The 144,179-nt window shown below is 37.8% G+C and overlaps 1 protein-coding gene and 1 pseudogene across 2 annotated transcripts; both read left to right on the forward strand.

The window, feature by feature from the left end:
* Positions 1 to 29,633: 29,633 nt before the first annotated feature.
* Positions 29,634 to 93,150, forward strand: MFSD14B (major facilitator superfamily domain containing 14B). Of its 2 annotated transcripts, XM_060101438.1 has the most exons (12): positions 29,634 to 30,077; positions 46,259 to 46,354; positions 59,134 to 59,196; positions 73,053 to 73,180; positions 74,943 to 75,057; positions 80,472 to 80,690; positions 82,331 to 82,444; positions 85,591 to 85,662; positions 87,083 to 87,195; positions 88,688 to 88,785; positions 90,534 to 90,676; positions 91,399 to 93,150. In XM_060101438.1, exons 1-12 carry the CDS (start codon positions 29,970 to 29,972, stop codon positions 91,648 to 91,650), a joined length of 1,521 nt encoding a protein of 506 aa, XP_059957421.1. In that variant the 5' UTR covers positions 29,634 to 29,969; the 3' UTR covers positions 91,651 to 93,150. The 2 variants fall into 2 exon arrangements, with proteins under 2 accessions (XP_059957421.1, XP_059957422.1); XM_060101439.1 differs by lacking the exon at positions 90,534 to 90,676 and having other exon boundaries at positions 91,399 to 91,570.
* A 21,546-nt stretch (positions 93,151 to 114,696) lies between these two features.
* Positions 114,697 to 115,120, forward strand: LOC132492657 (mitochondrial import receptor subunit TOM20 homolog; annotated as a pseudogene).
* The last annotated feature ends 29,059 nt before the right edge of the window (positions 115,121 to 144,179 follow it).

Consider the following 144,179-nt stretch of genomic DNA (forward strand, 5'->3'; position numbering starts at 1 on the left):
CCACTTTTCACTTGCTCCAAACTTCCAACCTAACCTAGGCCATAAACATCTCTTATTTGGAGCACTGTGACAGTCTCCTAACTGGTCTCCCTGTTTCTCTTCTTTATCCTCCCAAGTCCATTCTCTATACCAGATCACCTTCTTGAGATACTATTTGGATCATGCCTTTTTCCAGTTCAAACCCCTCTACTCATTTAGAATAATCCACATCTTTACTCTGGCCTTCAAGACTTTACAAGAGCAGACCCCTGGCTAGCTCCTTGACCTCATGTCATACCACACTCTTCTTCACTCGGTACTCTGGCCATGTTGGCCTTGCTTTTCCTTAAATACTCCACCCACCTACATGCCTGCATACTCATTGCCTCCTTGTCCTGGAATGTGCTTACTCCAGTTCTTCCATGGCTTGCTCCTCTCTTCATTCACGTCTCCGTTCAAATGCCACTTCTCCAGTGAAGCTGTCCCCTAACAAACATATCCAATGGAGTCCTACCTGCTCTCCCTCACTCTCCTTACTTTAAGATATTTTTGCACTTCCTACTCTCTAAAATTATATTACTTATCTGTTTACTCATTTCTATCTGAACTCCTTCACTAGAATGTAAGCTCCACGAGGGCAAGACTTTTGTCTGTCTGGTTCACTGCTTTATGCCTAGTGCATAAACCCGTATCTGGCACACAGAAGATATTTAAAAAATTGCTTGTGATTCTGACAAATGAATAAAGTGCTCCTGGCAAGAATTCAGAGGTTGCACAGGAAAGAAATAATGCTCTTGGTGGAAGTAGGCTTAGTATCTAGGTTCACCTCTATTCGGAGTAGAGATAAGAACAATTTATAAGTAAAATTCACTTTAATTAGTACATTATCTGCTAAAATCATAAGGGAAGTGCAACACTAGAAAAGTACAGTTGAAGCTTGAACAACATGGGTTTGAACCTCGTGGGTCCATTGACACATGCATATTTTTCAATAAATATATACTATTGTCCTACACGATCCAAGGTTGGTTGAATCCACAGATGCGGAACCACTGACTATAAACTTATACCCAGATTTTCAACTGCGTAGGGGTCGGCACCCTTAACCCCACATTGTTCAAGGGCCAACTGTGTGTGATGAGGAAAGTTAAACACATTAAGTTTTAAAAAACTGTCAATATGTGAACAAATTCTTTTTGTTTTGCTACGTGTTTATCAATTTCAAAAAAGTGACCACATACCAACAAGTGGATTTTTTCTTATATCCAGAACGAGCAGAGTTCTGTTGGTTTCAAGGGCCTTTAGTAAAGCCTTTGCTCCTTCACTGGTGAGGCCACACTGCTGCAGGTCAAGTGCTTTTGATGAAAGACAAAAGGTCACTTCCTAACTCTACAGATTTAACATATAGACAACTCTCATTTTCTCACGTGTGGAAGAGCCCTGCACAAGACAAGTCATGGCAGGTTTGTAATTTGGGGTATGGAAAAAAACAGAAACGTATATGCACACACATAATGCATAATCCAATTTAAAAACCTCTTCTTGGATGTGCAATGATAACCCTGGCTTTAGTACCAATAAATCATCCAACATATTTTACAATTACAGAACTGAAGAATAACTGTATATAACGTATGAGCAAAAAGCATCACAAAATGAATCTCAGTTCATAATTAGCAAGGGCGGCAGAGGCATGTAAACCTCACAAGCAAAACCTGGTGGAGCTCAGAAATGCACTGCATTCTTTGATCATGATCTTCAGCTCCAACTAGCTAAAAGGGGAAAACAAAATAGAAGAAATGTAATAACTGTTAGTTTTAGAGGAAAAAAGGATAAGTCTAAGAGGATACAAATAATAACAAATTCAAACAATGTGTGGATAGAGAATACATAGTAAAAACCTATCATGCATGCCTAGTAACTGTCCATCCTGCAGTTTTAATGAAAATCAAGTGATACTTACTGCTTAAAGCAGCTTTGGAAAACATGGATCTTATCAGAATGACTGACATACTAAGTTTAATGTACTCTCTTGGTTTATATTCTGCCTTCTCTAATTAATTTTTTTATTATTTCCCTACAAATGAAATAATACATATTTTCATGGTTTTGCCTTATAGGACTTACCAGAAACTATTCCTTATTTAAGAATTTGTACAATTGGGCATCAGGTGCCAGATGATAATGTCTTAAAGGCAAAAATACTACAGTAACCCACTTTGAGCATTTAAAGGGTCATGCTCCTTGTCATTGCCTTTGAGATTATGAAAGGAGAGTAGAAAACAGTTCATGTTTAATACAGTAGATGAGGACACTGTGTCCCATGGAGATGAAGTATTTCGGTCAAAGTGACACTGGTTTTAGTGGCTAAATTTGTGGGAATTGGAAAACAATGGGAGCATTGTTGGAGCTTTACAATGGTGTTGTAATCTGATTTCAAACTGCTCAGTCAATGTATGAGGGCAAGGACTTCAGAAACTTAACAGCAAAAACGTTCTAAGGGGAAATGAGAGACAACTTTATTCAGCACTTTATTATTTTTTGCAAAAGATTTAAAATAAGAGTAAATAAGATTGATGCACTAACTGTGGAATACTTCCATAATTTCTTTTATTAATTATTATTATCTTTGACTGTGTTGGGTCTCCGTTGCTGCACGCGGGCTTCTCTAGTTGCAACGAGTGTGGGCTGCTCTTCGCGGCGGTGCACAGGCTTCTCAATGCGGTGGCTTCTCTTGTTGCAGAACATTGCCTCTAGGCACGTAGGCTTCAGTAGTTGTGGCTCGCAGGCTCTAGAGCACAGGCTCAGCATTTGTGGCACATGGGCTTAGTTGCTCCACGGCATGTGGGATCTCCCAGACCAGGGCTCGAACCCGTGTCTCCTGAATTGGCAGATTCCCAACCCATGCGCCACCAGGGAAGCCCTATTTTCATAATTCCTTAAAGAATCATAGTGAAACAAGATTATCCCGAGCATTCTCAGCCTGTTACTAACAGTGCTACCACAAGAACACAAATGCTATAATCTCACAGCTCTGAGCTCCCTGTCACCACCATCATACACATCTACATATGCTGGCACTCAGTCCCTACCAAACCCCGCCTACTCTTGTGGATAAGTCCCCAAAGGCACATCAGCGGACTCAAATGCAAGCCTCTTCTACTCTTGGGCCTCTCTCCGGTGGTGGCGCTCTTTGGTGTGATGTTCTTATGCCCTTTGAGCCCAGTTGTACAGGCTCAGCCTCTCTGTTGCCCCATAGCCCCCAGATGGGAAGAATGTTCCTCTCTCACTCCAGGTCAAGGTGGGTCATCTGGTCCCTGATCCTCCCAAAGTCTATTGAAACCATGTCAGTAGCACAAGGCTATTTTGTTCATTACTCATCCAATTTTACAAATCCAATTTGTGAGATAATATCAACCTGTGGTCAAGAACTCTGAGGTCATTCTCCCTTAGGTTGAATCCTGGCACCACCACTCATTGGCTGCGTGGCTTTGGGTGTCATAAAACTAATCTCTTTATTTCTGTTTCCCTGCATTTAAAATGCAGACAATGCCTACAGGTTTATCCTGATGCACCAATAACTGTGTATGAAAGGGCTTGGTACAGGCCTGATTTTCAGTTAGCTCTCAATAAATGTGCTATTATGCTTTCTGTTAACACTGGCAATTGTGAATAAGACACAGATTTGTCCTCAAGATGCTTCTAGTCTATTTGGATTTAGTTGGGTCAGTTGAGTTTATTTTAATTAAATTATTTGTTAATAGATGAATAACACAAAGTATTTCTTTTTACATCTTTATTGGAGTATAATTGCTTTACAATGGCGTGTTAGTTTCTGCTTCATAACAAAGTGAATCAGTTACACATATACATATGTTCCCATATCTCTTCCCTCTTGCATCTCCCTCCCTATCCCACCCCTCTAGGTGGTCACAAAGCACCGAGCTGATCTCCCTGTGCTATGCGGCTGCTTCCCACTAGCTATCTATTTTATGTTTGGTAGTGTATATATGTCCATGCCACTCTCTCACTTTGAAACAGCTTACCCTTCCCCCTCCCCATATCCTCTAGTCCATTCTCTAGTAGGTCTGTGTCTTTATTCCTGTCTTACCCCTAGGTTCTTTTTTTCTTAAATTCCATATATATGTGTTAGCATACGGTATTTGTCTTTCTCATTCTGACTTACTTCACTCTGTATGACAGACTCTAGGTCCATCCACTTCATTACAAATAGCTCAATTTTGTTTCTTTTTATGGCTGAGTAATATTCCATTGTATATATGTGCCACATCTTCTTTATCCATTCATCCGATGATAGACATTTAGGTGGCTTCCATCTCCTGGCTATTGTAAATAGAGCTGCAATGAACATTTTGATGCTTGACTTTTTTTGAATTATGGTTTTCTCATGGTATGTGCCCAGTAGTGGGATTGCTGGGTCATATGGTAGTTCTATTTGTACATTTTTAAGGAACCTCCATACTGTTCTAAATAGTGGATGTACCAATTCACATTCCCACCAGCAGTGCAACAGTGTTCCCTTTTCTCCACACCCTCTCCAGCATTTATTGTTTCTAGATTTCTTGATGATGGCCATTATGACTGGTGTGAGATGATATCTCATTGTAGTTTGGATTTGCATTTCTCTAATGATTAATGATGTTCAGCATTCTTTCATGTGTTTGTTGGCAGTCTGTATATCTTCTTTGGAGAAATGTCTATTTAGGTCTTCTGCCCATTTCTGGATTGGGTTGTTTGTTTTTTTGTTATTGAGCTGCATGAGCTGGTTGTAAATTTTGGAGATTAATCCTTTGTCAGTTGCTTCATTTGGAAATATTTTCTCCCATTCTGAGGGTTGTCTTTTGGTCTTGTTTATGGTTTCCTTTGCTGTGCAAAAGCTTTGCAGTTTCATTAGGTCCCATTTGTTTATTTTTGTTTTTATTTCCATTTCTCTAGGAGGTGGGTCAAAAAGGATCTTGCTGTGATTTATGTCATAGAGTGTTCTGCCTATGTTTTCCTCTAAGAGTTTGAGAGTTTCTGGACTTACATTTAAGTCTTTAATCCATTTTGAGCTTATTTTTGTGTATAGTGTTAGGGAGTGATCTAAACTCATACTTTTGCATGTACCTCTCCAGTTTTCCCAGCACCACTTATTGAAGAGGCTGTCCTTTCTCCACGGTTCATTCCTGCCTCCTTTATCAAAGATAAGGTGACCATATGTGTGTGGATTTATATCTGGGCTTTCTATCCTGTTCCATTGATCTATATTTCTGTTTTTGTGCCAGTACCATACTGTCTTGATTACTGTAGCTTTGCAGTATAGTCTGAAGCCAGGGAGCCTGATTCCCCCAGCTCCGTTTTTCGTTCTTAAGATTGCTTTGGCTATTCGGGGTCTTTTGTGTTTCCAAACAAATTGTGAAATTTTTTGTTCTCGTTCTGTGAAAAATGCCAGTGGTAGTTTGATAGGGATTGCATTGAATCTGTAGATTGCTTTGGGTAGTAGAGACATTTTCACAATGTTGACTCTTCCAATCCAAGAACATGGTATATCTCTCCATCTATTTGTATCATGCTTAATTTCTTTCATCAGTGTCTTATAATTTTCTGCATACAGGTCTTTTGTCTCCTTAGGTAGGTTTATTTCTAGATATTTTATTCCTTTTGTTGCAGTGGTTAATGGGAGTGTTTTCTTGATTTCACTTTCAGATATTTCATCATTAGTGTATAGGAATGCCAGAGATTTCTGTGCATTAATTTTGTATCCTGTTACTTTACCAAATTCATTGATTAGCTCTAGTAGTTTTCTAGTAGCATCTTTAGGATTCTCTATGTATAGTACCATGTAATCTGCAAAGTGACAGCTTTACTTCTTCTTTTCCAATTTGGATTCCTTTTATTTCCTTTTCTTCTCTGATTGCTGTGGCTAAAACTTCCAAAACTATGTTGAATAAGATTGGTGAGAGTGGGCAACCTTGTCTTTTTCCTGATCTTAGTGGCAACGCTTTCAGTTTTTCACCATGGAGAATGATGTTGGCTGTGGGTTTGTCATATATGGCCTTTATTATGTTGAGGAAAGTTCCCTCTATGCCTACTTTCTGCAGGGTTTTTATCATAAATGGGTGTTGAATTTTGTTGAAAGCTTGCTCTGCATCTATTGAGATGACCATATGGTTTTTCTGTTTCAATTTGTTAATATGGTGTATCACATTGATTGATTTGCATATACTGAAGAATCCTTGCATTCCTGGAATAAACCCTATTGATCATGGTGTATGATCCTTTTAATGTGCTGTTGGATTCTGTTTTCTAGTATTTTGTTGAGGATTTTTGCATCTATGTTCATCAGTGATATTGGCCTATAGTTTTCTTTCTTTGTGACATCCTTGTCTGGTTTTGGTATCAGGGTAATGGTGGCCTCGTAGAATGAGTTTGGGAGTGTTCCTCCCTCTGCTATATTTTGGAAGAGTTTGAGAGGGATGGTTGTTAGCTCTTCTCTAAATGTTTGATAGAATTCGCCTGTGAAGCCATCTGGTCTGGTTTGTTGGAAGATTTTTCACCACAGTTTCAATTTCAGTGCTTGTGATTGGTCTGTTCATATTTTCTATTTCTTCCTGATTCAGTCTTGGCAGGTTGTGCATTTCTAAGAATTTGTCCATTTCTTCCAGGTTGGCCATTTTATTGGCATAGAGTTGCTTGTAGTAATCTCTCATGATCTTTTGTATTTCTGCAGTGTCAGATGTTACTTCCCCTTTTTCATTTCTAATTCTATTGATTTGAGTCTTCTCCCTTTTTTTCTTGATGAGACTGGCTAATGGTTTATAAATTTTGTTTATCTTCTCAAATAACCAGTTTTTAGTTTTATTGAGCTTTGCTACCGTTTCCTTCATTTCTTTTTCATTTATTTCTGATCTGATCTTTATGATTTCTTTCCTTCTGCTAACTTTGGTTTTTTTGTTCTTCTTTCTCTAATTGCTTTAGTTGCAAGGTTAGGTTGTTTATTCGAGATGTTTCCTGTTTCTTAAGGTAGGATTGTATTGCTATAAACTTCCCGCTTAGAACTGCTTTCGCTGCATCCCATAGGTTTTGGGTCATCGTGTCTCCACTGTCATTTGTTTATAGGTATTTTTTGATTTCCTCTTTGATTTCTTCAGTGATCTCTTGGTTAGTAAGTAGTGTATTCTTTAGCCTCCATGTTTTTGTATTTTTTACAGATTTTTTTTCCTGTAATTGATATCTAGTCTCATAGCATTGTGGTTTGAAAACATACTTGATACGATTTCAATTTTGTTAAATTTACCAAGGCTTGATTTGTGACCCAAGATATGATATATCCTAGAGAATGTTACGTAGCACTTGAGAAGAATGTGTACTCTGTTGTTTTTGGATGGAATGTGCTATAAATATCAATTAAGTCCATCTTGTTTAATGTATCATTTAATGTTTGTGTTTCCTTATTTATTTTCATTTTTAAATGAGGTGTCCATTGGTGAAAGTGGGGTGTTAAAGTCCCCTACTATGAATGTGTTACTGTCTATTTCCCCTTTTATGGGTGTTACTATTTGCCTTATGTATTGAGGTGCTCCTATGTTGGGTGCATAAATATTTACAATTGTTATATCTTCTTCTTGGATGGATCCCTTGATCATTATGTAGTGTCCTTCTTTGTCTCTTGTAATAGTCTCCATTTTAAAGTCTATTTTGTCTGATATGAGAATTGCTACTCCAGCTTTCTTTTGGTTTCCATTTGCTTGGAATATCTTTTTCCGTCCCCTCACTTTCAGTCTGTATGTGTCTCAAGGTCTGAAGTGGGTCTCTTGTAGACAGCATATATATGGTTCTTGTTTTTGTATCCATTCAGCCAGTCTGTGTCTTTTGGTGGGAGCATTTAATCCATTTACATTTAAGGTAATTATCGATATGTATGTTCCTATTGCCATTTTCTTAATTGTTTTGGGTTTGTTATTGTAGGTCTTTTCCTTCTCTTGTGTTCCCTGCCTAGAGGAATTCCTTTAGCATTTGTTGTAAAGCTGATTTGGTGGTGCTGAACTCTCTCAGCTTTTGCTTGTCTGTAAAGATTTTAATTTCTCCATCAAATCTGAATGAGATCCTTGCTGGGTAGAGTAATCTTGGTTGTAGGTTTTTCTCCTTCATCACTTTAAATATGTCCTGCCAGTCCCTTCTGGCTTGCAGAGTTTGTGCTGAAAGATCAGCTGTTAACCTTATGGGGATTCCCTTGTGTGTTATTTGTTGTTTTTCCCTTGTTGCTTTTAATATGTTTTCTTTGTATTGAATTTTTGACAGTTTGATTAATATGTGTCTTAGCGTGTTTCTCCTTTGATTTATCCTCTATGGGACTCTCTGTGATTCCTGGACTTGCTTAACTATCTCCTTTCCCACATTAGGGAAGTTTTCCACTATAATCTCTTCAAATATTTTCTCAGTCCTTTTCTCTTCTTCTTCTGGAACCCCTATAATTCGAATGTTGGTGCATTTAATGTTGTCGCAGAAGTCTCTGAGGCTGTCCTCAGTTCTTTTCATTCTTTTCTTTCTTTCTTTCTTTCTTTATCTTTCTTTATTTCTTTCTTCTGCTCTGCAGTAGTTATTTCCACTGTTTTATCTTCCAGGTCACTTATCCGTTCTTCCACCTCAGTTATTCTGCTATTGATCCCATCTAGAGTATTTTTAATTTCATTTATTGTGTTGTTCATCGTTGCTTGTTTCATCTTTAGTTCTTCTAGGTCCTTGCTAAATGTTTCTTGCATTTTCTCTATTCTATTTCCAAGATTTTGGATCATCTTTACTATCATTAGTATGAATTCTTTTTCAGGTAGACTGCCTATTTCCTCTTCATTTGTTAGGTCTGGTGGGTTTTTATCTTGCTCCTTTATCTGCTGTCTGTTTTTCTGTTCTCATTTTGCTTATCTTACTGTGTTTGGGGTCTCCTTTTTGCAGGCTGCAGGTTCGCAGTTCCATTGCTTTTGGTGTCTGTCCCCAGTGGCTAAAGTTGGTTCAGTGTGTTGTGTAGGCTTCCTGGTGGAGGGGACTAGTGCCTGTGTTCTGTTGGATGAGGCTGGATCTTGTCTTTCTGGTGGGCAGGTCCACGTCTGGTGGTGTGTTTTGGGGTGTCTGTGTCCTTATTATGATTTTAGGCAGCCTCTCTGCTAATGGGTGGGGTTGTATTCCTATCTTGCTAGTTGTTTGGCATAGGGTGTCCAGCACTTTAGCTTGCTGGTCGTTGAGTGAAGCTGGGTGTTGGTGTTGAGATGGAGATCTCTGGGAGATTTTCGCTGCTTGATATTATGTGGAGCTGGGAGGTCTCTTGTGGACCCGTGTCCTGAAGTTGGCTCTCCCACCTCAGAGGCACAGCACTGACTTCTGGCTGCAGCATCAAGAGCCTTTCATCCACACGGCTCAGAATAAAAGGGAGAAAAAGTAGAAAGATAGAAAGAGGATAAAAGAAAATAAATAATGTAAAATAAGATAAAGTTATTAAAATATAAAAATAATTGTTAAGAAAAAAAATTTGTTCAAAAAGTAAAAACAATCAAACAAACAAACAAAAAAAAACGGACAGATAGAACCCTAGGACATATTGTGACAGCAAAGCTATACAGACAAAATCTCACACAGAAGCATACACATACACACTGACAAAAAGAGGAAAAGGGGAAAAAAACATAAATCTTGCTCTCAAAGTCCACCTCCACAATTTGGGATGATTTGTTGTCTATTCAGGTATTCCACAGATGCATGGTATATTAAGTTGATTGTGGAGATTTAATCCGCAGCTCCTGAGGCTGCTGGGAAAGATTTTCCTTTATCTTCTTTGTTTGCACAGCTCTCAGAGTTCAGCTTTGGATTTGGTCCTGCCTCTGCGTGTAGGTCACTGGAGGGTGTCTGTTCTTCGCTCAGACAGGACGGGGTTAAAGGAGCCACTGTTTCGGGGGCTCTGGCTCACTCAGGCCTGGTGGAGGGAGGGGTACGGAGTGCGGGTTGAGCCTGCGGCGGCAGAGGCCAGCGTGACGTTGCACCAGCCTGAGGCACACCTTGCGTTCTCCCGGGGAAGTTGTCCCTGGATCCCGGGACACTGGCAGTGGCGGGCTGCACAGGCTTCTGGGAGGGGAGGTGTGGATAATGCCCTGTGCTCGCACACAGGCTTCTTGTTGGTGGCAGCAGCAGCCATAGCGTCTCATGCCCATCTCTGGGTTCCACGCTGTTAGCCGCAGCTCGCGCCCATCTCTGGAGCTCCTTTAAGCAGCACTCTTAATCCCCTCTCCTCGTGCACCAGGATACAAAGAGAGAAGATAAAGTCTCTTGCCTCTTCGGCAGGTCCAGACTTTGTCCCGGACTCCCTCCCAGCTAGCCGTGGTGCACTAACCCCTTCAGGCTGTGCTCACGCTGCCAGACTTCTCCCTGCACTCCAAGCCTCAGCTCCCAGCCCTGCCCTCCCCGGCAGTTGAGCAGACAAGCCTCTCGGGCTGGTGAGCGCTGGTTGGCACCGATCATCTGTGTAGGAATCTCTCCGCTTTGCCCTCCGCACCCATGTGGCTGCGCTCTCCTCCGCGGCTGCGAAGCTCCCCCACTCCGCCACCTGCAGTCTCCTCCCACGAAGGGGCTTCTAGTGTGTGGAAACCTTTCCTCCTTCACGGCTCCCTCCCAATGGTGCAGGTCCTATCCCTATTCTTTTGTCTCTGTTTATTCTTTTGCGCTACCCATGTACGTGGGGGAGTTTCTTGCCTTTTGGGAGGTCTGAGGTCTTCTTCTGCCAGCGTTCAGTAGGTGTTCTGTAGGAGTTGTTCCACGTGTAGATGTATTTCTGATGTATCTGTGGGGAGGAAGGTGATCTCCGCGTCTTACTCTTCCGCCATCTTCCCCCTCTCAACACAAAGTATTTTTTTTCAAAAATATAAAAGTCTACAAAGAAAGAGAGGCTGTTTGGTACAAAAATAATTGTAATAAGGACAATAAAAAAGAAGCGTGCACAAGGAAAAAGGTAGCAGACACAGGGAAAGTGGCCAGGAAATCTAAATTTTATATCAATAGTAATATAATCCAAGCTACCTTGGTTGACCTTCACTTCCCAAACACATACCATGGGAAGCCAGGATGAGATCAGGTTTTAGGACGTTTCCACCCATTCAACTAGAGGCGTTAAGTAATGGAGACAGATATGTGAGTTTTGAGCCAACTTTCAGAGTGCTAAAATCAAATTAGTGGAAAAAAGATCAGCTGACCAGGCTGAAGGGAGAGGCAGCACTAAACTAGTGAGGCACCACAATGCTCAGCGAGTCAACAACAAAAAGATGAGGGTCTTGACTATGGCTTCAACTGGAGTTCGGATGTCCAGAATTTTCTTCGTAGGCAGTGGTCTTCATTTTTTTGCTTGTTGCCTCTTAAAACAATATTAAACAAACAAACAAATAAAACCTACTCAACCTCACATACATTTTTAGGTTGACATCTAAATTGCTTTATCATTAGTTTACAGATACAAAGGATATATTTTCCCGGATATTTCAGACAGGATTTTAAAATTTTTTTGTAAAATTCTTGGGGTCAATTTGGCTTTTTCACTTTATGGAAAATAAACACCCTTTGACTTATTTTTCAAAACGAATCCTCATTGTCAAACAATTCAGCCAAATCCAACTCACATTCTGACAGAAAAATTCTTATTTTATTGTGTAATTCAAATAAACATGGTGTTAGGAGTCTCTGTGACTGGAGACTTGACAAGAGCCTGTTGCTTAAATGAAATGTCACTCTCTCAGCGTTGAAGCTTTCTCAAACTGTCCCCTTGTTTGGCCCTTGGAAGTATTTAAAACCAGGGTCTGTGATCAGATTTGGAATGAGTGGAGAGGCTTTAGTGAAGTGGGTGAAGGATGACTATGGAAGGGGATGTGGGAAAGAAGAATATGCAAAGCAGTGACAATTTTTGGAGCAAGCTATCTGTAGTAAAGAGTACCTGCCTAAGGTGAGAATCTGGAAACTAGGTATTTAAAACTATCAATGGCCATATAACCCCTGGAAAGTCTTCCCATATCCCAAGGGGTACACATATCCTAGTCTGAATAACAATAATCTAAGTTCCCTCAAGTTCAGTGTGTGCCAGGGTTGAATGAACTAAAAAGTACACTATCAAGGTAGTCAATAACAGTACTAAGAAAAATTACTCCAAACTTGGAAATAAAGCAAGGAGATGCCATATCAGTACATCATGCTAGAAGACAATTGTTGAAAAAGTCCATCTAAGGGTCATCTGACTCTTTAGGGAAAAGTTTGATTATTTACTTTTAACTATTTATTATTGACTGAGCCCAGATATTTTACAGCCCTGCAAAGTTAGAAGTTATCCCATAAGAAACTGATGAGATGATTTTCTTTTTAATGGTGGGAAAATAAGATAAGCCCAAATATTACATTTAATTACCCTATATGACATAAAGTAGGGCTGCATCTAATTTAGCAATCTTAGTTCATTATTCCTTTTTGTTCTCATTCATTGTAAAAATCAGTTTTTCAAATTCTCTTTGAACTCATTTTATGGGTTCCCTTAATAATAATGAGATAATGAAATATTGGCATGAGAATTATGTTTTAACATTTAGAGAATTACATGTTGACAGAAAAAGTATACACAAAGTACAAACAAGTTGCAAGGAAAGTGTATGTGATACAGAAGAAGACATATGAGGAAGACCTGGTAGAGATGATGCCTGAGTTGAGGGAGAAAAGGAGGCTCTTCTACACAGGAAGAGCCTCAGGTTTGGGAGCACAGGGGCATGGTTGTAGAATGTACTAGATGATCAGGCTGAGAGGTGGGAAGAAGCTATCCTGGGCCATGCATATCATGCTAATGGGTTGGAGCCTTGTCTTGCATAAAAACAGAAGACCTTGAAGAATTTTTAGCAACAAAGTGACATAAGATGGATTTGTATTATAAAGACCAATTTTGTTTGAGGAGAGCATGCTTAGGTGGAAATAAACCCAAAGATAAAGACACTAAACTACTGAGAGATGAGAAGGTTATGAACTACGGCAGTGTCAGTAGGAACGAGCAGGTACAGAATAAACAGGACACGATCGTTGCTTCAATGTGGGGATGGGGAAAGAGAGATAGGAGGTGAGAAAATGCATAAGTAACATTTGATAATTGATTATGAGGGGGTGGCAAGGAGCAGGAGGAGCTGACCCATATCAGCAATAATTACTGCTTGAGGCATAGAATTGTATCAGGTGGCAGGAGCACAAATATCTAGCATGTGAAACACATAGAAGTAGGGAAAGGGGAAAAGGCTTTACATTTCTAACTTTTTGCATAGTTCACATACATTGTAGAATAAACTCTTTGTCTGCTTGGATTACTCAAAATTCCATCCCTTCTTATGGAATGTTTGCTCAATCGATCTGATTCTGAATCATCCCAGCATGCATAACAGCATAACATTTTTTTTTTCAGAAGGTAAATCACATTTGCCTTTTAGCCAAATTTGCCAAATAGAATGCTTTGCTGGATGGAATGTAAGGAAGTGAAAAGATTAAGTAAGGATAGTCCTCCATGAGAAAAAAAAGCCAACTAAAGTGAATCCTTTCAAACAAATACAAAAATATAGATTTGTGTGTACATGAAATGACCTAAAAGCATTGACACCTCAGTGACAATGAGCACACCCACCACCCAAATTTTGGTTTCTAAGAATCATTCTGTAATAAAAGAAATCAGAAATGGCTGATCCTAAGGCTGGGCTGAGAAAATACTAAATGAACCTGGAGCATCCTGTAGTGTCAGAAAGTAACAAAGTTCTAAAGAAAAAAAAAATTTCTCAAAAGGACACAGGAGAAAAACTGAAAGAGCTCCCAATGGCCAAAGATGGAACAATTTAAACAACAAAATAAATAATGATAGAATTCTAGGGTGAGGTTGACTTTTTTTCTTCTTTCAGTACTCTAAAGATGTTGCTCCACTGTCTTCTACCTTGCATTGTTCCCAGTGAAAAATATGGTCTCTTTCTTAACTTTGTTCCTCTGTACATAATTGTACATAATGTGTTTTTTTACTTGGGCTGATTTTAAGATTTTCTGTTTACAATTAGTTTTAAGCAATTTGATTATGATGTACTTTGGTGTTGTTTTCTTCATGTTTCTTGTGCTTATGTATTATTGAGCTTCTTGGATCTATGGGTTTATAGGATTCATTAAATTTATACAATTTTGGTCATTATTTTTTCAAATACTTTCTATGCCCCTCCCTATTCTCTTTTGGGGACTCAAACTATAAATTATACCAGTGTGTGTGAAGTTGTCACACAGTGAGGCACTCTTTATTTTTTTCCAATCTTTTTTTCACTCCATATTTCATTTTGCATAGCTTCTACTGCTGTTTTCAAGTTCACTAATCTTTTTTGCCAGGTCTAAACTGTCATTAATCCCATACAGTGTACTTTTTATCTTAGATATTGTATTATATTACTAACTCCATTAAAAACCACACCAGCATCCCAATCAAATTACCAATGGTATATTTTACAGAACTAGAAAAAAAATCTTAAAATTTGTATGGAGACACAGAAGACACAAATAGCCAAAGCAATCATGAGGGAAAAAAAATGCAGCTGGAGGAATCAGACTCCCTGACTTCAAACTATACTACAAAGCTACAGTAATCAAAGCTCTGGTACTGGCACAAAAACAGAAATATAGATCAATGGAACAGGATAGAAACCCAGAGATAAACCCATGGATCTATGGTCAACTAATCTATGACAAAGGAGGCAAAGACATACAATGAAGAAAAGACAGTCTCTTCAATAAGTGGTGCTAGGAAAACTGAACAGCTACATGTAAAGAATGACATTAGAACACTCTCTAACACCATACACAAAAACAAACTCAAAATGGATCAAAGACCTAAATGTAAGACTGGACACTATATAACTCTTAGAGGAAAACATAGGAAGAACACTCTATGACATAAATCACAGCAAGATCTTTTTTGACCCGCCTCTTAGAGAAATGGAAATAAAAACAGAAATAAACAAATGGGACCCTAATGAAACTTCAAAGCTTTTGCACTGCCAAGGAAACCATAAACAAGACAAAAAGATAACCCTCAGAATGGGAGAAAATATTTGCAAATGAATCAACAGACAAAGGATTAATCTCCACAATATACAAGCAGCTCAATATCACAAAAACCAACAATCCAAAAAAATGGGCAGAACACTGCAATAGACATTTCTCCAAAGAAGACGTACAGATGGCCAAGAGGCACATGAAAAGCTGCTCAACAACACTAATTATTAGAGAAATGCAAATCAAAACTACAATGAGGTATCATCTCACACCAGTTAGAATGGGCATCATCAGAAATTCTACAAACAACAAATGCTGGAGAGGGTGTGGAGAAAAGGGAACCCTCTTGCACTGCTGGTGAGAATGTAAATTGATACAGCCACTATGGAGAACAGTATGGAAGTTCCTTAAAAAACTAAGAATTACCATATGACCCAGCAATCCCACTACTGGGCATATACCCAGAGAAAACCATAATTCAAAAAGACACATGCACCCCAATGTTCATTGCAGCACTATTTACAATAGCCAGGTCATGGACTCAACCTAAATGTCCACTGACAGACAAATGGATAAAGAAGATGTGGTACATATATACAGTGGAAAATTACTCAGCCATAAAAGGGAAGGAAATTGGATCATTTGTAGAGACATGGATGGACTTAGAGACTGTCATACAGAGTGAAGTAAGTCAGAAGGAGAAAAACAAATATCATATATTAACGAATATATGTGGAATCTAGAAAAATGGTACAGATGAACCGGTTTGCAAGGCAGAAAGAGAGACACAGATGTAGAGAACAAATGTATGGACACCAAGGAGGGGAAGCAGGTGGGGGGTTTGTTGGTGGGATGAATTAGGAGATTGGGATTGACATACATACACTAATATATATAAAATAGATAACGAAGAACCTGCAGTATAAAAAATAAATAAAATAAAATTCAAATAAAAAGAGAGCTATTAAGCCACAAAAAAATAAAATGTTACTGCTACTTGCAAACCAACCAATGTTTGAAGTTCGAGGAATGTAAATTCTGTATGAGAATAGATCTATATTTAATAATAATCCTTTGTACCTCTAAAAAAAAAAACCAAAGCAGGATTTCTTTGTGTAACTTGGATGGCTGATTCTATAATTCTTCTTAGAAGAGATGTGGTAGATATGACAAATTTCTTCAGCACTGGTGTTTTACCAGGATCCTTGTCTTTGAATAGCTCTTCTAGGAGCTGCCTAGAAGGAATACTGCAGGTCTGTGTATGCGGTTGAAGAAGTTCATTTGGACATATGTATATTTATGTGTGTGTTAAGGAGAACGTAATGGGGAGTGGGAAGGAATGCTGGGATATCAAAGTAAGTAAGGCTTACACTGGTGGTGGAATCCTAGTATGTTTCACTCCTTGCACTTCCAAGTACAGTTCCTTTTACTTTTTGTTTTCTTAATGTCTGCCATGGCACTTCACTCACAGAACTTCAACAGTTTCTCTATTTCTCTTTCAAGCCCCATGAATTTACCAGAAGCACCAGTGTTTTTAATAAACAGTTCACAGACTTTAGCCTCAGTGAAAATGTCACCATTCTAGGTGTTCCACTTCTACATAGAAAGCTGAGCAATCTGACTGTTTATGTGCACTTTATTAACTGCTCCCACATCCAGGCCATAAGCAAGGCCTTTGGGTCCTGTTTCCAATCCGTCCTTTTCTCTCCATCCCCATTGCCATCACCCTATTCAAGTCACCACCATATATTACCTGGACTATTGAGGTAGCCCTGTACCTGGTTCCCTTCCTTCTGTTCTTGCCTACAAAGCTACCAAAAGATTTTTTATCCATTTGTTTAATTATTGCCTTTGGGCAGATTCTACAAATTGTTAAACTTGTAGAATAGGTAGGTCAAAGGAATATTTATGTAAAAATTTGCTCATATTGTCTAATTCCTTACCTCCAAAAAGTTGAACTAATTTACACTTCACCAGTATTTACACCTTCACCAACTTTGAATATTATTATTCTGTTTAATCTTTGCTGTTCTTAAAATGGAAAGTGATGTTTCATTATTCTAATTTACATTTCTTTGGTTACTAATCAGAGTGAATATACCTTTTTATGTTTTTTAACAGTTTGTATTTCTTATTTTGAAATTTCCCTGTTCATGATTCTTTGCTCATTTGGGGGGAAGAGAAGATTATGTGTCTTTTTAAAATTTATATAGAGAACTCTTAGTAAAATACAGATACTAACCTTTTCACTGCCCTCTATGTTACATATTTTCTCCCCCAAATATATTTTATTGCTGCCTTTATTTATTATTTTTTTAAACTAAGGATCCAATAAAGGTTGTTTATATTTGGTTGTTAGGTACCTTTAGTTTCTTTTTAATATAGAAGAGTCTCAAAAATTTTTGTATGCATATAGTCCCCTACTTCTCTCTGTTGCATAGTGTTCTATAGTATGCATCCGTCACATTAAATTTATCCATCCATGGAGGCCTAGATTGTCTCCAACACCCTCATTCCACAAATAATGGTACAATACAAATTCCTGCCACTATCCTTTTATGTGTTGATGTGAGAATTTCTCTGAGATACACAAGTATGGTTTGTTTGGCTGCTGAGCAATGAATATTAACATCAATAAGAATTACCTGATTTCTTTCCAGAAAGGCCTTACCAGCCTAAATTCCCACCAGCAGTAGACTACCAAGACTTGTGTCTTGTTTAACCATTTACTGGCAGCAAAGCAAAGGTAAATTTCTAAATATATCTCGCTTGGTTTTCTCCATATGTAAATGAAGATTAAAATGCCTACCTTATAAAGTTAGGATGAAGATGAAAGGTAATATATAAATCACTTATCACCAATCACTCACTAAATGGTAGCCAGGGTTATTATCACGTCTCTCCTATTAGATTGTCCGCTCTTAGATAGCATGCATAAGTCTTCACCTACTTCTGCCTGTCTCTCTTCTCCCATTCCTAATTCTTTGAGTTACAAATTGTGATGGGGGTATCCTTATTAACCTGACAATTTACTTCTAGAAGTCACAAATTGAATAGCAAGAGTCTTAGTTCTAGCACACATTATAAAACATTTTGGCTTGGAGAAATCACATTTAAGTTGTTTATTTTATTAGATTGTGTTCAGCAAAGGACTAACTCAGCAGGCCTGGCTCACCCAAAGCCTACATATTCCAAACAAAGGTTTGGCCCGGAGAAGCTTCAAGATGGCAGAAGAGTAAGACGTGGAGATCACCTTCATCTCCACAAATACATCAGAAATACATATACATGTGGAACAACCCCTACAAAACACCTACTGAATGCTGGCAGAAGACCTCAGACCTCTCAAAAGGCAAGAAGCTCCCCACGTACCTGGGTAGGGCAAAAGAAAAAAGAAAAAACAGAGACAAAAGAATAGGGATGGGACCTGCACCAGTGGGAAGGAGCTGTGAAGGAGGAAAAGTTTCCACACACTAGGTAGCTGTGGGTGGCGGAGGGAGGAAACTTCAGAGCCATGGAGTAGGGCACAGCAACAGGGGTGCAGAGGGCAAAGCGGAGATATTCCGGCACAGAGGATCAGTGCCGACCAGCACTCACCAGCCCGAGAGATTTGTCTGCTCACCCACTGGGGTGGGCAGTGGCTGGGAGCTGAGGCTCGGGCTTCAGAGGTTGGATCCCAGGGAGAGGACTGGGGTTGGCTGAGTGAACACGGCCTGAAGGGGGCTAGTGTGCCACAGCTAGCCAGGAGGGAGTCTGGGAAAAGGTCTGGAGCTGCCGATGAGACAACAGACTTTTTCTTGCCTCTTTGTTTCCTGATGCGCGAGGAGGGAAGAGCACCACTTAAAGGAGCTCCAGAGATGGGCGTGAGCCACGGCTATCAGCGTGCACCCCAGAGACGGGCATGAGATGCTAAGGCTGCTGCTGCAGCCACCAAGAAGCCTGTGTGCAAGCACAGGTCATTATCCACACCTCCACTCCCGGGAGGCTGTGCAGCCCGCCACTGCCAGGGTGCCATGATCCAGGGACAACTTTCCTGGGAGAACGCACGGTGCGCCTCAGGCTGTGCAAGGTCATGCCAGCCTCTGCTGCTGCAGGCTCACCCCGAACTCCGTACCCCTCCCTCCCCCCAGCCAGAGTGAGCCAGAGCCCCTGAATCATCTGCTCCTTTAACCTGGTCCTGTCTGAGCGAAGAACAGATGCCCTCTGGCAACCTACATGCAGAGGCTGGGCCAAATCCAAAGCTGAACCCCAGCAGCTGTGCGAACAAAGAAGAGAAAGGGAAATTTCTCGCAGCAGCCTCAGGAGCAGCGGATTAAATCTCCACAGACAACTTGATGTACCCTGCATCTGTGGAATACCTGAATACACAATGAATCATCTCAAATTGAGGAGGTGGGCTTTGGGAGCAAGGATATATATATATTTTTTCTCTTTTTCTCTTTTTGTGAGTGTGTATGTGTATGCTTCTGTGTTATTTTCTCTGTATAGATTTGCTTTTACCATTTGTTATAGGGTTCTGTCTATCCATTTTATTTTTTATTTTCTTAGTATAATTTTTAGCACTTGTTATCATTGGTGGATTTGTTTTTTGGTTTGGTTGCTCTCTTCTTTCTTTCTTTCTCTTTTTTAATTACTTAAAATATTTTTTAAAAATTATTTTTTATTTTAATAACTTTGTTTCATTTTATTTTACTTTATCTTATTTTCCTTCCTTCCTTCCTCCCTCCCTCCCTCCCTCCCTTCCTCCTTCCCTGCCTTCCTTCCTTCCTTCCTTATTTCCTTCCTTCCATCCTTCCTTTTATTGTGAGCCGTGTGGAAGACAGGCTCTTAGTACTCCAGCCAGGTGTCAGGGCTGATTCTCTGAGGTGGGAGAGCCAAGTTCAAGACACTGGTCCACAAGAGACCTCCCAGCTCCACATAATATCAAACGGTGAAAATCTTCCAGATATCTCCATCTCAACGCCAAGACGCAGCTCCACTCAACGACCAGCAAGCTATGGTACTGGACACCCTATGACAAAAAACTAGCAAGACAGGAACACAACCCAATCCATTAGCAGAGAGGCTGCCTAAAATCATAATGAGGACACAGACACCCAAAACCCCACCACAAGCCGTGGACCTGTCCACTGGAAAGACAAGATCCAGCCTCATCCACCAGAACACAGGCACTAGTCCCCTCCACCAGGAAGCGTACACAACCCACTGAACCAACCTTAGCCACTGGGGACAGACACCAAAAACAACAGGAACTACAAACCTGCAGCCTGTGAAAAGCAGACCCCAAACGCAGTAACTTAAGCAAACTGAGATGACAGAGAAACACACAGCAGATGAAGGAGCAAGCCAAGAACCCACCAGACCTAACAAATGAAGAGGGAATAGGCAGTCTACCTGAAAAAGAATTCAGAATAATGATAGTAAAGATATCCAAAATCTTGGAAATAGAATGGACAAATTACAAGAAACATTTAACAAGGACCTAGAAGAACTAAAGAGCAAAGAAACAGTGATGAATAACACAATAAATGAAATTAAAAATTCTCTAGAAGGGATCAATAACAGAATAACTGAGGCAGAACGGGTAAGTGATCTGGAAGATAAAATAATGGAAATAACTACTGCAGAGCAGAAGAAAGAAAAAAGAATGAAAATAATTGAGGACAGTCTCAGAGACCTCTGGGACAACATTAAATGCACCAACATTCGCATTATAGGGGTCCCAGAAGAAGAAGAGAAAAAGAAAGGGACGGAGAAAATATTTGAAGAGATTATAGTTGAAAACTTGCCTAATATGGGAAAGGAAATAGTTAATAAAGCCCAGGAAGCACAGAGAGTCCCATACAGGATAAATCCAAGGAGAAACATGCCAAGACACATATTAAACAAAATATCAAAAATTAAATACAAAGAAAAAATATTAAAAGCAGCAAGGGAAAAAAAACCAAATAACACAAAAGGGAATCCCCATAAGGTTAACAGGTGATCTTTCAGCAGAAACTCTGCAAGCCAGAAGGGAATGGAAGGACATATTTAAAGTGATGAAGGAGAAAAACCTACAACCAAGATTACTCTACCCAGCAAGGATCTCATTCAGATTTGATGGAGAAATGAAAATCTTTACAGACAAGCAAAAGCTAAGACAATTCAGCACCACCAAACCAGCTTAACAACAAGTGCTAAAGGAACTGCTCTATGCAGGAAACACAAGAGAAGGAAAAGACCTACAATAACAAACACAAAACAATTAAGAAAATGGCAATAGGAACATACATATCGATAATTACCTTAAATGTAAATGGATTAAATGCTCCCACCAAAAGACACAGACTGGCTGAATGGATACAAAAACAGGACCCATATATATGCTGTCTACAAGAGACCCACTTAAGACCTAGGGACACATACAGACTAAAAGTGAGGGGATGGAGAAAGATATTCCATGCAAATGGAAATCAAAAGAAAGCTGGAGTAGCAATTCTCATATCAGACAAAGTATACTTTAAAACAAAGACTATTACAAGAAACAAAGAAGGACACTACACAATGATTAAGGGATCAATCCAAGAAAAAGATATAACAATTGTAAATATTTATGCACCCAACATAGGAGCACCTCAATACATAAGGCAAATAGTAACACCCATAAAAGGGGAAATTGACAGTAACACAATCATAGTAGGGGACTTTAACACCCCACTTTCACCATTGGACAGACCATCCAAAATGAAAATAAATAAGGAAACACAAGCTTTAAATGATACATTAAACAAGATGGACTTAATTGACATTTACAGGACATTGCATCCAAAAACAACAGAGTACACATTCTTCTCAAGTGCTACGTAACATTCTCTAGGATAGATCATATCTTGGGTCACAAATCAAGCCTTGGTAAATTTAACAAAATTGAAATCGTATCAAGTATGTTTTCAAACCACAATGCTATGAGACTAGATATCAATTACAGGAAAAAAATCTGTAAAAAATACAAAAACATGGAGGCTAAAGAATACACTACTTACTAACCAAGAGATCACTGAAGAAATCAAAGAGGAAATCAAAAAATACCTAGAAACAAATGACAATGAAAACATGACAACCCAAAACCTATGGGATGCAGCAAAAGCAGTTCTAAGCGGGAAGTTTATAGCAATACAATCCTACCTTAAGAAACAAGAAACATTTCAAATGAACAACCTAACCTTACACCTAAAGCAATTAGAGAAAGCAGAACAAAAAACCCCCAAAGTTAGCAGAAGGAAAGAAATCATAAAGATCAGATCAGAAATAAATGAAAAAGAAATGAAAGAAAAAATAGCAAAGATCAATAAAACTAAAAGCTTGTTCTTTGAGAAGATAAACAAAATTGATAAACCATTAGCCAGACTCATCAAGGAAAAAAAGGGAAAAGACTGAAATCAATAGAATTAGAAATGAAAAAGGAGAAGTAACAACTGACACTGCAGAAATACAAAGGATCATGAGAGATTACTACAAGCAACTATATGCCAATAAAATAGACAACCTAAAAGAAATGGACAAATTCTTAGAAGAGCACAACCTTCCGAGACTGAGCCAGGAATAAACTGAAAATATGAACAGACCAATCACAAGCACTGAAATTGAAACTGTGATTAAATATCTTCTAACAAAGAAAAGCCCAGGACCAAATGGCTTCACAGGTGAATTATATCAAACATTTAGAGAAGAGCTAACACCCATCCTTCTCAAACTCTTCCAAAATATAGCAGAGGGAGGAACACTACCAAACTTATTCTACGTGGCCACCATCACCCTGATACCAACGCCAGACAAAGATGTCACACAAAAAAGAAAACTATAGGTCTATATCACTGATGAACATAGATGCAAAAATCCTCAACAAAATACTAGCAAACAGAATCCAACAGCACATTAAAAGGATCATACACCATGACCAAGTGGGGTTTATCCCAGGAATGTAAGGATTCTTCAATATACGCAAATTAATCAACGTGATACACCGTATTAACAAATTGACGGAGAAAACCCATATGATCATCTCAATAGATGCAGAAAAATCTTTCAACAAAATTTAACATGTGGGCTTCCCTGGTGGCACAGTGGTTGAGAGTCCGCCTGCTGATGCAGGGGACGTGGGTTCGTGCCCCGGTCTGGGAAGATCCCACATGCTGCGGAGCGGCTAGGCATGTGAGCCATGGCCCCTGAGCTGAGCCTGCGGGTCTGGAGTCTGTGCTCCTCGATGGGAAAGGCCACAACTGTGAGAGGCCCGCGTACTGCAAAAAAAAAAAAACCAACCAGCATTTATGATAAAAAACCCTCCAGACCGTAGGCATAGAGGGAACCTACCTCAACATAATAAAGGCCACATATGAGAAACCAACAGTTAACATTGTCCTCAATGGTGAAAAACTGAAACCATTTCCACTAAGATCAGGAACAAGACAAGGCTGCCCACTCTCACCACTATTATTTACATTGTTTTGGAAATTTTAGCCACAGCAATCAGAGATGAAAAAGAAATAAAAGGAATCCAAATTGGAACAGAAGAAGTAAAACTGTCACTGTTTGCAGATGACATGATACTATACATAGAGAATCCTAAATATGCTACCAGAAAACTACTAGAGCTAATCAATGAATTTGGTAAAGTAGCAGGATAGAAAATTAATGCACAGAAATCTCTAGCATTCCTATACACTAATGATGAAAAATCTGACAGTGAAATTAAGGAAAGACTTCCATTTACCTTTGCAACAAAAAGAATAAAATACCTAGGAATAAACTTACCTAAGGAGACAAAAGACTTGTATGCAGAAAACTAAAAGACACTGATGAAAGAAAATAAAGATGATATGAACAGATGGAGAGATATACCATGTTCTTGGATTGGAAGAATCAACATTGTGAAAATGACTATACTACCCAAGGCAATCTGCAGATTAAATGCAATACCTATCAAACTACCACTGGCATTTTTCACAGAAGTAGAACAAAATAGTTCACAATTTGTATGGAAACACAAAAGACCCCGAATAGCCAAAGCAATCTTGAGAAGGAGCTGGAGGAATCAGGCTCCCTGACTTCCAACTATACTACAAAGCTATAGTAAGCAAGCCGGTATGGTAGTGGCACAAAAACAGAAATATAGATCAATGGAACAGGAATGAAAGCCCAGAGATAAACCCACGCACATATGGCCACCTTATCATTGATAAAGGAGCCAAGAATATATAGTGGAGAAAATAGAGCCTCTTCAATAAGTGGTGCTGGGAAAACTGATAGCTACATGTAAGAGAATGAAATTAGAACACTCCCTAACACCATACACAAAAATAAACTCAAAATGGATTAAAGACCTAAATGTAAGGCCAGACATTATAAAATTCTTAGAGGAAAACAGTGGCAGAACACTCTATGACATAAATCACAGCAAGATTCTCCTTGACCCACCTCCTAGAGTAATGGAAATAAAAACAAAAATAAACAAATGGGACCTAATGAAACTTAAAAGCTTTGAACAGCAAAGGAAACAATAAAGAAGACAAAAAGACAGCCCTCAGAATGGGAGAAAATATTTGCAAATGAAGCTACTGACCAAGGATTAATCTCCAAAACATACAAGCAGCTCATGCAGCTCAATATCAAAAAAACAAACAACCCACTCCAAAAATGGGCAGAAGACCTAAATAGACATTTCTCCAAAGAAGATATACAGATTGCCAACAAACACATGAAAGAATGCTCAACATCATTAATCATTGGAGAAATGGAAATCAAAACTACAATGAGATATCATCTCACACCAGTCAGAATAGCCATCATCAAAAATGCTGGAGAGGGTTTGGAGAAAATGAAACCCTCTTGCACTGTTGGTGGGAATGTACATTGATATAGCCACTGTGCAGAACAGTATGGAGGTTCCTTAAAAACCTAAAAATAGAACTACCATATGACCCAGCAACCCCACTACTGGGCATATACCCTGAGAAAACCAAAATTCAAGAAGAGTCATGTAGCACAATGTTCATTGTAGCTCTATTTACAATAGCCAGGACATGGAAGCAACCTAAGTGTCCACGGGCAGATGAATAGATAAAGAAGATGTGGCACATATATACAATGGATTATTACTCAGCTATAAAAAGAAACGAAACTGAGTTATTTGTAGGGATGTGGATGGACCTAGAGTTTGTCATACAGAGTGAAGTAAGTCAGAAAGAGAAAAATAAATACTGTACACTAACACATTCATATGGAATCTTAAAAAAAAAGGTCATGAAGAATCTAGGGGCAGGACTGGAAAAAAGACACAGACCTACTAGAGCATGGACTTGAGGACACCGGGAGGGGGAAGGTTAAGCTGAGACAAAGTGAGAGAGTGGCATGGACATAGATACACTACCAAATGTAAAACTGGTAGCTAGTGGGAAGCAGCCACATAGCACAGGGAGTTCAGCTGGGTGCTTTGCGACCACTTAGAGGGGTGGGATGGTGGGGCAAGGGAGACGCAAGAGGGGAGAGATATGGGGATATATGTATATGCATAGCTGACCCACTTTGTTATAAGGCAGAAACTAACACACCCTTGTAAAGCAATTATACTCCAATATAGATGAAAAAATACTTCCAAAAAACAAAGGTTTGTCCTGTGACTGTCTTCTGGGAGATAACCTCTAAGCCCTTGGAATATCCCTATAAGCCTGATAATAATAGCTTTGTTTATCTGGGGCCTTGGAGTATGCTAGGAAGCTTATGCTAACAATGTGATTTATGATGGGGTCTTTGGGCCACTTGGTATCAATATCGTCTCTGACCTGAGGACTGAGTATCTAAGGTCAGTCACTTGGTGCTCCGTGCTATAACTGACCCCCAATAAAAACCTTGGATACCAAGGCTTAGGTAAGCTTCCTGGGCTTCATGCGTATTGTCACACATCATTGCTGGGGTAATTAAACGATGTCCATAGCCTCCACTCAGAGAAGACAACTGGAAACTTGTTGCATGTTTTCTCCCGGACTCTGCCCTATGTGCCCTTTACCTTTTCTGATTTCAATCTGCATCCTTTCACTGTAATAAACCATACCATGAGTTTAACACCTTTTCCTTTTCTTAATTAAAATGTTTATTATATTATTTTTTATTAATTATTGCTCCAGCTTTATTGAGGTATAATGAATAAAAATTGAAAAAATTTATGGTGTTCAGTTGATGTTTTGATATTCATATAGATTATGAAATAGTCACTCCAACCAAGCTATTAACATATTTATCACTTCACAGTTGCCATTTTCTTTCATTTTCCTTTTTGTAATGAGAACACTTAGGATCAACCCTCTTAGCAAATTTCATGAATACAATACAGTACTGATAATGACAGTCACACTGCTGTACATTAGGTCTTCAGAACTTATTTTGCATAACTGAAATTATATACTCATTGACAAACATATCCCATTTCTCTCTTCCTTAAACCCCTGGAAACCATCATTCTACTCCACTGCTTCTAGGAGTTTGGCTATTTTAGATTCCACATATAAGTGACATCATGCAATACTTGTCTTTCTGTGTTTGGCTTATTTCACTTAGCATAATGTCCTCCAGGCTCATCCATGTTGTCACAAATGGCCATATTTACATCGTTTAAAATGATGAATTATATAATATTGCAATATACATATATATATCACATTTTCTTTAAACAATCATCTGAAGATAAATATTTATGTTGTTTCCATATCTTGCCAACTGTGAATAATGCTGCAACAAACATGGGAGTGCAGATATCTCTTTGTGATTCTGATTTTATTTCTTCTGGATATATACCCAGAAGTGGGATTGCTGAATCATATGGTAATTTTGTTTTTTTACTTTTGGGGGGAAACTCTATACTGTTTTCCACATTGTCTGTACCAATTTACATTCCCACCAGCAGTGTACACATGTTCACTTTTATCAAAATTCTTGCAACACTTGTTATTTTTTGTCTTTTTTATAACAGCCATTCTAACAGATCTGAGGTGGTATCTCATTGTGGTTTTGATTTGCATTTCCTTGATGATTAGTGGAGTTGAGCATCTTTTCATATACCTGTTGATCATTTAAATGTCTTTTTTTGAGAAATGTCTATTTAGGTCTTTTGCCTATGTTTCTTTTTTTTTTTCTTTTTTCTTTTTTTTTTGGTACGCGTGCTTCTCACTGTTGTGGCCTCTCCATTTGCGGAGCACAGGCTCCAGACGTGCAGGTTCAGAGGCCATGGCTCACGGGCCCAGCCGCTCAGCAGCACGTGGGATCTTCCCGGACCGGGGCACGAACCGGTGTCCCCTGCATCGGCAGGCGGACTCTCAACCACTGTGCCACCAGGGAAGCCCTTGCCCATGTTTTAATCAGGCTATTTATTTATCTATTGCTATTAAGTTGCATGAGTTCCATATATATTTTAGATATTAACCCCTTATTGGATATATAATTTGAAAATATTTTCTCCCATTCAGTAGGTTGCTTTTTCATTTTGTTGATTATTTCCTTTGCTGTACAAAAGCTTTATATGCAATCTCACTTGTCTAATTTTGCTTTGCGGTCTGTGCTTTTGGTGTCATATCAAAAAAATATTTGTCCAGTCAGATTTTTTCCCTGTTTTCTTTCAGTAGTTTTAGAGTTCCAGGTCTTATGTTTGAGAATTTCATCCACTTTGAGTGATGTATGGTGTAAGACAAGGGTCCAATTTCATAGTTTGCATATGGATATCCAATTTTCCAAATACCATAACACACGTATCCTTCAGTGAGTGCCATTATTTTCCTAGAGCCTAGGATGTTGAATTAAATTATGTGGAATCCCAGGTCTTTGACATTGATTAGTGCAGAATTAATTAGAAGGTAAGAATAAGGGTCTATTTAATTCCTATGGTATAACTATCAACACAATGCAATAAAGAATTCATCTCCTAAAATTTACTTTTATGACTCTGCAAATCAAGGGACCGGACCTCACAGTGCCATCATCAAATATTACTTCCAGTGCTACATTTTTGGCAATGCATTTTAATTGGGATTTTCAAAAACTGGTATGTATTTAGAAGATAATCAAGAAAGATGACAAGTTCATCTTGGCATTTCAAACAAATGGAATTAGACATTTTTGTACAGATACAGAAGGCAGAACCAGAATCAAAGTATGTCTGAAATAGGCAGTCAGTTTTTGGCTTAATAAAAAGGACATAATTCCAAAATATGACAGCTATCCATAAATGGATTGGGCCTATTTAACATACCCTCTTCTCTGGCTATATTTAAGAACAGGATAGGGGACAACGGGTCTGAGGTATTGTTGAGGGAATTTCCTACTCACAATTCAAGGCTGGTGACTAAAATCCTGTCAGTTTCCTAGTGCCGACTAAAAAGCCTTCAGTCAAGGATAAGTAGCAGTAAAATCCCTGATAGAAGGGGCAGTCTAGGTAGATGACCTGAGCTCAATAAAAGAATTTCTATGTTCTTTCAGGAAAAACTGATTTTGGACATCAATATGCTTTGGGAAGCAATGTCTGATCAGTGAGTGTAAATGAAGCTATAACTCAGTACACCAAGTGCTATGGACTCAAGCCCTGGAAGGGACCTAAGCCAATGGATATACTATAGCAAATCAAACAAAAATCTTTAGGATTGTACAAGACTCATTTAAAACAACAACAATAATACAAGATGCAAATCAATAGTGAAATGACTGGACTTACTCCATTCTTCAATTAAGTCCACCTGGGTCTCTTTAATTAGGAGGAAGACATAAGTTCTTCAGAGTTTCAGTGTTTGTCTTCTTTCAAAGAGGCATCGAATTCTCAAACACCTAATAAAAAATATTCTGACTATATTTGTTCCCCAAATTCGTGGAGCAGGTCCTATCTGTCACATTAACTCTTTAACTAGCCAAGCCACTTTACTTTTGGAGCTTGGGTTGGCATCTGCAAAGTAGGATGTAATATCTCACAAGGTCCTTTCCAGCCAGTAATCATAACATTTATAGAGCCACAATTAGTGTTAGCTGATTTCTGTACATCAGCACTTTACCGAAACATGATCTGAGACTTTGAGTAATCAGTTCATATACACCGTGTTGGTACCATCAAATAGCTCTGGATTGGAACAGGGACCTGTATGTTTCCTAAGACTGTCCTTCCCATGAATCCCACAGCCCAGGTAAGCTCTCTGTCAGCTTCTTTATAGATTTTGAAGAGGAACAGAATATCGTAGTTATAGCATACGGCACTTCCCCAGTTCGGGATTCCAGATCCCGGGGCTGTGTATCCGTGTCTGAACGTGCCCATCCATATACTTTTTGGGGGCATCAAACTAAGACCAGAAGTGCAGTCACTAACCAAACCCCCAGCACCTGACACACTCAGTTCGCCAGATCCGGTTCTGTCTCAGGAAAAAAAAACTACTCTTTGGGGCCCTGGGAGACGACGCATTTCCGGCGTGCTGCAGAGTCCCGACGCCACAAAGTCCTCGGAAACGTGGAGGCGGGGCCTGAGGTGGGCGGGCGCTGCTGTGGCTTTGGGCGCAGGCGCCGAACTTGTGGCGGCAGCTGAGATCCGGGGTGGGGCTTCCTGCCCCTTGCCGGCTTGTGGGGAAGCGGAGCGGGGCTACCCCGGCCGCCGGAGACGGTGTTAGCAGCTATCTGAGTTGGGTTCTGTTCCTGGCTGTGGCTTGTGCCCGCTTTTAGCTGCTCTCCTCGCCTCGTTTCTCTTGCGGCTCCGGCGTCGGCAGCGCTCACAGCCCTCGGCGTCGCCACTGGCGCCGCCGCCTGACCCGCAGGCCGATTTGGGCCGCGGAGCCCATGAGAGCGCGGGCCCCGCCGCCGCATTTGCGGCGTAGCTGTAGTCCCGGAACGCCCCCAGCCGGCGCGGGCATGGCAGCGGCATGAACGCGGAATCTCCACCGGAGAGGGAGGAGAAAGCGGCGTCGGAGCCCGAGGCGGGAGCCACGCTGGAGAAGCGCGCGGGCGCGCGGGCCGCGAGCGGCAGCTCGGTGAGTGCGGGCTCGGAGTTCGGACGCTTTACTCAGCCCGAAGCCCCAAGCCAGGGGAGGTTGGGCGGCGTCGCGGCCGGAGTCCGGGGGCGCCTGATGCGGGGCTGGGGCCTGGGTCGCCTGGGGATGAGGATACACTGATCCTCCGCGTCGGCTCGAGGGGCTCTGGCTGTCGGAAAGCCTGTCCTTTTCCGTGTCAGCCAGCCGAATTCATCATTGCTAGGCTTTCCTAGCGCTGCTCATCGCTAGACAAAAATGTAGGCGAATTGGTTATTTCAAAAGACGCCCGACGTGGGACCGTGAATATAAGTAATTTGGTTCTTTCAGAGTTCTCCATACACGCGACAGTGGATACTATTTTAATGGTGCACTTTCTGGCTTGAGCCTACATAGAAGATTTGTGGAGAACCTTTAGAACCGGCATTGGGCCCTGGACCGGGAAGTTGGCGGTGGAGGCTGGGCGGCGCCTTCCTGTTCCTTCATGGTTCTCTAGGCGGTCGCAGAAGCGGTTGGTGAGCAGGATTTCAGGGGAAGCTGCCTATCCCAGGGCCCAACTGAGGAGCGTATTCAGGCTAATCTCTTTTAACAGTTTCACGTGAGATTCAGATGGCTTCCGAAGCACTGGTTTAATTGGCCTGGATTCGGCAGAACAGGCTGTCAGTGGCGCTTAAATGTCTGACGTTGGAACTCTAAGCATAGAGTGTCATTTCTCAAAGATACATTTTTTTCTTTTTTCTTTTTTGCTCTATTTAGGACAGGAAATATAGAAACGGTACAATGAATAGAAACTAATGCCAAGGAGACTTTTCCCAAAGAAAATAGAAATTTTAGGGAAATTAAATTATATGCAATCGGCTTCAGATTTAATTTGCTTTTAAAGAATGCTAAATGATGTTGAAGGCCCCTTCCTGCCCAAGTGACTTCTTATTTTTGAGAAAAAAAAATTAGGAGTTCCTCATTTCGAAGATAAGATTTCTGGGAAGTGAGAAAGTGTTTTTGGTAGGAGGAGGGAAATTCTATACAATTGGTTTTTCTCGTTTTGTTTTTGATTACATAAAAGGTAGACTTATCTTCCTGCCGACTAAGGGAAACGAAACTGCCAGCTCCTCCTCCTGTCTTTGAATTGATAGACCATAATTCCTGACCAGTGGCCAAGCTAGTAACCTGAGAGGTAGACTCCATCCTTTCCCATCCCTTCATCCAATATGTTAGTAAGTCTAGCTAAGTTTACCAGGTAAAGATTTTAGGTTTTTTTTTTTTTTTTTTTTTTTTTTTTTTGCTGTACGCGGGCCTCTCACTGCTGTGGCCTCTCCCGTTGCGGAGCACAGGCTCCGGACACACAGGCTCCGCGGCCATGGCTCGCGGGCCCAGCCGCTCCGCGGCATGTGGGATCTTCCGGGATCGGGGCACGAACCCGTGTCCCCTGCATCGGCAGGCGGACTCTCAACCACTGCGCCACCAGGGAAGCCCCAAGATTTTAGGTTTTTTATCCTTTCTGCATTCCTGTGGTTCAGTTCCTTAGCATTTTTGACCTAGATTTTGACTATCTCTTGAGACCCTTGCTTACTTCATCATCAGGCTGCTCTCCACAGTATTGATTAGTGTAATTTAACGTGTAAATATGATCATTACTGCTGTCCTTAAATATTTTCATTGGCTCCCTTCGGCTTATAGGATAAAAAAAATAACCTGGCAGGTTGAAGCATTAAAGCATAGTGATTAGGTGAGCATGCTTGGAATCCCAGTTCCCACTTTTTATTACCTGTATAACTTTGGGCAAATTATATAACCTCTCCAAATTAATGATAGTGTTTACCTCAGATAATTGTGAGGGTTACTACAACCTGGCACCTGGTAAGTCCTCAATAAATATTAGCTTTTATTGTTATTATTTCTCAATATTTTAAGCATGAATGATTGGTCAGAATGTATAGGTGATCCTTGTCTGATAAAAAGCATTCAGTTCTCTCCCATTTACTAATCTATACAGGAACTAGACCCCAACCTAAAAATTAAAGTTGCTGATTTTATGTGCTTTGAACAGGATTTTTTGAGGAATGTGTACTCAAAGAAACTGAGACAGTTTATTCCCCGATTGCTTTCCCTGTGATGCATTTAGGCACAAATAGAAACCTGTCCAGTCTTTCCTTACCTCTTAGGGTGTGTCTAGTCAGTATTGATAAATTGCAGTGAATTCTGACTGAGTTTTGGTGCTTGCTCTACTTAGATGACTAGCATGGGTAGGTAGCAGGGTTCAGCCACTGGTGCTTTTTGTAACGTGTGTTGCCTGGGAAAGCAGTGAATGTCTTTAATCATATATGTTCGTGTCATATGCCAGTACCCCCAAATTATGCATCTTTCCTGTTTGCAGTTTCTTTCTAGTATTGCTTCCAGGTGCTACATTCTTTGGCCTCCAAGACATGGCTTCATTTTAATGTGTTGGAATTTCCTTATAGCTTGATTCTAGTGTATTCATGGTTTCAGGTTCTTAGATGCTACTAATAATCACAAGCAAGACTGCCCACCTACAGGGAATCGGCTGAAACTTTTTTCTACCTTGTTTGGCAAAGAGATGTATTGACCTGAATAATAGAAGGGAATCACATATTTATTCTAAGAGACCATTGCAATCTAGAAAAGGGAGTTGTGTGTAGTAAATAAGTTCTTGTTTTATTGTCCTTTCTTTGCTCTATCCCTTCCTAATTGTGCGTGTACATACACCTTGAAATGTTGTGTCAGAATTATTTGCATTATCATTGAATGCATATCCTTTTGGAATCATTTACCTCTGAGCATCTGAAGAGAATTAAGGATTTTCTGCAAAGAAAACACAACTGAGTTTAGCATACTGTGTATTTCAGAATGTTCATTGACTCCAAAAAGCCAGTACTTAGATACCAGTTAAAATCTCTGATGTAAGGCCTCTCAGGATCAATGCCATTCTGGTGACATTTGATGTGTTTTTAATTGATAGTCCTCAGACCGTTTCAGAGGGGCTCCTGTAAAGACTAATTTTGATTTATAAGGACAAGAATATTATATACTTTATAGGCAAAATGGAAATAGTACTGAAGAGCAGCTTGTTACCCCACCAAAAAGGCTAAAATGACTAGATATGTTTTGTTTGTAAAAAGGTGAAAGAGGGGACTTCCCTGGTGGTCCAGTGGTTAAGACTCCACGCTTCCACTGCAGCGGGGCACGGGTTCCATCCCTGGTCAGGGAACTAAGATCCCACATCCCACGGGTGGCACGGCCAAAAAAAAAAAGTGAAAGCAGACCTAGGGAAATTTTAGGGGAATTTTTTTTTTTTTAAATTAGCTTTCAATTCTTAACACTGTTAGGAATCAGTATGATTATTTTAGTAATAAAATAGTACTGGGACATTAGCACAACCAAACTCTGTTAAGTAAATTATAGCAGATAAAAGGAGAAATGAAAAGCATTTGTGAGCAGTTGATCTATCGCAATTTATAAAAGTAAATGCGTTGTGCTTTCATAGCAGAAACATTTATATTTCATATTAAGAATTATGCAGATCTCTAGTCAACTTTCAAGCCTTTATCAGAACACAGACGTTGTTGCTGCTGTTGTATTGTTCTTAGGCCTAGTATAGGCAGGATTTTGTAAAAACTTTCTTCTTAGGATATCTGAGCATCCTTTCCCACTGGTTTTCTTACTAGATTGAGTCTCTGAAGACAGGGACTACAGCTGTGTATCTTTTAATCTAAAATAGTCCTTTAATCTAAAATAGTCTAAAATGTATGTTAGAGAAGTAAATTAGTCTAGTTTAAACCAGTAATTATGCTTATCAATGAAATTAGCTTGTTGCTTTTATGTAAGTTTTGGTTGGCCTTATAAAACAGATTGGAGAGTTCTGTTTTCTTTTATTCTCTGAAGAGTTTGTGTAAGATGGTAATACAGTTGTAGAACTTTATGGTTCTTCAGTTTTTTTGGCTAATGTAGTTCTAGAACAATGTAGATTTTCTGTTTCTTTCTGTCAATTTTAGTAGGTTGTGTTTTCCTAGGAATTTGTCCATTTCATCTAAAATTTCAAATTAATTGGCATAAAGTTTTTCCTAACAGCCTCTTAGGCTCTTTTTAATTACTGTAGGATCTTTAGTCTATTTTTTTTTATTGCTGACATTGGTAATTTTTACCTTGTCTTTAAAAAATATTCTTTAGGGTCTTCTGGATAAATACTCACAAATTTTTCAAGTGGCATTAATTTCATGTCTTATTTCTGTATTATATGAACTATATCCAGGAAAATGCTCAGTAGTAATTGTAAAAGTGCACAGCCTTCTCTGCGTAACAGGAATATATATTTTTTCCACTGTCAAGGATGACGTTAGCTATACAGATGAGATAAACATGCTTTATTACACTATGGAAGCGTCTTTTTATTCCTCATTCGCCTTCTTGCTGGTGTTTTCTCTCTCCTTTCCCCCTCCTTTCTCTTTCCTTCCTTCCCTCTCTCCCTCCTTCTAGTTTAGTGTCTCATAGAACCTTCACAAGTGGTTTATGAAATCTGAGATGTGCCCTGGGGAAAGAGGTTGTGGCATGGCAAGGGCATTGTTATATGAAAATTGGAAGAGAAATTTGTCCTTAATATCTGTAATCAATTATAACAAGAGTTTTTAACCCTGCAAAAAAACATCATATTTGTGAAGTTTGGTCAATTTCCTTTCTAGATGCCTGACTTTTTTATATGTAGCTTTGTATTTGCTTGTCTTTTAAAAACAGCTTTATTGAAATATAATTATAAAAACTATATATGTTTACAGTGTACAGATTTGTGCTTTGACACTTGTGAAATCATTACTGCAATCAAAATAGTGAACATACCCATCACCCCTAAAAGTTTCCTTGTGCCCATTTGTACATCCTCTATCCACCTCCACCTTCCCAGGCAAGCATTTATCTACTTTCTGTTACTATATATTAGTTTTAATTTTCTAAAATTTTATATAAATGGGCTCATACAGAATATATTCTTTCTGGTCTGGCTTTTTTCAACTCAGATAAATTATTTTGAGATTTATTCATGTTGTTGTATAAATCAGTAGTGCATTCCTTTTTGTTGCTGAGTAGTGTTCAGTTGTATGGATGTATCAGTTTGTTTATCCATTCATCCCTTGGTGAACATTCGGTTTATCACCAGTTTTTGGCGGTTACAAATAAAGCGGCGATGAGCATTCATGAACCAGTCTTTGTATGGAGTATACTTTATTTTCTTTTAAGTAAACACTTAGAAGTGGAATGGCTGGATCATATGGTAGGTGTATTGTTTAACTTTTTAAGAAACTGCCCAACTGTTTTTTAAATTTTAAAATTTTAATTTTGCATTGGCACTAGCAGTATGAGAGTTCATCTACATCCTCATCAACACTTGGTCAGTCCATTTTAGCCCTTCTAGTAGGTCTGTAGTGGTATCTTACCGTGCTTTTATTTTGCATCTCCCTATGGCTAATTATGTTCAACATCTTTCCATAAGCTTACTTGCCATTTGTATATCCTCTTGGTGAAGTGTCTGTTCACATCTTTTGCCTATTTATTTGTTGTTGTTGGGTCGTTTATTATCTTATAATTGAGTTTTAAGAGTTCTTTATATATTGGGGTTGTAAGTCTTTTATCAGATACATGTTTGCAAATATTTTCTTCTGAGCAGAAGTTTTAATGAAATTTAATTTTATCAATATGCTCTTTAGGGATTGTGTTTTTGGTTTCATATCCAAGAAATCCTAACTCAGTATCACAATAATTTCCTTTTATATTTTTAGAATGAAAAAAAAAATTTACAATTAGGTTTATGACCCATTTTGAATTAATTTTTTATATGGTGTACAGTATCAATGGCAGTTCATTTTTTGCATATGGTAACGAATTGTTGCCTCATCTGTTGAAAAGACTTATTCACTGAATTGCCTTTGCACCTTTGTCAAAATTCAGTTATCCATGTATGTGTCAGTCTATTCTGGATTCTTTATTTTGTTTCATTGATCTGTTTATCTTTACGTCAGTACCATTCAATCGCTGTTACTGGAGATTCATAGTAAGATTTGGAACGAATAGAGTTTGTCCTACAACCTTGTTCTTCTCTTTTAAAACTGTTTTGGCTATTCTGGGTCCTTTGCATTTTAGAATTATAGAATCAGCTTGTCAATTTCTACAAAAAAGCCTGCTGGTATTTTCATGGGGCTTTTGTTGATCCAGAAGATCAGTTTAGGAAGAATTGAAAACAATATAGTCTTCTGATCCATAAATGAAGAATTTCTCCATTTATTTTAGATCTTTAATTTCTTTCAGCTGTGCTTTATAAGTTTCAACAGGTCTTTTGTGTCATTTGTCACATTTTCCCTATATCATACGTTTTAGGTGCTATTGAACATGTAAATGTAATATAAATGTAAATTATTAAGAAATTTTAAATTCACAACTGTTTGTTGCCAATATATAGAAATACAGTTGATTTAAGAAAAAATTTTAATTGTGATATACAAAATTGTAAATTCTAACAAAATTTACAATTTAATCATTTTTATGTGTATAGTTCAGTAGTGTTAAATATATTCACATTGTTGTGCAACCAATGTCCAGAACGTTTTCATCTTGTAAAATTGAAGCTCTATATCCATTAAACAGCAACTTCCCATTTACTCCAGCTCCTGGTAACCACCATTCTGCCTTCAGTTTCTGAGTATTGTTGACTACTCTAGATACCTCATATAAGTGGAGTCATATACATAATTTGTTGTTTTCTGACTGGCTTATTTCACTTAGCATAATGTCCTCAAGACATGTTGTCTTCAAGATTGTTGAAGGCATGTGTGGCATGTGTCAGGATTTCCATTTTTAAAAAAATAAATTTAGTTATTTATTTATTTTTGGCTGTGTCGGGTCCTTGTTGCTCCACGCTTTTGGCTGCGTTGGGTCCTCATTTTTGCGCACGGGCTTTCTTTAGTTGAGGCAGGTGGGGGCTACTCTTCTTTGCGGCACATGGCTTCTCATTACTGTGACTTCTCGTTGCGGAGCACGGGCTCTAGGCACGCGGTATTCAGTAGTTGTGGCACACAGGCTCTAGAGCTCAGACTCAGTAGTTGTGGTGCATGGGCTTAGTTGCTCCGTGGCATGTGGGATCTTCTTGGACCAGGGCTCGAACCCATGTCCCCTGTGTTGGCAGGTGGATTCTTAACCACTGTGCCACCAGGGAAGCCCTTTCCTTCCTTTAAGGCTGAATAATATTCCATTTTCTGTATGTGCCACATTTTCTCTATTTATCTTTTGATGCACACTTAGATTGATTCTATCTTTTGGCTATTGTGAATAATGCCACTGAACATGAGTGTACAAATATTGGGTTGACCAAAATGTTAACATATTATGGAAAAACCTGAACGAACTTTTTGGCCAACCCAATATTTCTTTGAGATCTGACTTTCAGTTCTTTTGCATATCTACCCAGAAGTGGAATTGCTAGATCTTTGGGTAATTCTATTTTTAATTTTTTTTCTTTTTTTTTTTGGGCGGTACGCGGGCCTCTCACTGTTGTGGCCTCTCCCGTTGCGGAGCACAGGCTCTGGATGCACAGGCTCAGTGGCCATGGCTCACGGGCCTAGCCGCTCCGCGGCACGTGGGATCTTCCCGGACCGGGGCACGAACCCGTGTCCCCTGCATCGGCAGGCGGACTCTCAACCACTGTGCCACCAAGGAAGCCCTATTTTTAATTTTTTAAGGAACCATTATACTGTTTGCCATAGTGGCTGCACCATTTTACATTCCCACCAACAGTGCACAAGGGTTCTAGTTTCTCCACCTCCTCATCAACACTTGTCATTTTTTTTCTTTTTTCTTTTTTTTTACAATACAGAATACAGTTAACTTTTATTTTTTTAATAAATTTGTTTATTTTATTTATTTATTTTTGACTGCATTGGGTCTTCGTTGCTGCACATGGGCCTTCTCCAATTGTGGCGAACAGGGGCTACTCTTCATTGCAGTGTGTGGGCCTCTCACTGCGGTGGCCTCTCCTGTTGCGGAGCATGGGCTCTAGGCACGTGGGCTTCAGTAGTTGTGGTGCACGGGCTTAGTTGCTCCGCGGCATGTGGGATCTTCCTGGACCAGCGTTCGAACCTGTGTCCCCTGCATTGGCAGGAGGATTCTTAACCCCTGTGCCACCAGGGAAGCCCAACACTTGTCATTTTCTGTTTTGTTTTTGTTGTGGATAGTAGCCATCCTGATGTTTGTGAAGTGATATCTCATTTTGATTTTGCATTTTCCTAATGATTAGCATGTTGAACATCTGCTCATATGCTTGTTTGGCCATTTGTATATTTTCATTAGAGAAATGTATATTCAAGTCCTTTGCCCATTTTGAATTGGGTTATTTGGATTAACTCCTTATCAGATACATGCTTTGCAGATATTTTCTCCATAGGTTGCCTTTTCACTCTGTTGATTCTGTCCATTGATGCACAAGTTTTAAATTTTTATAAAGTCCAGTTTATTTTTACTTTTGTTGCCTGTGTGTTTTGGTGTCATAGCCAAGAAATCATTGTCAAATCTAATGTTGTGAAGCTTTTCCCCTATGTTGTCATCTAAGAGTTTTAGAGTTTTAGGTCTTACGTTTAGGTCTATTTTTTTTTCCCTGCTAATCCCAAACTCCTAATTTATCCCTCCGCATAGGTCTTTGGTTTATTTTAAAAGTTTGTAATTTCATTGAAGCTCGATATCTGTTGTTTCTTTTGTTGCTCGTCATTTTGGAGTCATGTCTAAGAATCCATTACTAAATCTAAGATTTATCTCTGTGTTTTCTTCTAGGAGTTTTATGGCTTTTAGCTTAGTTCATTCATCTGTTTTGAGTTAATTTTTGTGTGTGGTATGAGGTAAGGTTCCACCTTCATTCTTTATATGTGGAAATTGAGTTGTCTTAGCACCATTTGTTGGAGAGACTGTTCTTTGCTCATTGATTGAATGGGTTTGGCACTGTTGGCAAAAATCAATTGGACATAGGTGTATGGATTTCTTTGTGAGCTTTCAGTTTTATTCAGTTGGTATATATGATAGACTCTCTTGCTTCTATGTTGACAAGTCGCTGGTGTTTACTGTGTACTGTGATCCTTGAGTTGGGGGTTATATGGGGGACAAAGGGAGTAGCTTTCAACCTTATCTTTTTCCAGTTGGCAGCAGATGACCTGGTTGACAAAAGCCAGGTGTCCTAGTTCATCTGAACTTTTCAGGTCATGTTGAGAAAGCAGGTGAAGGGATTGGTGAAGATTGTCCTTTGCCCAGATACACACTATCCAGGCCAGACTTCTTAGTGTGGGTAAGGGATAGGTGGGTAAGTAAAGGTCTGTGCTTTACTTTGCCTGAGACTCCTATTACCACTTAACTCAGGTTGCTGCAGTCCAGGCTACCTACCATATGTATGTGCTGATTCTATTTGTGAAGAAATTCGGGCTCTCTAAGAAAGGCATTGTAAGTAATACAAGTGGCTAGTAGCACATACTCTGGAGGTATGTGACTCCCTGGATGTAATACCAGCTTTGCCACTTACTAATCATGTGAATCGGGCAAGTACTTAAGCTCTGTTGTTCTGAGTTTTGTCATCTATAAAGTGGGGATAATAATAGTTCCTGTGTCAAAAGATTGTAGTGAGGATAAAATGATAGTAATGTGCTTTGATCAGGACTTGGCATGGTGTCTGTTGCTGCTGCTGTAAAAGGATAATTTTTGCCTGTGTGTATCTCAGAATCCTTTGTAATAGACTGTCCCTGACCTGTGTCCTTGTCCTTCAGAGTGTTTATTTCCATTTAAAATTTTACATTTCATGAAGTGGGAGCCGGGATAGTTTCTTCTATTGCTACCATTGTTCCCAGCATCTAGCTGACATATAATAGAGCTCGACAAATATGTGTTGAATGAATTGATCACTTGGAGTTGAATTTTTTTTTGGGGGGGGGGCTGCGCCCCATAGCTCGCGGGATCTTAATTCCTAGACCAGAGATTGAACCCGGGCCACGGCAGTGAAAGCGCCAAGTCCTAACCACAGGACCACCAGGGAATGCCCTGGAGTTGAATATTTTTATTGTTAAAGAATGTTGATAGAAATAGGAATATTTACAAAGACAGTTCTTGGGATCTTAGTTTCCTTTAAGTTGGTTGGTAGTTGATAAATTAAATTTGAAAACTTGAGTGAGGGAAAAGCAGTTCTTTTACAAATATTTAATGAATGCTTGGTCTATCCAACATGATAGCCATGTCATTTATTCAACTATTTAATGTGAGACTGACTTGTTTTTTGCGGTACGCGGGCCTCTCACTGTTGTGGCCTCTTCCGTTGAGGAGCACAGGCTCCAGACGCACAGGCTCAGCGGCCATGGCTCACGGGCCTAGCCGCTCCGCGGCATGTGGGATCTTCCCGGACCGGGGCACGAACCCGTGTCCCCTGCATCGGCAGGCGGACTCTCAACCACTGCGCCACCACGGAAGCCTGAGACTGACAAATTTTTTTTAATTTTTGCGAAAAAGTCATTTCATCTGGAGAAATAAGCAGTAAAATTGTTTTTCTGACTTGCATTCCAATATTATTAGGTAGGAGGAAGAAAAGCAAAGCCTTTAGGTATAGTCATTTATTTGCTTTTTAAAACCATTTGTGTTCTCCTTGTGTTTATATTTAAAAGCTTTCTAATAAAAAATTTATTTTTGATGGAGCATTTTACTAACCAGGTATATATGATATAAGCAGAAAGTACCATAAGTATGAATTATTAAAATATTGAGGGCTAATAGTGAAACATACTTTGCATACATGTCTTTTATAGTAAAGCAGAGATGACTGACTGAATCTTGTGACAGTACTTTCCAACTATGGAGTACCAATTTTCAATTAGAATGTATTTTAAAATAATTTTTTTTTCTGTCCAGAAATATGATGGAGCCAACAGTTTACATAGTTATAGATTTGGTTCCTTAAAATATCAAACTCATATATTTCATTTTAACATTGTGCATGACATAATAATGTATTTGATAAAGAAATTTATTATTGTACATAAGAAATCCAGGAATAGTGTGCTTAGCTTAGCAGTTTAATATCACCAAGGACCTGGTGGGCTCATTACATTCATAAGCTTCACTCTTCCCAGGGTGTTGGCTTTTGGTCTTTAGGATTGATCCCTTGTGGTCTCTTAAGTTCAAGTGCATTTTAACAACCCTGCATTTTTAGTCCTGCCACCCCACATTTACTGTTTTTGACATTGTATTTGACATGTTTTTGTTTTGCGTATCCCTTAACTGCTTATTGCAGATGTAGATGATTTTGCTACTTCTTTCTTTACACTTTCCCTACTAGCTTTATACATGGCTGATTTATTACCTTTACTGTATATTTGCCTTTACCAATGAGATTTTTCCTTTTATAATTTTCATGTTTCTAGTTGTGGCCTTTTTTTTTTTTTCCGCCTAGAAAATTTCCTTTTAACATTTCTTGTAAAGTTGGTTTGATGGTGCTGAACTCTTAGCTTGCTTGTCTGTGAAACTTTTGATCTCTCCATCAAATCTGAATGAAATTCTTTGTTGTAGGTTTACCCCTTTCATCACTTTAAATATCATGTCCCTCCCTTCTGGTCTGCTGAGTTTATGCTGAAAAGTCAGCTGATAGTCATGGGAGTTCCCTTGAGTGTAACTTGTTGCTTTTAATATTCTCTCTTTATCTTTTATTTTTGCCATTTTAATTACTGTTTATCTTGGTGTGGTTCTCTTTGGGTTGATCCTGTTAGGGATGTCTGTGATTCCTGGACCTGGAGGTCTGTGTTTCCTTTTCCCAGTTAAGGAAGTTTTCAGCTATTATGTCTTACAATATGTTTTCTCTCTCTTCTCCTTCTGGGACCCCTACAATGCAAACGTAGTATGCTTGATGTTGTTCTAAAGGTCTCTTAGGCTGTCCTCCTTTCTTTTTTTTTCCTTTTGTCTGTTCTGCTACAGTGATTTCTACTCTGTCTTCCAGCTTGCTGATCCATTCCCTTGTATCATTCAGTCTGTTGTTGATTCCTTCTAGTGTATTTTTCATTTCACTTATTGTATTCTTTGTCTCTGTTTGGTTCTTCTTTATATTTGCTTGTTATATGTATTATATATGCACAAAAGTTTAACTCTTTGTTAAACACGAGTTTTTAACTGTAATGGAGTCCAACATAACTTTTTCTTGCATGGATGGTGACAATAGTGTTGTGTATACAAACTCATCATGAAACTAAGGGACCTAATTTTGGGGTCTATGAACTATTTTGAGTTACTTTTTTTTTTAGTGTAGCAATATATACATAACAAAATTTATCATCTTAGACATTTTTAAGTGCATAGTTCAGTGGCATTTAAGTACATTAAAATTGTTGTGCAACCATTACCATTGTCCGTCTCCAGAACTTTTCATTATCCCAAACTGAATTCAGTACCCATTAAACTATAACTCCCCAATTCCCTATCCTCCCAGCCCCTGGCAACCACCATCTACAGTCTACCTCTATGAATCTGACTACTCTAGGTACCTTGTATAAATAGAATTATACAGCAACTGTCCTTTTATGACTGGCTTATTTCACTTAGCATATTGTCTTCAAGGTTTATCCGTGTTGTAACATGTCAGAATGTCCTGTCTTTTTTACTGCTGAAAACTATTCCATTGCATGCATATACCATGTTTTGTTCATACATTCTCCACCAATGGACACTTGGGTGGCTTCTACCTTTTGGCTGTTGTGAATAATGCTGCTGTGAACGTGGGTGTAGATACCTCTTGGAGACCCTGCATTCAATTCTTTTGGGTATATACCCAAAAGTAGAATTGCTGGATCTCTAGGTAATTCTATTTTTAACTTTTTTTAGGAACCCGTATTGTTTTTCACAGTGGTTGTAGCATATTACATTCCCATTAATGGTGCACCAGGGTTCCAGTTTCTCTAAATCTTTGTCAACACTTGTTTTTTTTGGTTTTAATTTTTGTTTTTAGTCATGGCCATCCTAATGAGCACAGGTAATATCTCATTTTGCTTTTGATTTTCATTTCCCTAATGCTTAGTGATGTTCAGCGTCTTTTCATGTATTTATTTGTTCTTTGCCCAATTTTTTTTTGTCCTTGAGTTGTAGGACTTTTTTTAATATATTCTGTATGTTAATTTCTTATCAGATATGTGATTTGCAAATGTTTTCTCCTATGGGCTGTCTTTTCACTGTTGGTAATGTCCTTTGATGCACAAAAGCTTTCTATTTTGATCAAGTCCAATTTATCTATTTTTTTATTTCGTTGCTTTTTCTTTTGGTGTTATATCCAAGAAATCGTTGCCAAGTCCAGTGTCACGAAGCTTTTCCCCTGTGTTGTCATCTAAGAGTTTTATAGTTTTAGCTCTTATGTCCAGGGCTTTAATCCATTCTGAGTTAATTTTTTGTGCATGATGTAAGGTAGAAAAGGTCTACATGTGAATATCCAACTTCCCCAGCACGTTTGTTGAAGAGACTGTCCTTTCTCCATTAAATGGTCTTAGCACCCTTGTTACAAATGATTTGACCATTATGCAAGTGTTTATTTCTGGATTCTATTATACTCCTTAGGTCTATATGTCTGTTTTTATGCCAGTACCACACTGTTTTGATTAGCTTTGTAGTATGTTTTGAAATCAGGAAGTGTGAGAACTACAGTTTTGTTCTTCTTTTTCAAGATTGTTTTGGCTATTCAGGATTCCTTGAGATTCCAGGTAAGATCATGACATCCTCAAACAAATAATTTTACTCCTTCCTTTCCAGTTTGGAGGTCTTTTATTTATTTTTTTCCCTAATTAGTCTGGCTAGAACTTCCACTATTGTGTTGAATAGAAACTGGGAAAGTGGGCATCTTTTTCTTCTTCCTGGTCTTAGAGGAAAAGCTTTTTCAGCCATTGAGTATTTTGACGTTAGGTGTGGATTTTTCATATGTGGCCTTTATTATATTGAGATAAGATAATTTCCTTCAATGCTAGTTTTTTGGAACTTTTTTTTTATCATAAAAGGGTGTTAATTTTCTCAAATGCTTTTTCTGCATCAGTTGAGATGGAGCATGTGGGGTTTTTTCCCCCCTTCATTTTAATGTGGTGTATTCCATTGGTTGATTTTATATGTGAACTATTCTTAACATTCCATGAATAAATCTCACTTGGTCATGGTGTATAACCCTTTTCATATGCTGCTGCATTTGGTTTGCTGGCGTATTGTTAAGAACTGTTGCATCAACAGCATAAGGAAAATTAATCTCTAGTTGTCTTTTCTGGTAGGGTCTTTGTCGGGCTTTATACAGGTAATGCTGTTTTCATAAAGAATGTTGATAAAATGTGGTCAGTTGTGAGAAGAGTTTGAGAGGGATTGGTGTTCTTCAAATGTTTGCTTTAAAGTGAAACCATCAGATTCAGGGCTTTTCATTGTCAGGAGGTTTTTGATCACTGATTCAATCTCTTTATTAGTTCTAGGTCTATTCATATGTTCTGCTTCTTTATGATTCAGCCTTAGTAGATTTCTAGGAATTTGTCTCTTTCATCCAGTTAATCCAATTTGTTGGCTTACACATGTCCAAATACTGCCTTATAACCTTTCTTTCATTTCTGATTTTAGCAATTTAAGTCTTCCTCTATTTTTCTTGGTTTTCCAAAGATTTGTCAATTTTTTCATATTTTCATAAATATCAACTTGATTTTGTTGATTTTCTGTGTTGCTTTTCTGTATTGCATTTATTTCTGCTTTAATCTACTGTTTCCTTTTTCTTGCTTTGTGTTTAGTTTTCTCTTTTCTAGTTTCTTACAGGGAAAAGTTAGATTGTTGATATCAGATCTTCTGTAATAATCAGGCATTTACAGCTGTAAGTTTCTCTCTAAGCACTGCTTTAGCTGCATTTAACAAGCTTTGATATGCTGTGTTTTCCTTTTCTTTCATCTGAAAGTTTTATAACTTTCCGTGTGATTTCTTTTTTGACACATGGATATTTAGGAGTATGTTGAATAATGTTCATATTTATGAATTTTCCAAATTTTCTTATGTTACTGATTCTTAGCTGCATTGTGTTCAAGAACATAGTGTGATTTTTAATTGTTTTTTTGTTTTTTGCGGTACGTGGGCCTCTCACTGTTGTGGCCTCTCCTGCTGCGCAGCACAGCCTCCGGACGCGCAGGCTCAGCGGCCATGGCTCACGGGCCCGGCCGCTCTGCGGCATGTGGGGTCTTCCCGGACCCGGGGCACAAACCCGTGTCCCCTGCATCGGCAGGCAGACTCTCAACCACTGCGCCACCAGGGAAGCCCCGACATTGACATTTTTAAGGAGACCAGGCCAGTTGTCTTGTAGAGTGTCTCACAATCTGAATTTGATCATTTCCTCATGCTTAGATTCTAATTAAACCATGCAGATGTGCTTTTACCTTTTGAAGTCTTAAAAATATAAGCTTAGGAATAATGGGGATTTTGCAAAGTCTTTTGTAAGTCTCACTTCCAGTTATTACAAAATGCTAGTACAGCACTTGATTTTGTAAAAACCATTGGCACAGAGTCAAAGAACATTAAATTGAGTGGACTTGTAGGTTTTATCTCCAGAAGTCATAAACTGCAGAAAACTAGCAGAATAGGCACAGTTTTCAAACAAAACAGAAACAGAAAGCTGGATTTTGACACCTTGAGGTATCAAAGTGTGTTTTCAGATTTGACCTAGTCCTCATTGTTCTTCCCCCACCTCCTATCATTTTAAGTCATCTATGCTGCCCCTGAAGCTTTTGAGCATATGACCCCCTGCCCACCTCTCTCATGTAGCAAGGGAAACTTTAGGCTTAGAGAGGCCAAATTGCTAAGGAACACATAATTAGTGTGTTCAGACAGAATATTCAGGTCCTGGAACTCCAGTCTCTTGAAGACGCAGTTGATTTCCTACCAAAGTCCCAGTGATTTGCATTGATGGGACAAGTAGAAAGTCTCATCAATGGCACCTTCCATGATTAGGGAAGATGAAGAAATCAGGGATACCACAGAATTAAGTTTTATCTTAAATAATATAGGTAGGTCCTAAGTTTATTTTATACAGTTTGTGTGTGTCTGTGTGTATGTTAGATACCATTTTAGGATAATGAGTTTCTTATAGCTGTTTACTATTTTTCATAATAATTTCCTTCCTTTTTTAGCTACAAGGCTTTGGCCGACCAAGTGTACACCATGCTGCTATTGTCATCTTCCTTGAATTCTTTGCATGGGGCCTATTGACAACTCCAATGTTAACTGTAAGTATTGCTGAACTCTCGGTCCTTGTTTATGAGAGCAGAGACATTCTTAAGCATATGTCCCCAGAGCTATATGTCTAGGTATGTGTTTGAGAGTAGCTCTTGACAATAATTTAAGACTGTTTACCATTGGGTTGTTCCCACTGTGTGGACTGTGAACCGCCTGCAACTAAATACCTGCTTATTAAATATTCCTGGGTAGCAGGGCCGCTCCCAGAATCTTGGGAGTGCTGTGAATGAACTACAGTCTGTATATCTAGGAAAATCTTTAAGAAGTCTTTAAGAAATTATTGCAAACCTTTGTTGAAGTTTGTAACTTACTTTGTATGGGTGTAATGACCTTTGACTTAAGAACATAGTAATAGGAGATTGGTAAGTACTGTTTAACAGTGACAGTGATGAATGTAAGAATGCCCTGATTTCCATTTTTGATAGCTGACCTACAGCCATTTCTTTGTAGAAACCATTGAATTTCTTAGTAAGAACTTGGATGTTTGATACATAGTGTGGTTAGAGGGAAGGGAGATGCTGAAGAAAAGATTGGGGTGCAGATTTTAGGTGCCTAGTAACTACTTAACACTTAGTTTTAATAAAGGTATTTTTTAATTGGCCTTACAGTTCACTTGTCTTAAATTGTTTTTTAAAAATCGTTGGTTAACCCTTCCCAATCACCATTTTGCCTTACCAGAGAATCCCTTTGGGTTCAGATAAACTTTGTTCCCAAATTAGGTTTAGAAAATAGAGAACTTTAGGGCCTCCCTGGTGGCGCAGTGGTTGAGAGTCCGCCTGCCGATGCAGGGGACACGGGTTCGTGCCCCGATCCCGGAGGATCCCACATGCCGCGGAGCGGCTGGGCCCGCGAGCCATGGCCGCGGGGCCTGTGTGTCCGGAGCCTGTGCTCCGCAACGGGAGAGGCCACAGCAGTGAGAGGCCCGCGTACAGCAAAAAAAAAAAAAGAAAAAAAAGAAAATAGAGAACTTTAGAGGATGACTATTAGCCTTACATATGACTTTGCTATACCCTTTTTAAAGTTTTTAATTCTTTTGGCACATTTAAAATTACATTTTGGATGGAACAGGTTAAAAAACTGCCTGTGTTTTTAATCCTCTATTTTATTCTTTTTCATTGCATTTCATTTTTCTTCATAGTGCTTTACTGCGGGAGGTAACTGGTTATTAGTTAATGGGGGATAAGTGGTCTCCATTTTAAGTTTCATGAAATCCTGCGTGCTGTGTGAATCACAGTCTCTAGTGCCTAGGGCTGCCTGGAACACAGTTGATGCTCAACGTGTATTTTCTTTGAACAAATGTATGTGTTGCGGGCACACACATAATGTGTTGTCAAGTTATTGCTTCTCCAAATATTTTTAGTGTAAATATAGACATACCAGGCTGCTCATTTTAATAAACTGTTATAATAATATATATATATATATATATATATATTTTTTTTTTTTTCGGTACACGGGCCTCTCACTGTTGTGGCCTCTCTCGTTGTGGAGCACAGGCTCCGGACGCGTAGGCTCAGTGGCCATGGCTCAGGGACCCAGCCGCTCCGCGGCATGTGGGATCTTCCCGGACCGGGGCACGAACCCCTGTCCCCTGCTTCGGCAGGCGGACTCTCAACCACTGCACCACCAGGGAAGCCCATATAATAATAATTAATTAATTTTTAATTTTTGGCCCTAGTTCTCTGACTTTTTCCCCCACAGTTTCTTTAGCTTACAAAGTTAAGAGTTTCAAAATAGTATTTTTCTGATGCAACCCGTTGCCTATAATTGCTCAATATAGAAGTAATCCTGTAATCATTCTTCATTTGGTAAGAATTCAAATTGAAATGAAGAATGCTGTAGTGTTTTTGATACCATGTGAGACATTCTAAAACCTCCTTCCAGATGGTTAAGATCCTGGGGCCTTTTTACCCTAGATCAGATTATCAGCTCCCTTTTAAATTTAATTAATAAGTTAATGGACTAATTAATGCACCTTCTTCCTTCTTACTGCCCAAAGCAGGTAATTTTCTTAGGGTTACTGTGTGCCTGTTAGACCCTGCAGTGCAGTCTTAGAAGCCAGCTTAAATGCTGCTTTACTGCCTCTTTGCAGTTTCTGAGCAGTTTTGCTTCTTGCAAAGATTTGGTTAAAAAGAACATTTATGTGAGGAGTACAGAGTTACTAACGTCACTCTACAGTGTCATAGAAGAAGTGTTGTTGAGTTAGTAGATGTGCTTATTCTCTTTCTCTAAGCTCTTGGTGTTGCTAAATTAAGCTAAATGTCCTTTACTTTCCTATCTCTCCCAGATTTTACACCACAGTTTAACTCTGTTTCTTTTTTGACATGGGGTGACTGGTTCACTCCTCCTTTTGAAAAGAAAGATCTCTTTTTTCCCCCTTGCTGTAGCTAGTGGGCAGCACTCTGTCCTGTTTCCAAAGCAAGAAAATAGTCTTGAGATGAGGATTTGGAGATACAAAACAGTACACACATATTCATATATTGTCCAATCTGACTATCTCTGCATCCTAGCATTCATTAGGACCCTCTGTTTGAAGTAGTGTAGAACAATTTCTTCTTCTTAGTCATTTTCTCTGAGATTTGTTGCCTGTCTCATGTGGCCATGTCATAGATTACAACTTTAGTTTGCTAATTAAGCACCATCAGAAAGGTCTCCACCCCTAATACACTGAAGCAAAACCACAAAGTTGGCCTTACACAGTGACCTTAACCTTCTAGTAGTACTATTGGTTCTTCATACATAAAAATGACCTTTCTCTTGTCTTACATCCCTGCCTGACATTCTACCCTCTAGTCAAAATGTGCATCCTTTTAGAGGGCCTGATCTCATTTTAATATAAATAAAGTAATCTGATTAAATTTATTTAAAAGTCTTTAGGTATATTTAAATAGAACACTTATTTAAATAAAGATATACTTAATATTCTTGTGAGTGAAGGATTTTAGTTTTGCAATTTGCAGATTTTCTTTTATAAGCTCACCATCCTGGAATCCTGATAGAGATTCAAGGACTTAGTATTCCCTACTATACCATCTTCTCTCTGTATGGTGATCTAATAATCCAAAGAATTCTCTTTAAACACTTCCCTGCCGCATTCAGTTTTCCTATCCCTTCTTACTTACTCTCAAAATATGTTTTCATTTAACAAACTATTCTATCTCATCAGCCCCTTATTTGCTCCACAGTCCAGCACTTCTGCTTCCTTTGCTTTAATCAGTGTTTGCTCTTGGGAATTGAGGTGGCTGGAATGGATAGGGCTGTTTGTCAGGCATTTTGGGCATAATACACAGGCACTTTGAGGCATGATTTGCTCTGCACATGAAAAGGAAGTAAGTTCTAACTATAGTCACATGGACACTGTTTGCTTTCTGGATTCATAAGATTTTCCAGGCTCATTTTTATGGTTTTGACAGGTTCCTAATGGTGTTTTGACCAACGTACCCAGAACCTACCCTCTTGTGTGTCATGTAATTATTAAAATAAGTAGCATTCACTAAAGGTATCTATAATATATGATGACAGTATGTTAAATCTTTGCCTTCTTTTGCCAAGCTGACCGTTATGATATCATGAGTATTAGTTAATTAGACGCAGTGACCTTTGTTTGGTATTTATTTCTGACCTATTTTTGTGTGTTGTATGTTGTAATCTGTAGCATGCTTTTATATCTATAAACTTGTGAATGCTTAAAAAAGAACAATGCTGATTTCCAACTTACCTAATTAATACAGTTATAAGAAGAGGTGACATGGAAATACAAGGAAACTGTTGGTGGGTCTCTTCGGCTTAAAATTTGGTATATAAAATATTTAGTGTGCATTCTGTTTTTTTCATAGATTTTTCAGCATTTAATATATCATTATATTGTCTGGCATCCATTGTATCTGACAGGAAGTCAGCTGTTAATAAGTATTATTGTTCACTTGATGTCAGGGGTCTGCAAACTATGGTCCACAGGCCTAATCTGGCCTACTGTGTGTTTTTATGTGGTCTGTGTACTAAGAATGTTTTTTACACTTTTAAAAGGTTGGAAAATATCAAAAGAAGGTATGTGGTGACACATGACAATTATATGAAATTCAAATGTAAAATTTTGTTGGACCATGACAATGCCCATTGAATGTGACAGCTTTTGTTCTACAATGGCAGAGTTGAGTAGTTGCACCACAGACAGCCTTACCTGAAATATTTACTATGTACTGTATGTTCCTTTATGGAATAAGTCTGTCAGTCCCTGCTGTAAGTGGTAATTCATTTCCTTTCCTTGCCGCTTTAGAGATTTTCTCTTTGTCTTTCAGCACTTTGACTATGCTATAATGTGCCTAGGTGTGGATCTTTCTGTGTTACATTTTTTTTGGCCATGCCCCGCAGTTTGTGGGACCTTAGTTCCCTGACCAGGGATTGAACTTGCGCCCTCAGCAATGAATGCTCAGAGTCCTAACCACTGGACTGACAGGGAATTCCCTTTTTGTGTTACTTTTACTTGGGGTTTGTTTGGCTTCCGGGGTCTGTAGATTAATATTTTTTATCAAATTTGGGAAGTTTTTGGCCATTATATTTTTTAATATTTTAGCTCCCGTTTCTCTCCTTCTCTTTTGGGACTCTCATTATACTTCATAATGTTTCACAGGTCTTGGAAGCAAAGTTCTTCCCCCACCCCCCGAAAATTACTGTCAGACTTTTGACTTTTGATATGACAGGAGGTCAAAACAAATTCTGTCCTAATAAAGCTGGACAAAACAGTCAAACACAACCATTTCAGTGCTCTGGAATTCAAAGGCACACAACAAACTGAGAAGCATTTATTTATTAAGCTACTGAACTTCAGGCAAGAATAGTGAGTTTGCAGTTCTGAGCTATATCCTTTTGCTGTAATTGTAACTGTGAGTATAACAGTTTCTGAGTCCTGTGAATCCTTTTAGCAAATCTCTGAAATCCATTCTATCGTTGGTGGACATTTGGGTTTACTGTGTTTGCCTATTACAAATACTGCTTTTGTGATATTTCTTGTATATGTCTTATCAGTTAAGGTGTAAACATTTTTTCTTGTTTCTTGTAATACATACCTAGGAGAAAAATTTCAGGGTTTTGTTCAATTTAGGTATATACTGCCAAAAGTTTTCCGGAGTGGTTGAATCAATTTACCCTCCAACAAGCCAGGCTCTACATCTTCACCCACAGTTGGTATTTCATTTTAGTCATTCTGATGGGTACAGTGTGGCCTTAATTTGCATCCTCCTAATGATCAATGAAGTTAACCTCCTTTATGTATATTTATTTGCCATGTGAATATCTGATCATATTTCTTTTCTTTCCTTGGATTGCCTTTTCACTCTCTTAATAGTGTCTTTTTATGAACAGTAGTTCATAATCTTTACATAGTTCAGTTAACTGATGTTTTTCTTATGTTTGGTTGCTTTCTTAAAATCTTGCTAAAGACACTTTCTTCTTCCCCAGAGCATTATTGGTTTATTTTACACACACAGATCTACCATATATCTAGAAAAAAATCACTGTATTTTATAGTGGTCAAGATTCATTTTGGTTCATATTAATATATAGTTGAACCAGCATCATTTATTTAAAAAAATCTTTCTTTCCCCACTCTATGTGTCAACTTTGTCATAAAGCAGGCAGTCATATTCATATGGATTTGTTTCTAGGTTTTGTATTCTATTTGTGTGTGTATCCTGTGTTAATACTATGCTGTGTTGATTTCCATAGCAATATCTTGATATCTTATATAACTTTCATAACTTGGTTCTTCTTCCTCAAGATTGCCTTGGCTGTTGTAGGCCTTTTCTATATCCATATACATTTTGTAGTCAGCTCTTTAATATTCACAAAATAACTTGCTGGGAATTTTGTTTGTGATTGCATTACTACAGATTAATTGAGGGAGAACTGACATCTTTATATTATTGAGTCTTCTAATCTACATGGTATATTCTCCTTTTATCCAGTCTTTAAAACTTTCTCTGAATAATGTTTTACATTTCTCAGTGCATGAATTTTTCACGAGATTTATTCCTAGGTATTTGGGTTTTGATGCTATAGTAAATAATGTAGTTTTAAAGGTTAATTTTCTAATTGTTGATGGTACATAAAACAATTTGTTTTTGTGTCCTGACCTTGTGTTTAGTAATTTTGCTAGATTTACTTATTAATCCTTATAGTCTATCTGTAGGGTTTTCTACACATTCATATCTTTTGTGAATAATGACAGTTTTTAACTCATTCCAATCCTTTTTATTTTTATTTCTTTTTCTTTCTTTGTTGTATTGATCATGACATCCAGTGTAAGGTTGAATAGAAGCAGTCATAGTGGGTTTCCTTATCTCATAACTGATATGATATTCTAAAATTCACCACTAAGTATGACATTTGCTGTAGATTGTTTTTATAGACACTCGTTATCAGAGAAAGGAAGTTCCCTTCTGTTCCTGTTTTGCTTATTGTTAAAATGAATGGGTGTTAACTTTTATCAGATGAAGTTTCTGCATATAACCAGATAATTAGATTTTCCCCTTTATTCTGGTAATGTGGTCAGTTATATTGATTTTTGAATATTAAGCCACCCTTGTATTCTTGTAGTAAATTCCACTTAGTTATGAGAAATATATAATTTTAAAAACTATCACTGGATATGATTTACTAGTATTTTGTTCGTGTCTTTGCAATTATGGGCACAGTAGAGATTGGAGTGTAATTTGCTTTTCTTGTAATGTCCTCATCATGTTTTTTTAAAATTATTTTTTGCTTTATAACAAATTTAATCAGTTATACATATACATATGTTCCCATATCCCCTCCCTTTTGCGTCTCCCTCCCACCCTCCCTATCCCACCCCTCCAGGCGGTCACAAAGCATTTAGTTCATTCTTTTTTCTAATATTTCTTATAACTTCTTTGAATCACGGATTATTGGAAGTGTATTGTCTAATTTCTAAACATTTGGGATTTTTCTAGCTTGCATTATTAGAGAACATATTGTGATGAATTGTTTCGATTCTTTGAAATTTGTTGAAGTTTGCTTTATATTCTAGTATATGGTTAATTCTGATAAATGTTCCATGTGATCTGAAGAGAGCAAGTATTTTGTGGTTGGAATAGTGTTTTATATGTGTTAACTATTTTGAGTTAATTATGTTTGATGCCTTTTATATAATCACTGAAGTTTTTGTCTACCTGTTCTGCCATCTGTTGAGAGAGATGTGTTTCTCTTCTACCTCCATTATTGTTGTGAAACTAAATTATGTATTTTTTAAACAATATAATACATTGTTATATTTTATTCAGTCAGTATTCAGTTAGATTTACCCTGATATATTTCCATTCTGGTGCTCTTCTTCCTCTTTCTATATTATCTTCTAATCAGTTCTTGAAGACTTGCCTTACTTGTTTTGTTTTGCTTTGTTCGGTGCTGGTCCTTGTGTAACACATTGTTTTTAATGCACGTGGCATACTCTTGAATCTTTTGGAGGACACTTATACTTGTTTTAAAGCTTTCTTCTGTTTCCTACCATGATTTGGTTATTTGGCAGTGAGGTAGATTATCTTTTCCTTTCTATGTTCTTTTTTGTGCTTTCCAGTGGTTTTTCTCAAATTCTTTTGTTGAATTTTATACATATTTGTATTTACAAATGAGGGGGTAGGTCAGGGATTGTGAAAACAAACGTCTTCTGGGGCTACGCAAGTGTAGTAAATGTGAGAAGTGGGGGTGAGAATGGGTTGGTGTTATCGGTGGAATACATGCTCTTTCTACTGCAGCAGCCACTATCTACTTAGCCAGTCGGTGACATGGCAGTTCAGGCCCCATGTTTTGAAATCTTCTGACTTCCTATGAAATGCTAGAAAATCATATGGAGTTTGGTGAAATTTCCTGAAATCTACACATGACAGCCAGCTCACTTTGGAAAATATGAGTCAGAAAGCATATCATGTTACCAATTTGCCACCCATGGTCTAGACACCTCAGGTAGCTTATAGAGTGTCATTCTCCAGCCCAGGTGGAAATCCCTGTTCTGTAGTACCAAATGCAAGCACTGCTTGTAGGAGCTCTGGAAGTCTGGGTGCTCTGGGATTTCCTCTATAGTACTGAAGTAGTTTCTCAAATGATTGGAAGGCTTTGTGGCACTCTTGGCAGCCATAAGTGACCTGGGAAACTATAAGTTTTGAATCCCACCCCCAATTCAGTTCTGCACGTATCCCACTTAGAAGCCCCACTTCAGAGCACTATGCTTGTGATTGTTATCTTGGGGACAAATATAGAGGTCAGCAGCTTTGAGAGCAAGATACCAGGGGCTTACTTTGTAACCTTTTAATGACCTATTCAGTTATGGATGTTCTTCCTCCTCCTCCAGTTCTGTTTTTTTTTTTTTTTTCCCTTGGATTCTGAAAAATTTACTTCAAAGATCTTTTTCACCTGAACATGTGACTGTCTTCTTCAACTTGTTTAGGGTTCATTGTCAGCATTTTCCCATCTGCTCTATATCATCCAGAAGTGTTGCACTATTCTTCCAAGTAAATAGTGAATGCTATAAATTAGTTTCATGTTTTTTCAGTCATATCAGTGATACTTTAGGTAGAAGTGGAGAAGAACAGCTGTATGTATGTGTATGTTTGAATGTAATATATATATACACACACAGATATTTATTAGCTTCATTGTACTGGAAGTCAATTCAGTTCTCAGAAGTTTCTAAATTTTTTTTTTAAGTGATAAGCAAATGCCATTGTATTTTATGTTTACTGTATTCCTTCTCAAGAAAAAAGGTAATATCTTTCTTGAAGTTTTTTGTATAGAAAGATATTTAAAATGAAAGCTTTGATATTATCTGAGATATTTAGTATACTTTTTATCATTAGGTTTACTTTATTATGGTAACAGTTATTGTGTTTTGTAGTAAAATTATTTATATACTTTATTTTAAATTTTTTTGAATTTATCATAAGTTTGGAATGTTGTTCTTTTCAGCTGCTTTATTTTGTGAAGGTTAGTCCTTAGCTTTGTAAAAAAAAATTTATTGACTTGTTTTGTTTTACTTGTTTAATAAAACTTTACTATTTCTTTGTCTTTTTTTTAAATAGGAAAAAGTAGGAAAGTTTTTTAAAAACACAGATTGAAAAATTTTAGAGGAACTTCCTGCATCATGGCTCTATTACCCAGAAACAGTCTGTCGTACTGCCAGAAATTCCATTAGATCTTTATTTTAATGTGCAGTTCAGTAAATCCAAGTTCTGTCATTCATACATGGCTATGGTTTTGCCAAATTAAAGAGGTTATCTGTTATTCCTAGATTACATCACCTTCATAAGTGAATGCATGTTTGGGTCATGTTGAGTGTAGAATTGTTTTAGGGGAGGTCAGAGGTCTGGAGGGTGAGGATGAAGCTGGGGACAGCAGAGGAGAAGCATTGCTGCCCCTTTGACAGAATGAAGACAGCTCTGAAGTTATTGGTGTAGTGTTCACCAGCACTACCCCAACCCTATTGTTTACCACTGGCAAAAACTGAGGAAATCCATGGGCAAGGGGAGTTTGAAAAATATCTGTAAGCTCTCAGCCTTGGTCTGATAGAGTATAATAGGGAAAAAGTGGGGCTAAGAGACAATGGATAAATAACTGGCACACCCAGGATCAGAGAAACTTTTTTTAAAATATACTGACTCTGGTGTTTTGCTATTGTACCATATTTCGGTAGTACATATGACAAATTATTAAACAGTTCTAATATTGTATTCCTTTTTCTTTAAAGAAAATTTCTGTATCCTGTGAAATTTGTTATTTAGGGAAGATTTTTCTGAAAACTTTGATGATTTTCTGCTTGAGATATTTGGTGGCCTTCATTTACTTTTCTGTTTTTTCAGTACAGAAAGTAGAGTTCAAATGCCACTAGCTTAGATGACAAATTTTTTCTAAACCTTAAAAATTATGTGTTAGGGGATAGATTGGAAGTAATTTTTCTATGGATACATTTTAATTTCATTTTTTGAAGAACCTGTGGAGATAAACTGTCTAAAGTTAGAATACAGTTGCTCTATCCTGCCCCCCTTTTTTATAATTCATAGGACTTCAGGTGCATAGAATTAGATTAATCATAACTCTTTGTTCATGATACATAGATTTCATTATTTCACTCATGGAATTAAACATTCATCCCCCCTTATTTTATGTTTTATCCTTCTTTGTTTTTAAAATTTATTCCTATAACATATTTTTTAAGGATGTTTGGGACACCTGTGAACCCATGCATAACCCAACAACAATTTATTTCTATCTGCGTCCTCTTTTCCTATCTCTTTCCCTGCCTCCCCCACAAAGACAACCACAATTCTGAATTTATTTGTTTATCATTTACTTGATTATTTTCTAGTTCTAGCTCACATTATTATATATATATAAACACACAAAGATATATCTATGTTATTTAATTCTGGCTATTTTTGAACTTCTAAAAAAGGGTATATAACATGTATAATGTTCATGTTGTCTTCTGGGGCTTCAAGCTTTTTTTTCTATTATGTACTTTTAACACAAGTTGTTTTTCTGTTCTCCTGGTAGTGAACATTTGTTTCCAGTTGTTCCATTGTCTATACAGTGCTGCTATAAACATTCTTGTACATGTTCTGGTGTTCACGTGCTTGATTTTCTTTGGTGGTTAAACACTGCTGGATCATAGGTATTCAAAAGTTCAGTTTAACCAGATTTTGCTAAATTGTTTTGCAAAGTGATTATACTAATTTAGATTTCTACCAGCAATGTATAAGAGATCCTGTGGTTCCAAATGCTGTGGTTCAGTTTCTGTCTAAAATTTGGTTTTAGAGTAGTATACTTTTTGCCTTTTAACTGGTGTGTTAAGTCTGTGTGAATTCAGTTACCTCATTATTTTGTTCTGTGTACCACAGTTCTCAGTTGTTGTTTTATTCCTTTTTGCCTTCTTTTGCATTGAATAGTTAGGCTAATTTTTCTCCTATTATGTTAGAAGTATTCTACTCTATTCCTGTCATTTTTGGTTACCATGGCATTACATGCAAACTTATCGAAGTCTAATATTAATATCTTTACTCTCATCTAGGATAATATTAGCATAAATGAGGTAAATGAATTTAACACTTTATAGTCATTTACCTCATTTATGCTAATATTATTAAGTATTTTAATTCTGTATAATTGAAAATAAAACCAACAAGACCCATTATTTTTGTTTTGTAGCATCCCTGTTCATTTATATTTACCATTTTCTTTGCTCTTTATTCTGTTTTGCATCTTGAACCTTAATTACATCTGAATTATTTTCCTTCTCCTGGAAGTATATTTTTTATATTTTATTAATTGGGGTCTATAAGTTAGTAAACTCATTACTGTACGTTAGTAACCTAGTTTTTGCTAGGTCAATAATGTTATATTTGCCTTTGTCCTCAAAGGACATTTTAACTGGGTATAGAATTTTAGGTTGGCATTTGTTTTGTTTTTCTCATTATATTGATGATAGAATAGCATGCTCCTTGTCTGGGTTCAGTTGTTACAATTATGAAACAGTCTAACTGTTGTTCTTTTGAAAGCAATCTGTATTTCTCTGGCTGTTTATAGGAATTTTTCTTTGGTTCTCTATAATTTTAATTGTGAATGTGGATTTCTTTTTATACTGCTTAAAAGTTGTTAGGCTGCTTTAATCTCTGCATTGATGTCTGTCATTGGTTCTAGTACATTCTCAGCCATTGGCTCTTGAAATATTGTCTCTGCCTCATTCTCATTACTGGACAAGTTTAATTGTCAGACTTTCTTATGGGACCCTCTGTGTCTCTTACTTTTTCTCTTATATTCTGTGTTTTTGCCTCTCTGTGCTGCATTCTGGATGACTTCTTTTGACCTACTTTTCGGTTCAGTTATTCTCTTTAAGCTGTGTCTAATCTTGTTAAACATATCCATTGAGTTTCTAATTTAAAATTAATGCATTTTTTTCTCTTTTAGAATTTCTTTTTGTTCTTTTAATCTGCTACAAAGTTTCAAGCATTGAGTTTCTAATTTAAAGTTAATGCATTTTTTCTCTTCTAGAATTTCTTTTTGTTCTTTTAATCTGCTACAAAGTTTCAAGTTTATTTTATATATCTTGCAACAAAGTAAACATGCTAATTTTAAAGTCTGTTGAGTAATCCCAAAATGTGAGGTCTTTGAGAGTCTGTTTCTGTTTTGTAGTTTTGTTTGCTTGTTGCTGTTCATGATGTCTTATTTACTTTTGTATCTGATTACCTTTGATTGTGTGCTTGTCATTATATTTGAAAAATACACATACGGTTGATTTGAAGCCTAGGTGATGACCTTTTCAGAAATGATTTTAGATATTTTTCTTCTAGACATCTGGAGGTGCTACCATTCTGGATCACTGTAATCCAAATTTAAGGCTTGAGGTTTCCTGGACTTCCTAGGTGACATGAAGCTGGGCTGCAGGTTCATACCTGAGTTTGTATAGCTGCTTGTAGTACATACTTAAAATTGTAGGTGGTTGAGGGGATAGCCAAGTTAACAGTTTATTTTTGCTACAAATGCTTTTGTAGCAAAAGCAACTGAATGTTGGGCATAACCTTTTTAGGTTACTGCTTTATTTAGATTTCTGCCTCACGATCTTGTTACCTTTTCATAAGTCATTGTTACTTAAATTTTTTTCATTCCAGGGTTTATTTTGTTTACCTAGCCTGCCAATAACAGAGGCAGAAATCATTCCCTTTAATTTGTTTTTGAATTTGTCTTGATGTTTGTTTGCTTTTTGTAGGTTCTGCATGAAACATTTCCTCAACACACATTCCTCATGAATGGTCTCATTCAAGGTGTAAAGGTAAGAACAATTTCTGTGTGGTTCACAGTGAACCAAAGCCAAGAACCCTTAGTAGTTTAACTCTGGAAGTTTAAATGGAACATAGGGAAGTGGTTACCATTAGTAAATTCTATAAATCAAAATTTTAGCTGGATGATCAAAGTCAAAATAAAATATAACCCCAATCCATAAGGCACTGGTAAGAACAGTACTTTATTTTTATTAACATGTACAGAGCAGTATATGAAGGGTATAATTATGTGAACTTTTAATTGCTGTATCAACAGAATAAAATGGGCAAGTATTAATATCTTCTTTTGAGATTGACTTTGAGATGGAAGAAGAGGAGCAATCAGGATTTAGTTGGATGTATAGTCTGTTGGCAAGGCTGGTGTTCTAGCCATAACTTTCCGAGCTCTCAACTACTTGACTTGATTAGCCTTAATTCATTGTTTAAATTTAATGTGATATTTGTCAGAAAAGCTTATAAATAAGGGGTTAAAATATGTTATGTTCCGGTCGCAATTTGTAGTAAAGTATATGGGTATAGCATCTAATTTGCCCTTTTCAACTTAGATAATATCAACCTACATAATTTTACTTTGTGCTGAACAGCACACTTAAAATTATACCCTAGTAATTTGCTGAATTCATAGCTTTGAGCAGCATTAATTGTAATAAATACTATTTATTCCTTGCCTATTTTCAAAAAGCATTTTGAGAATGCTTACAATAATAATATAAGTAAGCCAGGGCAATTTAAACAAAGTAAAACAAAAGTTTTTAATACTCATTGAGAGGAGGAATATTATCAAGAATCTGGTGTGTGTTCATTTAAGCACCAGTTTGTGAGCAGTTTTTAACTACATGATAAAAAGAAAAATGAAATAAATGAGAGAGGGCATTGATTAAAAATACAACATAAGCTTATCCTTACAGTAGATTCTTTTGGAAGTTACCATGGATCTTTTTCTTTTGTCTTGTGGAGCTAATAAAATGTGTTTTAGTCTGGTTCTGCAAAATAAAACCAGTTAGGTCTGCACCCTAAAGCCAAGTGGCATGCTTATTACACTTTCACTTAGAGACATCCACAATATTATTCTAAAAAACCATAGAACAAAAAGTATTTGATTCAAGGGCGTGGACAAGAACTTATTTAACCTTCAATGACTATTGAACTTCAATTTATTGAACTTAAGTAAGGAGTTATATACTTTAATAATTGGCTATTGTTTCTGGAGTGGGGATGTAATAAGAGAACCCAACAGCAAAGCACAGCTCTATTAAGATATCTTAATATGAATATGCACACAGTGGAATGAATATGGCTTTGGATTGCTTTAATTTTAAATCTCTGTCTACATCTTATTAACTGTTGCCTTAGTCATATAATTTAATCTCCCCTTCATTATGAAGTAATGAGAAAGATAAAAAACCTCTAGTAGGGTGATTATGAGGATTAAATGAGCTAGTAGATATAAAGCTATTAACATAGTACATTCATTCACGTGCTAAATACTCAGTAAATGTTGCAAAGAAGAGTACATAAAAAGCAAAAACTATTAGAAGGAAATCTTGGTGACCATTTTTCTTACCAGTTTGGGGAAAGATTTTCTTTTTTCAGAAAAAATTCATAAAGGAAAAAACTGAGTCATTTACATCAATATTTTGACTTTGGTAAGTCAAAGCCACCTTCATCAAACTGAAAATACAAATGACAAAATGTTATTGATAATAAAAGGAGGAATACATAAAAGCACTCTCAAAGTAAAACCGTAGGAAAATGACTGATATCCCAGAAGGGCAAAGAAGGGTGTAACTTGGCAGTTTACAAAAGATGTCAGTGTGAAAATAAGTTTATCACTAATAAGCAGTAAGTCCCAAATTAAATGAGGTAATATTTTTACATACACACTGGAAAAAATTTTAAACTGACAAGAACTAGTTCAGTTTGTGGTAAACTGGGTCCCCGTGCACTGTTGATGACAGGATAAATACAGCTCTTCTGGAAGGCAGTATTTTAAGAGTTAAAAATATTCACATATTTTAACAAAGTAATTCCATTTCTAGAAAGTTGTTCTTATCAAATAGAGTTATTCAGAGGTTTGGGTAAAGGGCTATTTGTAATAGTAAACATAGAAACTTTTTAAATGCCTTAAAATTAAAAGAATAAATACGTTGTGGGGGCTTCCCTGGTGGTGCAGTGGTTGAGAGTCCGCCTGCCAATGCAGGGGACACGGGTTCGTGCCCCGGTCCGAGAAGATCCCACATGCCGCAGAGCGGCTGGGCCTGTGATCCAAAAAAAAAAAAAAAGTTGTGGTATAGCCATATAATGTAATACAGGCATATAAAGAACATGTGTTTGAAGAACACCATGTAATGTGTGAAACAAAAAGGATATACAACTATACCGTATGGTTTCAAGTGTGTTTTGACCAAAATAAATGTAAATAAGCAGGGGGGAAAATGATTTCAAACCTGAAGTTTGAAAGCATGTGGACTTATGGATGATTTTTAATTTTCTTCTTTATGTATTTTGTTTATCTCTGTAGATTTTCTACAGTTAACTTTTACTTTGTAAGTTTACTATCATAATGCATGGAAGAGAAGGTTTAGATTTGGGGTGAGCATCAATAAAGGATGCAAGAGTAACCAGTTCTGTTTTGTGAATTCTCCAGTTTTAGTTTTGGAGTTGTTTGTTTGTTTTTGGTTTTGGTTTTGGTTATTGCAGCAGCTTTATTGAGATATAATTCACCTATCATGCAAGTCACCCACTTAAAGTGTACATTCAGTGGTTTTTAATATATTCACAAAGTTGTGTAGCCATCAGCACACAATTTTAGAACACTTTCATTGCCCCTGAAAGAAATTCTGTACTGATGAGTAGTCATTTCTCATTTCCCCCAACCTCTTCAGTGTTAAGCAAGCACAAATCTACCTTTTGTCTCTATAGATTTGTCTGTTCTGGACATTTCATGTAAATAGAGTCATACAGTATGTTCTTTTGTGACTGACTTCCCTCACTTATAATGTTTTCAAGGTTCACCTGTGTTGTAGCACATATTAGTACTCCATTCTTTTTATGGCCAAATAATATTTTACTATATGGATATACCACAGTTTATCCATTTATCAGTGAATAGACATTTGGGGTTGTTTCTAGTTTTTGTGTGTGTGTGTGTGTGGCACGTGGGCCTCTCACTGCCGTGGCCTCCCCCGCCGTGGAGCACAGGCCCCAGACGCGCAGGCTCAGCGGCCATGGCTCACGGGCCCAGCCTCTCCGCAGCATGTGGGATCCTCCCGGACCGGGGCACGAACCCGTGTCCCCTGCACCGGCAGGCAGACTCCCAACCACTGCGCCACCAGGGAAGCCCCTGTTTCTAGTTTTTGATTATTGTGAATAATGCTGCTGTGAACATTTGTGTACAGGTTTTCATGTGGACATATGTTTTCACTTCATTCTAGGTACATACTTAGGAGTAGAAATGCTGGGTCATATGGTAACTTGAGTTTTTTTAAATTGTTTTTAAATTAACTTCTTACTTAACCCTGTTTCTGACAAGTAGTATATGTTCCTCATCTCCTAGACTTCTGACAGATGGGTGGCTGAAGCCATGGACAACAATTTCTTTTATCTCTACACTTACTCCCTTGGTGGTATCGTCAGACTTACTCACTTTCAACTCTCAAATAAATATCTTCCTAGACCTTGGGCCGGAACTTGTCTATCCAGTTGCCTAATTGACATCTCTATTTCCTTGCCTAATAAGTACCTCAAAGTTAACAGCTCCAAAACTAAGATCCTGGTCTTCCCCTCCAGTCTGACCAACCCATAAGTCTTCCTCATATCAGTTACTGGTCATGCCATTCTTGCTTACGCCAAAATTCCTGGAATCAGTCTTCTTTCTCTTCCGTATCCCAAACCCAATCCATCAGCAAGTTCTGTGATCCTACCTTCACAATAGAACTATAATCAAAACAGTACCTGGTCACCATTCAGTAGAGATCATGATAAAATATAAGCCAGTTTGTGGCACTCTTCTTAACCAACCTCACCCATACCCTGTTTTCTCCTTTGGTGTCATCGCTGTTCTCTCCTCCGCTTCCTGCTGACCTTGCTGCAGCCACAGCTTCCTCAGCCAGTGCTTGCCTGAGGGCTTTGCAGGTACTATTTTTTCTGCTTGCTTTTCCCCAGATTTTGGCAGGCTTCGCTCCTTAACCCCTCAGCTCTTCACCCAGATGTCATTTTTCAGTGAAGCCTTCACGGACTACCATCTTGAATAATGTGTCCAGTTCTCATCACTCCCAATCCCCCTTCTCTGCTTTTTCTTCAAAGCATTATCTTACCTCTGACATGCTGTATATTTTGCTTTATCTTATCTTAATATTATGTGTTCTCATCACCCCTCCTCTTTTAGACTGGAAGCTTCTTAAAGACATGGATTTTTGTCCACTTTGCTCATTGATGTCCCCAGCACCTAGAACAGTTCTTGGCACATGGTAGGCACTAAGTAAATACTGTTGAAATAACATTTCTTTCCAGTCTTTTTCTATGCATTTTTATATAGTCAAGATCCAGCTTACTCAGAGACTTTAACCGTGTATCTTTTTTTTCTTGTATCAGCGGTCACTAATTATATCATAGTAATTTCCCCATAACATTAGAACTACATAAAATACAGGCAGCCCCCTCTTGCATGTTCCAGTATGCACAAATTTCAGTTACCACAGTTCGGTTATATAACGTGAGTCTCCCAGTTCAGCACAATTCAGAATTCCATTACCATGGTGTATTAACTGTGAGTAGCTGCATAAAATACAAACTGCTGCTAACTCCTCAATTCACAAAACACTACATAAATAACAGATGCACATCATAACCAGTCACGGCATTTAAAAGTGTTGGTGACCGGTCACTGTGCATCTTAGTTCATGCACGTACAACAAAACATGCCATTGTGTTGCCTCCTTGATCCAGTGATAAACCCACATGACAGTTTACAAAAATGGGTCATCGAAAGAAGGAATTGGCCAACAAGGATGAGAATGCAGTAAAGAAATAAATAGTGATAATGCTGGAAGTGGGATTCATATAGAACCTCAGAGGAATTATAGAAGAACCAGCTGGTTGGAGAGACTCTAGATGTGTAGCCAAAGTAACTTAGTGAAGATAAACTTATCAGCATAAATGAGGAAAATGGTTGTGATGAAAAGGATAAAGATGTCCCAGAGGAAGTGATGCCAGCAAAAAGCTTGGACTTATATACACTACCAAACGTAAAATAGCTAGCTAGTGGGAAGCAGCCACATAGCACAGGGAGATCAGCTCGGTGCTTTGTGACCACCTAGAGGGGTGGGATAGGGAGGGTGGGAGGGAGGGAGACGCACGAGGGAAGAGATATGGGGCCATATGTATATGTATAACTGATTCACTTTGTTATAAAGCAGAAGCTAACACACTATTGTAAAGCAATTATACTCCAATAAAGATGTTAAAAAAATAAAATAAAAGAGCTCTCAGAGATGATATTGCATGACACTGAAAGCACAAAGGATAAATGTTGGAAGCTGATCCAAACTTAAAAAGGCATATGACAGTTTTCCAAAGCAAAGAAGATACTGTGCATCATACGTTATATGCCTTACAAAGAAGACAAGCACTGTTCAAATGACTCTTCATAAGTTTTTTACAAAGAAATAAAACACTTTAATTCTTAATGTTTTAGATTACAGTGTACTAAATAAATACTATTGATAGTTTTACTATTTTTTTCATTTCACTAAACATGTATAACTGATAGTAAAAAAGTTTTCAGTGTTCTGACAAAAATTCCTAAATGTCATAGAATAAATTAGTTTTTCCCATTGATTAAAATCACTTTACATGGTTTCAGCTTGCACATTTTTTTTCAGTCCTGTACTACCATGCAAAGCAAAAACTGCCTGTATTTGAAGTGGTTATACATATACTATTCTATTGTATGAATATGCCATAATTTATTTATCCATTTCCCTATATAAGTGGTTTCTAATTTCAAACTACTGAAGATAATTCTGTAACAACTTTTTAAAAATAAATCTTTACATTTTTTATTGTTTTCCCAAAAAAAATAGAGTTGTAAAGGTATAACTAGTGAGTAGAAAAGTTTGGACATTTTAAAAGATCTTGAATATATAGTACCACATTATCTCCTAGAGCAATTGTGCCATTTCACACGTCCATCAACAGTGTGTGTATCTGTTTCACCATGGTCTAGTACAAGTATTACTTTTCAGATCTTCACTAATCTGATAAGCTTGAAAATGATGTCTCAATGTAATTATATTTGTATTTCTTTGATTTCAAGTGAGGTTGGGTATTTTTACATTATTTGCTGGCTACTTTTATGAAGTGCCTTCAAGTTCTTTGCTTATTGTTTATTTTTCTAATGAGGATTGTTCAGTTCTTTATTTTTAAATGATGTACTTTATTTTATGATAATCCTCTCATTTTAATGATTATTAGTTTAAGTACCTGTTCATATTAACAATTATAAAGGGAAAAACTCACAGTTGATCCCTCTTCTCAGATTTTGAAAGTCCTACTCTCCAAACATTTTTCAATAGCAGTTTTTATTTTTATGGAATTGAAACATATGGTAGACATTGTTATGTGACTAGCAATAAGAAGTTAGCGTTCTCCAGAGAAATAAGACCAATAGAATATATATAAAGAGGTTTATTTTAAGGAATTGGCTCACATGATTGTGGGGCTGGCAAGTCTGAAATATGTAGGGCAGGTTGGCAGGCTGGAAACTCAAGCAGGAGTTAATGCTACAGTCCTGAGGCAGAATTCTTTCTTCTACTGGAAACCTCAGATTTTGCTCTTAAGGACTTCAGCTGATTAAATGAGACTTCCATATTATTGAGGGTAATACCCTGTACTTTAAAGCCAACTGATTGTAGATGTCAGACCACATCTACAAAATACTGTCACAGCAACACCCACACTAGTATTTGATTAAATAACTCAGTACTATAGCCTAGCCAAACTGACACATAAAATTAACCACTAAAGTATTATAGTTTTGGCTACACTTCATTGGAAGTATAGCAGACTGAGATGCTGTGGTTTGAGTTAGTAGATGAAGTCTAGGTATTACTGCTGGTTAACATGAGCAGATAGAGTGACTGTAATCATTTTTTCATGAAGACCAGCTGGTCTGATTGCCCAATGGCTACCTTGAAACTTCTTGAAGCTTCCTTCTTTAGCATGTTTTATATTTAATACAAAACTAGATATCTTCATAAGTGTCCCAAACTAAAACTAAGTGGGCCAGATGCCCAGGGTTGATTTACTCCTGGATCAATTGATATGAAGAAGATACCTCTGTAGCATTCAGCTTTAATCTTGTCTAGGCAGCAGGGGGTGGGAAAGGCGAAAAAGTAGAAGACCCAGCAATCCATCCCAGGGCTTGGCCACAGAAGTTCACATGCAGTGCTTCTTAGTCTAGACTTGATGGTCAAGTCTGATCAAGGAGATGGCCATGTAGATCTACCAGGACACTCATCTGGGGACATTTAATATGTCAAGAGTTTCTCTAATCTTAGGAATTGCTGCTGAGCTGTCTCATCCTGCTATTTAATGAATTAAATCATGAAGCAGCGCATAGCATAAGCACACAGAGAAACTGTTGGCTGATGTTTGTAAGAATTTTAAAAAAATAAAAATAAAAAACAAGATACCTTTAAAGATACCTCTTATAGCTACTCTTTAGGATTACTAAGTACCGAAGTGCTTTGCATACACACACACACACACACACACACACACACACACGCACGCACGCACAGAATAATTCTTTCTTAATTTGGACAGGAACTTGGATAAAGACTATCCTTTTAATTATCTGTAAATAAAGTTGTTAAAACAACCTACTTGAGAGAGGGGACTTCACAAATTTTAGTTTTTTATAACAAGCTTCTAATTTATCCATTTATTAAAACATGTTTTAGAGAATTCACAAGTAGATAAGTCTGGTACTTTATATGCTTCAGGATAGAGACACTAAAATGTCATTAAAAAAAAAACGTGTAATAATTGGTTTGAATTATGGGCTTATAGGTTAGTCTCAGGTCCTAGAGCCACCTCACACCTGAGCTGAATCCCGCTTCTACTGCTTATGAGCCCTGAGCCTTAGGCTAGTTACTTACCCTAATAGTACCCATCTCAGAAGGTAAGACATTTGTGTGAAAGGCATAGAACAGTTTGGCATATAGGAATGCTAGCTGTTATTCTTTCTTGTAATCAATTTGAAGTAATGGCCCTACTACTTCTAAGATTAAGGGAAAGCCTGTGACAGTCTGTTTCTTTATGTTTTAATTAAATTTAATTGCACTTTCATATGCTTTTGTTTCTGCTTTCAGTGAATCTTCCCTACATCCATCCCCTTTTCTCCAAAAGAAAACACTCCAGCCCTCTTTCCCATATTGTTCTTCCCTTGAAGTCTCAGGATTACCAGCTGTTCTTAGACTTTCTTCATGCTTCACAAATTCCCTTTCCCGGACTTCAGTTGAACTAAAGTCACTTTGTGGATCATATTTCTCATTTTCCCTGTTAAACTGATTGTTATGCACCCTGGGAAGGGAAGCTGTGTACTGTACAAGGTCTTACTGGGTCCTAGGTCTGAAAGGTGACCCCTGTTTTAGTACTGTTTTTTTATAGGAAAGGATTTGCATTTGTCAGTTATGTAAATAAAAACCACAATTCTATTAGTGTGAAATTTTCTCTTTGATGTCCTTTTAAGAAGTGAAAGAGATAAAAGTCATTATTAGTAAAATACTGTATGAAAAATCAAAGTGAATGAATATAATTTTGGGGTAAACTATGTCTATATGTTGCAGGTTCCTTGCGGCTTATAAAGGATACTGAAAAGTTGTCATAAGATGCGAACTTTTTCATGGAAAAATGAAAATTTTCAGAAGTAGTTAAATAACTGTACTTTATTCTTCATTGGTGGTACCATTGCTCCCTCAAACTCAGTTGCAAAGTTAATTAAAATATTTGAAGGAAAACAAAAAAATTTTTTTAGTCTTAAAACTTTTTAAGGGTATTGACCCAATTATTTTAGTCAAATGTTTGCCAACTGCATATGTTAAGGAAAACTTATGCTTAAAACCTTTATGATGGCTATATAAAGTATAAAATTCATGTACTTTTGCTTCAGATGAGTTGTATTTGCTATTCTTTGTATGCTTTAAAAAGTTTATTGGGGCCTCCCTGGTGGCGCAAGTGGTTAAGAGTCCGCCTGCCGATGCAGGGGATACGGGTTCGTGCCCCGGTCTGGGAGGATCCCATATGCCGCGGAGCGGCTGGGCCCGTGAGCCATGGCCGCTGGGCCTGCGCATCCGGAGCCTGTGCTCCGCAACGGGAGAGGCCACAACAGTGAGAGGCCCACATACCGCAAAAAGAAAAAAAAAAAAAAAAGAAAAAAAAAAAAGTTTATTGGATAATTGTGTTTAATTGAACAATAAGCTTTAATTGCTGTTTTGTCAAATTGGAGCCAGTAAAGCCATGTCAGAATTACTGGCCAATTAATTATGCCACCTTAAAAACCTGTTGGACTGGGAAGCTAATTTACAAAAGTGACGTATTAACTGTTGGTTAATTTTGCCATCCACACCTAGGCTCCTACACACCGTGTTTTATCCAGTGTTCGTTGGGCCACGATAGCATGGCTTAGTACATTCGGTCCTCATTTTTCCTGGATTTCATATTTGCAGATCTGCCTACTCGCTAAATTTATTTGTAACCCCCAAATCAATACAGTGCTTTCACGTTCGTTTATGTATGGCATAAGGAGGGAATTTGAGTTGCCCAACTGTGAGTTTCCAGCTGAGGTTGAACAAGGGGACATTCTCTCTTCTTGTTTCAGGTCTCATACTATAAACATGTCCTTTTTGCAGTCCATGTAATGCCATATGTTTTGCATTTTTGTTCCTTTTGTTGACAATTTCTCTGTTTAAAATGGCCCCAAGTGTAGTGCCAAAGTGTTGTCAAGTATTTCTAAATGCAGGAGGACCTTGATGTACCTTATGGAGAAAATACTGTGTTAGATAAGCCTCATTCAGACATGAATCATAGTGCTGTCAGCTGAAACTTCATTGTTAATAAATCAACAATATACATATTAAATAAGGCATCTTTAAACAGAAACACACATTAATCAATGTTATGTATTGATCAGTTAATGCAACTGTGTGACCAGAGGCTTGCAGGAAGCCAACCTTGTGTTTCCTCTAGCAACAATGGTTCTGTGTTCTCTAATTCTGTGAATAACGAGAATCAACTGTATTTGTGTTAAAGGCTAGGGCCTTGATGTCAGTCTGGTTTTAATTTTTAAACATTTTGTTCTCATTTGCAAATTGTGCTCTGCATCTTTAGGACTGATGAAGTACTTGCCTAATCAAGGTACAAATATCCTTCTCAATCTACTGTTGTAATAATGTGGCCTGATAGGATCTAGGGCTAGATTGGGTAGTGAAGAAATAACTCTGGGACAGAAGAAAGTCTGATTTTTAAGAAATACAAGTTTTCCAAAGAGGCAAGTATTTATTAGATTGAATTTTAGCATCTTAATAAAAATGTAGGTTCTTCCAGAGGGTATTTTCAACATCTGTTGTCACTGAGAATTTTATTTAAATAATAATTACTTAATGAATAGATTAAATTACAACTTAAATCCAGAATCTAGATAGCAGTATCTTTTATCTGTAAAAACTACATTATTTTAAATAAAACTTCAGTGCTTGGCCTTCTCATATCCTTTGTTTTAATGGCATGCATTCCATATCTTAAAGCATTGTATGGAATCTAAAATCAGAACTGTCCAAAAAGTTTTCCAGGGTTCTTTGTGTTTAGAGTTTTTGTTACTGTTTTTGTGGTGGTTGTTACTTCTACTGCCTTGTCCTCTTAAATTTCTTTATGTATTTTTCTTGACCAGTTCTATACTACCCAAGAACTCAGGCATTTGATATTTTTTAATTTTATTTATTTATTTATGGCTGTGTTGGGTCTTCGTTTCTGTGTGCGGGCTTTCTCTAGTTGCGGCAAGTGGGGGCCACTCTTCATCGCGGTGCGCGGGCCTCTCACTATCGCGGCCTCTCCTGTTGCGGAGCGCAGGCTCCAGACGCGCAGGCTCAGTAATTGTGGCTCACAGGCCTAGTTGCTCCGCGACATGTGGGATTTTCCCAGACCAGGGCTCGAACGCGTGTCCCCTGCATTGGCAGGCAGATTCTCAACCACTGCGCCACCAGGGAAGCCCTGATATTTTTAGAGAATTTTAAAGCAACGTAAAAGATTTTCGTTTCTAAAATTTATGAAACTGATAGTTACAAGTCGTGAATTTAAGCCCTGCTTCTGCAGTCGTTTAGCTCTTAGTTAAAGGAGATCATTTAACTGTCTTGATGCAAGAACAGACCAAATGCCCTGGAAATCCACTGTGGCTTATAAATTACAAGGTTTGATGCCTGGGTATGGATTAATATTTTATTTCAGAGGAGCCAAAATGCTTTTCTCCTCAACTTGCCTGCCCTCCATTGAGTCTTCTCTCACCTCCCCTTACATCAGTTTACCTTCTCTCACCTCCCCTTACATCAGTTTACTAGTGGCTGATAAGGGATTAGAATCCTATTCTTTTTCTTCTCAGCCATGTGACCTTAGAAACTACTGTCAGTTGATTTGCTCTTAAAAGTTCTATTCAGTTTACCAAACCTCTTTGAAAGCCCTTATTACCAGACGCTGTGATAGGCATCAAGGGTACAGAGAAGGAAAGAAACCATTCCTCTGACCTTAATCTCAATTTCTAATCCAATAGAGAAGATAGACAAATAACAAGTAATTGTAATAGAGTGTTACAGTTATAATAGAAGCAATATGTACCTGGTGGGGGGGAGGGTTGTTTGTTTTGCACCCCTCAAAAACCAGTGTGATTAATTCTGTTTGAGTAGCTAAGAAAAATAGAGGAAGAGGTGCTCCTTGCTCAGAGTTGAGAAGAATGAGTAGTAGTTTACCAGGTCCAAGTGTGGGAAGCATACAGGCACAACAAGGGCCTTTGCAAGCCTTTTGGCACAAAGGAACACGGTATTGTATATGTTCAGCAAACTAAGAAGTATTGTATATAGACAAAGCATAGAGGATGTGTGTTAGGTGCTAGATGTTGGAGTGTTCTATCTGTATGCTATGCTGAGGAATTTTTTAAATGTATTATGAAAATTCAAATACACAAAAGGAGAGAATAATGTAATAAATGCCCATGTACTTATCACCTAGTTTCTATTTGTAGTATTTAAAAGCAAAGTTCAGGCACTCATTATTTCACCTATTAAATACCTGCTAAAGAATTTCAACTCTGCACAGTGCAGAGTTTTAAACAAAGGATCAAAGAACGGAAGTCTGCAGCTCATCAAGGTTGCTCTTGGGAGTATGTGGAGGACAGATTGGAGGGAACTAGGACCAGGGGCAAGAGGCAGTTAGAAAGCAGTTTTATTTAAATCCAGGCAAGAAACGCTGAAGAGTGTCACACAGCAGGGGATGGATAAAGAGAAATCATTACAAGAGAATGGTCTGAAAAATCGCCTTGAGGAGTGGAGGGATGATGGGAAAGCTTTCGACAGCTTCTTAGCAAAGATGGGAAGTGTGGGTGTTTGGTCAGGTTTATAGGGAACAGTGTGCATGTTAAATGTCGAAATAGGGAAGTCCATTTGGCTGTAGGCACAGAGCTCAGAAGAGAGATTGCAAAGCTGTTCATAATGTAGGTGGTGGTGGCCATGTGTGCAGACAGAGCATGTAAAGGGAGGATGATAGCACCAACAGGGTCTGAGAGGCAAGCCTGTGGCCACCTCAAAGGGCCATGATTTCAAAAAGGAAATAGATACGGAAGTGGCCAGCCAGCAGAGTGACTGGCAAATTGTGAGGAAGTGGTAAATGTGAGTTTTACTTCATTTGCTTATGTGTGGTGTTCTTGCTTCCCCTTAGCCTCAACTCTTTCACATCTTATGCAACTTGCATTATCTCTGTCCTAAGTTCACCAGGCAAGTGGAACTTTAAGTTTGATGGCAAGAAAATCTGCTTTTCTTATGGACATTTAGTATATGCATACTTATCCTGCTACCCCTATTAGTTCATCCCTTTGGGAGCAGAAGGTGTGTATTCATTAGAGTGTCTTCACTTCACCAGTTAATTCAGAGCTTTGCACGTGATAGATATGCTATACATATTTATTAAAATGAATTAAGTGTCTGGCTTCTTTCCATACACTTGGTGTATGTTCATGTTATGGGCCAACTGTGGGTGTATATATTTTACATCACCTCTCTTTTCCAGTTTCTCCCAGAAAACGAGCTCTTATCCCTTTCTTCCCTCTCAAACAGCTGACAAAGCAGGAGGGAGGGAGATAGGAGAAACTTGCATTCTAGGTTGAGGGGATAGAGTGAGAACGGTCTGGAAGGTTGGACGGTGGCGTGTTTGTGATCCTGCAAAAATGTCCCCATGGCTGACCTGTAGGGGGCCAAGGGATGAGCAGAAGCTGGGAAGTAAGAGGGGATCGTGTCACAAACGGCCTGATATGCCAGGTGAAAGAGTCTGGACTTTATTCTGAGGACCACAGAGAGCCAGTAGGTTAAGTACAGTAAAAACATGAACACAAATTTCAGAAAGATTACTGATTTGTTAGGATTTTTTTTTTTAATGACAGGTTGTATTTAATGTTTCAAATTATTCTGTTTTGGAGCCACTGAAATGAATTGGAGCATTTAGAAATGCATTTAGAAAATAAGAATTACAAGTAGTTGGGGGATCACATTATAAATCTGACCTTTGCTTCTGCTTTCTTCTCCAGGGCCTGCTCTCTTTTCTGAGTGCCCCACTCATAGGTGCGCTGTCTGATGTGTGGGGAAGGAAGCCCTTTCTCCTCGGCACCGTCTTCTTCACCTGCTTCCCAATTCCACTGATGAGGATCAGTCCATGGTGAGTGGCTAGGTCCTCCATCATGACTGTCTGTTTTGGGTCACATGTGGACAATACATCTGCAGTGTGCTTTTTAACCTTTGCAAAACAGTTGTACCTGTGTTTTCACTTGAACTCTTCGGTAATACTGAAAGCTAGTAGGCAGTTGCCATCATGCCCACCTAAGTTCTTGACTTAGGTGAAGAAATAGAAAGAAAAGATGTCTCTAAGGGCAGCTGTTGTTGCCATGAGGTAAGTTACAAGATTGGGTCCTGGGAGGGGGCAGACAATCCCTGTACTCACTCAATTGTGGCTCATTTGACTTTGAAAATGTGTTGTTTTTTGTCAGCTCATTGCTCTAGGGCACTGACATGAACATAATTTATATCAAAAGGCAGGAGTCACTTTTGTGTGTACTGTACTAAGACCAATAGCCTATTCTAAATCATAATGTGAATTTTAATTTGATCTCATTTTTTCATGATAAATAAGGAGAGAATAGTTAGCATGTAGCCAAGGCTATTTAGTTAATAAAAATGGGTTGGAATTTGCACCTGAGCAGTAACTTAGTTTTTCTGGAGTACAGAGGATGGTATTTTGGCCAAAATTCCTGTTGCTGAGATGCTATTCCTATGTGAAGAACATACTTTAGAATGGAGGGTTTTTGTGTTTCAGTTTTTTGGGTTTTTTTAAAAAAATGCAATGAATAGTTTTGGAGGGGGGTGCTCATGTGAAAATACTCTCATTTGATTATCTGATAGGAATTTTATGTCAACATTTGTCATGTTCCAGATGTGTTGGCTATCTATAATGAATCATTTTATTTCCTACCAGATGAATTTTTATAAAATACTTTTTGGTATTGAGTCTTTCTGTCCAAGAACAAGTCATGCTTTTCTGATGAATTAGGGTTTTTTTTTTTTAATGTTCTCTCAGTACCTTAAAATTATTTTCTTCAGATCTTTAAATGATTTTACCTCTTCTCTTCCAGTTTTCATGCTGCTGCTTCTGCTACTTGTGTAGACTAATGAATAATGTTAAATAAAAGTAATGATTATGGACCTATCTAGGACCAATCTGCCTCATATATATGAAGGAAATATAATGTTTCATCATTGAGTATTAAGCTACCTTTTGGGTTGAAAAATACTTGTTCCTATTTTATTTAGAGATTTTCTTTTTTAAAATCAAGGTTGAATGTCAAATTTTATTTGATGCCTTTTGCATCAGTGGAGGTCATTTGAATTTTCTTCTTAGATCTACCAGCATGATGAATCATATTAATAGATTTCTAATATTGAAACATCCTTACATCCTAGGATTAAACCCTACTTTTTGTTCTGTGAGGTTCTGTTTGCTAATATTTTAACTAGATTTTTTAAGCATCTATGCATATGATAGAAATTTTTTGTCTTAATTAATTTTTAAAATGCTTCCTGCTTTTGCGTATATGTATTATTCTTAGCTAAAGCTAGGAAGTTTAGAAAGTTTTAATTTCTGTTCTGGCTACCTTTAAAAGTATAACTTTACTGCATACCCTTACTCTTTCGTTTTTTTAAACTGCATTTACTGAAACCCCTTGAACAATGACAAAATTAGTATGTTTCTCCTTCCTCTCCATCTTGATTATAATTTTATTAGTTGTCCTCTATATCTTTAAATATACATGTATTTTTAAAATTTATTTTTTGGTTTATAGTCTTTACATGATATCTTTGGCTTTGGTTATAAAAGTGTGTATACACTACCTCTCTCATGGGTGTTTAAAATAATCTTTTTATAGGTGGTATTTTGCAATGATTTCCATGTCTGGAGTCTTCTCAGTCACGTTCTCTGTGATATTTGCCTATGTAGCTGATGTTACTCAGGAGCATGAGCGAAGTACTGCTTATGGATCGGTAAGATAATAGATTGTTTTTTAATCAGAGAAATAATGAACATTCTACTAAAAATTCACTGGAAAGTGAGATTTTATTAAAATAGTGTTAAATAGTGACTTATGTAAAAGAAAATCCAAAGCAATTGAAATAAAAAAGGAGACTTATGAGAAGTTAAAATAGCAAGATAGAAATTGCTAGTAATTTATTTTCTGGTTTTAGTGTTGGAAGATTGACAGGATGTGTTGACTTGTCAGTTGCAAAGTTTTTTTTAAAGTTTGATTTGTTTCTTATTAGCTAATCTCTTGAGGAACCATAAACAGTAAACAGGTGCTACGATCATAGGTCTCTGTGTAGCTAATTAGAATTGGAGAGGTGATAAAACCTCAGCCATGTTAATCCGTTGTTACTGTATTGCTAGTTGTGTGACTCAGGCACTTATTTGGGACATGGTACTACAGAAAAAGGACTACATTCATTCAGCAAATAATTGCTGAGTGTATAACAAAAGTCATAGGAGAACTTTTTTGGGTAATTGACAATCATTTCTAATTTTCTTAGGCAAGATAATGGCACTATGATTACGTAGGAGAAGAAAGACCTGTAGAAGATGGCAGGCTGAAGCCATTTAGGTCAGAGTGTCACAACTCTGAAAATTATTTAAGTGGTTCAAGGGGAAAAGATGACAGACGAGCATTTGTGGGTATGTGTTCAGTGTGTGAACCTCTTGGGGTAATTGGATGTGGACAGGAAAAATTTTCCCTTCTTCCCTTTTAGGTTCTTTGGCCAGCATAATAATTAAATTGACGTAAGACTGATTAACAGGAGAAAAACAAATTTAATTTCATTTGTATGGGAGTCCCACAAAGATGTGAGATAACTCAAGGGAAGTCAGGCAATTGAGGCTTATATACCATCTTGAGCTAAGGAGAAAGAGGGTAGGGGTCTGGGGCTACAAAGGGAAGGAAGACAAATCACAGGAAGATGAGGAGAGCAAATATCTGGTAAACAAATGTTTGCCATTCCATGCAGTTAAGTCTGATATAAAAAGTTATCTTTACTATTTGCTCTCTTCCTGGCATAGGCCTCCTGTCTAAATTCTTTTAGGCTGTTAAGGGAAAGGTAAAAAGCTTTTCCTGAGTCTCCTGGGTCTTAATTGCCTTCAGCTAAAAACAATCCACATGCCAAAGTGGCACATTTTGGGGTGGCTTATTCTGCTCCCCTTCAGTGTGCATTGTGCTCTTCTCTCAACTTTCCTGTGTTTGACATGTTCCTAGTAAGAAGATGGAAGAAGAAAGATGATCTGGCTGGGTTGTTGAATGTTTGGAGGGGGATTGAATGCCAGAAACTTGGGTTACTTCTCTCCTGAGCCTTACTTTTTCTTTTAAATCCCACTTCCTGGTAGACAGTAAGTAGTCATTCAGTGTTGACTCAATGAATAATTGTATGGATCAATGATGGACATATAAGTCAGTCACTGCTGTTCCACAAAGCACAACAGCAATTTTTACTTTGTTGACTTTAGACATCAGTAGTTTAAAAACTTCTCCTTCGACCCCACTTACCCTGTAGCTATTACTTGCTCTCTCCTTTCCTTCTTCCCTCCTCCCCTGAATGTTTCGCATGTCATGTCCTAAAACAGGAGCATCTCCAGAGTGCTACGGAGAGGGAGAAGCAGGTAGGAAGGCTTCAAAGAAGGCAGGGTGTTCAAGGTGGGCTCTCAGGGTTGGTCAGCAGATTTGAGGGGTGCCACAAGCCTCATTTATCACACTTGCGCAGCTTTTCTCAACATCACAGAAGACACTCATTTCCCTCCAATTTTATTCGATTTTTGTTCCTTGCTTCCACCAGAAAAACCCCTCATGAAGCTGTTGTGCTAAGCAGTAGTACTTAGGAAAGATTTCAGAGAGAGAGAGTTCTGGAACCAAAGTGATCGTGACTTAGTTCCCCTGTCTCTAGCTCAGTTCTTCATCTGTAAAATGGCAGTTATAATAATGCCTGTTCGTAGGTATGTTGAGAGAAGTTACTGGGAGGAGAGCACCCTACTGAAATGTGCCCTCAGCCAGCATGTAAGGCTTCCTGACTTGGTCACAGGACCCAGGATTTGGCCAGTGGCTAACCTTTACATTTACCTCTACATATCAGATGTTGAGATGACAAACCTGAAAAAAGTAAAAGAAAAAAAGCTTGCAGGCTACCTTACAGATATAGGAGGATTTATTGCCAGTTAATTATAGGATTGTCAATCAAGTCTAGCTGAAATTCTAAGAAGCATTTTGAGATCTGTTGAAGAATATATATGTATATCTTCCTTACTAAAACTCCTCCAGTAAACAAAGAAAAGTGGTAATTCTTTCAATGGCTGCAATAATGAATTTAAGTTAATGAGAGACTGTTGTGGTGAAGTCATCCTTTAGATTTATTCACTGGTGGTGTATTGAGTGTTAAAGAGGGATTTTAGCTAAATACACAAACTAAGCAGGTAGGCTGCTTTAAGTTTTAAGAAAGATGCAACATTTTACATAGAATTTCATGGGACCATAGATTCTCAGAAACTCATTCAACAAGTATTTATTGCGCAATGTAACTAATCAAATAAAACAATTAGGAAACCACTGCTGCTCCCTGTCCCCTTCTGATATTTGAAATTTGGTGACTAACCTTTTTATTTTCATTTCCATATTCCACATGATTAAATTGGCTTCCAGAGTATTCATTATTAAATATTTTAATAACAGACTTTTTCCCACTATATTCCTGTTGTTTCTCACTATTACTACATGTATATAATAATTATGTTTTACTTTTTGCATACTTGAAGAAATTAAACTGATCTTTAAGTGTTATACCTGCTTCAGTGTACCACTGAGGGAATGGAGGGAGGAAGTTAGGGTATTATAGGTGGGCATTAGTAGACGGAGAGATGGGAGGAGGAAATCCTGAGCACTGTAGGACCTAACCAAATTGGGCTGTGTTAGGAGGAGGGGGTAGGCCTGCCCCTCTGTGTCTGAGAGCATTTGCCTTGCGGTACCATCTAAGTCAAGTTATGAAGCTTTCAGGTCTTTAGATACATAGACTTGTAAATAATAATGCTCGTGTCTTCTTCGTGTTTTTCAAGACTTAAAGATTCTCATTAAGATTTCTGCCTTTGGTAATTTCTCCATGGCAGTGTACAAATGTTTGAATTATGGAAATACCAGAAAATAGAGCACTTCTCCCTTAGAGCAGTGTTGCAGGATACATCACATGGATGGGAAAGATGAATTTAAAAGTTTACCATGGTTTGGAGTGCATCATTTATTTGATAATGAGCATTAATCTCATAATCAATCTTTTTTTTTTGTGGTACGTGGGCCTCTCACTGTTGTGGCCTCTTCCGTTGCGGAGCACAGGCTCCGGACGCGCAGGCTCAGCGGCCATGGCTCACGGGCCTAGCCGCTCCGCGGCATGTGGGATCTTCCCGGACTGGGGCATGAGCCCATGTCCCCTGCATCGGCAGGTGGACTCTCAACCACTGCATCACCAGGGAAGCCCTAGAGTGCATCATTTATTGATAATGAGCATTAATCTCATAATCAATCATTCTTTATCCCCCTTGTTTATATCTGAAGTAGTTACTGTATCCCCTTCAAATTTGTGGGGGAGCTTAGTAGAAGGCAGTCATTTTCTATTCAAAACTGATGTATCGTGTGTTCTTATATATTAAATTATTGTTAAATAGATAATAGTTTAATTCCATTGTTCTTAATGACCAAATCTTGAGTTATTGAACTATCTTTATCTTAGAATATGTCCAATTGGCTAGAATAGAATTATGATAGTAGAATTAGAAATGTCTTTGACAAATAACGAAATAAATGATTGAGTGTTTTCTTCTGTATACTCCATGATCTTTAGATTCTTTACACTTGGAATGCTGTGGAATTATAGAAGCAGTTTTAGCTGAAATTTAGGTCTAAGTCTGACTGCATTTTAGTGAGAAAGATGAATTTGAGAAATTGGAGAATGGCTTCCAGTTCTTGCTCATCTGTGTGAACTTAAGACATATATTGTTTCTTCATTTGTACATTGAATTGTAGAATATCTTCTCAATTTACATACAGTAATTTGATAAGGATTAAGTAGTGGAAAACGGTTATGAATAAATGAATGAATGACCCATTTTGTGCACGTATGATGTTAGTATTAGCACCTGAGGACCCTGCAGCAATGCTTCCGTAGCACGTGAGGATGCTGCAGCAGTGCTCCCATAGCTGTTTGCATGTCATTGCAATTTATAATATAAAGTTACATGATTGCCTTGATCTTCCTAAATAAAATGAAAAACCCTGAAGGGCAGGAGCTCTGTCTTCTTATTTATCTGGCACATAGTAGATGCTCAATAAATATTGAACCAGGGAATTCCTGTTCTCCAAATTAGAATTCTCTATACCCCCTTTTTTTCCCCAGAAATTTTTTTACTTTTGGCTTTTATAATATTTTTAGTATAATACTAATTTCCAATACGTTGTATTTTCACATTCAGTTGGGGGGTGATGGATGAAGAAGAAATGTTATTGGCTACCCAGGAGTCATAATTTCAATCATAGATAGTGATTTCTGTAGTTTCTATTAAAATCAATTAGAAGTTTAAATAACCAACTTATTATAAATGTGCTTTTGACACTCAGTCTGGTTATAATTTGGAGACTGCCCATTTAAGCTTCTGAACATTCAGATTACATTTCAAATTAAAGGAGCCTTCTACGTGCTTGTAGGAAAGCAGTGTGAAGAAGCTTCACATGGATTCAAGTTGCAAGGGTCATCAGTTGAGTCAGTGGTCTCTGGTGTTAGGTGGAGGTTGGGAGTGAGGTGACAGCATGACAAAAGTCCCTAGCCTGGGGATTTCTCCATTTAAAAAGCTTTGACGTCTCCCCCAACAAACCTTTTCAGATTTTTTGTTGTTGTTATAGCTTTTTCTAAGATTACCAGAGATTTTTCCCCCTCTCAGTGCTAATGAAATGGTGAAACAGTACATGTTTTTGGAAGATGAAATCAAGCCTAGTCTCTGAGTAATTTGTAGATTTTATCATCAACCCTGCAGAAATGTTTTTCATACCTTTCTCTCTACATCCCCATTCCCCAAATAAAGAAAATTAAAACATGTATATTTTATTTATGGGGAAGGTTTTACAATTTTTATTTCTAACAAATCATTATTTTGTATTCTTGTAGCCTTCTAGAATAACTCCAATTAGTTAATAGCTTGTGAACAAGTCCTTAAAACAAAATTACTTTCATTCTTACAAGTTGTGTGCAACACAATCCTTTTGTCTTTTGAAAGGCAGGGATGGATGGCTTTAGGTATGTACCTGTGGGAACCTGGATGAGAACAGGAATATAGGTGTGCACCCGCAGCAGCTGGGACCCTGGGTGAGAGTGTGCTTTTTCCATAGGTCTCGGCCACATTTGCGGCCAGTCTGGTCAGCAGCCCAGCCATTGGAGCATACCTGTCCGCCAGTTATGGAGACAGCCTTGTTGTGCTGGTGGCCACAGCGGTGGCTCTTCTGGACATCTGCTTCATCTTATTGGCTGTTCCAGAATCTTTGCCAGAGAAAATGAGACCTCTTTCCTGGGGAGCTCCGATTTCTTGGAAACAAGCAGACCCTTTTGCGGTAAATAAAAACATGAAAACATTTACTTTCCTAAATATCTTTCTAAGCCATGCAAATAAAAGAACATTCCTGCAGCCTCAAGCATCCTAGCAGTTGTTGATCTATTTTTTTTTTTCTCCAGTACAAATTAGAAAAAATGTATTTGCAAGTAAGGGACTGAGGTAGACTGTACACGAAGGAATATATAGAATTGCTACTTCTTAAGTCAAGCATGTGGTTATCCTATGGGAAGAGACAAGAAATGTCCAGTTTATCCCTGATGAAGACTTGGGAAGGAAGGTTTTTTTCTTTTTGCATAGTTGTTTTCATCCTTTTTTTAACAAAATAAATGAAAGTGGCCATTTGAAGTGGTTGTTTCGGTTCACTTAAATTCAAAAAGGGTAAATGCATTTGGACCAATTAAAGTAGTTATCATCTAAGTTGTTAATATACACCCACGTTGAACAGAGGCTTTAAACTTGTCTTTTGCAGATTGAATGGAGTCTTTGTTTTCTCTTTTGTCATGGGGGAATCCCATTAACAACTAGAAAAAGTACTGAGAAGAAGAATCTTGCTCTCCCCACCTTCTCTGGTTTGAAATAGTTCTTGAAGAAAATATGTGCAGAAAAAAATAACCAGAGATTTGATATTTGCTTTTTTTCCCTTAAGCTTACCTTTTAGGAAAAATACATATAAGAAAACTAACTCATGAGAAATTCTTTTCTAAAAAGCTCCCTCATTGTATGACCTGTGGACCCTGCTCATTCTGTTTGTGCTGTAATGTCAGATATCAAGAAATAGGTCTGGAGAAAAGGAAACCAGGAGTGGAGCCAGTCAGACCTCCCACCTTGTCAAGCTACACAGAGAAATTCCTCTGTGAAGTGCAACTATTGTGGCTTACTTTTCAGGGCTGTTATGAGGATTGCAGTGAATGTATATAAATTAACCAGTCTAGTGTCTGGTATATAGCAAGGTCCCAATAGACATTAGCTACTTTTGCTTTTAATTATATGAAGGTTACAGTTACGATCACCTAGAATGCACTGCAGAGCTCTACACTCTGTAGACAACTTTTGGTGCACCTTTTGGTCTACTCAGACGTCCTGTGTAGAGAGGAGTATAGGATTTTGGAGAAGGTTGTTAAATTCAAAAAGTTGTTACTGGTCAGAGAATCTTGTCGTCACTGATCCCATGGCTGGAGCATACTTATTTGTCTACAAATTTTAAAGGCAAATTTAATGTTAACATTTTAAAGAATAGAGTAAATTTATGTGTAATGAAAACACTGTACTGTTTATGGCTTTAAAGGAGTTGTATTATGAATGAAAGAGAGAGATGAGATTTTCTTAAAAGGTTCTGAAGCAAAAAGGTTTTTTCAGGGTCTGTTCATAGGATGTTCAGGGTCTGTTTCAGGATGTGAACCAGTATTGTTAACAAAGAGAGAAAGCTGTAATATTTGAAACATACCTCTGAAATTAGGACTTCTAACCTCCTTAAAGAGATGGTGATAGATTTAATGTTAAGGCTCAATTCCTTTTATAATCCATTCATCTTTTGTTATCTACCTTAATAGATCAAAACAGTGCAGCCAATATCCCAGAATATCAGTGACATCAGTATCTATTTGCTTTTTATATGTTTCTGTTTCTGCTTATTCCTAGTCACTGAAGAAAGTTGGAAAAGATTCTACCGTCTTACTAATCTGCATCACCGTTTTTCTTTCATACCTTTCTGAGGCTGGACAGTATTCAAGTTTTTTCCTCTACCTCAGGCAGGTGAGTAGTGAGTGCCTAGTAGCTTTTGAACATGAGGAAAATCAGAGATTGGGATCTGGCTAGAGGTATTTTGTGGGAAAACACTGTAGAGAAAAAAATTGTGTTAACTTGCTTCTAGTTATAAATGTAGGTGCTGACATATAATTAGTAGTCAGGAGACCTTTAGTGCAATAATTTTTAAAATACAATAAAATGTTTACCGTGGAAAAAATTTCTTTGAGAGTTATACAGAAAGAGAATTAGTAGAAACAGAATTTTTTTTTTTTTTTTTTGCGGTACGCGGGCCTCTCACTGTTGTGGCCTCTCCCGCTGCAGAGCACAGGCTCCAGACGCGCAGGCCCAGCGGCCATGGCTCACGGGCCCAGCCGCTCCGCGGCATGTGGGATCCTCCCAGACTGGGGCACGAACCCGCGTCCCCCGCATCGGCAGGCGGACTCTCAACGACTGCGCCACCAGGGAAGCCCAGAATTTATTAAATCTTTAATAATACCCATTAAATTTCACAGAGAGGTAAAGTTTATTTCAGAAGTGCCCTGACCCCTGGGTCTGATCACAGCCAGCTTGCTTAGCCATCTGTAGTAGGCCATAGCTCAACACCACTGTAGACTTCAAGGTGGCTCACAAATAATTACCAAAATAATCTTTTCTCCCTTCTGATTTTTCTCTTTAAAAATTTACACTTTACTTTGACCTCCCCAAAAGGCAATTGACTTATAGCAATTTTTTTAAAAAGTTCCCTTTTCCAACTGTTGTTTTAGGTCTCTGGGATTGCTAAGACCTGAGTTGCCTTCCATTGCAATCCTGTCTTGGTCTTTTACTGATTTCACTGGAAGTCCTCCTAATGGTTTACTCCACTTTGTCAAAGCAAGCCTCCTCCTAAGATAAATACCACTATTTTTAGAGATATTTTTAAATAAAATTTGTTAAATTCTCCATTCTCATAGTTTTCCTGAGAGTATGAGACTATAATATTTTATATGGTGTCATGTTTAAGTAAAACGTTTTTCAAGCAGTTTTATTTTTGTTTTGCTCATTATGGTGGGTGGATGTTGGAGATTTAGAAGGAAGAGTGGTGAGATAGTGTGGTTAATGTAGAAAATTATATATGCATACATTAAATTACATTAAATTTGCATTTAATGTAGAAAATAATGTAGGAAAAATGGGAAAGTCCAAGGAAGAAAGTGAAAAAACATGTCTCCTTCTGAAAGTGTTCAACATAGAGTTCCCAGCAAATCTATTTCTAGGTATATAGCCAAGAGAATTGAAAACACATACCTATACAAAAACTCTTACACAAATTATTATTCATAGTAGCCAAAAAGTAGAAACAACCCGTATGCCTATTAACTGATGAAATGGATCAACAAATGTGAAATATCTATACAATGGAATGTTATTATTTGGCAATAAAAAGCAGTGAAGCACTGATACACACTACAGCATGGGTGAACTTTGAAAACATTATTATAAGTGAAAGAAGCCAGACCATATATAGTATGATTCCATTTGTATGAAATGCTCAGAATAAATAAATCCATAGAGATAGAAAGTAGATTACTGGCTAGGTGGTAGAGTAGGCTGGGGGAATGGGAATCCTAATGGGGTACCATGTTTCTTTGAGGAGTGATGAGAGCTTTTAAAATTGATCATGGTGATAATTTACCAACTCTGTGAATATAAAACTAAAACCATTGAATTGTACACTTGTAATGGGTGAATTGTATGGTATTTTAATTCTGTCTCAATAAAGCTGTTTTAAAAAGTATATTTACGGGGGTTGTGGGGAGGGATGGACTGGGAGTTTGGGGTGAGTTTGGGGTTAGTAGATGCAAACTATTACATATAGAATGGATGGACATCAGGGTCCTACTGTATAGCACAAGGAACTATATATTCAGTGTCCTGGGATAAACCGTAATGGAAAAGAATGTAAAAGAGAATGTATATTATGTATAACTGAGTCACTTTGCTGTACAGCAGAAACGGATGCATTTTAAGTCAATACTTGAATAAAAATATATATATATATTTACAAATTAGACTGAGAAATAGATTCCAATTTTTAAAAATTGCATTTGATTAGAGAGTAATAGGATATTGTTAATGTCAGCAGCACTGGTTTGGGAACCAGAGGTTCTAGCTCTAACTCTCTTTATTAGCTAGTTGTGTAACTTGAAGGAAGACGGTCATTTATGAAATGTGAAGATTGTATACAATAATTTTTAAAGGTTTTTTCTGAATTTTATAAAGTTTCAATAGATAGGGCAGATAAAAACTTGATACTTAAAACTTAAAAGTTTTAGTAGGCATTTCAGAGCTGCTGTTAAGATTAAGAGGCTTAGAAATCATTACCAGCTAACTTTGGCTGCTCATTAGAATTAGAATCACCATGGAAGCTTTTTAAAACATACCTGTGTCTGGACCCAGAGAGTCTGATTTAATTGGTCTCAGGTGGATTCCAGCATCTCATTTCTCCTCTCTCCCTTCTCTTCTCCCCTTCTCTGTTGCCCACATGATTTTAATGTGCAGCCAAAGTTGAGAGCCACTGACTTTGCCAGTGAGCATACTCTGTGTTGGCAGCATCAAAAATCGAATCATTTTCTTCATGTTCTCTCCAGCGCTTGATAATGTTATGTTTGTCTCTTGGTGGGTTGCGGATGGGGATGGATATGAAAAAAATAGGTAGGCCTACAATAGGATTTTTTTTTTTTGCGGTACGTGGGCCTCTCACTGTTGTGGCCTCTCCCATTGTGGAGCACAGGCTCCGGACGCGCAGGCTCAGCGGTCATGGCTCATGGGCCCAGCCGCTTTGCGTCATGTGGGATCCTCCCAGACTGGGGCACGAACCCGTGTCCCCTGCATTGGCAGGCGGACCCTCAACCACTGTGCCACCAGGGAAACCCCGAAAATATTATCTTAATATTTAATATTTGTTAAATTAAGTTGTGCTGCTTATAATGATTTCTTATGACAGATTTAGATATAAATTATCGGTTAAATAGGTTCAACTTTGAGCACTGCCTAATTTGCCATTGTCAAGGTTTTATGAACTTTCCTCAACTATTTTATTCTATGGCTTTAATGGAACATAACATTCCTTATTTTTATAATACCTGTATTACAAAGTGTTTTCATTTCCACAGGTCATAGGTTTTGGATCTGTTAAAATTGCAGCATTCATAGCTATGGTAGGAATTCTGTCTATTGTGGCTCAGGTGAGTGTTATTTTACCCATCCTTTTTTTTTTTTTTTTTTTTAATGTTTTTACTCTGAAGTAACTGTAGATTCATAGGAAGCTGCAAAGAAATATTCATGGAGATCTCCTGCACCACTACCTCAGTTCCTCTCCTCCTCTGCCATGGTAACATCTTATGTCCTGTGGTGCAATATCAAACCCAGTAAACTGACATGGATACAGACCATAGAGTTATTCCATTTTTAATAGAATCTTAAGGTTATGATTTAGGAGGAATTTAACACAACTTTTCAATACTTTATAGAGCACGTGTTGTTACCTCTAATGGATCAATTCAGCAAATAAAAATTTGCTTTTACAACCACCAACCACAATCTAACTCCAGTATTGCAAAATTAACCAGAAAAATGTTTCAGTATTATTTTAATATTGAAAATTAATGAAGGTGAAAAGCAGAAATGAAATTTTGTAACTATTACAATCCTTGCTATCCCCAGGACTGAAGAAATGTCGTAAGTCAGTACGTTAGGATATATGTAATGAGTAAAGAGTATTTATTAAACGTTTCCCCATCTATTATAGGACCACAAAAGGCAGGGCATATGTGCTTTAAATTAATTCATTGATATGCTTAGGTGCATTCACTATATCATATGGGACTGTTACGTGGCTATTTTCCTGGAACAGCTATATGAAGCATGGTAGGCCAGGTGGAGCACTCTTCTGTGATAACTCTCTCAAAGAGAAATGAGAAGCCTGCAAAACTGCTTTGCCCAAATATTAGAATTGACAAGGCTTATAGGAATGCATCAAACCAAGGGCCTTTTATTTTTTTTAAGTGTATCAGCAAATGTAAATTATGTTAAACTTTCAAGTTGCTTATGATTTTGCCTTGTTTTTAATATTAACTCTGGTTAGTCAATTAGCCCAGATTCATCTTTTATCCTATGCCTTTTCAGGCTATCTCACCTAATTTTTTAGTAGAGTATATATTTGTTAAAATCACATTTGTATCAGTCCAACTTTGTGAAACTGTTAACCCCCACCAAAGTCCCACATATTCTGTAAATGTTCATCAGGGGTTTGCTATTCACTGGTGGCTAAATTATTGGCATTTCTCCAAAGAGACAGAGGCATTTTCTTCTCAATCACAGTAACTGTTGAACAGCTGTGCTGACCTTTTGGGAAGTGATAAGCACCAGATAAACAGGTTTCTGGGGAGGAGGCCGAAGGCCCTGAGCCCAGGTTAGTCTGGGAAGGCCCCGAAGTTTCACCCCTTTAGAGCTACATCAGTACTGCACGGCCTCCAAGGTCTTAGGTCAGGTGGTCTGCCATTTTGAGATTCTTGGTCACCATTAATGGGCTTCCCCATAGAACTTGCATCAGATCTTGTGCTTGTGTTCATATGATTACTCAGGATTATCCCCTTTGCTTTGCAGACGGTCTTTCTTACCATCTTGATGAGATCATTAGGGAATAAGAACACCATTCTCCTTGGTTTGGGTTTTCAGATGCTCCAGTTAGCCTGGTACGGTTTTGGATCTCAGGCATGGTAAGCCTCTCCCATGGATTCTTATGAACTAATAGACAGATGTATCTTTTAGAGAGCTCGAATTAGTTGAGTGTGATGTGAAGGAAGCAGGAGTTACTTTACTGGCATAGTGTATTCAGCATTTCAAAAACTGTTAAGACTTAATTTGGGGAAGGGTAGAGCTGGTAATTTAGGATTATTTGGATAGATTGCCTTCACCTCAGCAGGCTTTCAGTGAGTTGTTACTTCCTCCAACCCTCCAAAAAAAAGTTTTATGCCAAATTTTTAAACACATTTGTCAATTTTTGGAGTCAACGCATTATAGGCAAAAACAAAACAAGAAGACAAGGAAAAATGACTGATTATGGTGGAATTTACTACTATCATTAGCTGAGTGACTTTGGACAGTGACATAACCTTTATAATACAAAGCATATGAGTTAGATGAACACTGCTGTCTCCTCCAGAATCTTGTGTATCCTGATCAGTTATTACTCCTAATGTATTAGATTCCCATTAAGAGGAAGGAAGGTCAAATTAAGCCCTGTGGAATAAGAAGAAATAAAAAGAATTTTGAGTGCGATTTTGTTGTGTGGCAAGTTTCCCTATGTGCCTGGCTACCAAATACTAGAGTCCATATCTCCGTTTTAGATATTTGATTTGGTCCCCATTTTGCAGTCATAAGTGGATGACACAATTTAGAAGAACTCGAAATGCTTTAGGTAGTCAGTGGTTGATTCTTCTTGTTCTTGGAAGTCTTAATTTCAGTCCCATGAACTTTGGTTCAATAGCTGATTCAGTCAAACTCATGCTACCTTAGAAAAATTCTGTCGACCTAAAGGGTTTTTCCTTTTAAATAAGGACGTGCATGTCATCCCCAAGAGAGTCTGGCCAAGCAGTTTTTAAGCCCAGGTGGGGCCTCACTTTGCTCACACTCAACACCTAATACTGACACACATGTAGGTTCCTTTCATTGAGAAAAAACAAAGGTCTAAAGGAAGTACACTTGGAAGTCTGCAGGATGTCATCCTGAACTTCAGGTCTCTGAAGTGTTGTGTGCCACCAACTTTTTCTGTCGGTGGCACACAACGCTTTATTGAGGGGTAGAAAACTGAGCAGCTCAAAGACAGTATGGAGCTGAGCCTTTGAGAAGTACAAAGAAAAAAGTGGAAAATTGGTAGGGAAAATGTGGTATTTATAGGAACAAGAAATCCTTTTGCATTTCATTGAGCTTACATCTAAATATGGTAATAGGGAAACTAGGAAGAAGAACAGATTTGACAGAGGTAAAATAAAGAAATGAAACTTTCCCAGCCTGTGAAGTGATCAGTATTAACAGATGCAAAACCTTCTAGGTTAAAAAAAAAATCCATTTTTAAAGAGGAAAAAAATAAATATAACTTAACACAAGAAAACAGAAAGCATTTTGTGCTTTTGCCATTGATTGTACTCTGAACAGCAAGCTCATTGGGGCTGGCCTGCTCCCTGACCGCAGCCTGTCCTGTCATTGCAGGATGATGTGGGCAGCAGGGACCGTGGCCGCCATGTCGAGCATCACATTTCCAGCAGTCAGTGCCCTCGTCTCTCGGAATGCAGAGTCAGATCAGCAAGGTGAGGTCACTGTTTTCCTCCTTCAACGGAGACGTACCTGCCGTAATCATGAGCAACTCTGAGCCTCTCTTCACATCAACAAAGCAAGATGTTACAGCCATGTGGTCCCTGCTCAACAATCATACCTATTTACTTTGGCAAATAGGAAAATTCTGTTTTCCTTCCTACTTTGATCTTTGATCATATTTTTGAAATCTGGACTCAGCGGGTCAGAATACTAAGACAACTATCCATTTTCTCTTTTCAGTTTTGACTCCTCTTTTATTTGTCACCATTAGAATTTACTAGACTTTAATCATATTTTAACAGAGTAGTTAGTAAAACAGTGAGTTCTTTATTTAATCACTGAAATTTCTTTAATTTGGAATCACTCAAAGTCCATTACTCAACTTAGGAAACGATTCTTTGAGTGGATAAAGAAAAATAAATCTGAGTAGTTCTTGATAATTGGATGCAGAGTGAGAGACAAAATTAAGATGACTATGTAGAGTAGCACTCTGTCTAGACTCTTACTTCATCCTTCTTGTGCCTCTGGCTTCCCTATCAAGCAGTTCCTACTGCCAAAATTAGTCCTTTTCTTTCTCCATTACTTAATGGCTTACCTGACTGTAGTCAGGAAGTAGTGAACTTCAGAAGAAAAAAATTTTAATGCCTTAGAGATATTTTTAAAGTTTCAATAAAAAACTAGATTGGAAAAGCTAGTTTATTCATTGCACCTATTTTTCCATATCAGAAATTAGCCATCTTATTCATATCTACTTTTATTTTTTTTAATCTTTTTTTTTTTTTTTTTTTACAGTAGGTCCTTGTTGGTTATCTATTTTAAATATAGCAGTATCATTTGAAGACCACAAATTCTGTGTGTTACCCTGGTTATGTTAACTTAGCTGACTGCATCCTTGGGGAGGTGTTGTGCTTGAAGTAAAGGTATGAGCTATCTGTGAAGGATGGACATTGCCTTGGCATCTAAGAGACACTATCCTATCTCAGGACATGAATTTTCTTTGGCTTTTTTTATGCTTACATGTATTAATACAGATGTTTCTAAATGTCAGCATATAAACTTATTAGAACACACTGTATTAGGTTGAATTATATTTGACCATTTTTGATTTACAGCAACATTCATCTCATGATTCAAGCTAATTTTTTACCTGCCACATTAGATACCAGAGATATCTAGAAATTAGCACTTGGGTTTTTCAGTAGAGGTGTACAGGGGGATGGACCTGGAGTATAGAGGTCACTGTGAGGAACAGAATCTGTCTGAAGGTGCTGGGAGCACACAGCATCAAGACCTCTATGGACTCACACATGGGCAGGGATACAAGAGGCAAAGGGCAGATTTTTATTGTAAAAACACCATTAAATGAGTAGAAAAGGAAAATCTCAATCCACAGAAAAGTGTAAATTGCCTATAAATGGAGAATATCAAAACTTTTTATTATTCCCTGATTATAGGAAGATCTGCTGTTAGGGAATTCAGCCTCAAAGGGCTTTTAGAAACATCACTGTCATTTCATACCCTATAGATCTTAGGACATTGAGTGAGGACAACATTAAAAGGATATAGAAAACCAAGGAAACATTTGTGCAGTGAATGAAAATATGATGGGTAAAGTCCCTAAAATCTACTTTCCACAGCCTAGACTACTCAGTCCAGCAGAAGCAGTATTTCATATTAGTAAGAAAGTACTGTTAGTCTCCAATCTGAGAAGACTGGCTCCCTTCTCTTTTTTCTGACCTAGGAGTTGCCCAGGGTGTCATAACTGGAATAAGAGGACTGTGTAATGGCCTGGGGCCAGCCCTGTATGGCCTCGTATTCTACATGTTCCACATGGAACTGACTGAGTTGGAACTGGAATTGAATTCTAACAATGCTGCCCTGCAGGTAATTTGGTAATAAGTCTAGGTTTACAATAGCATTTGTGTCTGATTTATAGCAAAATCTTCCGACCTTAAATTTGGAAAGTGTTCTTATTTTTATAATACTATTGTATTTGACAGTAGTAAGTGCTATGTTCATTGCTTCCTGGGACTAGGGAGGGATCATTTCAGTGATTTAATATCTTATGTAAAAGATTTGTCTTAACTTTGTTCAGATTCTGTTTTCACCTATATAATTACTCTGATCAGAATGCTGTCCTCTGGTGAAGCTCAGGCCAAATAAAAGATGAAATGACCTAAAATTCCAGCTAGAATTTGAGCTAGAGTGCTTTTTCTACTATTTATTTGCTATTACTTCCCTCCTTCCAAGCTATATTTAATATAGATTTCTATACAAAATTGGAATTACTGTCATGTACATAGTGCATGAACTCAGGTCACAGGGCAGGATTAGAGATAAACAACTGTTGTTTACATGTTTGGTTAAGCTGTTGGAAAGTTTGGTTAAGCTGTTGGAAAGTGGTGCACAAAGCAGTGATTAGTTGCCCTCCATCATATTCCAGACACCAGGCTCTGTTAGAATTTGCTATGACACTTAATGAACATTTGCTTATGAGAAAATAACTCACTTTTCAGTGGTGTGCTATTTTGGGGTCGTCCAGGACTAATTTTGATTGGAAAGACTAACCAAATTCTTCATCTTCATTTGTTTCCCACACCCATCAGGGAGCTGTCATCCCAGGCCCACCGTTTTTATTTGGGGCATGTATTGTTCTTATATCTTTTCTGGTTGCCTTATTCATCCCTGAATACAGTAAAGGCAGTGGAATTCAAAAACACAGCAACAGCATCAGCGGCAGCCTAACCAACACAACAGAACGAGGCAGTGATGAAGACATTGAGCCACTACTGCAGGACAGCAGTATCTGGGAGCTCTCTTCCTTCGAGGAGCCTGGGAATCAGTGCACTGAGCTATAAACTCTGAAGAAACGAGAATTCTGTAGACTCCATCTCTGAGAGCCATGGGGGAGCCACACCACACTGGAGACTTCATGGTGCTGGAGGGGAGATACTAGTGGCATCCTTCAGGGCCGAGTTTGAGAAGTAACCTCCACCCCTCGTCTCCCGCCCCTTCCTCCTCCTGTTCCTTTTCTACCATTCTTTTTCTTTCTGCTTATATGTTAGAACAAGTTAAGGTTGAAATACTTTTCTGCAAGTAAATGCAACTCTCAAAAGTTATCTGGAGTCCTCACTTTGAAACTCAGAAAAAGTCATCTCTGGTAGAAAGGATGACTTTCCTTCAGTAACTCCAGAGTAAGAGTGACCATGTCCTTTTCAGTAGAAGGTGCAGGATTAGTACAACTGCCTTCTCTGGCAAAATTTGAGATAAAGAATCCCATATTTTCTTCCCTCCTGTTTCTCTGAACTGTGCCCGTTTAGCCCATAAGTGTTTATGAGTGGCGGCTCCAAGAGTCACTCAGTATCAGGGATCTGTTGCCTTTGTTCAAAGGTCAAGCAAATAACTAGTCTTACTCTCCTTTCCTTCTCTCTACTTCCTATTCTTGGCTAGAGTGAAATTCAGCATATACACCTCTGGACAGTAATAATATTGATTAGTGATAACCTTTACCAGATGAAGGAAAATTTTTTAATAAATATATAAATCATGAAGAACTAGCAATTCAGATTCCTGGACCTAATGTTTTGGTTAGATCCAAGGTGATTTTACAGAAGAAAAACACATTAGCCATTCTGGTGGCAACATAGAAATTGGAGGGTGCTTGTAAGAAAGTTTTCAACAATGTAAACATTCCTAAGTGAGAATGAGAGTTAGTAACTGGATACCAGTGGAGTTTATATCCAAGTTTAGACTCACGTAATGCATTCTTACTATATTTGCTCCTACCCACATCTCCTGTGTCTTACTTTTCAATGTTTCTTATTCATCACACCCCTGCCTTAACTGCTCTATGTAGGCATTTGTTTTCAGTCAGTCTTTATTTTCATCTATGTATCTGCCATTTGAATCTCATGGGAATATGCACAGCAAATTCCTTTCTAAAATATAATGGTTTAAGAAGCTCAGTTTCACAATAAGTGTCTTGCTAATTTTTCGAGATGTTTTATGGACAAAGAAAACTTTACAGATTATATGTATTTTCCTGCACCAGTAAGTGGACCATTAAGGGCCCATCTTTAACACAGCACTCCTTTGAAAGTTTTATAGGTATGAAATATATGTAGATATTCATAAGGAGTTTTAATTTTTTTTTGATGGGGTGCTATGTAAATCTTGTATTTATAAATGTAATGAAGGTATTGACAGAAAAAAATATATACAACTTTTATAAAGGATTGTGTACTGACTGAATACATTTAAAAGAAAATATATTTTGAAACCTGTTCTGCTGCGAACAAAGATAACATATCTTTTTACTATGCTGTTGGTTTTTAAGTTAAGCTTCCTAATGCATAATAAATTTGCAATGGATACTTTTATGTCTTTTGTGTTTCTTTAAAGGGAACAGTACCATTGATCTTTGGGTTCTCCTTTGAGTGACTTTCAACTGAAATAAGTTTTTAGTCCTTAAGCTAATGCAGAAGATATGTGTATTTTCAAAATAAGTTTCATTTCAAAATCTCCCTTCAAAAAGTTGTGATCTTCAAAAAGAGATCACAACTATTTTTTATTTTTAAAAAAAGCAGGGATACAAACATACTTGTACACCCATGTTTATTAGCAGCATCATTCACAGTAACCAAAAGGTGGAAGCAACCCATGTCCATTGTTGGATGAATGGATAAAGAAAATATGGTATATATTATACATAAATGGAATATTATTTGGCCTTTAAAAGGAACGAAATTCTGACACATGCTACAATGTGGATGAACCTTGAATATATTATGCTAAGTGAAATAAGGCAGTCACAAGTTGACAAATACTATATGGTTCAACTTATATGAAATATCTAGTCAAATTCATGCAGAAAGTAGAATAGTGGTTGCAGGACTAAGGGGAAAGGGAAGTTATTATTTAATGGGTAGAGTTTCAGTTTTGCAGGTCAAGTTCTGGAGATGGATGGTGAGGATGGTTGCACAACAATGTAAATGTACTTAATGCCACTGAACTACTTAAAAATGGTTTAAATGATCCATTTTATGTTATATACATATATATATATATTTTATATATAAATTTATTTATTTATTTTTGGCTCTGTTGGGTCTTCGTTTCTGTGCGCGGGCTTTCTCTAGTTGCGGAGAGCGGGGGCCACTCCTCATCACGGTGCGCGGGCCTCTCACTGTCGCGGCCTCTCTTGTTGCAGAGCACAGGCTCCAGATGCGCAGGCTCAGTAATTGTGGCTCACGGGCCTAGTTGCTCTGCGGCATGTGGGATCTTCCCAGACCAGGGCTCAAACCCGTGTCCCCTGCACTGGCAGGCAGATTCTCAACCACTGCACCACCAGGGAAGCCCTATGTTAGGTATATTTTGCCACAGTTTTTAAAAGATGCTCTCATGGAGTCTTTGTTCTTTACCACTGCTTATCAAAATTGTAGTTTCTTTACCCAGTATAACAAATGTCATTTTTTTGAATTAGGTAGATTTTTAAAATTGAGATAAAATTAACCATTTTAACCATTCCAAAGTGGTTTTTAGTTTAGTGGTTTTTAGTTTATTCACAAGGTTGTACAGCTATTAGCACTATCGAATTCCAGAACATTTCCATCATCCCAAAAGAGAAACCCCATACCCATTAGCAATCACTACCAATTCCCCCTATCCCCATCCCCTAGAAACCAGTAATATACTTTATGTCTATAGATTTGCCTATTTTGGACATTTCATATAAATGGAATCATACAGTATGTGACCTTTTGTGTCAGGCTTCTTTCACATAGCATGTTTTCAAGGTTCATCTATGTTGTAGCATGTGTCAATTTTTATTCCTTTTTAAGGCTGAATATTCCACTGTGTGGCATATATCACATTTTCTTTATTCAGTTATCAATTGATAATGTACCAATCAAATGTCAGTTGGCATTTGGATTGTTCTCACTTTTAGGTTATGAATAATGCTGCTATAAACATTCTTGTCCAAGTTTTTGTGTGAACATGACCTCCTAGGTGTGTGTCAGGGAGTAGAGTTGCTAGGTCATGTAGTAACTATGATTAGCCATCTGAGCAACCAACAGAGAGCTGCACATTTTACATTCCCATCAGTAATGTAAGAGGGCTTCAGTTTCTCTGTATCCTTGCCAACATTTGTTATTTTCTGTTTTGTTGTTGATAGACATCCTAGTGAGTTTAGAATGGTATCCCATTGTGGTTTTGATTTGCATTTCCCTAATGATTGATGATGATGTTGAGCATCTTTTTGTGCTTATTTGCCGTTTGTATCTTTTCTTTGGAAAAATGTCTATTCAAGTCCTGTGCCTATTTTTGAATCAAGATGTTTGTTCTCATTGAGTTGTAAGAGTTCTTTATATATTCTGGACACTAGACTCTTACCAGATGTATGATTTGCAAATATTTTCTCCCATTCTGTGGGTTGGCTTTTCTTTTTCTTTATGGTGTCCTTTGATGCCCAAAAGTTTGTGTTAATTAGGTCCGATTTATCAGCTTTTTTTCTTTTTGGTGTTTTGTATGGTGTCGTATCTAAGAATCTGTTATCAAATCCAAGGTAATGAATTTATATGTTTTCTTTTTTCACACATCTTAAAAGTCACCATTTTAACCATTTTAAAGGTACAATTCAGTGTTTTTTAGTATAGTCATGATATTGTTTAGCCATCCGTACTATCTAACTCCAAAATCTTTTCATGTGCTTGCTGGCCATTTGAATATTCTCTTTGCAGAAATGTGTGTTCAAATCCTTTGCCCATTTTTAAAATGGATTATCTTTTGTTGTTGGGTTGTAAGTGATCTTTATATATTCTGGATGTAGACTCTTATCAGATATACTGTTTAATAAATATTTTCTCTCATTCTGTGGTTTTTCTTTTTACTTTCTTGATAGTGTCCTCTCATGCATAGATTCTGATAAAGTCTAGTTTATTTTTTTCTTTTGTCAATTGTGCTTTTGGTGGCATATTTGAGAAACCATTGACTAATCCAAGGTCATGAAGGTTTACAACTATTTTTCACTTCTAAGTTATATAGTTTTATCTCCTACATTTAGGTCTTTGATCCATTTTGGGTAAATTTTTTGTATATGGTGTGAGATAGAAGTCCTAATTTATCCTTTTTCATGTAGTTATCCAGTTCCCTGTACCATTTGTGGTTGTCTTTTTTTTTTTAAACATCTTTATTGGAGTATAATTGCTTTACAATGGTGTGTTAGCTTCTGCTTTATAACAGTGAATCAGCTATACATATACATATATCCCCATATCTCCTCCCTCTTGCATCTCCCTCCCTCCCACCCTCCCTATCCCACACCTCTAGGTGGACAGAAAGCACTGAGCTAATCTCCCTGTGCTATGCGGCTGCTTCCCACTAGCTATTTTACATTTGGTAGTATATGTAAGTCCATGCCACTCTCTCACTTCGTCCCAGCTTACCCTTACCCCTCCCCGTGTCCTCAAGTCCATTCTCTACGTCTGCGTCTTTATTCCTGTCCTGCCCCTAGGTTCTTCAGAACTTCTTTTTTTTTTTTTTAGATTCCATATATATCTGTTAGCATACGGTATTTGTTTTTCTCTTTCTGACTTCACTCTGTATGACAAACTAGGTCCATCCACCTCACTACAAATAACTCAGTTTCGTTTCTTTTTATAGCCGAGTAATATTCCATTGTATATATGTGCCACATTGTCTGTTGATGGAAACTTAGGTCACTTCCATGACCTGGCAATTGTAAATAATGCTACAATGAACATTGGGGTGCATATGTCTTTTTGAATTATGGTTTTCTCTGGGTTTATGCCCAGTAGGGGATTGCTGGCTCATATGGAAAATCTATATTTTGTTTTTTAAGGAAACTCCATACTGTTCTCCATAGTGGCTGTATCAATTTACATTCCCACCAACAGTGCAAGAGGGTTCCCTTTTCTCCACACCCTCTCCAACATTTGTTGTTTGTAGATTTTCTGATGATGCCCATTCTAACTGGTGTGAGGTGATACCTCGTTGTAGTTTTGATTTGCATTTCTCTAATGATTAGTGATGTTGAGCAGCTTTTCATGTGCTTCTTGGCCATCTGTATGTCTTCTTTGGAGAAATGTCTATTTAGGTCTGCCCATTTTTGGATTGTGTTGTTTGTTTTTTTTTTTTGATATTGAGCTGCATGAGCTGCTTGAAAATTTTGGAGATTAATCCTTTGTCAGTTGATTCGTTAGTAAATATTTTATCCCAGTCTGAGGATTGTCTTTTCGTCTTGTTTGTAGTTTCCTTTGCTTTGCAAAAGATTTCAAGTTTCATTAGGTCCCATTTGTTTATTTTTGATTTTATTTCCATTACTCTAGAAAGTGGATCAAACAAGATCTTGCTGTGATTTATGTCAAAGAGTGTTCTTCCTATGTTTTCCTCTAAGAGATTTATAGTGTCGGGTCTTACACTTCGGTCTCTAATCCATTTTGAGTTTATTTTTGTGTATGGTGTTAGGGAGTGTTCTAATTTCTTTCTTTTACATATAGCTGGCCAGTTTTCCCAGCACCACTTATTGAAGAGACTGTCTTTTCTCCACTGTATATCCTTGCCTCCTTTGTCATAGATTAGTTGAACATAGGTGCCTGGGTTTCTCTCTGGGCTTTCTATCCTGTTCCATTGATCTGTATTTCTCTTTTTGTGCCAGTACCGCATTGTCTTGATTACTGTAGCTTTGTAGTGTAGTCTGAAGTCAGGGAGTCTGATTCCTCCAGCTCCGTTTTTTTTCCTCATTACTGCTTTGACTATTCGGGGTCTTTTGTGTTTCCATACAAATTGTGAAATTTTTTGTTCTAGTTCTGTGAAAAATGCCATTGGTAGTTTGATAGGGATTGCATTCAATCTGTGGATTGCTTTGGGTAGTAGAGTCATTTTCACAATGTTGATTCTTCCAATCCAAGAAACATGGTATATCTCTCCATCTATTTGTATCACCTTTCATTTCTTTCATCAGTGTCTTATAGTTTTCTGCATACAGGTTTTTTGTCTCCTTAGGTAGGTTTATTCCTAGGTATTTTATTCTTTTTGTTGCATTGGTAAATGGGAGTGTTTCCTTAATTTCTCTTTCAGATTTTCCATCGTTAGTGTACAGGAATGCAGGAGATATCTGTGCATTAATTTTGTATCCTGCTACTTTACCAAATTCATTGATTACCTCTAGTAGTTTTCTGGTAGCATCTTTAGGACTCTATGTATAGTATCATGTCATCTGCAAACAACAACAGCTTTACTTCTCCTTTTCTGATTTGGATTCCTTTTATTTCTTTTTCTTCTCTGATTGCTGTGGCTAAAATGTCCAAAATTATGTTGAATAATAGTGGTGAGAGTGGACAACTTTGTCTTGTTCCTGATCTTAGATGAAATGGTTTCACTATTGTACCATTGACAACGATGTTGGCTGTTGGTTTGTAATATATGGCCTTTATTATGTTGAGGTAAGTTCCCTTTATGCCTACTCTGGAGGGTTTTTATCATAACTAGGTATTGAATTTTGTTGAAAGCTTTTTCTGCATCTATTGAGATGATCATATGTTTTTTCTGTTTCAGTTTGTTAAAATGGTTTATCACATTGATTAATTTGCGTATATTGAAGAATCCTTGCATTCCTAGGATAAACCCCACTGGATCATGGTGTATGGTCCTTTAACTGTGCTGCTGGATTCTGTTTGCTAGTATTTTGTTGAGGATTTTTGCATCTGTGTTCATCAGTGATACTGGCCTGTAGTTTTCTTTCTTTTTGACATCTTTGTCTGGTTTTGGTATCAGGTTGATGGTGGCCTTGTCGAATGAGTTTGGGAGTGTTCCTCCCTCTGCTATATTTTGGACGAGTTTGAGAAGGATAGCTGTTAGCTCTTTTCTAAATGTTTGATAGAATTTGCCTGGTCCTGGGCTTTTGTTTGTTGGAAGATTTTTAATCACAGTTTCAATTTCAGTGTTTGTGATTTGTCTGTTTATATTTTCTATTTCTTCCTGGTTCAGTCTCGGAAAGTTGTGCTTTTCTAAGAATTTGTCCACTTCTTCCAGGTTGTCCATTTTACTGGCATATAGTTGCCTGTAGAAATCTCTCATGATCCTTTGTATTTCGGCAGTGCCAGTTGTTAACTCTCCTTTTTCTTTCTAATTCTATTGATTTGAGTCTTCTCCCTTTTTTTCTTGATGAGTCTGGCTAATGGTTTATTAATTTATCTTCTCAAAGAACCAGCTTTTAAGTTTTGATATTTGCTATTGTTTCCTTCATTTCTTTTTCAGTTATTTCTGATCTGATCTTTATGATTTCCTTCCTTCTGCTAACTTCGGGATATTTTTGTTGTTCTTTCTCCAGTTGCTTTAGGTGTAAGGTTAGGTTGTTTATTTGAGATGTTTCTTGTTTCTTAAGGTAGGATTGTATTGCTATAAACTTCCCTCTTAGAACTGCTTTCGCTGCATCCCATAGGTATTGGGTCGTCGTGTTTTCATTGTCATTTGTTTCTAGGTATTTTTTGATTTCCTCTTTGATTTCTTCAGTGATCTCTTGCTTATTAAGTGGTATGTTGTTTAACCTTCATCTGTTTGTATTTTTTACAAATTTTTTCCTGTAATTGATATCTAGTCTCATAGCGTTGTGGTCAGAAAAAATACTTGATATGATTTCAGTTTTCTTAAATTTACCAAGGCTTGATTTGTGACCCAAGATATGGTCTATCCCTGGAGAATGTTCCATGAGCACCTGAGAAGAAAGCGTATTCTGTTGTTTTGGGATGGAATGTCCTATAAATATTAAGTCCATCTTCTTTAATGTATCATTTGAAGCTTGTGTTTCATTATTTATTTTCATTTTGGATGGATGTACTGTCCATTGGTGAAAGTGGGGTGTTTAAAGTCCCCTGCTATGATTGTGTTACTGTCGATTTCCTCTTTTATGGCTGTTAGCATTTGCCTTATGTATTGAGGTGCTCCTATGTTGGTGCATAAATATTTACAATTGTTATATCTTCTTCTTGGGTTGATCCCTTGATCATTTATGTAGTGTCCTTCTTTGTCTCTTGTAATAGTCTTTGTTTTAAAGTCTATTTTGTCTTACCTGAGAATTGCTACTCCAGCTTTCTTTTGATTTCCATTTGCGTGGAATATCTTTTTCCATCCCCTCACTTTCAGTCTGTATGTGTCCCTAGGTCTGAAGTGGGTCTCTTGTAAACAGCATATATCCAGGTCTTGTTTTTGTATCCATTCAGCCAGTCTGTGTCTTTTGTTTGGAGCATTTAATCCACTTACATTTAAGGTAATTATCGATATGTATGTTCCTATTACCATTTTCTTAATTGTTTTGGGTTTGGTATTGTAGATGTTTTCCTTGTCTTGTGTTTCCTGCCTAGAGAAGTTCCTTTAGCATTTGTTGTAAAACTGGTTTAGTCGTGCTGAATTCTCTTAGCTTTTGCTTGTTTGTAAAGGCTTTAATTTCTCTGTCAAATCTGAATGAGATCCTTGCCGGGTAGAGGTTTTTGTAGGTTTTTCCCTTCATCACTTTAAGTATGCCCTGCCACTCCCTTCCGGTTTGCAGAGTTTCTGCTGAAAGATCAGCTGTTAACCTGATGGGGATTCCCTTGTGTGTTATTTGTTGCTTTTCCCTTGCTGCCTTTAATATTTTTTCTTTGTATTTAATTTTTGATAGTTTGATTAATATGTGTCTTGGTGTGTTTCTCCTTGGATTTATCCTGTATGGGACTCTCTGTGCTTCCTGGACTTGATTATTTCCTTTCCCATATTAGGCAAGTTTTCAACTATAATCACTTCAAATACTTTCTCAGTCCCTTTCTTTTTCTCTTCTTCTTCTGGGACCCCTGTAATTCGAATGTTGGTGCATTTAATGTTGTCCCAGAGGTCTCTGAGTATGTGTTCAGTTCTTTTCTTTCTTTTTTCTTTCTTCTGCTCTGCAGTAGTTATTTCCATTATTTTATCTTCCAGGTCACTTATCCGTTCTTCAGTTATTCTGCTATTGGTTCCTTCTAGAGAATTTTTAATTTCATTTATTGTATTGTTCATCATTGTTTTTTTGCTCTTTAATTCTTCTAGTTTCTTGTTAAACGTTTCTTATATTTTCTCCATTCTGTTTCCAAAATTTTGGATCATCTTTAGTAGCATTAATCTGAATTCTTTTTCAGGTAGACTGACTGTTACCTCTTCATTTGTTTTTCTGGTGGGTTTTTACCTTACTCCTTCATCTGCTGTGTGTTTCTCTGTCTTCTCCTTTTGCTCAACTTACTGTATTTGGGGTCTCGTTTTTGCAGGCTGCAGGTTTGTAGTTCCCATTGTTTTTGGTGTCTGTCCCCAGTGGCTAAAGTTGGTTCAGTGGGTTGTGTAGGCTTCCTGGTGGAGGGGACTCGTGCCTGTGTTCTGGTGGATGAGGCTGGATCTTGTCTTTCTGGTAGGCAGGTCCACGTCTGGTGGTGTGTTTTGGAGTGTCTGTGAAATTATGATTTTAGGCAGCCCTTCTGCTAATGGGTGGTGGTGTGTTCATGTCTTGCTAGTTGTTTAGCATAGGGTGTCCCAACACTGTAGCTTGCTGGTCGTTGAGTAGAGCTCGGTCTTAGCGTTGAGTTGGCGGTCTCTGGGAGAGCTTTCTCCGTTTGATATTATATGGAGCTGGGAGGTCTCTGGTGGACCAGTGTCCTGAACTGGGCTCTCCCAACTCAGAGGCACAGGCCTGACACCTGGCCGGAGCACAAGACCCTGTCAAACACACGGCTCAGAAGAAAAGGAAGGGAGGGAGGGATGGAGCAACCCAACCTAAAAACAAATCCACCAATGATAAGAAGCCCTAAAAAGTATACTAAAAGAAAAGAGGAAGAGAGCAACCAAATCAATAAACAAATCAACCAATGATAATAAACTCTAAATACTAAACTAGGATAAACATAAAACCAGAAAGAAATTAGATGCAGAAAGCAAACCCCAAGTCTACAGTTGCTCCCAAAGTCCACCGCCTCAATTTTGTGTTGATTCATTGTCTATTCAGGTATTCCACAGATGCAGGGTACATCAGGTTGTTTGTGGAGGTTTATTCCACTGCTCCTGAGGCTGCTGAGAGAAATTGCCCTTTCTTTTCTTTGTTTGCACAGCTTCTGGGGTTCAGCATGTAGGTGGCCTGAGGGCGTCTGTTCCCTCCCAGACGGGACGGTGTTAAAGGGACAGCTGATTAAGAGGCTCTGGCTCAGGCCAGTGGGCGGGGGACGGAGGGGTGTGGAATGCAGGGTGAGCTTGCAGTGGCAGAGGCCAGCGTGACGTTACAACAGCCTGAGGAACGCAGTGTGTTTTCCCAGGGAAGTTGTCCCTGGATCACGGGACCCTGGCAGTGGCAGGGTACACAGGCTCTTGGGAGGGGAGGTGTGGATAGTGACCTGTACTTGTACACAGGTTTCTTGGTCGCTGCAGCAGCAGTCTTAGAGTTCCATGCCCATCTCTGGTGTCCGCACTGATAGCCGCAGCCTGCGCCCATCTCTGTAGCTCATTTAGGTGGTGCTCTGAATCCCCTCTCATGTGTCCTGAAACAATGGTCTCTTGCCTCTTAGGCAGTTCCAGACTTTCTCCCAGACTCCCTCCTATCTACCTCTTGTGCACTAGCCCCCTTCAGGCTGTGTTCACACAGCCAACCCCAGTCCTCTCCCTGGGATCTGCCCTCTGAAGCCAAAGCCTCAGCTCCCATCTCCCTCCTGTCCCAGCGGGTGAGCAGACAAGCCTCTTGGGCTGGTGAGTGCTGGTTGGCACCAATCCACTGTGTGGGAATCTCTCCACTTTGCCCTCTGCACCGCTGTTGCTGCACTCTCCTCCGTGGCTCTGAAGCTTCCACCCTGTGCATCCCCCATCTCCTCCAGTGAAGGGTCTTCCTAGTACGTGGAATCTTTTCCTCCTTCACAGTTCCCTATCAGAGGTGAGGTCCCATCCCTATTCTTTTGTCTCTGTTTTTTCTTTTATCTTTTGCCCTACCCAGGTATGTGCGGATTTTCTTGACTTTTGGTAAGTCTGAGGTCTTCTGCCAGCGTTCAGTAGGTGTTCTATAGGAGTTGTTCCACATGTAGATGCATTTCTGATGTATTGTGGCGAGGAAGGTGATCTCCACATCTTACTTCTCTGCCATCTTGAAGGTCTCTCCTACCCGTATGTTTTCTTCTAAGAGTTTTTTTTTTTTTTTTTTTTTTGCGGTATGCGGGCCTCTCACTGTTGTGGCCTCTCCCGTTGCGGAGCACAGGCTCCGGACGCGCAGGCTCAGCGGCCATGGCTCACGGGCCCAGCCGCTCCGCGGCATATGGGATCCTCCCAGACCGGGGCACGAACCCGTATCCCCTGCATCGGCAGGCGGACTCTCAACCACTTGCGCCACCAGGGAGGCCCCTTCTAAGAGTTTTATAGTTTGTGCTTTTACATTTAGTTCTTTCCCCTTCTTGAATTTACTTTTGTATATGGTGTGAGGTGAGATTTCAAGGTCATTCTTTTTTGCACATGAGTATTTAGTGATCTCAGCATTACTTGTTGAATATTCTTTCCCCATTGAATGGTCTTGACACCCCTGTTGAATATTCAGTGAACAGTGATGTGTGGGTCTATTTCTGAATTTTCAACTCAATTCTTTTGGTCTACATGTCTGTCCTTATGCCAGTACCACACGGTTTTGATTACTGGAGCTTTATCATAGTAAATTTTTAGATCAGAAAGTGTGAGTTCTCCAACTTTGTTCTTTTTAAAGATTATTTTGACTAGTCAGTGTCCCTTGCAATTCCACATGAATTTTAAAAGCAGCTTTTCCATTTCAGGCAGGGGTGGGGGAGGTAGTTGGTATTTGCTAGGGATTGCATTGAACTTGTAGATCACTTCTGGTGTAGTATTATCGTCTTAACAATATTAAGCCTTCCCACCAATGAACATGGATGTCTTTACATTTAATTTCATTTTTAGATTGTTAATTGCTAATATATAGAAATGCATCTGGTTTTTGTGTGTTGATTGTGTATCCTACAACTTTGTTGAATTTATTATCTCCAGTAGTTTTTTGGGTGTGTGTGTGTGTATGTGTGTGTGTGTGTTATTCGTTAGGATTTTCTATATATTAGATCATGTCATCTCCAAGTAGAGATAGTTTTCTTCCTTTCCAATTTGGATGTCTTTTATTTATTTTTTCTTGCCTAATTTTCTGGCTAGAACTTCCAGTATATCTTTGTTTTCTGTCTTCTTCCTTATCTTAGGAGGAAAGCTTTCAGCTTTTTGCCTTTGAGTGATTAGTTGTAGGTTTTTCATAGATGCCCTTTAACATGTTGTGGGAAGCGCCCCTCTATTCCTAGTTTGTTGAGTGTTTTTTTCTTGTTTGTTTTATTATAAAACAATGTTGGATTCTGTCAAATGCTTTTTCTGCATTGAGATGATTGTGGGGTTTTTTTTTTCCTTCATTCTATTTTGTAGTGTATTGCATTGGTTGATTTTCACATGTTGATCCACCCTTGCATTACTGGGATAAATCCCACTTGGTCATATTGCACAAACTCTTTAATATGTTGCTGGATTCAATGAATTTTTTTTCTTTTTAAGGATTTTTGCATCTATATTTATAAGAAATATAGGTCTTGTGATGTCTCTGTCTGGCTTTGGTAATGGTGGCCTCATATAAATGAGTTGGGAAATGTTCCCTTTTCTTCTATTTTTTGGAAGATTTTACGAAGGATTAGTGTTAATAACTACTTTAAACATTTGTTAGAATGCTACAGTATTAGGGTATCACACACCAGTTATTTAAACAGTGAATTTAATATAAGGAGTAGTTAACTATACTGTTAACTAGGCAACCAAAAGAGTGAAGTGAGAACTCTAAGGCAGTGGGCAGTGATTCCCAAATTTCAGCATGCATCAGGGTCAACTGGAGTGCTAAACAGATTCCTGCTCACACCATCTGAGCCACTGACTCAGTAGGTTGGGTGGTGCATGGGAACCTGCATTTCTAACCAGTTCCCAGGAGATGCTGATGTTGCTGATCTTGGGACCACAGTTTGAGAACTGCTGTTTCAAGTATCATGGGGGTAACAACTGTAGTTTCCCCAGGCTGAGGGAACAAAGAGTACAAGTTAGAATTATTAAAACGTAGAATCTTAGGGAAGGGTCCCCGTGTGGTTGGGTCTCAGATTTCTGAAGAGGGATTGCCAAATGGTCAATGGTGGTGTTTCTAGGCCTGGAGGTAAGGTCTGGGATGGTGGTGTATGGAGCTGGCACAGTGTACCTGGGGTTCTGCTCGTGTTGGGAAAACTGCAAACTGGGTTCAGCTGCTGCTATGGGAAGGAACCACCACTGTCAGGGTAAAGAAATTGTTGGAATGTAGCTGTGAGAAATGAGAACATAAGAAGGAGTAGTCAGTCACTCACTCTTCCTCTTCAGTTTGCAGTTTCCTTCTAGCATCCTTTATTGGCAGAGCTGACAGCCAGCTGGCAAAAGCAGAATGGGTATGCCAGCTAAAGGATATGTTGGAACTGAGAGACAATAATTGAAGCACTGGCACCATCAACATACCTGCTACACCTGTGTGAGCTCCTATGTGGCCACCAACCAACTCCATTTTTCTATTTAATGACATGTAACTATCTTATTTGCAATTGATGCACCCACCCTCTCCACAAAATTAGGAGACACAAAGTCTTAGCAGTCAGTTATCTGTCACTGGACTATGTAGATTACTCCCCCCAAATCAATCATAGTACCATTTGAAAATTCACTTACAAAAAGGTATAATTAACCTCCAATAAAACTTGTATAAAATAAGGAGGAAAGAAAAGAAAATGCTTACTCTGTCTATATAAACACATACCAGCAAAAGGAAGGAGATGATATATTTAGCTGCTCTGTCCTCTTTTCTGTGACTGGTCACATGACCTTAGCTAGTATTTTTAACTTCTGCTTCTACCCATTCCATATTTCCTTGGCCTTCACTAGAACTTAAGCTCGTTGGGGTTTTCTACCTGACAGATGACCAAGATCTTCATCACGGAAGGATCTGTACCCTCAGCAGTCATGCCATTTTCCTTGGTAGCTGTAATTTTCTACTAACCTTTCTACTAGGCATGGAGTACTATGAGACACCTCAGAGAATCCCCTGGGTTCCAGACATAGTTCTCCTTTCCCCCATTGGCAGTACAACACATTTTTCTCCTGCCTCAGTGACATGAGGAAGTCAAGTGGCAGTCTCATCATCCAGTGCAATGGAGGGGAGAGGGGGAAGATGGCGGAAGAGTTAAGACGTGGAGATCACCTTCCTCCCCACAGATAGAAATACATCTGCAGGTGGAACAACTCCTACAGAACACCTACTGAACGCTGGCAGAACACCTCAGACCTCCCAAAAGGCAAGAAACTCCCCACGTACCTGGGTAGGGCAAAAGAAAAAAGAATACACAGAGACAAAAGAATAGGGACGGGACCTGCACCAGTGGGAGGGAGCCGTGAAGGAGGAAAGGTTTCCACACACTAGAAGCCCCTTCGCGGGCGGAGACTGCAGGTGGCGGAAGCGGGAAGCTTCGGAGCCATGGAGGAGAGCGCAGCAACGGGTGCGGAGGGCAAAGTGGAGAGATTTCCTCACAGAGGATCGGTGCCGACCAGCACTCACCAGCCCAAAAGGCTTCTCTGCTCACCCACCAGGGCGGGCAGGTCTGGGAGCTGAGGTTCAGACTTCGGTCGGAGAGCAGGGAGAGGACTGGCAGCATGAACACAGCCTGAAGGGGTTAGTGCACCACAGCTAGCTGGGAGGGAGTCTGGGGGAAAAGTCTAGACCTGCTGAAGAGGCAAGAGACTTTTACTTCCCTCTTTGTTTCCTGGTGCACAAGAAGAGGGGATTAAGAGCGCTGCTTAAAGGAGATCCAGAGGGATGCAAGCCGCGGCTAACAGCGCAGGCCCCAGAGATGGGCATGAGACGCTAAGGCTGCTGCTGCCACCACCAAGAAGCCTGTGTGCGAGCACAGGTCACTCTCCACGCCTCCCTTCCAGGGAGGCTGTGCAGCCCGCCACTACCAGGGTCCCGGGATCCATAAAAACTTCCCCAGGAGAATGAACGGCGCGCCTCAGGCTGGTGCAACATCACGCCAGCCTCTGCCATCACAGGCTCGCCCCGCACTCCATACCCCTCCCTCCCCCCGACCTGAGTGAGCCAGAGCCCCCGAATCAGCAGTTTTTTTAACCCCGCCCTGTCAGCGAAAAACAGAAGCCCTCTGATGACCTACATGCAGAGGCGGGGCCAAATCCAAAGCTGAGTCCTGGGAGCTGTGCAAAAAAGAGGAGAAAGGTAAATCTCTCCCAGCAGCCTCAGAGCAGTGGATTAAATCTCCACAATCAACTTGATGTACCCTGCATCTGTGGCATACCTGAATAGACAACGAATCATCCCAAATTGAGGAGGTGCACTTTGAGAGCAAGATGTATTATTTTTTCCCCTTTTCCTCTTTTTGTGAGTGTATGCTTCTGTGTGAGATTTTGTCTGTATAGCTTTGCTTTCACCATTTGTCCTAGGGTTCTATCCATCTGTTTTTTTTTACTTAAAAATTTTTTTTCTTAATAATTATTTTTTTATTTTAATAACTTTTATTTTACCTTACTTTATTTTATTTTCTTTTATCCCCTTTCTTTCTTTCTTTCTACTTTTTGTCCCTTTTATTCTGAGCTGTGTGGATGAAAGGCTCTTGGTGCTACAGGCAGGAGTCAGTGCTGTGCCTCTGAGGTGGGAGAGCCAACTTCAGGACACTGGTCCACAAGAGACCTCCCAGTTCCACATAATATCAAATGGCGAAAATCTCCCAGAGATCTCCATCTCAACACCAACACACCCAGCTTCACTCAACGACCAGCAAGCTACAGTGCTGGACACCCTATGCCAAACAACTAGCAAGACAGGAACACAACCCCACCCATTAGCAGAGAGGCTGCCTAAAATCATAATAAGTACACAGACACCCCAAACCACACCACCAAACGTGGACCTGCCCACCAGAAAGACAAGATCCAGCCTCATCCACCAGACCACAGGCACTAGTCCCCTCCACCAGGAAGCCTACATAACCCACTGAACCAACTTTAGCCACTGGGGACAGACACCAAAAACAACGGGAACTACGAACCTGCAGCCGGCAAAAAGGAGACCCCAAACACAGTAAGATAAGCAAAATGAGAACAGAAAAACAGCAGATGAAGGAGCAAGATAAAAACCCACCAGACCTAACAAATGAAGATGAAATAGGCAGTCTACCTGAAAAAGAATTCATACTAATGATAGTAAAGATGATCCAAAATCTTGGAAATAGAATAGACAAAATGCAAGAAACATTTAACAAGGACCTAGAAGAACTAAAGATGAAACAAGCAATGATGAACAACACAATAAATGAAATTAAAAATACTCTAGAGGGGATCAGTAGCAGAATAACTGAGGCAGAAGAACGGATAAGTGACCTGGAAGATAAAATAGTGGAAATAACTACTGCAGAGCAGAATAAAGATAAAAGAATGAAAAGAACTGAGGACAGTCTCAGAGACTTCTGGGACAACATTAAATGCACCAACATTCGAATTCTAGGGGTTCCAGAAGAAGAAGAGAAAAAGAAAGGGACTGAGAAAATATTTGAAGAGATTATAGTTGAAAACTTCCCTAATATGGGAAAGGAAATAGTTAGTCAAGTCCAGGAAGCACAGAGGATCTCATACAGGATAAACCCAAAGAGAAACACGCCAAGACACATATTAATCAAACTGTCAAAAATTAAATACAAAGAAAACATATTAAAAGCAGCAAGGGAAAAGCAACAAATAACACACAAGGGAATCCCCATAAGGTTAAGAGCTGATCTTTCAGCACAAACTCTGCAAGCCAGAAAGGACTGGCAGGACATATTTAAAGTGATGAAGGAGAAAAACCTACAACCAAGATTACTCTACCCAGCAAGGATCTCATTCAGATTTGATGGAGAAATGAAAATCTTTATGGACAAGCAAAAGCTGAGAGAGTTCAGCACCACCAAATCAGCTTTACAACAAATGCTAAAAGATCTTCTCTAGGCAGGAAACACAAGAGAAGGAAAAGACCTACAATAACAAACCCAAAACAATTAAGAAAATGGTAATAGGAACATACATATTGATAATTACCTTAAATGTAAATGGATTAAATGCCCCCACCAAAAGACACAGACTGGCTGAATGGATACAAAAACAAGAACCATATATATGCTGTCTACAAGAGACACACTTAAGACCTAGAGACACATACAGACTGAAAGTGAGGGGATGGAAAAAGATATTCCATGCAAATGGAAACCAAAAGAAAGCTGGAGTAGCAATTCTCATATCAGACAAAATAGACTTTAAAATAAAGACTATTAGAGGAGACAAAGAAGGACACTACATAATGATCAAGGGGTCGATCCAAGAAGAAGATATAACAATTGTAAATATTTATGCACCCAACGTAAGAGCACCTCAATACATAAGGCAAATACTAACAGCCATAAAAGGGGAAATCAACAGTAACACATTCATATTAGGGGACTTTAACACCCCGCTTTCACCAGTGCAATGGAATCATAGTTGTGTCACCCTGTGGCAGCATTATCCGCTTATCTCCCACTGGCAGCTCTCAGAGTTGCAAAAATGGGTTAATGTTGGTAGGTGTGATGGTAAGAGGAGCCATTCCACTTCCTCCCTTGAGTCCTACCTAAATCCTTGTATTCTGGCTCTGAGAGACAATACCCTATACTGTTTCTCATAAAAAACTATGGAGGTTGGATTTTATTATTTTTATGCTTTTTTTTTTCTTTCTCAGTTCTTTAAGGCAGAGGAAGTGAGCCTCTTGACTACGTCTCCCTGTCTCTTTCTGGCTTGCTTGTGTTTGAAAGCTTCTTTTTCCTCCTTTTTATTTTTAATTTTTATGTGTTTGCCTGATCTTCCTTGATGTTGGGCCCAGTAATCTAACTCACAATTCCTCCTATTACCAGTGCAGCTCCACTGGGGTGGCCTGAGCTATGACCTTCTCTGCAGTGACTCTCACATGGCCTCATGTGCCAGCTGGGAATCATTGCACATGTAGGTCTTTGGAATACTAAAATACATGGATATCTAATACTGATTGTTACCATTTTAGTTCTAATAACTTGATTTTATATTTTGGTCATTTGGGGTAAGAAGAATAAAAAGGCTTACATTAAAGGAACATAACTTGAAAAAAATGTTATGAAAAACCCTGTGAGATTTGGGGGACCAGGGTGAGTGATGTAAAGGTTATTAGTCCCTTCATACTTAAGTATGAATTGTTTCTTTTCAACTCTGCCTGAGAGTAATTCCACTAAACTGAGTCATTTAGAATGCTCAAGAATGTGAATGGGTAAAGCTAAATGTATTACAAAATATTAACATGTATTAGATGTATTAAAGTACTTTGGTATATTAGCTATTTTGGTTTTGTTTATGGGTTATACATTTAAAGTTGCTTTAACAGTCATGACCTTTTTTTTTTTTTGAAGCTATTACTTGTCTTAGAAAGAGCGTAATGATCATTAGAGTCATTGTGTTCTAAAGTATACTGACCACTAGATGACAGAAGTTAGACAGTGATTTTCAAGGTTAGGCCCAATGCAGAGCATTGCTAGGTTCTGTTAGAACCTTTACTAAAATAAATAAGTAAATTAATTAATTAAAGGAATTTTGTGAAAATGGACATTTTTAAATATCTGCATACCAAAATTCTTGAGCAGTAATATCAAGACACTACAAAGTTGTACTTCTAAATTTTCATTGTTCTTACCTGTGTTTGGCATCAGTCATGATTTCATATTAAATGTATATAGTACATAAAAAGAGTAGTAAAAGGGAAGAGTGGTAATAACATAAAAAGTATGCTCATCTACTTTCTTTTCTGACCATAGTGATTCTAAAAGAAAACATTGTCCTCTTCTGTCATGTAAGAGTACTTGAATCTTCCATTTTCTCATCTGGCTCTTCTACCAGTGTGGCAAGCTGCGAAAAGTCCACTTAGGGGAGTTCTAAGTCTGGCCAATTGATGGTTTCAAAACTGTGAGTTTAGGAGATCAGCAAAGATAATTACATACCAAAATTTCTTGTGGATTTTCTGTTGTATGCCTATTGCTTTGTAATTATATAAGAATAAAAAAACCTTTTGTCTAAATAGATTTAGAATCTACTGTCCTGCAGTTAAGAAAAGAAATATTCTTTCCCTCAGAGTTTTCAAGTGACCAAAATTCAGCTAATTTATTATAATTTGTTTTAATTAGTTTCAATTAGGTTCTCAGATACCATTTCCTTGAATATTGAATGAATGAATATACTTCATCTTTCAGTTGGATGTGGGTCCAGTGTTCTCAATGAGTGTTATGACCCTTATTCTTGGTGTAGCACTGAGAAGCTCTCATAATTTTGTGGGGGAAAGTGAACAACAACAGCTATTCAAGGAAAAATTAGATTATTCCCATACTGAAGAAGGGGACTAGGGAGAAACTGACTTCAACCCATTGCATTGCCTAGGAAGTATGGGGACCCCAGAAAAAAGTAATCCTTGAACATCCTACCATTTTACCTAAAGATGCAGAGCACAGGCTGGGCAAAAGATGGAGCTGTCCCTGATAATTTTCACATACAAAAAAAAAAAAAATATATATATATATATATATATATATATATATATATATATTATATATATATATATAATATATATATTTCATATATATATCTTTGGAGGAGAAAAAAGTCAATTCCCCAATCCCAGAAAGACAAACACTGTCATAATCATTCCACAGAGGCCAACAGGTTGCAAAACCAACTGAATAGCCCTGCAAACATAAATCTCCACCAGACTCCTTAACTCTTTTTTTTTTTTTTTTTTTTTTTTTTGCGTTACACAGGCTCCGGACGCACAGGCTCAGTGGCCAGGTGGACTCTCAACCACTGTGCCACCAGGGAAGCCCCAGACTCCTTAACTCTTATCAAAGTAATTGGGCTCCCAAGAAACTACCCAGAATGCTAGAGTGATTCAATCCTTCCCAGGGAATTCATTCAGTGGTTTACTCATTTGACACTGTTATTGAGGGTTCAGTATGTATTAGGCATTGCTCTAAGGAATAGGGACACAGGATGACTAGGACAGGGACCCTAATAGGAAACAACAACAGCAACAACAAAACCTCCTGATGCTCTGGCTCTGTGCATCACTACTGACTGTTCCAGCATCTTCCGAAATACCTGTCATTGAACTGACCCAAGCTTAGTTTAATTTTGATGGGTATAGTGAGTGATGATGATGATTACAAAAGTTCCCATTTGGCATTTTGTACATTTAGTCATTATTTCACTTAATCTTCACAGAAGTTCTGTGAAAGTATTGGAGCAAACAAAGCTGAAATATATTTGTTCCAACACGCTCCTGAACAGCCAGTGGATTAAAGAAGAAATCAAAAGAGAAATCAAAAAACATCTTGAGATAAATGAAATGGAAACACAATACCAAAACTTATGGAATACGGCAAAAGCACTTCTGGAGGAAAGTTTATAGGTATAAACACACACATCGAGGGGAGAAAAAATCTCAAGAAAACAACAAAACATCTCAAAAGGATGGGAAAAAAATAAGAAATTAAGCTCAAGGTTAGCAGAAGAGAGGAAATAATAAAGATTAGAATAGAAGTAAATGAAATAGAGAAGAGAAAAACAATAGAAAATATTAACCATAGTTTTTTCTTTGAAAAGATAAACAAAACTGACAAACACCTAGCTAGACTAACCAAGGAAAAAAGAGAGAAGAACCAAATCAGATATTAATGAAAAAGGAGACATTACAACTGATACCACAGAAATACAAAAAATCATAAGAGGCTACTCTGAAAAACTATTTGTCAACAAATTGGACAACCTAGAAAAAATGGAAATATTCTTAGAAACATACAACTTACCAAGACTGAATCAGAAAGAAACAGAAAGTCTGAATAGGCCAAGTACTAGAAGGATATTGAATCAGAAATTAAAACTCTACCAATGAAGAAAAGCCCAGGACCAGATAACTGGTGAATTTTATCAAACACTTAAAGAATTAACACCAATGCTTCACAAACTCTACCAAAATATCAAAGAGGAGAGAACACTTCCAACACTTCCTTATTTTACAAGGCCAACATCCTGATACCAAAGCCAAATAAGGATGCTACTAGAAAAGAAAACTAGAGGTCAATATCCCTGATAAATATAGATGCAAAAATTTTCAACAAGATACCAGCAAACCAAATTCAGCAGCACATTAAAAGGATCATTCACCATGATCAAGTGGGATTTATCCCTGGGATGAAAGGATGTTTCAACATATACAAATCAATGTGATATATAAATAGAATAAAAGATAAAGTCATATGATCCTTTCAATAGGCACAGAAAAAGAACTGGAGAAAATTCAACATCTTTTCATAAAAATTTTTTTTAAAAAGCTCAACAAATTGGGTATAGGAAGAATGAACCTCAACATAACAAAAGCCATATATGACAAGCCCAAGCCCACAGCAAACGTTATTCAATGATAAATGGTTGACAGTTTTTCTTCTAAGGTCAGAAACAGCACAAGTGTGCCCACTCTCACCACTCCTATTGAACATTGTACTGAAAGTCCTAGCTAGAGCAATCAGAAAAGACAAAAAAAGAACAGACATCCGTATTGGAAAGGAAGAAGTAAAACTGTCTTTGCAAATGACATGATTTTAATATAGAAAACCCCAAAGACTCCACCCCAAAAAAAAAAAACTAACAACAAATTCAGTAAAGTTGCAGGATATAAAATCAATGCAAAAATTTAGTTGCATTTCTATACAATAGCACAAACTATCTGAAAAAAAAAAAGAAAAAAAAGTCCCATTCACAATAGCATCAAAAACAATAAAGTACTTAGGAACAAATTTTACAAAGGAATTGACATCTGCACAATGAAAACTATAAGACTTAGATGAAAGAAACTGAAGAAAACACAAACAAATGAAAAGCTATCCCATACTCATGGATCAGAAGAATTAATATTGTTAATATTTCCATACTACCTAAAGCAATCTACAAATTCGATGCAATCTCCATCAAAATTCTAAGCCATTTTTCACAATGGTAGGACAAACAATCCTAAAATTTGTATGAAACTACCAAAGACCCCAAAGAGCCAAAGTAATCTTGAGAAAGAACAAAGCTGGAGGCACTATAATTACTGATTTCAAACTATACTACAAAGCTATAGTAATTTAAAAAGAGCAGTATGATATTAGCATAAAAGCTGACACATAGACCAATGGAACAGATTCAAGAGTCCAGAAATAAAGGAGCCAAGAATATAAAATGGGGAAATGATAGTCTCTTCAATAAATGCTGTTGGGAAAACTGGATATTCACATGCAAAAGAATGAAACCAGACCCCTCCCTTACACCACTCATAAAAAATTACATTAAAGATTTAAATACAAAACATGAAACCATAAAACCCCTAGAAGGAAATGGGAAAGCTCCTTGTTATTAGTCTTGGAAATGAATTTTTTGGGTATGACAACAAAAGCAAAAATCAACAAGTGGGTCTACATCAAACTAAAAAAACCTAAATCTGATTTTTAAATGGGCAGAGGATCTGAATAGACATTTTTTCCAAAGAAGACACACAGATGTCTTGGCCAGAAAGTACATGAAAATGTGATTGACATCACTAATCATCAGAGAAATGCAAATCAAAACCACGATGAGGCTTTTCTCCATGTCCCTCACAGTGGGCAGCAGATCTGAGAGGACCTATCTGCTGAAGGTTCTGGGCCAATTGCTTTTTTGGGACCCCACTGCCACCCACCCCACTCCTCCGTGGAGAGAAGATGGTGGGCCAGAACAGCACCATCTTGGATGGAACCCTTTTCATCAGGTACTACATTTACTTTGACCTCGAGACAGAGTGACCCCAAATTCAAGAACAGGCTGTGAGAATGAAGAAATAAACAAAAGCTTGCCAAGGAGAGAGCTAGGCTTTCCAAGTTACTTGACCTTAAAGATGCTAAAGCTGTTCAGAATTTCTTCTTCCAATAACTACGGCTTGGTGAAAGTTACTAGCTTGGTGAATATGAGAAAGGTATAGACCACCTGACAAATGCAGTTGCTGTGTGTAGACAGTCACAGCAGTTATTGCAAGTGTTAGGTCTAACAATTCAATCACCAGTGTTCCAGATGCTTTTGACTAAGCTTCCAACAATTAGAGAATTAATTATAAATGCTCAGAGCTTGACTGAAGGTGATGTGGAATGAGAAAAAATGTCAACATAATTATCTCAATTTAAAATATTTTAAAAATCTTAACTCAGAAGATGAGCAGCTCTGGGGATGGGGGGGTGGGGACGTAAGGGCAAATATGCTTGTTTTGGACTGTCCTACACTGAAATCTACCAAAGTTAGTTTTTACTTTGTGTAGAGCCATTTGTCTGTTTTATTTATTTTTCCCAGTAAAAAGCATATTTTGAGAGAGATTTTCATTTTATAAATACCCTGTGAGTTACTGAAATTTAGATTTTGTTTATTCCTAAAACATGCAATTTAAATGTACATATCACATTGTTTACATTACAAATACTCAGTGCTCAGTTTTGAAAGATGGCCAGAAAAGTGTAGAAGAAAGCTGAAGAATGCACATTTTTTTTAAACGAGTACATTTTGCTATACATCAGAAAACTGGATGGAAACTTGATTGTGTTTATCAAAGGTGAACATTAAAATCTTTGATTCTTTCCATTTAATCTTTTATACATGTGAGATGTGCTGCTGTACTGTAGTAACAATTTCAGCCTCCACTATGTGTATTAATCTTGACATGTTTTGTTTAAATCAGTGGGCTTAATGTGTTCTGGATAGTTATATCCTTAATAACTATCTAACTCATTTAGATATATGTAGTTGCAAATAGCACTGGAAATTAGATCTACATACATCCCTAATCTAGCTGAATGAGCTTCAGCAGTTAATGTCTGCCCACTTGCCTCATTTATAAAATGAGAGAATTGGTCTACTTATTCAGAGAAGCCTCTCTTTCAGCTTCTAATTCCTTTGGTTCTGTTCAGCATCCTCAAATCCACCTTCTTCTGAGGGATATATCTGTTTGGGCAACCACACTTGCATTTTTTAATACTCTGAATTTTACAAGCTTCCCTGACTTGGTATTTCTGAACTGTTTTTTTAAGGTATAAAGTGTGTTGATTTTCACTGAAATCATGGTTCTGTCACTACTTCTTTAAATTAATCTGAAACTTAACCTTCAAAGTAAAAACAAAACAAAACAAAAAAACCATGAGATATCACCCCACACCTGTTAGAATATCTATAATCAAAAAGACGAGAGATTACAAATGTTGACAAGGATGTGGAGAAAAGAGAACTCTTGTACACTGTTGGTGAGAATGTAAATTGGTACAGCCACTATGTAAAACCACATGAAGCTTCCTTTAAAAATTAAAAATTGAGCTACCATATGATCCAGCAATCCCCCTTCGAGGTTTATATCTGAAGGAAATGAGACCACTATCTTGAAGAGATAGCTGCATCCTCATTTTCATTGCAGCATTAACCTAAGTGTCTGTCAACAGATGAATGGATAAAGAAGTTGTGGTATATATGTACAATAGAATTGTACATTCAGCCATAAAAAAGAAGGAAATTCTACCATTTAAGACAACATGGGGCTTCCCTGGTGGCACAGTGGTTAAGAATCCACCTGCCAATACAGGGGACATGGGTTCAAGCCCTGGGCCAGGAAGATACCACATGCCATGGAGCCACTAAGCCCTTGCACCACAACTACTGAGCCTGCGCTCTAGAACCAGTAAACAACAACTACTGAAGCCCCTACACCTAGACCCCATGCTCCACAACAAGAGAAGCCACCGCAATGAAAAACCTGTGCACCACAATAAAGAGTAGCCCCTGCTAGCCGCAACTAGAGAAAGCCCACGTGCAGCAACAAAAACCTAATACGGCCAAAAATAAATAAATAAATAAATTAATTTTTAAAAAAGACAATATGGACGGACCTTGAGGGCATTATGCTTAGTGAAGTAAGTCACACAGAAAGACAAATACTGTATGACAACATTTATATCTGGAATCTAAAAAAAAAAAAAAAATCTAAAAAAACCCCCAAAAAACAAAAAAACAGATTTGTGGTTACCAGGAGTGGAGGGGTTTGGGGAAGGGGTATGGAAAATGTGAAGATAGTAAGAGGGTGCAAACTTTCCATTATAAGATGAATAAATTTTGGGGTCTAATGTATAGCATGGTGATTATACTTAACAATACTTTTTTGTGTGATTGAAAGTTGCTAACAGAGTAGATCTTAAAAGTTCTCACCACACACATAAATTAACTATGTGAGGTGATGGATGTGTTACCTGAATTTAGCATGGTAATACCACAATATTTATATATATCAAGTCATCATGCTATACACCTTAAACTTATACAATGTTATATGTCAATTATATGTCAATAAAGCTGGGAAAAATAAATGTCAAAAAAAAAGATATTTGTTCAGTAGAGCAAGGCTGAATAGAGTGAAACCCACTTGCTCTTTAATAGATTTTTCCAGAGGCCTCAAGCAAAGACACTTGATCTTCTCTAAGAGTTGTTTGTCTCTTATAGAAGGACTATTTTAATTTTTTGATTGATCTTTCTGACCTAATGTCTTAGTTTTGCTCATCCATTGGAATAGAATTTTTAATGTATTTTATAACTCTATCTTCAGTATACTTTAATGTATTCTGCTTCAGATATTTGAAACTAATAATGTCATATGAGACTGTCAACCAGGGTGACTTCCAATGTCCTCTCCAGCATAGTCAGCTTATATGACTGCTCAAGACTTAAGAAAGAGTGTTCCCAGGAAAAAGGCCAATGGCCTTTTTTAAGACCTAGCCTTTAAAACACAAGGCATTACTTCTGCCATATATATTGTTTGAAGTAGTTACAAGCCCACCTAGATTCAAGGGAGGGGTCATGAGAGATGTATCAAAAAATTTGCAACTGGGTTTGAAAACCACCATGGGTGGTAATGAGAAGGTTTTAAGATGGGAACACTTTAACCAGATTTGCATTTTAATTAGATCCACCTGGCTGGAATGAGAATGGATGTGGCGAGACCAGTTGAGAGAAAGAAATGGTAGTAGTGGAGATGTGAATGGATACAGAGGTGTGAATGGATTCAGGAGATATTTAAGAGCTAAAATCTATGGGATATAAATCAATAACTGTAACACTACCATTTGGCTTATAACATATATGAATGTAATATACTGACAGTAGCACAAATGAGGAGGACAGAAATGAAGTTAGGATGGAATAAAGTTTCTACATTTTATTGAAATTAAGTTAGAATTAACATGATGTGGATTGTGGTATAAATTAAGATGCATATTGTAATCCACAGAGCAACCAGCCACTAAGAAAATCACAAAAATTGTTTAAAAATCAACACTTGAATTAAAATGGTACACTATAGAATTTTATTTTAAAAAATAGTAAAGAAAGAAGAACAAAAGAGACATGAGACATATAGAAAATAAATAACAAGGTGGAAAACATAACTTCCACCATATCAGTTACATGCAGTGTGAATGGATTAAACGCTCCAAATATAGAGATTACACAACAAACAAAAATCCAGGACAAGATGACTTCACTGGTAAATTCCAAAAAGCATTTGAAGAATACCAATCCTTCTCAAACTCTTCCAAAAAAATAGAAGAGGAGGGAACATTTCCAAACACATTTTACAAGACCAACATTACCCTGTTACCAAAACCAGAAAAGAATGCCACAAGAAAAAAAAATTACAAGCCAATAACCCTGTTGATGAACATAGATGCAAAAATTCTCAACAAAATATTAGCAAACTGAATTTAGCAATACATTAAAAGGATCATATACAATCATCAAGTGGAATTTATTCCAAGGATGCAGCATGGTTCAACATCTGCCAGTCAATCAGTGTGATTCATCACATTAACAAAATGAAGAATAAAAAATGATATGATCATCTCAATAGATGCAGAAAAAGCATTTGAAATTTTTCAACATCCATTTATGATAAAATCTCTCAACACACTTGTTATAGAGGGAATGTACCTCAACATGATAAAGGCCATATATATAACAAACCTACAGCTTACATCATACTCAGTGGTGAAAAGCTTAGAGCTTTTTCTCTAAGATCAGGAATAAGACAAGGATGCCCACTCTCACCAGTTTTATTCAAAATAACATTGAAAGTCCTAACCAGAGCAATTAGGGGGGAAAAGAAAGCATCCTAATCAGAAAGAAAGAAGTAAAACTGTCACTATTTGCAGATGACATGATATTACATATAGAAAACCCTAAAGATTCCACAAAAAACTGTTAGAACTAATAAACAAATTCAGTAAAGTTCCAGAACACAAAATCATTAAACAGTTGACACTCTGTCCATATCCTTTGGTTCTGCATCTGTGGATTCAACCAACTGCAGACTGAAAACGTTCAGAAAAAAATTCCAGAAATTTTCAAAAAGCAAAACGCAAATTTGCTGCATGCCAGCAACTATTTACATAACATTTACATTGTATTAGGTATTATAAGTAATCTAGAAATTATTTAAAGTATACAGGAGAAAGTGTGTAGGTTATATGCAAATACTGTGCCATTTTATATAAGGGACTTCAGCATCCGTGGATATGGTATCTGTAGGGGTCCTGGAACCAGATGCCTGAGGATACCAAGGGATAATTGTACAAAAATCAGTTGCATTTCTATACACCAATAACAAATTATCAGAAAGAGAAATTAGAGAAGCAATCCCATTTACAACTGCATCAAAAAGAATAAAATACCTAGGAATAAATTTAACCAAAGAGGTGAAAGACCTGTACACTGAAAACTATAAGCCATTGATGAAAGAAATTGAAAAAGACACAAATATATGGAAAGATATTCCATGCTCATGGATTGGAAGAATTAATATTGCCAAAATGTCCATACTACACAAAGCAGCCTATAGATTCAATGCAATCCTGATCAATGTTCCAATGACATTTTCCACAATAATAGAACAATCCTAAAATTTGTATGGAACCACAGAAGACCCTGAGCAGCCAAAGCAATCTTGAGAAAGGGCAAAGCTAGGGCATCACATTCCCTGATTTCAAACTATATACAAAGATATTAGAATCAAAATAGTATGATATTGGCATTAAAACAGACACACAGACCAATGGAACAGAATAAAGAGCCCAGAAATAAACTCACACAATTAATTTACAGCAAAGGAGCCAAGAATATACAATTGGAAATGGACCGTTCTTCAATAAGTGGGAAAATTGAACAGCCATATATGTGTGTGTGTGTATACACACACACACACACACACACACACAATAGAATGTTATTCAGCCATTAAAAAAGGTAATCTTGCCATTTGTGACAACATGACTGAGGCACATGTATGCTAAGTGAATAAATCAGACAGAAAAACAAATACTGTATGATCTCGCTTATATGTGGAATCTAAAAAGCTAAAAAAGAAAAATCAATCTCATAAATAAGAGAACAGAGAGAAAGATTGGTGGTTTTCAGAGTTGGGGGTGGCAAAAATGGGTGAGGGTGGTCAAAGGTACAAACACCGGTCATAAAATAAATGTCATGGGGATGTAAGGTACAGCATGGTGACAATTGTTAATAATACTTTGTTGTCTATTTGAAAGTTGCTGAGAGTGAATCTTAAAAGTTCTCATCACAAGAAAAAAATTACTGCGTGGTGATGGATGTTAAGTAGGTGATCATTTCACAATAAACACACACATATTAAAGATTACAGTCACTCTGGAAAACAGTTTGGCATTTTCTTATAAAACTGAACATCCAATTACCATATGATGCAGCAACTGCACTCTTGGACATTTATCCCAGAGAAATGAGAACTTATGTTCACACAAACCCCTGTACCTGAATGTTCATAGCAGTTTTATTTGTAAGAGCCAAAACTGGAATCAATCTAAATGTCCTTCAGTAAGTGAATTGTTAAACTCTATACCAGAAGCACTAGTCATAATTAAAGGGAACAAACAAAAATTCCAGTTTCTAGTTCTGCATATAAGGAGCTCCATCCTAATAACAAGTAAAAAGCTGGAGACTGAAAACTCAAAAGCTATTCTTGGGTCCATAAGAGATGGGAGAACAAATTGCTGCCCTCAAGATTGGAAACTCAGACAGACGAATATATGAAGTCACAGCTTATGGGAGCAGAGACTCATGAGCAGAAACTACTTTAGGAACCAGTGCTGGGGTAGGAAACACTGAATCATAATTGATGAATTGCTGGAGGCTCAGTTTGAACAACTTTGAGAGTTAAAAACTGCAGGAAGACCCAGTCTTAGGAGAGTCCCCACAATTTCATGAGATTTACCACCAGGAGCTTGACCAGGTTCTCATGGTAAATACTGGGGGAAAATCTTGTGTTTCTGGCCCAGAGAGTGGGGGGAGGGGTGGAGGAGGAACCATTTCAAAATACACCAGAACATTCTGTTCTTAACAAGACCTGCCCTTAGAAGAAACTAGTTAACCATAGCCTAATCTTCTGGGGTATTAACAAACAGTCTGACTGATCCAGGGGGAAGGGAAATAACCCTATTCCAACTCACTCTATTTATCCTGTCCTAGCTAAGGAGGAGAAAAAGACCTGAGAAACACTTGTGAACTTCATAGCAGAAGTATAGGCTTAGAAAAAGACTGAGACCTCATCATAAGACTATAGAACTTCCCCCTACACCTTGCCACTACATTATTAAAGGCCTATTTACAACAGTTCCTTTTACCCAGTATTTCACATCCAGCTATCAAGAAAAAATATTAAAGGGCATATTAAAAGGCAAAAATTAAAATTTGAAGAGAAAGAGCAAGCATTAAACCAGACATGGCAAGATGTTGGAATTATCAAACCAAGAATTTAAAATCACTATGATTAATATGGCAAGGACTGTAGTGCATAAAGTAGACAGCATGCAAGAACAGATGGGCAATGTAAGCAAAGAGATGGAAGAACTAGAAAGAAATGATAGAAGACTAAAAACACTGTAACAGCAACAAAGAATGCCTTTGATAGGCTTATTAGTAGACTGGACATGGCTGGAAAAGAATCTTTGAGCTTGATAACATCTCAATCAGAAACATATAAAACAAAAATCAAAGAGAATAAAGACTGATGGGGGGAGAACAAAATATCCAAGGACAATGGAACAACAAAAGAAGTTGCAACATACATGTGGTGGAAATACTAGGAGAAGAAAGAAGAAAGAAAGAAAGAAAGAAAGAAAGAAAGGGAGGGAGCGAGGGAAGGAGGGAGGGAGGAAGGAAGGAAGAAGAAGAAATATTTGAAAAAATAATGACTAAGTATTTCCCCAAATTAATGTCAGGCACAAAACTACAGATCCAGGAAGTTCAGAGAACACCAGGATAAATTCTAAAAACATTACACCCAGACATATCTTCAAACTAGAAAATCAAAGATAAAGAAAAAATCCTGAAGAAGCCAGAGGAAATATAACACACCCCTATAGAAGAGCAAAGATAAGAATTACATATCATGAAAGAAAGAAGGGAGTGGAGTGAAATATTTACAGTGTTGAACCAACCCAGAATTCTGTACTCTGAAGTTATCCTTCAAAAGTGAAGGAGAAATAAAAACTTTCTCAGACAAACAAAAATTGAGAAAATTTGTTGCGAGTAGACCTATGTTGCAAGAAATATTAAAAGAAGTTCTCTAGAGAGAATGAAATTAAGTCAGAAGCTCAGATCTACACAAAGAAAGAAAGTGTTGAAGAAGAAATGTGAAGGTAAAATTAAATTTTTCATTTTTCTTATTCTTAATTGATCTGATAGACAAAAGTTTTTTCAAAATAATAATACCAACACAATGTATTTGATTATGTATGATTATATACCTTATGTAATGTATAAACATACATAATGCTCATGTATATATGCTTATATATAAATGAAATGAATGGCAGCAATGATAAAAGGGACATGAGGGAAGAATTAGGATTATTGCTTTTATTACAAGGTACATGTGAAGTGGTGTAGTGTTATTTGAAAGTGGACCTGGATTAATTGTAAATGTATACTGCAAATTCCAGGGCAACCAGTAAACAAACAAACAAAAAAGTAATTCTTTAAAAAGTGTAACTCACATACTAAAGAGGGAAAATAGAATCATATGAAATAAACTGTGAATGGAAGAAGAATAGTATAAGACAAAAATACAAACAAAGAATGAGGGTGACAAAAAACAGTAACAAATATGGTAGATATTAATCTGATTATATCAATAATCACTTTAAATGTCAATGGTCTAAATGCACCAATTAAAACACAGAGATTGTCAGAGTGGATCAAAAAATAAGACCTGACTATATGGTGTCTATTTAAAGAAACCTACTTTAAATGTAAAGACACATGTAGATTAAAAGTAAATAGATGGAGAAAATGATAACGAAAGAGTAATCAAAAGAAAGCAGGAATAGCTATATGAATCTCAGAGCAAGGAAAGTTAACAGGAATTTTAAAAAATCATTTTGTAATGATAAAGGTATCCATTCTCCAAGAAGACATGCAACTTTTAATGTGTATGTACCTTACAACAGAGGCTTAAAGTACATGAAGCAGAAATTGATAGAACTGCAAGGAGAAATAGGTGAATCTACTATCATAGTTGGAGACTTCAACATTCCTCTTACAGAAATGGACTAATCCAGCAGGCAGAAAATCAGTAAGGATATTACTGAACTCAACAGTACCATGAATCAACTAGTTGACACTTGTAAACTACTTCAACAACAGCAGAATTCACAGTCTTCTCAAATTCATGTGGAACATTCACCAATATAACCACATTCTGGGCCATAAAGTACATCTTAAAAAATTTAAAAGAATAGAAATTGTACAGTGTCTGCTCTCAGAACACAATGGATTAAACTAGAAGTCAATAACAGAAATATAACTGGAAAATCACCAAATACATGGAGATTAAACAACACAGTTCTAAATACACGAGTCAAGGAAGAAATCTAAAGAAAAAAATTTTAAATATTTGGAACTAAATAAAAATGAAAACAGAACTCATCAAAATGTGTGGAATGCAGTGAAAGTAGTGCTTAAAAGGAAATTTATAGCATTGAATGCATAGAACAGAAAAGAAAAAAAGATCTAGAAAGCAATTTTTATTTTATTCATTTTTTCTTCTTTTATTGAGATATATTGACATACAGCAATGTATAAATTTAAGGTATACAGCATAATGATTTGATTTGCATACATCATGAAGTGATTATTCCAAGTTTAGTGAACATTTATCATATAAGTACAAGTTAAAGAACTAGAAAAAAAGAAAGCTCTAAAATCAATAACTTATCAGTTTAGGAAATAGAAAAAGAAGAGCAAATGAAATCTAAAGTAAAGAGAAGAAAAGAAATAATGAACAGAACAGAAATCAGTGAAATAAAATAAACAAGTCCCAGTAGAGAAAATCAATGAAACAAAAAGTTGGTTCTTTGGAAAGATCAATAAAATCAATAAACCTCTAGCCAGGCTAAGGAAAAAAAAGAGAGAGAGAAGATATGAATTACTAATATCAGGAATGAAAAAGGAGACATTACTACGGATCCCCAGGACTTTAAAAGAACATTACGAACAACTATGTACCAATTCCTTGAAAGACCCAGTCTTCCAAATCTCACACAAGAAGAAATAAACAATCTGATTAGGCCTATATCTATTAAAGAAATTGAATAAATAATAACATTCCAAAAAAACCACCAGACTTAACTGGTGTATTCTAACAAACATTTAAAGAAGAAATTGTACCAATTCTCTACAATCCTTTTCAGAAGATAGAAGCAAAGGGAATACTTCCTAACTCATTCTATGAGGCCAGCATTACCCCAATACCAAAAGCAGACTAAGACATTACAAGAAAGGAAAACTAAACACTAATATCTTTCATGAACATAGATGCAATATTTCTCAACAAAATAATAACATATCAAATACAACAATGTATTTTAAAAACATACACGGGACCAAATGGGATTTATACCATACATGTAAGGTTGTTTCAACATGCAAAAATAAATTCATGAAACCGTCACATCAGCTGGCTATAGAAGAAAAATTCTATGATCATATCTGTTTGGACCTACACCAGGATTCTAAACTTAACTTAGAACTTTTCTTTGGACTCAGGATCTTGGATATGGATTTAGACCTGACCTGGACATTGGAACTAGAATTTGAAAAGGGACCTACTCTTAGATCCAGATCTTGAACCTCAAAACTTGAGGTTCAGCTAACCCTAGCTCTATCCCTTGTCCTAGCCCTAGCAATAACCCTAATATTAACCTTAACTCTAACATTGACATTAATCCTAGCCTTAGCTTTAGCCTCAGATCTAATCTTAACCATAATCATAGCTTTAACTTCAACCACAAACCTAACTCTAAGCCTAAGTCTAGCCCTAAGCCTAATTGTAAATATGTCACAATAAGCTGGTTAGAACTCAATGTGTGAGAAGGGACAAATTTTCCTTAAAAAAGAATTCCAAATAATGGGTGGATATTCCTTCCTCTAGGAGACGGAATTTAATTCCCTTCCCCTTATGTGTAGGCTAGACTCAGTGACTCACTTCCAGAGAGTATGGAAAGAGGAAAACAGCAACTTTACAGTGGAGAAACTTGGTTGGAGAAAGCTTAACAAAATGATCAAAGTTAACATCACAAACAATGTCATGTTGTTATCATGTATTCTTCATATGTGATTAAAAGGGGACTATACTTCTGTGAAATTCTTTCCCAAAGCCCATAACTCAAGTATAATTATAATAAAGTACCATAAGAACCCAAATTTAGGGACATTCTACAAAATACTTCATTAGTACTCTTCAAAGTGGAGTCTAAAGATCATGAGAAAAAAAGGAAAGACTGGAAAACTGTTACAGATCAGAGGAGATTAAAGAAATATGATGACTAAATACAATGTGGTGTACTGGATAGGATCCTGGAACAGAAAAAGGACACTAGTGGGAAAAGTGTGAAATCTGAATAAAATCTATACTTTACTTAACAATATTGCACCAATGTTAATTTCATAGTTTTGATAAATGTACCATAGTTATGAAAGATGTTAACACTAGGGGTAACTGGGTAAAGGGAATACTCTGTACTATCTGTGCAACTTTTCTATGAATCTAAAATTATTCCCAAGAAATGTTAAGGGAATTATTAAGCTTTTATACCTATTAATTAATAACTGTATTAGAGAGTAATTACAGAGATCAAATTGGTGAATAATAGCTCTTCCTTATAGATAAAATCCAAAACTAGAAACAATGATTGAATTACAAATTCACTGCTTTATAACTAATGGAATAGCTAATTCAAGCAATATCATTACTAGAAAGTTTGTTCGGGATCTGGATATTTGATTTGCTGGTCAAAAATGGGGAAATGCACTTTTACAATGAAGAAATCAGGCAGTAACTCCACCTGTGTCCAATAATCTTAACATCAATGTTGGTAACATAATCAGCGTTTGCATTTTGTGATGCAATATAAAGTTCACAGAATCCCTCTAGTGCATTTTATTTTAATGTTTAACTTCAATCTAAGCAAGAAGGCATCACTGAGGGCAGGGCACTGTTTTAGATTAAACGAGACTGAAGATGTGTACCAAATAAATGGAATGTATTACATATACCTATATTAGATTCTTGTTTGAACAACAAGAAATAACTGTCAATAACATTCTTGGGACATTCATGGGGCATTGTAGACCAGATATTATATGACACTGGGGAATTATTATTAATTTTCTTGGGTGAATTACTGGTATGGTGGTTTATAGGAAAATTTCCCTATTCCTGTTTAGGGATGAGGCATGATATTAACCCCTCTACCCCAAAACACACACAAAGCTATATATAGAAAGAAATGGGAGGGTAATAAATAAACAGCAAATTTTTGACAAAGTTTATCTAAGTCAGTGTTTCTTAACCTCAGCACTACTGACATTTTGGGCAGGATAATTCTTTGCCTAGGGGGTTGCCCTGTGCACTGCACAATATTTAACAGCCTCTCTGGGCTCTACCCACTAGATGCCAGGAGCACCCAACACAGTTGTGACAATAAAAAGTGTTTCCAGATCACCAAACATTCTCTGAAGGCAAAATTGCCCTGGTTGAGAACCACTGATTTAGATGGAGATTACTTAGGAATATTTTGCCATGTTTTTGAAACCTCTACAAATAAATGTTTACAAAAATTCATTCTTTGTCTCATTACTTTCTTTTAGTTCCCTTCCTATTCTTTTCTATATTTTCCTTAAGTTCTTTGGTAGCCTAAATAATGGCCTCCAAAGACCTTCATGTCCTAATCTCTAGAAGTAGTGAATGTTATATGACAAAAGGGATTTTTCAGATGTGATTATATTAAGGAACTTGAGGGAGATTATACTTGAACTTCCAGGTGGACCCTAAATGTAATCACAAGTATAATTATAAGAGGGAGGCAGAATGATATTTGGTTACACAATGATGTGATGACAGAAGGAAGAAGTTGGAATGAAGCAGGACACTGGAGTGTTACAAGGAAAGGACCACTAGCTAAGAAAAATAGGTGACCTCTAAAAGCTGGAAAAGGCAAGAAAATGGATTCTTCCCTGAGGTCTTCAACACCTTGATTTTAGACCTCTCAAAGTGTAAGGGAATAAATTTCTGTTGTTTTAAACCACAAAGTTTGTGGTAATTTGTTATAGTGGCAATAGAGAACTAATATGGTCCCCCAAACCAGGAGACATTGGGACAAAAGAGGCAATGGTGGAACCAAGGGTCAATGAGGCTGAGGTGTCAGGGGTTAAGGATCAACCAGGTCTGAAGAGGACATGTTGGATCCAGAGACTCCAGAAGTCCCCAAGCTGAGAAAGCAGGGTAGTGGTAAGGCTGGGGGTTGAGGGAACTATTTTCAGGGCTGTGGTAGGGAAAGTACAAAATGAGTCTGGATATTTCATGTGTGACAAAAAGTAAATATATGCTCAAATATTGATGAAGACAACTAAAAAGAATGCAGAAGCCAGCTCAATATGGGGTTAACTGGCCAAAATATAGGAAAAAATTATTGTAAAAATAAATAAATGATAGTAATAGATTACAGACATTAAATATAATAGGAATCCATGAGTCTATACTGATAAAAATAGATGGATAGATAAATAGGCAGAAAGGGAAATTTCATTGTTATAGTAGAATGATAACCAATAAAGAGAAGAAATGATGGTACTAGAAGATCACCATTTGGCAACCATCTTAGGAGTGATTTATTCAAGTACTCTGTGTCTTTGTATCTCAAGTGAGTCTCTTGTAGATAGCATATAGCTGGATCAGGTGTCTTCATCAATTCTGCCAGTCTCTGGCTTTTGATTGGAAAGTTTAAACAATTCACATTTAAATTAATTACTGTTAAAGAGGGGCTTATTTCTGTCATATTGCCCCTTGTTTTCTATATGCCTTATAACCTTGGTCTCTCATTTCCTGCATTACTATTTTCCTTTGTGTTTAGTCTATTTTTAAATTTTATTTATTTTTATTTTTAATTGATTGATTTACAATGTTGTGTTTGTTACAGGTATACAGCAAAGTGAATCAGTAATATTCTTTTTCCTTATAATTTAGTTCAAAATACTGAGTATAGTTCCCTAGTCTATATTTTGTAGTGGAGTATTTAAATTTCTTTCTCATTTCCTTTTGTATATATTATTTTAAAAAGTTTTTTGTTGAAGTACAGCTGATTTACAATGTTGTGCCAATCTCTGCTGTGCAGCAAAGTGACTCAATTATACACATACAGACATTCTTTTTTTATATTCTTTTCCATTATACTTTATCACAGGATATTGAATATAGCTCCCTGTTCTATACATTAAGACCTTGTTGTTTATGCATTCAAAATATAATAGTTTGCATCTACCAACCCCAAACTCCCAGCCCATCCCTCTCCCTCCCACCCTCCCCATTGGCAACCACAAATCTGTTCTCTATGTCTATGTGTCTGTTTCTGTTTTGTAGATAGGTTCATTTGTGCCATATTTTAGATTCCACATATAAGTGATATCATGTGGTATTTATCTTTCGCTTTCTGACTTACTTCACTTAGTATGATAATCTCTAGTTGCATCCATGTTGCTGTGAATGGCATTATTTCATTATTTTTTATGGCTGAGTAGTATTCCATTGTATATATGTACTACATCTTCTTTATCCATTCATCTGTCAGTGGACATTTAGGTTGTTTCCATGTTTTGGCTGTTGTGAACAGTGCTGCTATGACCACAGGTGTGTGTGTATCTTTTTGAAATATAGTTTTGTCCGGGTGTATTCCAAGGAGTGGGATTGCTGGCTTATATGGTAATTCTATTTTTAATTTTCAAAGGAACATCCATACTGTTTTCCATAGTGGCAGTACAAACTTGCATTCCCACCAACAGTGTAGGAGTGTTCCCTTTTCTTCACACTCTCTCCAGCATTTGTTATTTGTAGACTTTTTAAATGATGGCCATTCTGACTGGTATGAGGTGGTACCTCATTGTAGTTTTGATTTGCATTTCTCTAATAACTAGTGATGTTGAGCATCTTTTCATGTGCCTACTGGCCATCTGTATGTCTTCTTTGGAGAAATGTCTATTAAGGTCTTCTACCCATTTTTTGATTGGGTTGTTTGTTTTTTGTTGTTGAGTTGTATGAGCTGTTTGTATATTTTGGAGATTAAGCCCTTGTCTGTCGCATAACTGGCAAATATTTTCTCCCATTCTATATGTTGTCTTTTCATTTTTTTGTTTTGTTTTATTTTGTTTATGGTTTCCTTTGCTGTGCAAAAGCTTGTAAGTTTGATTACGTTCCATTTGTTTGTTTGTTTGGTTTTTTATTTCTATTGCCTTGGGAGACTGACTTAAGAAAACATTGGTACGATTTAAGTCAGAGAATGTTGAGCCTATGCTCTCTTCTAGGAGTTTTATGGTGTCATGTCTTATGTTTAAGTCTTTAAGCCATTTTGAGTTAATTTTTGTGCATGGTGTGAGGGTGTGTTCTAACTTCATTGATTTATATGCAGCTGTCCACTTTCCCAGCACCATTTGCTGAAGAGACTGTCTTTTTCCCATTTTATATTCTTGCCTCCTTTGTGGAATATTAATTGACCATAGGTGTGTGGGTTTATTTCTGGGCTCTTATTCTGTTCCATCAATCCATATGCCTGTTTTTGTACCAATACCACACTGTTTTGATTACTGTAGCTTTGTAGTATTGTCTGAAGTCTGGGAGAGTTATGCCTCCTGCTTTATTTTTTTCCTTCAGGATTGATCTAGCAATTCTGGGTCTTTTATGGTTCCACATAAATTTTTGGATTATTTGTTCTAGTTCTGTGTGAAAATGTCATGGGTAATTTGATAGGGATCACTTTAAATCTGTAGATTCCTTTGGGTAGTATTGCCATTTTAATGATATTAATTCTTCCAATCCAAGAGCATAGGATATCTTTCCATTTCTTTGAATCCTCTTTTATTTCCTTTATTAATGTTTTATAGTTCTCAGCATATAAGTCTTTCACTTCCTTGGTCAGGTTTATTCCTATGTTTCTTTTCTTTTTTTTCTTTTTTTTTGGTGCAATTTTAAAAGGTATTTTTTACATTCCCTTTCTGGTATTTCATTGTTAGTGTAAAGGAATGCAACCTGTTTCTAAATGTTAATCTTGTTTCCTGCTACTTTGTTGAATTCATTTATGAGATCTAGTAGTTTTTTGTGTAGAGTGCTTAGGGTTTTCTATCATGTCATCATGTCATCTGCATATAGTGACAATTTTACCTCTTTCCTTTCAATTTGGATACACTTTATTTTTTTCTTGTCTGATTGCTGTGTCTAGGACTTCCAATACTATGTTGAAGAGAAGTGGTGAGAGTGGATATCCTTGTCTTGTTCCATATTTTAGTTGGATGGCTTTCAGCTTTTCACCATTGAGTATTATATTGGCTGTGGGTTTGTCATAAATGGATTTTATTATGTTGAGATATGTTCCCTCTATTCCCACTTTGGTAAGAGTTTATATCATGAATGGATGTTGAATTTGGTCAAATGCTTTTACATTGATTGATTTGCTTATATTGAACCATCCTGGGATGAATCCCACTTGGTCATGGTGCATGATCTTTTTATGTGTTGTTGGAATCAGTTTGCTAATATTTTGTTGAGAATTTTTGCATCTATATTCATCAAAGATATTGGCCTGCAATTTTCTTTTGTGGTGGTGTCTTTGGTTTTGGTATCAGCGTGATGGTGGCTTCATAGAATGTCTTTGGGAGTGTTCCCCCCTCTTCAATCTTTTGGAAGAGTTTGAGAAGAATCGGTATATATTCTTCTTTGTATGTTTGGTAGAGTTTGCCTGTGAAGCCATCTGGTCCTGGACTTTTGTTTGTAGGAAGTTTTTTTTTTAATTATTACGGATTCTATTTCACTTCTAGTGATCGATTTGTTCAAATTATCTATTTCTTCTTTTTTATTTAATTTATTTTTTGTACAGCAAGTTCTTATTAGTTATCTATTTTATACATATTAGTGTATATATGCCAACCCCAGTCTCCCAATTCATCCCACCACCGCCACCATCCCCCAACTTTCCCCCATTTGTGTCCATACATTTGTTCTCTACATCTGTGTATCTATTTCTGCCTTGTAAACTGGTTCATCTGTACCATTTCTCTAGATTCCACATACATGCATTAATATATAATATTGTTTTTCTCTTTTTGACATACTTCACTCTGTATGACAATCTCTAGGTCCATCCACATCTCTAAAAATGACCAAATTTCATTCCTTTTTATGGCTGAGTAATACTCCATTGTATATATGTACCACATCTTCTTTATCCACTTGTCTGTCCATGGGCATTTTGGTTGCTTCCATGATCTGGTTATTGTAAATAGTGCTGAAATGAACACTATGGTGCATGTGTCTTTTTGAATTATGGTTTTCTATCTATTTTTTCTTGATTCAATTTTGGAGGGCTGTATGTTTCTAGAAAGTTGTCCATTTCTTCTAGGTTGTCAAATTTGTTGGCATATAATTGTTCATATTATTGTCGTATGGTTTTTTGTATTTATGCAGTATCAGTTGATATTTCTCCTTTTTCATGTCTTATTTTGTTTATTTGGGTTGTCTCTTTTTTCTTCTTGGTGAGCCTGGCCAGAAGTTTGTCAATTTTGTTTACCCTTTCTGTTCTTGGGTTTTTAATTTTTTTTCTATTGTTTTATTTAATCTCTATTTTATTTATTTCCTCCCTGATCTTAATTATTTCCTTCCCTCTACTGACTTTAGGTTTTGTTTGTTCTTCCTTTTCTAATACTTTTAGGTGGTATATTAGGTTGTTTACTTGAGATTTTTCTTGTTTTTTGATGAAGGCCTGTATCGTTATGAATTTCCCCCTAAGAACTGCTTTTGCTGCATCCCATAGATTTGGTATGGTTGTGTTTTTATTGTTGTTTGTCTCAAGGTATTTTTAATTTCCTTTTTGATTTCCTCATTAACCCATTGATTTTTTAGTAGCATGTTATTTAGTCTCCATATAATTTTTTTTCTCATTTCTTTACCTGTGGTTGATTTCTAGTTTCATGCCATTGTGGTCAAAGAAGATGCTTGAAATATTTAGGGTGGCCAAAAAGTTCATTTTGATTTCTTCCTTCTGAGAGACAATTACTAGCTTGCTCTTGGACATTACTTGAAACTGACCCTATTACTGACAGACATAAAAGAATTTTGAAACATGAAAGATTCCTATTATCTTGGGTGATGGATGGCAGTGCTCCCAAAGAGTTCTGTACTAAAATGGAAATAGGTTGTACAAGAACATGCTACTAAGGGAATGCAAAGAGGTCTTCCTTATATTTACAAGAAGATAGCCTCTTTTCCCTAGGACCAAACTTGGAATCACTAGAGGAGCTTCCAGATCCTTATGTCAACTGGACAGTACCCTATAAACAGCTCTCTATAGACTAACAACTGCTTGATTTATGAATGTGAGTTCCAAAGTTAATGGATGACACCCTGCTTGGAAAGCTATAACAGTAGGACTGACTGATGGAAAAACTCTGATTGAAAAAGGTAAAAACAAATCAGCTCAGTGGGCTGAATTGTGTGCTAGTCTCCCTTAGTTTGGGTTTTTACCAACTCATGGGTGGTGGCTAATGGTATGACTGTATAGTTAAGACAGATGTGCAATAGAAAATTGGGCTATTAAAGGGATGCCTATATGGGTCATGGCATTATGGAAATTACCTAGGAGGATTTAAGAGGTGCATTAAAATGACCTGTCAAAACCCATCAGAAGAATCTTTACAGGATCAGAAAGTGATTGGAACTCTCAAATAGATATCCTGGTGAGCTCACCTGAGGTGGCCCACCTGAATGCATGAAATAAAGGGACATGGGGGAACAGCAGCAGTGCAGAGATGGCTATAGAGCAGATTCCCTGGAGGCAGGCCCCACACATAGCAGGAAAGCGTACTACATTGGACTGATGCCAGTAGCCCTGGGTGTCTATGACTATACAACTCTTCCCTACAACACCTCAACTTTTCTTGTTCCTATCTGATACAGTGACTCTGGAGCCAGGGCTGCAACTGTGGGTGCTGGAAGCAAGGATGATTCCTAAGCAAGAATATAACTATACCTTTATACTTTTATTTCAGTATTCCTAAGGGCCTGATTGAGTGGATTGTGCCTTCACTCTATCTGGCAAAATTGGGGCTTACCATGGGGTGTACAGATCCTGGTAGACTGATCATTGTGTAACTATAAATCTTACTGATCAAATGTTCAGAAAAGTTCCTGGTTATTGTGGACAAAACATATCAGTGGCATACCTGACGTGCCAGTTTGTTGGGCACAAATGCATATCACCCTTGAGTTTGTGCAGGGAAATGATTAAATAGAATAGAAAATTACAATGTGTTTCTGCTTAAATTAAAACCATAGCCATTACATGATGGGTCTGAAGTTCCCTGATGAAAGCCCCACCCTAAGACAAGGAAGGCTATGGGAGGCTTTATGGCATACCCAAACTAAATTACATTTAGGTATGACTACCACTCTTGTAACCCTAGTATGGAAGATGTAACCTGTTTTGGTACAAAACATATATCCTAACCACACTCAAGGAAGGATCCTCCCCAGAGCCTACAGAGAAAGAATTGTCCTGCTGATACCTTGATTTCAGATTTCTAGCCCCCAGATGATAAGAAAATAAATTTCTGTTGTTTTTAAGCTACCTGGTTTGTGGCAGGTTGTTATGGAAGCCCTAGGAAACAGAGTCAGGAAAACTCAACAAGTAATTCTGGATAATACTAGGACCCAGTGTTGAGAAAGTGTTCATACCCTGGTCCACCAGGACTTTTGGACTATTTTAATACAGATGAAGGCTTAAATAACCACAGGGCAATGGCCCTCCATCCTAGCTACTAAGACTCAAGGGGCATACCTATGGAAATGTTATGGACCTCCAAGTATGGAAATTCTTAGGGATATTTGTAATTTACAATGATGCACTGACGGCTCTTTCCCTGAGGATAGATCAGAATAAGATATCCTGTAGTACAGTTAGCAGGGAAAGGAACTATTCTGGATACCACTTGTGTCCCTGTAAGAGGGCAGTGAGCCCTGCTATGTAACAATACACAATAGAAACCACTACACGCCTATAAATTGAAGTAGGGCAACAAGTTTCATCCCCAACTGACTTGGAACCCAGAAATAACTGAGTCATGGCTAATTGTAATGATACCTGTCCATAATATATGGTATATGGGCATGGACCAATTTTCTTAGGGAGGTATAGCAAATACAACTGAAATTCTTACTGATTTGTTCTGTAATTGAATTGTACCATAACTATACTGCAATATAGTAACACTGGCATTGTTGGTAAGATTCAACCCTCATATGTTATGTGATAATACTGATATTGATGATTGAATGTATTGAAGGTTGAGTTAAATCCTCCCCATTCAGTGATCGTGTGGCTAAGAAATAACATGCAGTGTATTTGGTATATAAGTAAAGGTTCATTCCATGGTTGCTATTATTATGGGAGAATTTCATACTTCAAGTATGTATAATGAGCAAAAGACATGGGTTAAGGACGTTGAAGATGGACTCCAAGAGAACCAGAGAAAAGCTATCCTGAGAAAGAGCTCCAGAAATCTACATAGTGATTCCCAAGAGGCTGTTGCTGAGTACTAAAACATGCATGCATAGGATGAAGCTACATTAAGAGTAGGAAAAGAATGGCAGCAAAGTTGTAATCTGAACAGTTCTCAGAGTTCACACAGAAATAAAAGATGTTTGCATTCTGACCAGCTAGTGTGGAGAGCTCGCTGAATACCTGCAGGTCAATAAAGACCCCAGAATTGTCACTCCATAATAGAATTAAACTAGCTCACAAGAAATACTGTTCTAAACCTGTCCTAACAATGCTTAATCCAGAACAAAATCCAAAATTCTTTGAAGGAAACTAACAAATTAAACATTCAACAACATAACATCATGATTTCCACCATCCAGTCAAAAACTACTAGACATGGGGCTTCCCTGGTGGTGCAGTGGTTGAGAGTCCGCCTGCTGATGCAGGGGATATGGGCTCGTGCCCTGGTCTGGGAAGATCCCACATGCCGTGGAGTGGCTGGGCCCGTGAACCATGGCCGCTAAGCCTGCACGTCTGGAGCCTGTGTTCCACAACGGGAGAGGCCACAACAGTGAGAGGCCCGTGTACCGCAAAAACAAAACAAAACAAAACAAAACAAAACAAAAAAACTACTAGATATGAAAGAAGCACGATTACAATCAGGTGAAATGAACAGTTAATAGAAGAAAAGATAATGAAATTAGCAGACAAGAATGCTAAAACAACTACTATAAATATGTTTAATAAGCTTATAAAGTTAGAGGAATATGTGAATATAATGGAGAGATAAATTGAAGACATAGTAAAATAATCAAATAAAATTTGGGGAGCATAAAAATAGTGAATGATTTTAAAAGATTACACAGTTCAGAAAGTAAGATATTGATTTTGAAAGCAAGGAAATAGAAATTATCCAAAATGAAGCACAGAGATCAAGAAAACAACAATAACCTGGGAGACAATATCAAGTGGTCTAAGATGAATTGGAATTCCAGGAAAAAAGGAGGCATCAGATATCTGGAAGAAGGATGGCTGATTATTTTCCAAATTAGAAGAAAACTATAAATCCACAGACCCAGCTACTTCAGAGAACTCAGAGTAAAAACAAGGAAAGTTTAGCTATGTTCATCAAATCAATTTTTGAAAAGAAATGATAAAGAGACAGATTTATAAAGTGGTCAGAGAAAGAAGACTCATTAAAAACAGGAACAAAGAATTCCCAGACTTATCATCAGAAATTATGAAAGCAATAATATAACTGGAAGACATCTTTAACGTACTGAAAGAAACTGTCAAACTAGAATTTTATTTTATTTTATTTTATTTTTTTCCCCTGGTACGCGGGCCTCTCACTGTTGTGGCCTCTCCCGTTGCAGAGCACAGGCTCCGGACGCGCAGGCTCAGCGGCCATGGCTCACGGGCCCAGCCGCTCCGTGGCATGTGGGATCTTCCCGGACTGGGGCACGAACCCATGTCCCCTGCATCGGCAGGCGGAGTCTCAACCACTGCGCCACCAGGGAAGCCCCTAAACTAGAATTTTATATCCAGGAAAAAATAGCCTTAAAAATAAATGTGCCAATGCTCTGAGAGATTATGCCTCCAGTCAAGATGGAGTAACAGGAATTTCTTTTACTATCCTGCCTGAAACAACAATAAAAAAAAATGGATTTTTCACAAACATCTGGATATTAGGCAATGAAGAACAGGGATTCTTGAGGGAAAGGAAGCAAACAAAAACCTATGATTGCCTCATTTTTCTGCCTTAAGTGAGATTCTAGTATGAAGCACAGAAAAGAAGTGAGAACTAAGCAGACTTCCTGAGTTGAAGAGATGGAACTGGGAGTCAGATGTGATCAAGGCAACAAGTGTTCAGAGGAGTACTAAAGAAGAGAGAGCTGCAGAGTGTGGGAATCCTAAAGATCTGCAGAATGTCACCTTTGAGTGTTAACCAGAGTACTGATCAGCATATGAGAAACTACCTGAAGCTTGGGGGAAAATATTCAAGGATTGGAGGGACCTGTGCCCAGCACTCACACGGGGCCAGGAACAATACCTGCTCCCACCAGCCAGATTGGAAAAACTCATAATTCATGGTGTATTGGTTAGACTACTCAGAAATGTCTTGCCTTAGTAGTGGGAACAGGGGACTAGTCAGCAAAATGTGTGATGCTCTGAATTCTCCTAGCAAATTATAATTTAAAACTGAGCAGAGACATTAGCAATTACACACTGTAAGAGAGAAAGACTCTCCAGATTTAGTCCAGGAAAATTATTAAACAAACAAGCAACAACTGAGGCAGGAAGTAGATGGGCTCCAGGTTAGGCATTTACAAATGGCCTCCTGTTTACATTTCATAGGGCAGGAAAAAGTGGGCTTCAGACATGACACAACTAGTCTCCTGTTTACATTTCCTGAGACAGTAGTTAGATGGGCTCCAGGTTAGACATCTACAATCAGCCTCCTGTTTACTCTCTGAAATGGGAGCTACAACAGGGACAGGGTAAATAGCCAAGTTTTGTCTCTTGTGGATGCCTTAAGATAACAGCCATGGCAAGAACAAAGAGGGGCAAAACCTTGTTTGAGTAAAGGATCAAAGGATCTTTGCTTGCCCCCTCCTTGGGGCAAGGGAGACACTACACATGCACAGAAAGCTTCCTTGGGGGTCAAAAGTCAGGAGACAATGCCAGACCATAATGCGTCTTGCTTTCCCCAGACTCCTTTGCATCAAGATCCATCTTGGCTGAGAGGTGTGCACCTAAGGGGAGGGTCCTGAGACAAATTAGCCAGGGGGAACAAAGCAAGATGATTGGCCAGAAGAAAGACAAAGACCCAGAAAACTACCCCCTTATAAAGGATTTAAACTTCCCAAAGGCACAACTCTCTCTCTCTGACTTTGCCCATGCATCTTTCTGTATATACTTTGATTTTCCAATAAACTTTTTACTTTTCTCTTTACCTTCTGCCTCCTCACCTGAATTCTTTCCACAAGGCAGGCAAGAACTGGGGGTTTAGGCACTAGCCACTGGCCTCTGTGGTCTAGCAGTTAGGACTCCCGGCCCAGGAACTAAGATCTTCCTTCCAGCTACTGCTCACTGCTGCTTAATGCAAGCTGCTGCTTACTGCTGCATGCATCTGAAATCACAACAACAAAGCAGCAATAACAACATCCAGGAGAAAAAATCAGAATCCTGAATTGTTACCATATACTATCTTAAGTGACCAGTTTTCTGGATAAAAAATCATAAAACATTACAAAGGAACAGAAAAGTGTTACCCGTATTCTGAAAAAACGGGAGTCAGGAAAAATTATGTCTGAGGGAGGAAGATATTTACCTTAGCAGACAAAGACTCCAGCTACTTATTATGGATATATTCTAAAAACATATTTTAAACATGTTTAAATAATTACATGAAAGTATGAATACAAGTACATATCAAATAGAAAGTCTTAAAAGATAAAAATATAAAATAGGACCAAGTTGAATTTTGAAGTTGCTACTTTCCAATGGCTAAAATTAAAAATTCAATAGAGGGCCATATCAGCAGATTTAAATAGGCAGAGAAAGAATCTACAAACTTAACTGATCAATAGAAATTATCCATATGAAAAACAAAAAGAATGAAGAAAGTACTGTTCAATGAACAAAATTGAAGTGCTTTAGAGAACTGTGGGACATCATGAAACATCCCAACATATGCATAATGGAAGGCCCGGAAAGCACAGAGAGAAAAACAGAAAAAAATGTTCAAGAAATAATGGGGAGGAGATTGGTTCAAGATGGCAGAGTAGAAGGACGTGCCTTCACTCCCTCTTGTGAGAGCACCAGAACCACAACTAACTGCTGAACAATCATCAACAGGAAAACACTGGAACTCACCAAAAAGGATATCCCACGTGCAAACACAAAGGAGAAGCTGCAATGAGATGGTAGGAGGGGCACAATCACAATAAAATCAAATCCCATAATCACTGGGTGGGCTACTCACACACTGGAGAACAATTATACTACAGAAGTCCACCCACTGGAGTGAAGGTTCTGCGCCCCACATCAGGCTTCCCAACCTCGGGGTCCAGCAACGGGAGGAGGAATTCCCAGAGAATCAGACTTTGAAGGCTAGCGATATTTGATTGCAGAACTTTGACAGGACAGGGGGAAACAGAGACTCCACTCTTGGAGGGCACACAGTAGTGTGCATCAGGACCCAGGGGGAGGAGCAGTGACCCCATAGGAGACTAAACCAGACCAACCTGCTAGAGCTGGAGAGTCTCCTGTAGATGCAGAAGGTAGCTGTGGCTCACCAAGGGGGCAAGGATACTGGCAGCAGAAGTTCTGGGTGGTACTCCTTGGTGTGAATTCCCCCGGAGTCCACCATTAGCCCCACAAAAGACCCTGTAGGATCCAGTGCTGGGTCGCCTCAGGCCAAATAATGAATAGGGAGGGAATTCAGCCCCACCCATCAGCAGACAAGCAGATTAAAGTTTTACAGAGCTCTGCCCACCAGGGCAACAGACAGCTCTACCCACCACCAGTCCCTCCCATCAGGAAACTTGCACAAGCTGCTTAGATGGCCTCATCCACCAGAGGGCAGGCAGCAGAAGCAAGAAGAATTACAGTCCTGCAGCCTGTGGAACGAAAACCACATTCACAGAAAGATAGACAAAATGAAAAGGCAGAGGACTATGCACCAGATGAAGGAACAAGATAAAACCCCAGAAAAACAAGTAAATGAAGTGGAGATAGTCAACCTTCCAGAAAAAGAATTCAGAATAATGATAGTAAGGATGATCCAAGACCTCGGAAAAAGAATGGAGGCAAATATCGAGAAGATGCAAGAAATGTTTAACAAAGACCTAGAAGAATTAAAGAAAAACCAAACAGAGATGAACAATACAATAACTGAAATGAAAAATACACTAAAAGGAATCAATAGCAGAATAACAAGGCAGAAGAATCGATAAGTGACCTGGAAGACAGGATGGTGGAAATCACTGCCTCGTATGAAATAAAGCAAAAAGAATTAAAAAAAAGAAGACAGCCTAAGAGACCTCTGGGACAATATTAAATGCAAAAACATTCACATTGTAGGGGTCCCAGAAGGAGAAGAGAGAGATAAAGGACCCAAGAAAATATATGAAGAGATTATAGTCAAAAACTTCCCTAAGATGGGAATGGAAATGCCACCCAAGTCTAGGAAGCACAGAGAGTCCCAGGCAGGATAAACCCAAGGAGAAACATGGCTAGACACATAGTAATCAAATTGACAAAAAAATCGAGATAAGAAAATTATTAAAAGCAACAAGGGAAAAATGACAAATAACATGCAAAGGAACTACCATGAGGTTAACAGCTGATTTCTCAGCAGAAACTATACAAGCCAGAAGGAAGTGGCATTATATATTTAAAGTCATGAAAGGGAAGAACCTACAACCAAGATTACTCTACCCGTCAAGATCTCATTCAGATTCGATGGAGAAGTCAGAAGCTTTAAAGACAAGCAAAAGTGAAGAGAATTCAGCACAACAAAAACAGCTCTACAACAAATGCTAAACGAACTTCTCTAAGTGAGAAAAACAAGAGAAGCAAAGGACCTAGAAAAACAATCCCAAAACAATTAAGAATATGGTAATAGGAATGTGCATATTGATAACTACCTTAAATGTGAATGGATTAAATGCTCCAACCAAAAGATACAGGCTTGCTGAATGGATACAAAAACAAGACCCATATATATGTTGTCTACAGGAGAACCACTTCAGACCTAGGGACACATACAGACTGAAAGTGAGGGGATGGAAAAAGATATCCCATGCAAATGGAAATCAAAAGAAAGCTGGAGTAGCAATACTCATATCAAGCAAAATAGACTTTAACATAAAGACTATTCCAAGAGACAAAGAAGGACACTACGTAATGATCAAGGGATCAATCCATGAAGAAGATATAACAATTATAAATATATATGAACTCAACATAGGATCACCTCAATACATAAGGCAAATGCTAACAGCTATAAAAGAGGAAATTGACAGTTACACAATAATAGTGGGGGACTTTAACACCTCACTTACACCAATGGACAGAACATCCAGACAGAAAATCAATAAGGAAACACAAGCTTTCAATGACACAATAGACCAGATAGATTTAATTGATATTTGTAAGACATTCCATTCAAAAACAGCAGATTACACTTTCTTCTCAAGTGCACATGAAATAATATCCAGGGTAATTCACATCGTGGATCACAAATCAAGACTCAGTAAATTTAAGAAAATTGAAATCATATCAATCATCTTTTCCAACCACAATGCTATGAGACTAGAAATCAATTACAGGGAAAAAAATGTAAAAAACACAAACAATACACTACTAAGGAGGTTAAACAATACACTACTAAGTAACCAAGAGATCACTGAAGAAATCAAAGAGGAAATCAAAAATTACCTAGAGACAAATGACAACAAAAACGAGAAGATCCAAAACCTATGGGGTGCAGCAAAAGCAGTTCTAAGAGGGTAGTTGATAGCAATACAATCCTACCTCAAGGAACAAGAAAAATCTCAAATAAACAACATAACCTTACACCTAAAGCAACTAGAGAAAGAAGAAAAAAAAACCCAAAATGAGTAGAAGGAAAGAAATCATAAAGATCAGAGCAGAAATAAATGAAAAAGAAACAATACAATAGCAAAGATCAAAACTAAAGGCTGGTTCCTTGAGAAGACAAACAAAATTGATAACCTTTAGCCAGATTCATCAAGAAAAAGAGAGAGAGGACTCAAAATAAAATTAGGTATGAAAAAGAAGTTACAATGGACACTGGAGAAATACAAAGCATCATAAGAGAGTACTACAAGCAACTCTGTGCCATAAAATGGACAACCTGGAAGAAATGGAAAAAGTCTTAGAAAGGTATAACCTTCCAAGACTCAACCAGGAAGAAATAGAAAATATGAACAGACACACAAGTAATGAAATTTTAAGTAATGTACAATCACAAGTAATGAAATTGAAACTGTGATTAAAATCTTCCAACAAACAAAAGCCCAGGACCAGATGGCTTCACAGGTGAATTCTATCAAATATTTAGAGAAGAGCTAACCCCCATCCTTCTCAAACTCTTCCAAAATTTGCAGAGGAAGGAACACTCCCAAACTCATTCTACAAGGCCACCATCACCCTGATACTAAAACCAGACAAAGATACTACAAAAAAAGAAAATTACAGACCACTATCACTGATGAATATAGATGCAAAAGTCCTCAACAAAATACTACCAAACAGAATCAAACAACACAGTTAAAGGATCATACAACATGATCAAATGAGGTTTATCCCAAAGATGCAAGGATTCTTCATTATATGCAAATCAAACAATGTGATACACCGTATTAAAAAATTGAAGAATAAAAAACATGATCATGTCAATAGGTGCAGAAAAAGCTTTGGACAAAATTCAACACTGATTTATGGTAAAAGCTCTCCAGAAAGTGGGCATAGAGGGAACCTACCTGAACATAATAAAGGCCATATATGACAAACCCACAGCAAACATCATTCTCAATGGTGAAAAACTGAAAGCATTTCCTCTAAGATTGGGAAAAAGACAAGGATGTCTACTCTTGCCACTAATATTCAACATAGTTTGGGAAGTCCTAGCCATGGCAGTCAGAGAAGAAAAAGAAAAGGAATCCAAATTGGAAAAGAAGAAGTAAAATTGTCACTGTTTGCAGATGACATGATCCTATACGTAGAGTATCCTAAAGATGCCACCAGAAAACTACTAGAGCTAATCAATGAATTTGGTAAAGTTGCAGGATACAAAATTAATGCACAGAAATCTCTTGCATTCCTATACATTAATGATGAAAGATCAGAAAGAGAATTTAAGGAAACAATCTCATTCACCAGTGCAACAAAAGGAATAAAATGTCTAGGAATAAACCTACCTAAGGAGGTAAAAGATCTGTGCTCAGAAAACTAAGACACTGATGAAAGAAATCAAAGATGACACAAACAGATGGAGAGATATACCATGTTCTTGGATTGGAAGAATCAATATTTTGAAAATGACTATACTACCCAAAGCAATCTACAGATTCAATGCAATCCCTATCAAATCACCAATGGCACTTTTTACAGAACTAGAAGAAAAAATCTTAAGATTTGTATGGAGACACAAAAGACCCCGAATAGCCAAAGCAAACTTGAGGAAAAAACCAGAGCTCGAAGAATCAGACTCCCTGACTTCAGACTATACTACAAAACTACAGTAATCAAGACAATATGGTACTGGCACAAAAACACAAATATAGATCAATGGAACAGGATAGAAAGCCCAGAGATAAACCCATGCATATATGGTCACCTAATCTATGACAAAGGAGGCAAGAATATAGAATGGAGAAAAGACAGTTTATTCAATAAGTGGTGCTGGGAAAAATGGGCAGTTACATGTAAAGGAATGAAATTAGAACACTCCCTAACACCATACCAAAAATAAACTCAAAATAGATTAAAGACCTAAGTGTAAGGCCAGACACTATAAAACTCTTAGAGGAAGACATAGGCAGAACACTCTTTGACATAAATCACAGCAAGATATTTTTTGACCCACCTCATAGAGGAAGGAAATAAAAACAAAAATTAAAAAATGAGAACTTGGTCTTCCCTGGTGGCACAGTGGTTAAGAATCCACCTGCCAATGCAGGGGACATGGGTTCAAGCCCTGGTCCAGGAAGATCCCACATGCCATGGAGAAACTAAACCTGTGCATCACAACTACTGAGCCTGTGCCCTAGAGCCTGCAAGCCACAACAATTGAGCCCGCGTGATACAACTACTGAAGCCCGCAGGCCTAGAGGCCGTGCTCCACAACAAGAGAAGCCACCACAATGAGAAGCCCACTCATCGCAACAAAGAGTAGTCCCCACTCTTTGCAACTAGAGAAAGCCCATGCACAGAAACAAAGACCCAACGCAGCCAACAATAAATTAAAATATAAATACATAAATTTATAT

The sequence above is a fragment of the Mesoplodon densirostris genome, chromosome 6 (genome assembly GCF_025265405.1).
Source record: "Mesoplodon densirostris isolate mMesDen1 chromosome 6, mMesDen1 primary haplotype, whole genome shotgun sequence".
Classification (NCBI taxonomy): domain Eukaryota; kingdom Metazoa; phylum Chordata; class Mammalia; order Artiodactyla; family Ziphiidae; genus Mesoplodon; species Mesoplodon densirostris.

Excerpts from the sequence above, each read along its gene's own strand:
- MFSD14B (XM_060101438.1), top strand. The coding sequence starts at position 29,970 with ATGAACGCGGAATCTCCACCGGAGAGGGAGGAGAAAGCGGCGTCGGAG. Across the intron at positions 85,663-87,082 it reads TTCTGTCTATTGTGGCTCAG|ACGGTCTTTCTTACCATCTT; the intron begins GTGAGTGTTATT and ends TTTGCTTTGCAG. Across the intron at positions 88,786-90,533 it reads TGCAGAGTCAGATCAGCAAG|GAGTTGCCCAGGGTGTCATA; the intron begins GTGAGGTCACTG and ends TTTCTGACCTAG.